Source organism: Lithobates pipiens, unplaced genomic scaffold, assembly GCF_037356315.1.
Source record: "Lithobates pipiens isolate NorthernLeopardFrog02 unplaced genomic scaffold, aLitPip1_a1.2 Scaffold_18, whole genome shotgun sequence".
Taxonomy (NCBI): domain Eukaryota; kingdom Metazoa; phylum Chordata; class Amphibia; order Anura; family Ranidae; genus Lithobates; species Lithobates pipiens.
The window spans coordinates 201914640-202058818 of NW_027507758.1; the positions used below are offsets into that span (position 1 = coordinate 201914640).

Below are 144179 nucleotides of genomic sequence, written 5' to 3' on the forward strand. Positions count from 1 at the left end.
ATGAGGACACTGAACATTGAAGCCCGGGGATAGGGATGAGGACAATGAACATTGAAGCTCGGGGATAGGGATGAGGACACTGAACATTGAAGCACAGGGATAAGGATGAGGACACTGAACATTGAAGCCTGGGGATAGGGATGAGGACACTGAACATTGAAGCCTGGGGATAGGGATGAGGACACTGAACATTGAAGCCCGGGGATAGGGATGAGGACACTGAACATTGAAGCACGGGGATAGGGATGAGGACACTGAACATTGAAGCACGGGGATAGGGATGAGGACACTGAACATTGAAGCACGGGGATAGGGATGAGGACACTGAACATTGAAGCCCGGGGATAGGGACGAGGACACTGAACATTGAAGCACAGGTATAAGGATGAGGACACTGAACATTGAAGCCCGGGGATAGGGATGAGGACACTGAACATTGAAGCTCGGGGATAGGGATGAGGACACTGAACATTGAAGCAGGGGGATAGGGATGAGGACACTGAACATTGAAGCACAGGGATAAGGATGAGGACACTGAACATTGAAGCTCGGGGATAAGGATGAGGACACTGAACATTGAAGCAGGGGGATAGGGATGAGGACACTGAACATTGAAGCCCGGGGATAGGGATGAGGACACTGAACATTGAAGCATGGGGATAGGGATGAGGACACTGAACATTGAAGCAGGGGGATAGGGATGAGGACACTGAACATTGAAGCACAGGGATAAGGATGAGGACACTGAACATTGAAGCTCGGGGATAAGGATGAGGACACTGAACATTGAAGCCCGGGGATAGGGATGAGGACACTGAACATTGAAGCCCGGGGATAGGGATGAGGACACTGAACATTGAAGCACGGGGATAGGGATGAGGACACTGAACATTGAAGCACGGGGATAGAGATGAGGACACTGAACATTGAAGCACGGGGATAGGGATGAGGACACTGAACATTGAAGCCCGGGGATAGGGATGAGGACACTGAACATTGAAGCACAGGTATAAGGATGAGGACACTGAACATTGGAGCCCGGGGATAGGGATGAGGACACTGAACATTGAAGCTCGGGGATAGGGATGAGGACACTGAACATTGAAGCACAGGGATAAGGATGAGGACACTGAACATTGAAGCTCGGGGATAAGGACACTGAACATTGAAGCAGGGGGATAAGGATGAGGGCACTGAACATTGAAGCAGGGGGATAAGGATGAGGGCACTGAACATTGAAGCACAGGGATAAGGATGAGGACACTGAACATTGAAGCTCGGGGATAAGGATGAGGACACTGAACATTGAAGCATGTAGCGTAGCTCAGGATAGGCACTACAAGTCCCAGCAATGCAGAACCTTACACCGCACGTAGATCAGCATGGTGGGTAAAAAATTATACTAGGTAACAAGGGAAGGGAAGTATTAGTGTTGTAACGCACGGCCCAGTGTTTGTGTTGTCTGTAACGTCACTTCCGTAACATTATGTGATGGTTTCGCTGAACTGTATTGCCGATGTAGTGTCACAGTTTGCTGCCTATCACAGGATGCTGCGGAAGTGACGTTGTTGCGTACTGCGCATGCGCGATGCGTTCCAAACACTCGCGCCGTGCGTTCCAACATAGTTTCGGCAATACAGTTCAGCGAAACCATCACATAATGTTACGGAAGTGATGTTACACACAACACAAACACTGGGCCGTTCGTTACAACACTAATACTTCCCTTGTTACCTAGTAGGTTTTGCATTGCTGGGACTTGTAGTGCCTATCCTGACCTACATGCTTCAATGTTCAGTGTCCTCATCCTTATCCCCGAGCTTCAATGTTCAGTGTCCATCCTTATCCCCCAGCTTCAATGTTCAGTGTCCATCCTTATCCCCGTGCTTCAATGTTCAGTGTCCTCATCCCTATCCGCGAGCTTCAATGTTCAGTGTCCTCATCCCTATCCCCCTGCTTCAATGTTCAGTGTCCTCATCCTTATCCCCGAACTTCAATGTTCAGTGTCCTCATCCCTATCCCCATGCTTCAATGTTCAGTGTCCTCATCCCTATCCGCAAGCTTCAATGTTCAGTGTCCTCATCCTTATCCCTGTGCTTCAATGTTCAGTGTCCTCATCCCTATCCCCATGCTTCAATGTTCAGTGTCCTCATCCCTATCCGCAAGCTTCAATGTTCAGTGTCCTCATCCTTATCCCTGTGCTTCAATGTTCAGTGTCCATCCTTATCCCCGTGCTTCAATGTTCAGTGTCCTCATCCCTATCCGCGAGCTTCAATGTTCAGTGTCCTCATCCCTATCCCCCTGCTTCAATGTTCAGTGTCCTCATCCTTATCCCCGAACTTCAATGTTCAGTGTCCTCATCCCTATCCCCATGCTTCAATGTTCAGTGTCCTCATCCCTATCCGCAAGCTTCAATGTTCAGTGTCCTCATCCTTATCCCTGTGCTTCAATGTTCAGTGTCCTCATCCCTATCCCCATGCTTCAATGTTCAGTGTCCTCATCCCTATCCGCAAGCTTCAATGTTCAGTGTCCTCATCCTTATCCCTGTGCTTCAATGTTCAGTGTCCTCATCCCTATCCCCGTGCTTCAATGTTCAGTGTCCTCATCCCTATCCGCGAGCTTCAATGTTCAGTGTCCTCATCCCTATCCCCCTGCTTCAATGTTCAGTGTCCTCATCCTTATCCCCATGCTTCAATGTTCAGTGTCCTCATCCCTATCCGCAAGCTTCAATGTTCAGTGTCCTCATCCTTATCCCCCTGCTTCGATGAGGACACTGAACATCGAAGCATGGGGATAAGGATGAGGACACTGAACATTGAAGCACAGGGATAAGGATGAGGACACTGAACATTGAAGCTTGCGGATAGGGATGAGGACACTGAACATTGAAGCATGGGGATAGGGATGAGGACACTGAACATTGAAGCACAGGGATAAGGATGAGGACACTGAACATTGAAGCTTGCGGATAGGGATGAGGACACTGAACATTGAAGCATGGGGATAGGGATGAGGACACTGAACATTGAAGTTCGGGGATAAGGATGAGGACACTGAACATTGAAGCAGGGGGATAGGGATGAGGACACTGAACATTGAAGCTCGCGGATAGGGATGAGGACACTGAACATTGAAGCACGGGGATAAGGATGGACACTGAACATTGAAGCTGGGGGATAAGGATGGACACTGAACATTGAAGCTCGGGGATAAGGATGAGGACACTGAACATTGAAGCATGTAGGTCAGGATAGGCACTACAAGTCCCAGCAATGCAAAACCTACTAGGTAACAAGGGAAGTATTAGTGTTGTAACGAACGGCCCAGTGTTTGTGTTGTGTGTAACATCACTTCCGTAACATTATGTGATGGTTTCGCTGAACTGTATTGCCGAAACTATGTTGGAACGCACGGCGCGAGTGTTTGGAACGCATCGCGCATGCGCAGTACGCAACAACGTGGCCCAGTGTTTGTGTTGTGTGTAACATCACTTCCGTAACATTATGTGATGGTTTCGCTGAACTGTATTGCCGAAACTATGTTGGAACGCACGGCGCGAGTGTTTGGAACGCATCGCGCATGCGCAGTACGCAACAACGTCACTTCCACAGCATCCTGTGATAGGCAGCAAACTGTGACACTACACCGAAACTATGTTGGAACGCACGGCGCGAGTGTTTGGAACGCTGTGCGCATGCGCAGTACGCAATTTCTGTCGGCAACGTCACTTCCGTAGCATTTTGTGATAGGCAGCAAAATATGACACTACAGCGACAAGCCAGACATGGCAGAGGTGTCAGAGCGCGGCTTCTATGCGGCCGTCTTTCTCAGCTTCGCGGCTGGAGTGCTGATAGGCTGGCAGGCGAACAGGCAGCGCAGGAAGTACCTGGACTGGAAGAAGAAGAGACTACATGACAAGTTGGTGGAGACACAGAAGAAGTTGGATCTGTCCTGAGCCTTCAGTGCTCTGTTCCGCTCCATAGATCCCTGCTATATGTAAGTACAGGTCAGTGTATCTCGGCATGTCATTACAGCTCCGTCCGGGTCAGTACAGCATGTCCGGGTCAGGTCGTTGTCACTGCTGTGAAAGGTCAGGGTCAAGGTCAGGGGTTTTTTTTTTTTTTTTCAGTAAGATATCTGATTTATGTCTAGTCCATAGATTACAAACCTGACAACCAAAACCTAGATCGGATGGTGTAACTATTTTTGAAGTGAACTGGTTCTTTACCCACAGCTGCCTATACTCCTCTACCTTCCAATCTCTTGCTGCTCTGTTTGGCTGTTGGGAGTGCAGAAATGAAGCCACATGTAAGTGTCAGGTCTCCACTTGAGGCTTAAAGAGGAAGTAAACCCTGATGAGTTTACTTCCTCTTTCATTCCCTACAAAGGCCAAGCATAATGGACTACTATGCATCGCATAGTAGTCCATTATGTGTCACTTACCTGACACAGAAGCCAGCGATGTCACCGCTGACCCCTGTAGTCCGCCGCATCCATCTTCTCGGTGGGTCTCGCAGCCCCGCCGCTGTCATTCGGCGAAGCCGCAATGATGTCACTCCCGCGCACGGGAGCCGAGACGTGCGGCATTGCGCAGCATCTTCGTTATCGAGGATGCCACGCTCAGTGCACCGCTGTCTACGGTGCATGCGCCGTATGAATGAATGAAATACTTGTATAGCGCACAATGCGAACTGAATCGCCTCTAGGCGCTGACAGGCGCCGTAGACAGCGGTGCCTGTCTTTGGGCAAATATCTCCTAAACCGTTTAGGTTTGGGAGATATTTCTTGGACCTACAGGTAAGCCTTAATCTAGGCTTACCTGTAGGTCCAAGTGGTTTGTAAGGGTTTACAACCACTTTAACATATAGCTAAGGCCCCTTTTACACGAGAAGCCCGCAAAGATCAGCCTATCTGTTTTTTCAGGTGGATATGAGCAGGCCACCCATTGACTTGTATGGGCAGGCGGATGTCAGCGGAGATGTGCCTACTGAAACCGCCTTCCATCTGATCTGACAAGATCCGATGAAAACGGACATGCTGTCTGTTTTTATCCAATCTCCCCATAGAGATCAGCGGGGCTCTGACAGGTCCATCCCTGCACAGTGAGCAGAGGCTGACCTGTCATCGGCTGGATAAATGGAGTGATCCCCTCGCTGAGCTAGCAGAGTTCACTGAGCAGATCTACCCCATGTGAAAGTGGCCTACAGGCAAAACTTTTTAGTTTTGGCCAGAGTGGATAGGGATTAGAACGCACATTAGGTTTTTGTTGCGGTCCGTGGCCCTGGTAGGGAAAGTCACACTGTCTATTTAGTCCTGTTTACCATTACTATAGAAAGTAAAAATCTCACTTTTTGGCTTGTCCCCAGAAAAGTTATAGAGGGGAAATCTTCCAGCAGGGCCACTGGTTCAGGTGACCCCAAAGTATTCCCTTTGCTTGCAGGGATTTTCTCTCACTTAAAGTTTTGGCTATGGGACTGGAAATTTTAAAGGATACGTTCAACTTTTAACTACTTGCCGCCCGTAGGACGTCCATGGATGTCCTCGGGTTTCATCAGTAGTTATATTGGGATGATGCCTGCACCTACAGGCATCATCCTGGTATGCATCTTTTAAGCCAGCGATTCCCTTTCTAACAGAAGAGATTAGGGTTGCTAATTAGCCACTTGATCACTTCTACGGGTGGTGGAGGGGCTGTCCCACCCCCTTCCCACCGCAGCTTTTCCCGAGCTCTACCGTCCCATCAGGGTGCCCGGGAGCATTGCGGCCAGAGACGATTGCTACACTAAATAGAGAGCGAGGAACTTGCGTTTCTATTTCTCTGTAACCCCTTGAAGCCAGGAGCGACAAGTATTTAGCCACTTCCAGTCCCGCCTCTTTGTTTACCTGACCACTAGAGTGTCTGATCGGCTGCATGGGAGGTTAGAGGAGAGATTTGGGGTCTCATAGACCCCAGATCTCTCAATAAAGTAGACCTGTCATGGCCCATGCTGTCACAAGGGATGTTTTTAATCCCTTGTGATCGCAATAGAGTTTCCCAAAAAATTTTAAAAAAAAATTGTATAAATAATAAAAATTTAAACTGCCCTTGTCCCATCGTTATGCGCAAATGAATGCACCATGTGATTGCACCACACATGAGGTATTGTTATGAGCGTCAGAGTGAGAGCAATAATTCTAGCACTAGACTTCCTGTGCAACTCTAAATTGATATCCTGAAAAGGCACTTAAAGCGTCGCCTATGGAAAATTTTGAGCACCGTGGTTTACTACCATTCCGCAGGCAGATGCAATTTTAAAGTGTGACATGTTGGGTTTCTATTTACTTGGCGTAACATCGTCTTTCACATTATACAAAAAAATTTGGCTAACTTTACTGTTTTTTTTTTTTTTTTTTTTTTAATTCATTAAAGTGTTTTTTTCCCAAACAATTGTATTTGAAAAACCACCATTTAAATACTGTGTGATATAAAAAAAATTGAAACACCCAACATTTTATTCTATAGGGCCTCTGCAAAAAAAAGTATATAATGTTTGGGGGTTCTTCAATTTTCAAGCAAAAAAAAGTAGCTTTTTATATGTAGGAGTGAATTGTCAGAATTGGCCCAGGATACGAAGTGGTTAAAAAAATAAATCAGCAGATTGCGGGTGCAATGCACACTGTCAGTGTAAGCTATCTTCTTCTACCTTGTATGGGCAGGAAGCATCAATGAACTACCTAGTGCGCTCAACAGCAACCAGGTAGTTAAAGCGGAGGTCCACCCTAAAGTGGACCTTCCGCTCATTGGAATCCTCCACCCCTCCGGCGCCACAATTGGCACCTTTCAGGGGGGAGGGGGGTGCAGGTACCTGTACAGTACAGGTATCTGCACCCACTTCCTGGATAGCTCTCTGCGGAAAGGGGCGTAGATTACGCCCCTTTCCGAAAGTCCCCCGCTGCCTGCTGGGAAACACACAGATCCCAGAGGCAGCGGGTCCATCCTCATTGCGCAGCGCGACTCGCGCATGCGCAATAGAGAACCGGGAAATGAAGCCGAAAGGCTCCACTTCCTGATTCCCATACCCAAGATGGCGGCGGCAGCACCCGAGAGACGATCGAGAGATCGGCTTCGGGTGCCGACATCGCGGGCGCGCTGGACAGGTAAGTGTCACTATTTTAAAAAGTCAGCAGCTGCAGTATTTGTAGCTGCTGGCTTTTAAAAAAAAAAAAAAAAAACAACGCGGACTCCCGCTTTAACTAAGAACTACAAGCTGACAGCCGCAAAGGCTGATGATATCCTAGCTTCGCATTCACAGAACTCTGAATGAAATACGTGGGTGGAGCCCCGCACAGCGTTGTCTATTTTCTAATTGTGACAGCAGGTGCAAAGAGAGAAGTTTTGCCTGTGGTTTTACTTTAAAAATAATGGGCACTCATGCTTTTGTGGTTCTATAAACTTCAGCACAATTATGTACTATCGTGTAACTGAAATGCTTTAGACTGTAGCTAGCACTAAATGCGTTCACACTAGGGATGCACCGAAATTTCGGCCGCCGAAACATATCGGCCGAAAATTGCCGAAAGGAAAAAACGGCCGATAATTGAGCCGAAAATGGGGCGTGGCCTGGGCGGGGCATAGCTCCGCCCCCGCCCCTGGTGCTGCCCATCACGGGAGGTGTATAGCGCAGGAATGCCGCCTCCGCCGTCTGGATCAATAGAGCGCCGGGAACATCACAGCGCCAGACTCTGGCCACCTCCTGAACCATGTCGCCAGTCTCTGGCCACCTCCTGAACCATGTCGCCAGTCTCTGGCCACCTCCTGAACCATGTCGCCAGTCTCTGGCCACCTCCTGAACCATGTCGCCAGTCTCTGGCCACCTCCTGAACCATGTCGCCAGTCTCTGGCCACCTCCTGAACCATGTCGCCAGTCTCTGGCCACCTCCTGAACCATGTCGCCAGTCTCTGGCCACCTCCTGTATAAAAATATTTTTTAAAAACAGTCATTTCTCCAGTCATCTTCCAGGACGGCACACCTGAGAGATGACTGGTCCACCTGACAGGAAACACAATCAACAACGAATTTAAAAGTCCCCACCCTTCCCTCAGACCCACAGTTCTTGATTGTGTTTCCCACAGGATGACAGCGAAACCAAGTTTCTTTCTAAAAAGTTTTTTCCTTGGGGTCTGGGACCCTGTGTTTTTTTCGTGAGGTTCTTTTTTAGGGACTTAAACAGACAGGGTCTGTGGTGCTCCCTTGTATACCCCCAAGAGAAATCTTGGGGGGGGTATGCCTCACTCAAGGTCTCCTTAGGGAGCCTTGTATGAGCCTCGTGGGACAGGGGAGTTGTCCCAGTAGGCTATTCCCCTGTTGTATTGGCCTACCTGCACATTCGTGGTGGAGTGGTGAGGTGATGCCTTTCCTTATGCGGACGCGGATGGCGTGCGTTCCAACGCCACAGCGCATGTCCGGAAGTCCAAGGACGTCACTTCCGGGTATCGAGTTCCGGAAGTTGAGATGGCTGGACGCACCGATGTGCGTTCCAGCCTCAGTGCGCAGGACCGGAAGAGGCCGTGCGTCATTTCCGGGCGACGGACCTCCTTAAAGATGGCGCCGAGCGGCGCGGTTTTTCAAACAGAACGGGTGTGCTGTAACACACCCAGTCTCCTCGTCCTGCAAGACGCTTTCCTGGCACTTGGAAAAGACAACAAGGGGATGCTCGAGACCTGATCCAGCGATCCTGCAGGGCAGCAAATCGCCATGGAAGAGGAAGGTCCGTCTGAGCAGACAATCGTTGAGGTCGCCACTGGGGGTGAGTGATCCAACTTTATTTAGGGGCAGGGTTCTCGGGGTAGAGCTCCTGTGCCCCTTTTAGGACTTGTGTAGCTAAAATTGTCTATTTTTTGACTATTCCCAGGGACCGAAAGCTCTGCCCAGGGGTCAGCTGCTAGGTCTAAGGGGAAGGTTACTTCAAAGTCCAGGCGTTGTGGTTACTGTAACGCTAAGTTAGCACAAGACCACTCCAAGCCTTTCTGCGATCGATGTATCATCAAGCTCGCAGGCAGGGAGACCTCTCAGGTCGTGAAGGAATGTAGGGCCTTACAAGCAGAAATGTTGGCTACCCTTCAAACTTTCCAGTCCACCCTTGTGAAGGGTTTGCAGGAAGTACCGTCAGAGAGTGAGACTCCTCAGTTACAGGAAAATCTTTCCACATCTTATGCGGAAAGTTCCCAGGGCCAAGTCTCCCTATTATCTGAAGTGGAGGAAGGCCAAGTACCAGATTGTAGTTCTGGAGAGGAAGATTCAGACCAAGATAGCCAGGGGGAGGCTAAGCTTGGGGGATTTTTGTTCCCGAGTGAGGACATGGAGGGTTTATTAAAAGCCATTTACGCCTCAGAAGATATTCAGGTTCCCTCTGCTCAAGTCTCAGCTCAAGATAGAGTATATAGAGGTCTAGGAAGGTTACAGACCAGAACCTTTCCCATCCACCAGTCTCTGAAGGAGATAATCCTTAGAGAATGGAAGGAACCTGAACGCAAGCTTCTCAAATTGAAAGCTTGGAAAAGGAGGTGTCCCTTTAAAGATGAGGAGGAGGAAAAATTTTTTAAGGCTCCTCGCTTGGATGCAGCCTTAGCACAAGTATCTAAGAGGTCTGACTTATCCTTTGAGGATTCCGGAAATATCCAGGATCAGATGGATAGAAAGTCGGAAACTTTACTCAAAAGAGCCTGGGAGGCGAATGCGGCAGCAATGGCGCCTGCCCTAGCTTCCGCCTGTGTAGCCAGAAATGCTGACACCTGGCTGGGCAAATTAATGGATCATGTTTCCCGCAGTAAGGAGGCTAAAGAGATTGTAGACTCGCTGGAAGTAATCAGTCGAGCAGTAGCATATGTGGCAGACGCAGCTGTAGAAACTGTTAGGACCACAGCTAAAGCAGCAGCACTTTTGAACTCTTCCAGGAGAGCTCTATGGGTCAAGACTTGGGATGGGGATTTTACTTCCAAGTCTCGCCTATGCGGTATCCCCTTTGAGGGTTCCTTGCTGTTTGGTTCAGGCCTAGATCAGGTTTTGTCCCGATCTACGGAGAAGGGCAAGAAATTTCCTGTAAGGCCCAAGAAAGAAAGGGGTAAGAAATTTTTTCGAGGCCCCTATTCAAAGTCTCATCATAAGGGGAAAACTGAACCAAGGAGAAAATGGAACTTGGGGAAAGGAAAAGAAAAAAGTACAATTCTTTTCTCCAGCTCCGGAGCCTCTCAGAAAGAAGGCAAATGATGCCACCGTAAAGGTAGGCGCAAGACTCCGCGATTTCCTTCCACAGTGGGAAAGGATCACGCAGAGTCCATACATTCTAGACCTTTTAGAAGTGGGGTACAGACTAGAATTTCAGACCCATCCCCCACAGGAATTTCTGGTTACTTTTCCTCCCAGGGACCCAACCAAGGCAGAAGGGTTACTGAAAAATCTAAAGGAGCTAGCAGAGCAAAGGGTTATTACTCCAGTACCAACCAATCAGCTTACCCAGGGTTTTTACTCACACGTATTTGTGGTTCCAAAACCCTCAGGAAAATTTCGGTTGATAATAAACTTGAGAAGACTCAACCGTTACCTGCTTCACAAGAAGTTCAGGATGGAGAGTATCTACTCAGTAAGAAAGCATCTACAGAGAGGAGTCTTTATGGTCACCCTGGACCTAAAAGACGCTTATCTACACGTACCCATTGCTCCCGAACACCAGAAGTACCTACGCTTCGCAGTTTGTATACAGCAGAGGATACAACACTGGCAGTTCAGGGCTCTCCCCTTTGGGCTGGCGGCAAGTCCGAGGATATTCACAAAGGTGTTAGCCGAAGTAGTGGCATACCTACACCTGCAGGGGATAAGGTTAATACCCTACCTGGACGACTTGCTGATCTACAGTGTCGATCAGAGGCAAGCAGTAATAGACAGAGACATCGTGTTGGAAACTCTGGAGACCTTGGGCTGGATGGTCAGTCAGGAGAAGTCCTCACTGACTCCATCTCAGTCCAAGTTATACCTAGGCTACCTGTTAGACTCGCAGACACAGAAGGTATTCTTACCAACAGAAAAGGTAACGAAGGTCCAGAATGCGGTTGTCACCCTTCTCGAAAGAGGAGAAGCCTCTCTGAGATATATAATGAGATTGCTGGGCCTCATGACGGCCTGCATTCCGGCAGTAACCTGGGCACAACTCCATTCTCGGGAGCTTCAGTCTTTTCTACTTGCCTCATGGGGAGGAAAAAGAGAAACATTAGAGAACAGAGTGTCCATCACAGAGGAGGTATCTCGTTCTCTGCGGTGGTGGCTCGACCCACAGAATTTGTTGAATGGTCGCCCCTGGTCTCAGGTAAACCCTTTGGTCTTAACCACGGACGCCAGCGCCTGGGGTTGGGGGGCTCATCTGGGAAACCGATATTCCCAGGGGTCCTGGAACCACAGCCAAGCCAGGGAGTCTTCCAATTTCAGGGAGCTTCTGGCAGTAGGAAAAGCCCTAGACTATTTCCGAGAGGAACTGCAGGACAGGGAGGTTCAGGTCCTCTCGGACAACCTGGTCACGGTGGCATACCTAAACCACCAAGGAGGGACAAGGTCGGACAAACTAAGACGGTTAGCGCAACAGATCCTTGTGAAGGCAGAAAAGAGGGTCCTTTCATTGTCAGCGATTCACATAAAGGGCTCACTCAATCTGCAAGCAGATTTTCTAAGCAGACAGCCCATCCTTCAAGGGGAATGGGGATTGAGCAAAGAAATCTTCTTCCTGGTGTGCAAACATTTTGGCAAGCCAGAAATAGATTTGTTCGCTTCCCGGGAGAATGCGAAGGTTCTCAGGTTTTTCTCCCTTTACAAGGATCAAGAAGCAGAAGGGATAGACGCTCTTGTACAAGTATGGGATTTCAGACTGGCTTATGCCTTTCCCCCATTGGTGCTCCTTCCCAGAGTCCTGCAAAAATTAGCCTACTCAAGGTCAGTCCTGATACTGATAGCACCCTGGTGGCCCAAGAGAGTTTGGTTTCCCACCATTCAGAGTCTCGCGATAGCTCCCCCACTGCATCTGCCGGTGCAACGAGACCTACTCAGTCAGGGTCCAGTCTTTCACCCCTACCCGGGTCGTCTCTCTCTGACAGCATGGCTATTGAAAGGGAAATACTCCGAGACAGGGGCTGTTCGGAAAAAGTGATAGATACTCTTCTCCTCAGTAGGAAAGGCGTCACCAGAAAGATTTATGCAAAGGTCTGGAAAGTCTTCTCCCACTGGTTACGGTCTAAGGAGGGGGCTCTCCAGATGATACCCACCATCCTAGACTTTCTTCAGGAGGGGGTGGACCAGGGTTTGGCAGTTAGCACCCTAAAGGTCCAGGTGGCAGCCCTGTCCGTGTTTTTTGATAGGAAGCTAGGACAGGAGCCGCTAATAAAAAGATTTTTATCGGCCAGGGAAAGGGTAGTTCCAGTTAGGTCGGTCAGTTGCCCTCCATGGGATCTGTCCCTGGTATTAGATGCCCTAACAAGGGGGCCTTTTGAGCCGGTGGCTCAAATTTCGGTTAAGCTTTTATCATTTAAGTTGGCCTTCCTCCTGGCTATCACTACGGCCAGGAGGGTGAGTGATATACAGGCTCTGTCGATTAAAGAGCCGTTTTTGCGCATCCTAGAGGATAGGGTAATCCTCACTCAGGATCCTCTTTATTTGCCAAAGGTTGCTTCATTATTTCACAGAACACAGGAGATTATTCTCCCGTCCTTTTGCCAGAATCCTAAGAATAAGGAAGAAGAAAGATTTCATTTCTTAGATGTCAGGCGTTGTCTCCTAGTCTATTTAGAAAGGGTGAAAGACTTTAGGAGATCCAGTCATTTATTGGTCACTTTTTCAGGGAAGAAAAAGGGTCTTCAAGCATCAAAATCTATGATAGCTAGATGGGTTAGACAGACCATATCCATAGCTTATAGACAGGCAGGTAAACCAGTACCAACCCGCCTTAAGGCGCATTCAGCTAGATCCCTAGCGACCTCCTGGGCAGAGAGGGCAGGCGCCTCAATTGACCAGATCTGCAGAGCAGCAACATGGACGAGCCATAGAACATTTCTGAGGCACTACAGAGTGGAGCTGTTGTCCCCTCAGGATTTGGCATTTGGCAGGAAGGTCCTACAAGCGGTTGTCCCGCCCTAAAGGTAGGCCTGAACTTCTTGCTTATCCTCTCAGGTGTGCCGTCCTGGAAGATGACTGGAGAAAATGACCAGTTACACTTACCGGTAACGTCTTTTCTAGGAAATCTTCCAGGACGGCAGGCCTACTCCCTACCCTTGTTTTATTGGTGTGATATATTGATTCTTCACAGAATGTTCCCTCTGACACTGGTGTGGGATTTTCTTTACCATAACTGAGGGTCTGAGGGAAGGGTGGGGACTTTTAAATTCGTTGTTGATTGTGTTTCCTGTCAGGTGGACCAGTCATCTCTCAGGTGTGCCGTCCTGGAAGATTTCCTAGAAAAGACGTTACCGGTAAGTGTAACTGGTCATTTTTTGGTATCGGTGCTGTTTCGGTATCGGTTTTCGGCCTAGTGTATTTTTCATTTTCGGTATCGGTTTCGGCACCAAAAAACCCATTCGGTGCATCCCTAGTTCACACATATGTGTCAGAATTAGAGCTTCGCGATTAACCACTTATGCCGCGTATACATGATCAGACTATCCGGTGGACAATCCGCCAGACTTTGCGAGCGGACTTGCCCACACACGACCGGACTTTTCCGGCAGACTAGGTCTGGACTTTTGAAATGAACGGACCTGCCCACACACAGAGTAAAGTCCGTTCATTTTGAACGGGGTTCCAGGTAGACAGGACTAGCGAAGGAAGTCGGTGTCGCCGCCTCCATCGGCGAGATTGACACCTGGTATGGATTTAACCCTGAAAAAAACGGTGTGGGGTTCCCCCCAAAGTCCATACCGGACCCTTATCCGAGCACGCAGGCCGGTCAGGAAAGGGGGTGAGGACAAGGGAACGCCACCCTCCTGAGCCGCACCAGGCCGCGTGCCCGAAAACATGGGGGGGGGGGGTGCTTTACTCCGTGTGTGGGCAAGTCCGTTCATTTCAAAACTCCGGCGGACCAGGACGGGTGGATTGTCCACCGGACTGCCGAGTCCAGCAGACAATATTAAGTCAAGACTTCTTTCTAAGTCCGCCGGACTTTTGGGAAGAAAAAGTCAGCCGGAGCCCACACACGGTCGGATCTGGTCGCATGTACGCGGCATTACCGTATTTATCGGTGTATAATATGCACCCCAAGTTTAGGAGGGGATTTTAAGGAAAAAAACTTAAATTTAAATGCCCATCAATGCAGCCTTATCAGTGTCCATCATTCCAGCCTTGCCCAGTGTCCATCTGCAGCCTTGCCAGTCTCTTTGTAGTCGCTGATTATTTAAAATTGGTGCCGATCTCCGCTGACTGTGAGCGGAGCTGAGCAAGCGCTGCTGATATACAGAAAGCCGAGTGTACTTAGCTAGACTCAGCTCCTCTTGCAGTCAGGGTGGGGACAGCGAGAGGAGCCGAGTCTAGCCGAATACACTGGGCTTTCTGTATGTCGGTGGCGCTCGCCCATCTCCGCTCACAGTCAGCAGGGATCGGCGTATAACAGGCACCCATGATTTTCCCCTGATTTTGAGGGGGGAAAAAAGTATGTGTTATACACTGATAAATACGGTAAGCCCCGGACCATTTGGCTGACTAAAGACCAGAGGACTTTTTACAATTTGGCACTGCGCTGCTTTAAATGGTAATTGCACGGTCATGCAATGTTGTACCCAAACAAAATTTGCGTCCTTTTTTTCCCACAAATAGAGCTTTCTTTGGATGTTGTTTACCTCTGGGATTTTTTATTTTTTGTGATCTAAATGGAAAAAGACTGAAAATTATAAAAAAAAAAAAAAAAGATATTTTCTACTTTGTGTTGTAAGAAACATCCAATCAACTCAATTTTAGTCATACATTTAGGCCAAAATGTATTCAGCCACAAAAAAAAATGTCAAGTGTATATTTATTGGTTTGCGCAAAAGTTATAGCGTCTAAAAACTAGGGTACATTTTTTGGAATTTACACAGCTTTTAGTTTGACTGCCTGTCTCATTTCTTGAGGTGCTAAAATGGCAGGGCGGTACCCAAATTACCCCATTTTTGAAAGTAGACACTGCAAGGAAATTGCTGAGAGGCACGTTGAGCAAATTGAAACTGTGATAGGCAGTGAGGAGTGATATAAAATATGTACACTCTTAGCCTGAAGGCGGTGCTTGGATTGTGGGGTCCCGTACCACTGGGTGGTCAGGGGGTTAAACCTTTATAGGGTAAAATACAGCGGGTGCCCTAACGCTATAAAAAAAAAATCTAGCACAATTTCATTCCCGTTTGTCAGTCCCGACTTCGGGGGTGATTTCAGAGACACCTGTTAAGGTTGCTGTAGATGTCAATGGAAATCGCACCCTGAAGTTGTCAAAAGTAGTACAGAAACTACTTTTGGGAATTGGTGCAGTGCTGCAAATGCGGTGTCGCACCGATTCATATGCTGCTATTGCCCGCAATTGCTGCCACTTTGGCATGCAATTTGATATGTCAAATCACATGCCAAATCGCTCCAATGTGAAATGGGGCTAAAACAGCATTTCCCAATTCTATGTAACAAGTGCAGCGTTCTCTGCTCACTTCTCACAGCTGACAAATACAAACAGCCATAGTTATGGAGATAACTATAAACAAAGACCCATTTAGTTCTTGGATCAAAGGAATGAACTTCAGTCTGTAAATGAGGTCAGTTTAACCACTTAAAGACAAAATCTTTTTCGGACACATGTTGCCTACAATTTAAAATCGGTATTTCCCAAGGCGTCTTTCAGGACAGCACCTGAGAGATAGCGACTCCTCCCTCCTCATTAGGAAACACCTTCTTCCTCCAGACTTTAAAGGGAGGCACCTCCCTACCACACCAAAGTTATTGTGTTTCCTCCGGCCCGGAGGGAACATCTTTTGGGAGGGAGTCAGTTCTCTTGGGTGTTCCTGAGGGACAAGGCTTCCTTCCCTTTTTTCCTCCTTAAGGGACCCGCTGTCCTCCCGACCTACCCAGGCCTCAGCAGCGGTAGCAAGCGGGCTCCTCTTCCCCTCTTGGTGCTCGGAGAGAGCCGAAGATTCGGCGGCCCGCACGTCCGTAGGCGCGGTGGCGCGCGTGTGCCGCCGCCATGTTTTTTCCGGCGGTCGCGCCGGAAATGACAGAGCGGGTCACTGGGTCGGCTGAAACGTCGTTTCCGGCGTGGATGCAGGGGGGAGGAGGGAGGACAGGAGCTGGTGCCTATTTCCGCTTCCGGTCCGGTACAGATGCATTATGGGAGTCCGGAGGCGGCGTGTAGCCACAAGTGGAATTCTGCACACCTGTTATGGAAGATTCAGCGTCTGCAGCGGTGGGGACAGGCACAGGCACCAGCAAAGCCCAGGTAGGAGGCAGCGGTTAAAGTCTGCCTTTTTTCTCCTATTTCCTGGCTTTTGGTCTCTCTTTTTTTTTTCTTTCCCCCCTCGTGGCAAGGGGCCTGTCTGGGCACTAGAAGCGGACTGGTTTCTTCTCAGTGCACCTGTGTGGTGATCCCTATCAAGGCTGAGACTGGGTCTCACTAAGGGTTCCCTGGTTTTTTTCCCTTTTGTCTTTTTCTTCATAGGCTAAGAGCTCTGACCCAAAGAAGAGATGTCCTTCTTGCAGGGCCAAACTGGGAGAAAATTGGAAGAAAACCCTGTGCAGTGCCTGCATTACTTCTTTAGTTAAAGAGGAATCAGCCTCTGTATGCGAGGATCTGGTTGCCTCTGTAATACGCCACGATTCAGAATTTTTGTGACTCACTAGTAAACCCGGCTGCTAGTCAGCCTTCCACTTCAGAGTCTTCCCAGGGGTTTTTCTCTATCCCGGTATTGGAATCTCTGCCTGAAGACCCTTCAGATAGGGAAAAGCAGTCCGCTGCTCTTTCCGTTAAAGATTCGGAAAAGGAGTTGGAGGAGTCTGAGGTAGCCCCCTCTAAATTCAAACTGTCCCTTGAAGAGGTTGATGGGCTCCTTAAAGCCATTCATGCTACGCTTGGCTTAAGTGAGGAGAGAAAGGAATTGTCACTCCATGACCCCATGTATGCTGGGTTGGATGAGCCTAAGGGGCGAACGTTCCCAGTTCATCCGGTCATCTCTGAGGCCATTAGGAAAGAATGTGCAGGATCCTGAGAAAAAGCCCTTTTTCTCCAAAGCCCACAAAAGGCGTTTTCCTTTTGAGGAGGACCCTGCAGCAGTGTGGAACAAGGTGCCCAGATTGGATGCCGCCTTCTCCCAGGTCTCAAGGTCTACGGATCTGTCCTTTGAAGACATGGGAGTTTTGAGGGATCCGATTGGACAAATGCATGGATCTTTTGCTCAAGAGATCATGGCAATCAGTTATGAGCAATTTAAAACCAGCAATGGCCACAACGTGTGTAGCCAGAAATTTAGAATTCTGGATTAACCAGTTAAAGTCACATATAGCTGCAGATTCCCCCAAACAGGAAATCTTAGATTCTTTTCCTACCCTGACTGCGGCAGTTGCCTATATTGCAGATGCCTCAGCTGAGGCCAGCCAGGTCAGCAGCTCTAACTAATGCTGCAAGAAGAGCCTTATGGCTTAAAACCTGGCCCGGTGACTCGGCATCAAAGAACAAGCTGTGCGGGTTACCCTTTTCAGGGGACCTTCTCTTCGGCCCTGACCTCGATAATATTCTGGACAGGACAGCCAATAAAAAGAGATCCTTCCCGGTCAAAAAGAAAAAGCAGGTACCAAAACGTCTTTTTCGACCTCAAAAAACTCAGGATCAGGACAGCAAATTGCAGGGGAGAAGGAAAAATTGGTCCACCCCGAAGCCGAAAGGTAGAGGCGGATTTCTCTTCCGTCCTCCTACACAGGCCGAGAAATCTCAATGACTCGTCTCTGTGGGTGGGCGGAAGACTACAAAAATTTCTTCCGCAGTGATCAGGGGTAACTTCAAATCAGTTTATTCTGACCACTCTCGCGCAGGGTTACACACTCGAGTTTGCCAACCACCCCCCAAAAAGGTTCCTGATTACAAACACCCCGCGGGACTCGGTAAGGGCCCTGGCCATGAAGTCCTCTCTAGAGGAACTGATGCAGCAGGGTGTAGTGGTACAGGTGCCCCTGCAAGAACAGCAGGAGGGGTTTTATTCCCATGTTTTCCTAGTAAAAAAAACCGACAGGAAAATTTCGGTTGATTCTCAACCTAAAACCGTTAAACGAGTCCATCAGGTACAGAAAGTTCAAGATGGACTCAATTTTTTCAGTCAGGAATCTGTGGATGCCAGGATGTTTTATGGCGTCAGTGGATTTAAAGGATACATACCTACATGTTCCGATCTCTCCCCAGTCTCAGAAGTTCCTCAGGCTGGCGGTGAGGTTGGGGGGTGTGGTTCATCATCTCCAGTTCAGGGCCTTACCCTTCGGTCTGTCATCATCTCCCCGAATTTTTACCAAAGTAATGGCAGAAGCTTTAGCTCTGCTGCGACTTCAGGGAATAGCAGTTATTCCTTATTTAGACGATCTGCTGTTTTTTGCCCCATCCAGCGAGGAATTGCAGATCAATCTAGGCAAAGCTGGCAGCCATCTGGAGGCTCTGGGGTGTATTTTGAACCTCCAAAAGTCGTCCCTAAACCCATCCCAGGAGATTCGGTTTTTAGGGTATCTAATAAATTCGGTGGATCAAAAAATCTTCCTTCCCTTAGACAAAAAGGACAGGATTTCCGGTGCAGTGTCTTTACTGCAGACCAGCCAAAATCTGACAGTAAGACAGGTTATGTCAGCTTTGGGGGTTCTAACCTCAACAATGCCGGCAGTCCTGTGGGCAAGAATGCATTTCAGGTGTCTGCAGGCTTTTCTTCTAAAATCTTGGGATCATACAGTGGCATTCCTAGAGGCAGAGGTAAGAGTGTCAACCCAGGTAAAAAGGTCCCTATGGTGGTGGAAAAGACAGGATGTCTTATCAGAAGGGTTAGTCTGGGCTTTTCCAGTCGAGAAAAGACTAACAACGGACGCCAGTTCCTGGGGGTGGGGGGCCCATCTAGGAACACGTTTTACTCAGGGATCCTGGGCCAAAGAGGAGGCAGTAAGGTCCTCAAACTGGAGGGAGCTCAAGGCGATTGCCTTGGCTCTGGAATTGTTTGTTCAGGAGCTTCAGTCACATCACGTTCAGGTCCTAACAGACAATGCCACGGCGGTGGCTTATTTAAACAGGCAGGGGGGTACAAGGTCACTTCAAGTACTGGCCATGGAGATCCTTCGGTGGGCAGAAAAACATTTGTTATCTCTATCAGCAGTCCACCTAAAAGGGGATCTAAACAGGTTAGCGGACTTCCTAAGCAGAAACGCTATTCGGGAAGCGGAATGGTCTCTAAACTCGATGGTATTCGCAATGATTGCCGGGAAATGGGGGCTACCAGAGGTGGACCTGTTCGCCTCAAGGGAGAACGCCCAGGTTCCCCAGTTCTTTTCCCTGGACATTCGCGATGGCTCACTGGGCACAGATGCGCTAGCTTATCCATGGGAATTCCGTCTCTGTTACGCTTTTCCCCCCATTTCAGTTAATCCTGTTAATTTTAAGGAAAATTCAGAAGGAAAAGGTGCCAGTTATTCTAATCGTGCCCTTTTGGCCAAAGAGGGCCTGGTTTTCGACAGTTCTAGGTCTGGCAATCAAGCCTTGTTGGCATCTGCCCCTCAGGCACGATCTGTTGTTGCAGGGCCCAGTAAACCATCCAGGATTGGCCAGCCTGGCCCTCACGGCCTGGTTTCTGAAAGTCAGCTCCTTAGGAGCAAGGGGTTTTCCAGCCGTTTGATCTCTACCCTTTTGGCAAGTAGGAAAAGGGTTACAGGGGCCATTTATTCTAAGGTTTGGAAGCGTTATAAAACATGGTGTTTTTCAGCCGCCCAGGTTCTAGGGAGCCTTGTCTCCATCTTGGAGTTTTTACAAGATGGAGCAGACAAGGGACTAGCAGTTAGTACTGTTCTTAGAAAGATCTGTGGCCTCAGATCCGCTGGTGATCAGATTCTTTAGAGCCCTTAAAAGGTCTAGGCCAGCACCTATTAAAGTTTTTCCTAGATGGGATTTGTCGGTAGTCCTACAGTCTCTAACAAGGGGTCCTTTTGAGCCCCTTGAGGAGGCGCCCCTTAGGTTTCTCACATTAAAGACCGTTTTTCTGATTGCCATTGTCTCTGCACGCAGGATCAGTGAGTTAAATGCTCTGTCAGTTAAAGAACCGTATCTATCCATTTTTCCTGACAGAGTTATTCTTAGAACAGATGCAAAATTCTTACCGAAGGTAGCTTCAGTTCAGAACCGTTTACAGGACATAGTACTTCCAACCTTTTGCGTTAACCCCAAAGGAGATAAGGAGACTCTTTTCCATACGTTGGACGTCAGGAGGACTCTGTTGAGTTATCTAGAAAGGACGGAGTCCTTCAGACGTTCAGATTCACTGTTTGTACTTTTCTCGGGAAGTAAAAAGGGTTTCCAAGCTTCTAAAGTTACTTTAGCTAGATGGCTGAAATTATCTATCTCGGAGGCATATTCCCAGGCAGGATTATCCCCTCCAGCAGGAATTTGTGCACATTCAACCAGGGCTCTGGCATCTACATGGGCAGAGAGAGCTGGTGCCACCCCTGAGCAGATCTGCAAGGCGGCGACATGGTCGAGTTTTCACACATTTGTGAAACATTATAGACTGGACCTCACTTCGGCCAGCGATCAGGCGTTTGGCAGAAAGGTCCTGCAAGCTGTTGTCCCGCCCTAAGGGGTAAGTCTCTGTTATCCTCTCAGGTGCTGTCCTGAAAGACGCCTTGGGAAAGACCAAGTTAGACTTAGCCGTAATTTGTTTTCCAGAAGTGTTTCAGGACAGCAACATCCCGCCCTATGGTATTGTATTATGCTACGCTGTGACTAATGTATATGTTTGTGTTCCAGCCGGGGCCGGAGGTTCTCTTCTACAACTGAGGTGTGGTAGGGAGGTGCCTCCCTTTAAAGTCTGGAGGAAGAAGGTGTTTCCTAACGAGGAGGGAGGAGTCGCTATCTCTCAGGTGCTGTCCTGAAAGACTTCTGGAAAACATGTTACCGGTAAGTCTAACTTGGTCTTTTTCTTACATCAGGGGACACAGAGCCATAGTATCAGGTGCTGGACACTGGCACGCCCCTTAAGATGTGAACTTCCCGCATATAACCCCTCCCACTACTGGGAGTCCTCAGTTTTTTTTTTTCACCAGTGTCTAAGGCAGTGATGGCTTACCTTGGCACCCCAGATGTTTTGGAACTACATTTCCCATGATGCTCAACTACACTGCAGAGTGCATGAGCATCATGGGAAATGTAGTTCCAAAACATCTGGGGTGCCAAGGTTCGCCATCCCTGGTCTAAGGTGTTGGGCACGTTTAAGGATGTGTTGTACTGAGCTCCACGGGCAGTAATCCTTTGAGAGCCAGCCATCTTGACTGGTTCCGTTCTGATGTCTCCGTAATAGACTAAATGAATGGTACCCGGGCCTCGTAATCCGAAAACACAAGGTTTTGCTTGCGAATGCTTTAAAGAGCTGGGCCCTGGGATCCAGTACCTTTTGGTAGTAAGGCCAATAAAAATGTACTGTCAGGGTCTTCTCGCAGGTCCAGGATTGTGGGTCAACTTGAGTGTTCCCCGGTTCGTGAAGGTTTCCTTTTAAGGTCCTGGAGCCTACCATGAAGGGCGAAGATTGGGTTTTTATTTCTGGTAAAACCCTGCTGCGAGGATAAGGTATGGTAGATTTTCTCGGGAATCTCTCCTTCCATGTATTGTGTTGTAATGTCTGTGTCACCACTGGGGGCTGTATTGAGCACTCACCATTCTGATGCTGGGAACAGCAGAAGCTCCACTCTCCTCTCTGTCCAAGCCAGCTCAGACCTTTAACCACTTTCAGACCGGACCATTTTGCTGGTCAATGACCAGAGGTCTTTTTACAATTTGGCACTGCGCTGCTTTAACTGGTAATTGCGCGGTCATGCAATGTTGTACCCAAACAAAATTTGCGTCCTTTTCTTCCCACAAATAGAGCTTTCTTTTGATGGTATTTGATTGCCTCTGCGATTTTTTTATTTTTTGCGATATAAACGTAAAAAGACCGCAAATTTTGAAAAAAAATGATATTTTCTACTTTTTGTTATTAGAAAAATCCAATAAACTCAATTTTAGTCATACATTTAGGCCAAAATGTATTCAGCCACATGTCTTTGGTAAAAAAAAAGTCAATAACTGTATATTTATTTTATAAATTAATAAGAATGCGGCGCTACCTAAAAGTGCTAAAACATATAAATGAATAATAATCCCAAAATAAATGTAAATCAAATAATATCCACTAAATGTAACATGGATATAATAAGAAATAAATCAATATAAATAATCCAAATTAAAATACGCGTGCAAGCAATAAATGTGCAACAATTTGTGAATGAGAGTCCGTGAAAAAATCAATCAAATGATTAAATAGAAATAATCTGCATAGATAATCCAAATGTAAACAGGCGTATAAAAAATATGTATAAAAATATATAAAAATGTATAAGGTGAAAATTCGTGAAAAAAAGCAAATATAGTGATTATTTAGATAATCAATATACACACGTGATTGTCCATAAATAAAGTGCGCTGATGACTGATAAAATTGCAAAAAATATATATAAATAAAGTTCATGCAAAAAATGTGAAGAATCAATTCCCAAGAGTGGCAAATCACTGCAAACTTCAGTGCTTAATGGGTGCACCAACTATTTCCCCCAGCCTCTCACCTCCAATAGCTGGTAAATAGGCACTGTGTAAAAGGATAACTGCTGGCTTCTTATTCATTCAGTCACACTGCTCCACCGCTGTTTGTATTTCACTGTAAGGCTATGTATTATATGCCCTCCCAATAGCTCCAGGATATCCAAGCCATATAGAATGGAAAAACACAGAGGGCTTTCATGTGTAGTATCTTCGCTATTTTATTGTAATAAAAGGTAAAATCCACACTTACATTAACAAATACAGCAGAGTGTGCAGCAAACGCCTATATCCTATAACGCCTATTAGCGCCTATATCCACTGGTACTGTATTGATTTTATGCCATTTTATTTTCTGACAATTATGGTGATTTATCAATTTTTATGATATTTTATGATGATCTTTTATTGGAGACAAAGACATGTCATTGAGATACTCCCTCTCACATAGTTTGTTTTATTAGAGAGGATTATTGATTATGCTCAATGATATAATTATTACGATCTCTTCCTCTGTTTATACAAAATGTCTTTCTCCCCTTAGTGCCTTTTGTTTTTGGATTCAAGCTAAATAATTTAAAGAGCAATTTTATATTCAACCACTAGATGTCGCTCTTTCTATAAGTCCGTATATATTACGGTCTATTTTTAAATTTTAATTTATTTTAAATTATATATTCCTTCTAAATAGTGATCTACTTATATGGTTTTAGTTTTAGTAGTTTCACTATAAATATCTTTGGAATATATAGAATACTGATGCTATAGCCACTTTACTTTGAGTCCGCAATAGCGCTACCGCCCTGAGTTAATATGGCGACGGCGCTCGTTGCATATAAATACCTATGACACCTACTTCCTATCACCCTTTGAAAAAGTTACATTCTGTAACGCAACGCGTCAGGGAAGGAATTTGGTGTCGGACCTATCACTTCCGGTTTACGGCCGAAACCGGAAGTCCGCGTTTGCTGCACACTCTGCTGTATTTGTTAATGTAAGTGTGGATTTTACCTTTTATTACAATAAAATAGCGAAGATACTACACATGAAAGCCCTCTGTGTTTTTCCATTCTATATGGCTTGGATATCCTGGAGCTATTGGGAGGGCATATAATACATAGCCTTACAGTGAAATACAAACAGCGGTGGAGCAGTGTGACTGAATGAATAAGAAGCCAGCAGTTATCCTTTTACACAGTGCCTATTTACCAGCTATTGGAGGTGAGAGGCTGGGGGAAATAGTTGGTGCACCCATTAAGCACTGAAGTTTGCAGTGATTTGCCACTCTTGGGAATTGATTCTTCACATTTTTTGCATGAACTTTATTTATATATATTTTTTGCAATTTTATCAGTCATCAGCGCACTTTATTTATGGACAATCACGTGTGTATATTGATTATCTAAATAATCACTATATTTGCTTTTTTTCACGAATTTTCACCTTATACATTTTTATATATTTTTATACATATTTTTTATACGCCTGTTTACATTTGGATTATCTATGCAGATTATTTCTATTTAATCATTTGATTGATTTTTTCACGGACTCTCATTCACAAATTGTTGCACATTTATTGCTTGCACGCGTATTTTAATTTGGATTATTTATATTGATTTTATTTCTTATTATATCCATGTTACATTTAGTGGATATTATTTGATTTACATTTATTTTGGGATTATTATTCATTTATATGTTTTAGCACTTTTAGGTAGCGCCGCATTCTTGTTAATTTATATACTCATTTTTTAGTGCAGAGATCACTGTTTTTATGCTGGCTGCTTCCTATGTACATCAATTTTGTATTTTCCTATGACATATTAGGTGGAGCGCACTAGTTTTCCCTTTACACAACTGTATATTTATTGGTTTGCGCAAAAGTTGTCACATCTACAAACTAAGGTACGTTTTCTGGAATTTACGCAGCTTTTAGTTTACGACTGCCTATCTCATTTCTTGAGGTGCTAAAATGGCAGGGCAGTACAAAACCCCCCCAAATGACCCCATTTTGGAAAGTAGACCCCCTAAGGAAATTGATAAGTGGCATATTGAGCCCATTGAATATTTTATTTTTTTGCCTCAAGCGATTGAATAATGACAAAAAAATATATATATTTTTTTTTTTTTACACAAAGTTGTCACTAAATGATATATTGCTCACACATGCTATGGGCATATGTGAAATGACACCCCAAAATAAATTCTGCTGCTTCTCCTGAGTACGGGGATACCACATATATGGGACTTTTTGGGAGCCTAGCTGCGTACGGGGCCCCGAAAACCAAGCACCGCCTTCAGGCTTTCTAAGGGCGTTACAGTTTTGAAGGCCATAAAATGCCAAGATGGCACAAACCCCCCCCCAAATGACCCCATTTTGGAAAGTAGACACCCCTAAATTTAGGGGTACACTAGTGAGACTAGGTAATAAATGGCGGGTGCCCTGAAACTATAAAAAAATAACTAACCAACCAGCGTCACCTGTAACAGTTATATGGTGATCACTGGTGAAAGGGTTAACTAGGGGGCAATCAGGGGGCTTTATGCGGTAGTATATGGGGGTCCCTGGCGCTATAAAAAGTTGCGGTGAACCTAAATACCTACCTGCCTAACTAGCGTCACCTGTGATCGCTTATTAGGCTGGGTTCACACTGGAGCGATGCGGGAACGCCACGAATCCGCGGCGGGTTCCCGCATCGCATGCCTCCCGGCGGCAGTTCACACTGCCCTATGCGAACTGCTGGGAGTGTCAGTGAAATGTTAATGACACCCCCCATATCAGTTCGCATATCACAGTGCGATCTGCAAACTCGGATCGCATGGTGTGAACACCCATGCGATCCGATTCTGCTGCGGACCAAAAAAAAGGGTCCCGTGCGAATTTGCGGCGGGTGCGGCGCGAATTCAGCCATACTATCTGTATGGCTGAATTCGAATCGCACAGAGATCGGATGTGATTTGCACTGCAGTGCGGTGCGAATCACATTCATTCTCATAAACCGCTGCAATGTGAACCCAGCCTTAGTGACACTGGCGACGGGGGGTGATCACGGGGTTAAACCTTTATTGGGGGGGTTAGGGGGGTACATTAGAACTAAAGGGGGCTAACCCTAACTGCCCTAACAGTTATTACAGTCACAAATGACACCAATGCAAAAAAAAATAAAAAAAAATGCAATTGGTGTCACTGTGACTGGGGGGGCAGGGGTAATTGGGGGGGTGATCGGGGGGTGAAGGGGGGGTGTGAGTGTGCCTGGCATGTTCTACTGTGTAGTGTCGTGTTGGTGCAACTCACCGATCCTCTCTACTCGGTGCCGGAACGAAAACTACCGACACGGAGGAGAGATTACATCACTTCCTCTCCTGTGTTTACATTACAGGAGAGGAAGTGATGTCACGGAGCATTTCTATTCGTCGGGAGCGATCGCGAGGGGGTGGCCATGAATGAATGGCCGCCCCCTCATCCCGTATCGCTCCCGAACGAATACCGACCGCCGCAGGCACCGGGGGGGGGGCCCGATCGGGCCCCCCACCCGCGGGAAGGCAGGGACGTATATATACGCCCATATGCCTGCCCGTGCCATTCTGTCGACGTATATCGTCGTGCGGCGGTCGGCAAGTGGTTAAATAAGAGTAAGAGATTTTTGTCTGATTTGAATGCAAGCCAGCTGCCTTTTTTTCATTAATGTAATTTTTTTATTTTATTTTTTTTTGGCAAGCCGCGGCTGCTCGCTGAGTGGGGGATTTACCTCGCCCGCCATGATGCTGGTGCTCGCGTGGGAGATTCAACTTCCCTGTTTGAAAGAGGAGGGGGGCCGTTTCCATGCTGGGGCATGGCTAAACGGCGTCAGACGCCGGCCACACGTGTAGGAAGTATTTTTAAGCTTGGCAAGAGAAGCTGCTGCCTGGTGGTGGAGGGACAGAGCAGAGTGGTTGCTGGTCAGGTTTGGTTACACAGGCATTCCCCTTTTTGACAACATTGTACTGTATAGCTAGGATTAATAGCAGTTATTGTACTGTACTATAGCCTAGCAAGTGAAACATTCTTTTGCTGGTAGTGTCTCTGCTTTGTGCTGCAAGCTATGAGTGGCAAGGGGGCCAGGAACTCCTCTAAGGGGTCACAACAAACTAAGACCCTGTCCAAAAGAATGTCGTCCTCCTCTGAGAGTGTTGCAGCCTGTTATTGCAGTTGCTCAGGATGCTTCAGCCCCTGAGTATGTTACATGCAGAGTGTTGTCTTCTACCATTGCTAGTCTAGAGAAGAAACTTGATGCGATTTTATCCCTTCAGAGCGGGGTTAAAAGCAGTAGATCCCCATCAAGTGCTCAAGATCCTCCTCTGTAGGTTCAGGATGCCGGGGATCAGGCAGATCTTCCTAGAGATTTGAAAGATACTGGCTTAGGGGGGCGTGGCCTGGACATGGCTGAGGAGGGTCGCGCTTAACCTGAGCTCCCAGCCGACTCGCGCAGCTCCTTTGCCCGCAGAATGCTCACTGCTAAGCGGCGTTCATCGCAGAGAAACGGAGGCAACTGCAAGCAGACTCCCCGTACCTCACCTCTGGGAGGAATCCAGCGTCTCTTTGGCCGCAGCCAGCCGGGCGCCGAGGACTCCAACATGGCACAGGCACACACGCTGCGCGTGACAGACCCGGACCGTACTGCATGGCCAGTATCTCCGGCGGGCTCTCACAGTTCGGAGATCTGCCCTGACACTCCATATGCCTGCTCGTCAGACCACGGAGGAGCCCCGCAGCCAAGCCAGGCCTGTGGAGCGGATTCGGAGCTGAGAGCCATTCTTAAAGCGCTCCCAACCAAAGCAGATATAGAAGCACTAGTGGGTCGCGTGAAAGCGGCCCACCGTAAAGAACTCAAGTGGTGAAACAGGAGGTGCAATCGCTCTCGGGGAGACTTTCGACGGTTGAGTCAAATCTGGCGGTGCTGGACAGCAGGGTGGCTGCTTTAGAGGCACATGAGACCTCTCAGACAGAGCACTCTTGAGCTCCAACTTTCTATGGAGGACAGGAGCCGCAGGAACAACCTGCGGCTTCGTGGCCTTCCCGAGGCCACGGGTGCTGCTGACCTTGAGGCCACGGTGGCGGACATCTTCCGCAGGGTTGCTGGTGACCAAATGCAGGGTCGCCTAGAGTTTGACCGGATCCATAGGGCTCTGGGCCCCAGGTTGGAGGACCCAGCGAGGCCCAGAGATGTGATCTGCCGCCTACATCATTATGCCCATAAGGAAATAATCGCACACAAGGCATGGGAAGTGCGGGACTTGGAGCTGGATGGGGCGCCGTTAATGATTCTGCCTGACGTCTCCAGGGCGATCTTGCAGCGACGGGCGCTCATGAAGCCACTGCTGGATCTAGCAAAAAGTCGGGGGTTGACTTATTCTTGGGGTTTCCCCCTGGCGGTGAATTTCCGGAAAGAGCAACGGTCGTTTGTCCTTCGATCACCGGAATCTCTGCCTGCCCTATTCACCTTCTTGGGTACGAAACCGATTAATGTCCCCAACTGGCTTGACTTCCTGCCAAGGCCGTAGGAATAACCCCGTGGCAAGGGGTGGTTTACCCCCTAGACCACAGAGGAGCCGACGCCATTCTCGTGCGGAGTCGCCAGGAGCGAACAGGGAATTCTGAGTACGTGAGGCCTGCATCCTCCCCGGACACAGTGTTTAACAAGGACATCATCTCACATGTTCCCGCATGCTTGCGCTCAATCACTGACCTCCTGGAACCACAGGTATGATGCATTGCTGCTCATCGGCTGCTTTGCAGGTTCCCTCCTGGCTCCCCCCCGTCCTCTACTCTCTGGTACCAATGGACATTACTCACTGCACAGAGGAACACTTTGCGGGACCCCTGCCTGGCCCTGCAGCGGGATCTCGGGTACTCCAGATGTGCAGAACACATTGTACCCTCGGGTTGGTTTGGACATGCTCATCGGGATGCCAGGGGTCCAGCGCACAAAGATTGCCTTCGTAATTGTTTGTGACCATGTTGTGTGGTGGGCTTAATTGGTCAGGGAAACTGTTATGCAAGCCACTGTTTACCCAGGTTGAACCCCCCCCCCCGGAGCCTCCGTGGGTAGCAAAGTGAGAGACCATGCATAGCGGTTGGTCACAGCGGTACTGTTCGGGCACCTGATCATGGTGCACCCCCCCCCCCCATCCTGCTTGTGCTCTGGTCCCGTTGCCGGGCACAGTAGGGACCTTTTGGAGGGAGCTTGGGACCCTGGCCCCCCTCTGACCGGGGGTACTTTCCTGAGGGGCTCCCCTATACTGGAACAGGGGGTGCCATGGCCGAGCACCTGAGGCCCCATCTTCTTTTGCACACCTGAGGGGTGAACGAGAGTCCTGGGGCTCTGTGGGCACCTAGGTGGGGGAGGGGTGACCCAGTGGGGGTGTTGGCGCGGGTGCCCGGGTTGGGAGCGCGGCCATGGGGAGGGGCATATTTTGTATTTACGGGACAGCACGGGAGGCCCTCGGATAGTGGGAGCAATGGCCAACTACCTCCTGAGGTTGCGAGCAGCGGAACCTGACATTTAAAGATGTCAGGGGTGGCTTTCGGATGGAAGCGCCCCTGATACTGGGACACAGCGGAGCCCTCAGTCTGATAAGCGTAACAGGGATGGATGCACATACGCCGCGAGTCCGGGGTGATGCAGTTAGCTCTGGGTACTATTGAGCTCTTGTCACAAGGGTTCACCTGTCCGTATATTCTGCATACATGCATGTGTTCGTAGGATTTACTCTGTTCTCATTAATATGTTGACGATTGCAAATGTTACATAATGTTGAAACGCTGTATTAATCACTCAGGTGTTGGGTCGGCTGGGTGGGATGGCAGGAGCCCTGCACTTTTTCCGGTCACAGTCCGTCTCCGCCCCCGAATAGGCCCACACTTGCCTCCGCTTTCATAGGCGAAGGTACTGTGCATTTTCAAGTGTTCACTTGTATTTTTAGCTAGTGGGTCTCGTAGCTGGGACCTGCCTTACCATGCCCCTTTCTTTCATCTTCTTTACCCCGCTCCTTGTCCCCTTCTCCCCCCCCCCCCTCTTTCATTTCGCTTTCAGTAGCCAGGGTGATGGACTCCATAAAAATTGTATCAATTAATGCCAAGGGTTTGAATACCCTAGAGAAGAGACGTATTTTGCTGGATGACCTCCGCAAATCACATGCGGACATTGCTTTTATCCAGGAAACACATTTTAGACAGGAGAAATACCCGATCCTTAAAAATTGATTCTTTCCGACCTGCTTATCACTCCACTAATCCCTTGGCCAAGTCTAAAGGGGTCTATATCCTAATATCAAAGAAACTTCCCTGGCAATGCCAAGAAACATTGGGAGACCCGGAGGGTCGTTTTATGTTTATTAAGGGTTTGGTGGGAGGTACCCCTTTCACGCTGGCCTCCATTTACGCACCAAACGAGCACCAGAGCGCCTTCATAGCTAGGGTCCTAGATGAGCTTGGAGATTTCACCACGGGACAATTGATCCTTGTGGGGGACTTCAATGCCCCGCTGATTCCCTCCTCAGACACATATTCAGGACTCTCTGATTCCCCCATTGCATAGAAAACACATAGCTAACTCCCTACATAAGGCCCAATTGGTGGATGTATGGCGCTTAACGCATTCTGGAGAACGTGACTACACGTTTTACTCGCACACTCGCAAGCTATACTCTAGGATCAATTACTTCCTGGTACCTCATAGTCAGTTACACTCAGTAAAACACGCCTCCATTGGGAATATCACATGGTCGGACCATGCCCCCATTACCCTAGAATATATGCTGACAGGGAGACACAGGGCTGGCTCAAAATTCTGGCGGCTGAACGAGCCTCATCCAAGTCCCTGAACTTGTGGCTGAAGTAACGAGGACACTGTCCCTGTACTTCCAAGAAAACGCCACTCCGGATTGCGACTTGGGCACTTTATGGAAAGCGCACAAGGTGGTCATCAGGGGGCTTTTGATCAGCCATGGTTCACGGATAAAGAGGGAGCGATCGGAACAGTTGACCAGACTGCTGTCCACCATGTCCTCACTGGAAGCGCGCTACAAACGCCCCCTCCCGGTCACTTGAATCTGAACTAGGGAACGGTTCGTAGGCAGATAACCGATCTGCTGTACTACAGAGCCAAATCGGCGCTCCAGCGCTGCCAGCAGACTACTTGCGTGTCTGGCGACAAATGCGGTAAAACCCTAGCTAGAGCGGTGCGGGAACAGAAACGGGCTTCCTACATCCCCCCACATTACTAATCCTGATGGCCAAAGAGTCACCCTTCCTGAACAGATATCTGACGAGTTTGGGCAATTTTACTCTATATTGTATAATTTGACGTGCACCCACGCTATAGTCGACTACATTGCGACCTCCCACATGCCCTTCCTGTTTGCAGACATACAGGAAGAATTAGAAGCACCTATTACCATGGAGGAACTCCGCACTGCCATCATGAAACACATGAAACCGGGTAAAAGCCCCCCTGGTCCGGACGGATACCCAATGTCGTACTATAAGACCTTCCTCCACATTTTGGGCCCGCACATGGTATCCTTCTTTAATACGATTGGGTCTGATATGAATAAATGCAACAAACTAATGCGCTCCACCTGGCTATTAATAAATGTGTAGAAAAATGTCTGAAAAAAATGTGTAAACCTAAAAATATATCAGAATACGTGTAAATGTGTGGAAGCCGCCAGCAAAAAAATAGTGATCTCTACACCAAAAGAATAATGTATAAAATGAACAAAATTGCGGCGCTACCTGAAAAAAAACTACTATAATAAAATAATGAAACACATATGGTGTAACGGTGAATCCACCTCACTAAAGTGATAAATGTGCAATGTTAAGCCGTAAATGTTGCATCCGATGAAATAATAAATGTGCATAAATACTCAAGACATCATGCGTGAAATAATATCAGAATACTAAGTATAAAAGTTGCTGAGTAAATACTCGTAAATGAACAATACAAAAATAAATGAATAGTGCTTCTCTAATAAAGTCCATGCAGCTAATCAGTGAGCATATATCACAGTCCATGCAAAAAATATATATAGTGATCTCCAAATCCGTGACTGTCCACCGACCAACTTCAGTGCCCAACTTCAGTGCCACACTTCAGTGCACCACCAGTTTCCCCCAGCCTCTCACCTCAAAAATCTAGTATACAGGCACTGTAAATAACCAGATGTTCACTCGTCCTTGGCAGTCCAGCTTCAATGGTATACCACTGTGCATATATGATTAGTCTTTCCCCAGTATCTTCAAATAGGTGCAAAAAGTATCTTCAAAGGGTGAAAAAGTCACGAGGTCGTGACGCAACGCGTCAGAGAAGGAGCTTTGGTGTTGCACTCATCACTTCCGGTCGCGGCCGAGACCGGAAGTTCGTTTTGTGTTGCGAAGTTTGCTGTCATTTGCTTTAATGTAAGTGGATATTTTATCTATTAAATCGCTGTTATTGATTACTACCCATGAGAGCCTCCCCTTGTCTTTCCTCTATGCTCTATGTACCACCAACGTTAATTGCACCTATTTGAAGATACTGGGGAAAGACTAATCATATATGCACAGTGGTATACCATTGAAGCTGGACTGCTAAGGACGAGTGAACATCTGGTTATTTACAGTGCCTGTATACTAGATTTTTGAGGTGAGAGGCTGGGGGAAACTGGTGGTGCACTGAAGTGTGGCACTGAAGTTGGTCGGTGGACAGTCACGGATTTGGAGATCACTATATATATTTTTTGCATGGACTGTGATATATGCCCACTGATTAGCTGCATGGACTTTATTAGAGAAGCACTATTCATTTATTTTTGTATTGTTCATTTATGAGTATTTACTCAGCAACTTTTATACTTAGTATTCTGATATTATTTCACGCATGATGTTTTGAGTATTTATGCACATTTATTATTTCATCGGATGCAACATTATTTACGGCTTAACATTGCACATTTATCACTTTAGTGGGGTGGATTCACCGTTACACCATATGTGTTTCATTATTTTATTATAGTAGTTTTTTTTTCAGGTAGCGCCGCAATTTTGTTCATTTTATACATGGGTCTGATATGACCTTCCCTAGGGAAGTGCTGAAAGCCCATATATCCCTGATTCCCAAGGAAGATAAACCCTATGTGGTAGCTACAGACCCATATCCCTGCTGAATGTAGATCTGAAGTTATTCTCCAAAATCCTAGTGTCCCGCCTAGCGCACCATCTCCAATCTCTAGTACACCAGGACCAAGTGGGTTTCATACCCAACAGGGAATCCCGAGATAACACCATAAGAGTCCTCAACATCCTCCACATAGCCAATAAAGGGAACTCTCCCTGTGTACTCCTGAGCACGGACGCTGAAAAGGCGTTTGATTAATTGGAATTTCATGCTCGCCATGCTCAGACATATAGGCCTCGGAGACAGAATGTTCAATTGGATAAAACAAATTTACTCAAACCCCACTGCGCAAGTGAAGGCGAATGGCATTCTCTCATCGCCCTTCGCTATCGCTAATGTCACGAGACAGGGGTGTCCCCTATCACCCCTCCTCTTTGCCCTATCGTTGGAGCCGTTCTTATGTAAGGTACGACTGAATTCAGACATCCAGGGCCTTGTAGTTGGGGACACGCATTGTAAGATTGCGGCTTAGGCAGACAACCTGCTGTTCACCTTGTCCAACCCCACGATATCCCTCCCCAACCTCCTTAAGTAATTTGACATATATGGTGGACTATCAAATTTAAAAATTAATTTTTCCAAGTCTGTTGCCATGGGAATTGCCGTTCCCCCCCCCCCCCCCCCCCCCAAGCTTTGCTCGCCATGCAAACGCACTTCCGCTTTAAATGGACGAGTGAAGCATTGAAATATCTAGGAACTCTCATCCCTCCGGATATTAAGCGTACTTTTGCTTTGAACTTTCCAACTGTCCTGACAAGGACTCGTGTCCTGCTGGAAAAGTGGAATAGTGGATTGCACTCCTGGTTTGGTAGGTGTAACCTACTAAAGATGTGCATCCTACCTACATTTTTGTATCTCATCCAGGCTCTTCCTATTCACATACCCCTGTCCTTCTTCAAGCAAGTCCACACAATGTTCACCTGCTTTGTCTGGGCGAATAAAAAACCCTGTATCAGCAGGTCCTGTATCTCCCTGCCGAAACGACAGGGGGGGGTCTGGCGCTGCCAGACGTTAAGCAATACTACATGGTCTCGCACTTAGGCTGCATACTAGACTGGCGGCGCAATAGGTGTTTCGAACTCTGGGTAGACATTGAGCAGGCCCAAACGAAAATACTATTAAAAAGCATGCTCTGGTGTTGTGATTCCATTTCTGGGGAACTGAGGAGTCATCCTCTTATAGGCACCACTCTGCGACACAGTAATCGGTGCGCCCCCTTACCTCAACACTTTCACCACTATACCCGGTGTTGGGCAACCCGGATTTCCCCGCTGGGTATAGAGCCCCATGAGTACAGCAACCTGAGGGATGCCGGCCTAGACTGCGCCGCTGCTTTTGTGATCGACGGGCGTTGGCCCTCTATAGCGGAACTGACTGCATTGACGGGGATTCCGACTTCCATTCTGGAAGGCAGTACAATTGCATCATTTTCTTCACTCGTTACCTAATCCTAGGGATTTCACCAGACTACCGACTGAATATGAGGAGTTGTGCCTGAGTACTGACTCGGTATCAAACTTTATCCAACATGTACTCCATGCTAGGCAATGCCACGTCGCCACCACACTTAATGAATGAATGAATGAAATACTTGTATAGCGCACAATGCCAACTGAATCGCCACTAGTAATCTACCTTACTAAGTGGGAGAGGGACCTCAACCGCACGTTCTCCGGGACACAAAAACAAAAGATTATCAGCTGTGGCCTCCAAACGTCCACATGCACTAAAATACAAGAAACTAACTACAAAATTATGACGCGCTGGTATCTCGCACCCTCTAGACTAGAGGTCGACCGATATATCCGCCGATATTTGGCATTTTTTAATTAATCGGCATCGGCCGATTGTGCTGCTAAAAAAAGGCCGATGATATATTCAGCATGACTTGCAAATTACTTCAGTGATAGAAGTCAATGCAAGTTGCCAGAAGACAGCAGTGAAGCAACTTGTTAACTCTGGGCAGTCTGCCAAGAAAAGATCAAAGAGATACAATGTTAACACTTCTGAATGAATTCAATTCAGTGTGTAGAAGTTCTCAGTTTAAAGACTAAATCTTTGACACTAAAATGGCGGTGGTTGCAATATTTTATGTCACACGGTATTTGCACAGCTGTCTTTCAAACGCAATTTTTTTGGAAAAAAATACACTGATTTAAAAAAAAAAAAAAACTTTTTTTTTTTTTTTAATCTAAATTATACATACAAGTGAACTGATTGGATGTTTGTTTTGTTTAACGTTTAAATGTAAGATATTTTCTGTATCACTTAAGGCTGCTTTCACACTGGAGCGGGCAGGCGTTGACTGTAAAACGCTGCCAGTTTTAGCGGTGCTTTACCGTCATTTTAGTGACGCTATTCGGCTGCTAGCGGGGCACTTATAATCCAGCTAGCGGCCGAGGAAGGGGTTAAGTGTGCCCGTGAAGCGCAGGTGCTTCGGCAGCGGTGCCCATTCTTTTCAATGGGCAGGAGTGGTGGAGGAGCGGTATACACCACTCCAAAGATGCTGCTTGCAGGACTTTTTTTTTTTTTTTTTTTTTTTACGTCTTGCCAGCGCATCGCCTCAGTGTGAAAGCACTCGGGGCTTCCACACAGACTGCAGGGGAGCCATTTTGCAGGCAATTTACAAGTGCTATTTTTAGCCCAAAAGCGCCTGAAAAATGCCCCAGTGTGAAAGGTGTCTGTTAGATTTTATGAGATGAAGGGGGGGGGGGGAAATAAAAATAATCGGCCTAACATATTGGCCCAAAAAAATCGGCATCGTACATCGGCTGTGGCGATTTCTAAATATCGGCATCGGCCAGAGAAAAACCCATATCGGTCAACCTCTACTGTAGACTGAATAAGTGCTTCCCCAACACCTCAGATCACTGTTGGTGGTGTGGGAGGGAGCAGGGCACTATGCTTCATGTGTTTTGGTCTTGTCCCAGCCTACAGGAATTTTGGAGGGAAGTTAGACGCATCACTCAGAAGTTTACAAAATACCAGAGGATGTGGCTTTCTTTCTTCCTTCACTTGACCGAAGTCCCGATCAAAAAGTATAAAAGATCGTTGACCCACCACCTGCTCAATGCTGCGAAGGCATGCATACCCCTGCGTTGGAAACAAACTTGTCCCCCCCCCCCCTCATGGTTGATTGGCTGAGGAGGGTGGAGGAGGCCATAAGTTGGAGGATCTGGTCCTTACTGCGCAACACAAACATGAGAAATATTTGGAAACCTGGACACAATGGAAAATCTTTAGCTATTCAGATGAAGGGACTGAACTGTTGAATCCTTAACTGATCATACATTGTTTAAGTCTCCGAAGACCCGTACATATTGGTATTATTCTCGCCCTGGCTGCTTTTTCCCTTCTCACCCCCCCCCCCCCCTTTTCTCTTCTCTCTCACTCAACCCGTGTCCCCTCCCCTCTTCCTACTTTGTTTCCACCTACTTCCTCGCTAATTTCACCAGATAATGGAAAATGTAGGGAGGGAAACCAGCTACCACCAAACATAGACCATCCGGTTGGCCCTTTTATGCAACCAAGTTTTTGCACTTTGTCTGTAACATGACTAGTTTTATTGTATTTGGACTGACGTTTGATGCCAGGTTGCTTATGTGGTTTGTGAAATGCTACTTGTTTTCAGCATTCACTTCTTTTCATTCTTTATGTATCGCTGGGAATCCTCCCTTTGTTGGTGTTCAATAAAAATTGTATATTTAAAAAAAAAAAAAAAAAAAAAGAGAGAGAGATACTGGCTTATCCTCTTCTGAGGATCCTAACACGGAAAGAGTATCACCGCAAGAGTTTTCTTGTGCACGCTCTCACTAAGTTGGGTCGCTCAACTTTTTTGCTACCTGCAGCCCAGGCTTCTCATGCTCCCTTCTCTAGGTTAGGATCATTAAAACCTCCTCCGGCTGGGGATGCCTTTCCTATGCATACGTGGCTTAGAAAGCTTATGTATGCAGAGTGGGAACATCCGGATAAGCAGTTTTATCCTAAGAGATTCTCCAAACTGTATCCTATGGAAGAGGATTTCTATAAGAAATGGGGGGGCGGGTTCCAGCGGTTGATGCTGCAATTACCTCTGTAAATAAGAACCTCACATGTCTGGTTGATAATGCGCTCATGTTAAGGGAGCCAGCAGAAAAGAAGCTGGAGCACTTTTCTAAGAACCAGAATGCTTTAGCAGGTTCAGCAGTGCAGCCGGTTCTGGGTATGGGTATATCCCAGGCCATTAAGGAACAGTTTGAGGAGATGCTTAATTTTTTACCTGTTGAACAGGTCCAACAGTACGCTGATTTAGCAGACGCACTGTGTTTTACAGTAGATGCTATGTGAGATGCGTCCATTCAGATCTCACGTCTGATATTGGGACTGGTGCATTTTTGCAGAATTCTTTGGCTTAAGAGTTGGTCAGCTGAAGCACCATGCAAGAAGCTCCTAGCCAGTTTCCCTTTTCGTGGCGAATGGCTATTTGGAGAAGATTTGGATAAATACCTTCAGAGGATTTCCAATGGCAAAAGCTCTCTGTTACCAGTAAAGAAGAAATTTTAGACATTTCTCATTTAAGCGGGCCTCTTCTCCTCCTGTAGCAGGGACATCAGCCTCTAGGCAGTCTCGATGGCCTCAGCCATCAGGTTCAAGGGGAAAACCCCAGGGACAGCACCAAGGTCAGAAAAGATCTTGGGGAAAGAAACCCACCAAGCAGAGTACTAAAGCCCCCTTATGAATGCCCCCCCCCCCGCTTGCTTGGGTGGGGGGGGAAGGCTCCTGCATTTTTCAAAGATCTGGCAGGAGAAATGTCAGGACAAGTGGGTGGCTTCTGCGGTTTCTTTAGGTTACAAACTAGAGTTCCGAGTTTTGCCGTCTCCCTGGTTTCTAAGGTCAAGTGTTCCCAAAGACCCAGGAAAGAAGGCGGCTCTCCTTCTAGCACTGGACCATCTGCTGTCCAAGGCAGTCATATCAGAAGTTCCCTTAGAGGAACAGGGCACATGTTGTTTTTATTCAAACCTCTTCATGGTCCCGAAACCAAGCGGGGAAGTAAGACCTACTTTAGATCTCAGAGATCTAAATCTCCACTTGAACATCCGATCCTTCCGCATGGAGTCAATCCGGACGGTTATAGCCATCCTCCAAGCAGGGGAATTTTTGGCTTCAATCGATATCAAGGATGCCTATCTTCATGTGCCAATATTTCCCGCACATCAGAGGTTTCTGCATTTCGAAGTAGAAAACCGTCATTTTCAGTTTGTGGCTCTGCCATTCGGTCTAGCCACAGCTCCTCGGGTGTTCTCAAAGATTCTGGCTCCTGCTTTAGCCAGATTAAGGACTCTGGGCATAATGGTCCTAGCCTACTTGGACGAGCGACTCTTAGATCATTCGGTTTCTGGGTTAGACCACGGTCTGGTGACAACGGTAAACTATCTGGAATCTCTAGGCTGGGTTCTCAACCTAGAAAAATCCTCCTCGAGGCCATCGGAGTACAGTACCTGGGACTAATCATAGATACCAGGCAGGGAAAGATTTTTCTATCTCCAAAGAGAATCTGTTTCATTGTAGAACTAATCCATCTCATCAAGGCAAAGAAAAAGCCTTCCATTCGGTTGTGCATGAGACTGTTTGTTTGGAAAGATGGTGGCCTCCTTCGAGGCCATCCCTTATGCACAGTTTCATTCCAGATTGCTACAAAGCGCAATCCTGTCGGCCTGGAACAAAAAGGTTCAGGCCTTAGATTTTCCAATTCACCTGGCTCTCGATGTACGTCCGAGCCTAAATTGGTGGCTGATATCCAGCAACCTTCAAAAAGGAAGGTCATTTCTATCTGCCACCTGGAAGGTAGTAACTACGGATGCCAGTGTTTTAGGCTGGGGAGCGGTCCTGGAAGAGGATTCTGTCCACGGGAAGTGGTCCAGGTTGGATAGTACCTTGCCTATCACTATTTTGGAAATTTGGGCAATTCGTCTGGCTCTAAGAGCCTGGACGGTCAGACTGAAGGGCTGTCCTGTCAGGATTCAGTCCGACAATGCCACAGCTGTGGCTTAAATCATTCACCAGGGGGGTACGAGGACTCGTGTAGCCCAGAGAGAGGTGACTTACGTTCTGTCTTTGTCAGAAACCATGAAACAGACTGAGACAGAAGTACAATCAAATCACGCTTGTTTATTAATAAAAAGGTAAATAGAAAAAACCGTAGTCAAGCATAGCCAGAGTCCAGTAGCCAGTTCGGGTAGTCGGCCAGTCCAAAGTTCATAAACCAGATCTGGTAATCAGCCAGTACAGAAGTCAGGGATCCAAGGAGAGCAACTGCAAGCAGGATAAGAAGCCAGGAGGGATGTCAGCAAGCCAGACTTGAAACAAACAGCAGGAGATGGTTCCTTGTGATGTGACCAACGCAAAGGAAAGAGTAAACTGGAAGGCTTTAAATAGGCAGGTCAGACGAGCATCATCGGGAACAGCTGGTAACTGTGGAAAGAGAAGAGAGCTGGCAATTAGCTGACAGCTGAGTGGCCAGCCCTGACAGTCTTGAGCATAACACAACGTTCCTTGCCTTTTGGCAGTTTTCATTTCCGAGATAGAGAATTGGCAGGCAGACTACTTGAGTCGCCAACAATTATTTCCAGGAGAGTGGTCTCTTCACCCCGGCATCTTTCTTGCGATATGTAAGAGATGGGGAACTCCGGATGTGGACCTGTTCGCGTCCAGATTCAACAACAAAGTCGACAACTTTGTGTCAAGGACAAGGGATCTGCTAGCTTGCGGAACAGGCGCATGGGATCAGTTTTCTCTGATCTATGCGTTTCCTCCAGTTCTGCTACTTCCGCGTCTCCTTCTCAGGATCAGGCAGGAACAAAAGGAGGTGATTCTTGTGGCCCAGAAGGCCTTGGTTCGCCAAAATCATGAAGATGGCAGTAGGAGTTCCCTGGACTCTGCCATTACAGCCGGACCTTCTCTCGCAGGGTCCAGTATTCCATCCTACCTTGCGGACGCTAAATTTGACGGTCTGGCTATTGAGACCCACATTTTAAGGGATCATGGGTTGTCTTCTTCAGTTATGTCTACCTTGATTAATGCCAGTAAGCCAGCTTCCAGGATCATTTACTATAGAGTCTGGAGGGCACATGTTGCCTGGTGCGGATCCAGGGGTTGGCACCCCAGGAAATATGTTATAGGTAAAAACCTTGATTTCCTGCAGATGGGATTAGAGATGAATCTGGCCTTGAATACCATCAAGGGCCAGATCTTGGTCTTGTCAGTGTTCTTTCAGCGGCCTTTAGCATTTCACTCTTTAGTGCGTAGCTTTGTGCAGGGGGTAACACGGATCAGTCCTTCGATCAGGGCACCCCTAATTCCTTAGGATTTGAATTTTGGTCCTGTCAGCTTTGCAAAAGCAGCCTTTTGAACCCTTATGGGAAATTCCCTTGGTTCTGTTGACTAGAAAGATAGTAATTTCTTCTGCTAGAAGAGTTTCTTAACTACCGGCTCTATCTTGTAAGGAGCCATATCTGATTATGCATAAGGATAAGGTGGTTTTACACCCTCATCCTAAATTCCTGCCACAGGTAGTGGCAGGTTTTCACTTAAACCAAGATATTGTTCTTCCTTCATTCTTCCCAGAGCCTCGATCTAGGGAAGAGAGGTTGCTACATTCCCTTGATGTAGTAAAAGCTGTCAGAGTGTACTGAAAGGCGACCGCTCAGGTTCGCAAGACAGATATTTTGTTTGTTCTGTCAGATGGTCCAAAGAGAGGACAGGCAGCGTCTAGATCCACTATTTCCAAGTGGATTCGTCAAGTCATTATTCAGGCTTATGGTTTAAAGAGGAAAATTCCTCCTTTTTCATATTAAGGCAGGGCTCGACAAACCCCAGGCGCCAGGTCACCAATGCGACCAGAAATCGCAACCTGGCGCCTAAGCTGCCACCAGCCCACTCACTATTGATGCCCCAGACATGCAGCGCATTAACACTGACTGCCGTCCTCCTCCCTCCTCCACACTCAGTGGCTCTGGCAAGCATCAAGCACCATGCTAAGTGTGTGAAACTGAGAAGCAATTGAGAGAGGAGGATCTGTCAGATTTCAGCTTGATGTCTGGGATGGGCGGGACCCAGCAGCTATCAAACACCAGCCAATGGGATCTGGGCGGACCGCTACTTGTATGTGGCCCCGCCCCTTTTCTTAAGCAGCCCAATCGTTGGCTGATGTTTTATAGCTGCTGAGTCCCGCCCACCCCGACATCAAGCTCAAACCTGATAGATCTGCCTCTCTGTTACTTGTCAGTTTCACACCCCGGCTGGGTCCCGCCCACCCCCGACATTAAGCTAAATTCTGACAGCTCCTCTGTTACTTTTCAGTAACAGAGTGCTCATTGTGCCACCTGCCAGTGCCACCGCCAACCAGTGCCACCTGCCAGTGCCACCGCCAATCAGTGCCACCTGCTACCACCAACCAGTGCCACCGCCAATCGGTGCCACCTGCCAGTGACAACCAGTGCCACCGCCAACCAGTGCCACTTGCCACTGCCAACCAGTGCCACCGCCAACCAGGGCCACTTGCCAATCTCGTGCCAGTGCCACTGCCAATTAGTGACAGCGCCACCTGCCAGTGCCACCGCCAATCAGTGCCACCTGCCAATGCCAACCAGTGTCACCTGCCAGTTCCACGTGCCTGCCAGTGGCAACCAGTACCATCTGTCAGTCCCAAACCAGTTCCATCTGTTGCCAGCCTTACTCTTTCTGGTCAGCCCATAACCCTGATGTAACAGTGTTACATTGGAGTTATTGACTGGGTGCTCCGTTGTGAGTTAGGGATAGGGGTGAAAATGACTGGCCTTATCCCAGGAGCTGACAATCCATACCACTCTTAAAAACTGGCTCCTAACTTTTTCAATTGGCTCCTAAATTCAAAGCAAATTTGTCAACCCCCTGTATTAAGGCACACTCAACCAGGGCAATTAGTACCTCCTGGGCGGTGCATCAGTAGGCCTCTGTGGCTGAGATCTGTAAGGCCGCAACATGGTCTTCAGTTCATACATTTACCAGATTTTATCAAAATGATGTTAAGGGTCAGGAGGATTCTGCCTTGGGGCGCAGCGTACTGCAGGCTGCAGCATAAGTCCTCTGACCTCTTTTTTTTTTTTCTTTTTTTGTTGTCCCCCCCCCCCCCCTCTTCAGTTGCCATTGCTATGGGATATCTCGCATAGTAATTACTACGGCTGTGTCCCCTGATGTAAGAAAATAAAATATTTAATGTACATCGGGGGACACAGAGGTCCCTCCCTCCCTTCTTTCTTATACACTTATATTGCTTGGCTACAAAACTGAGGACTCCCAGTAGTGGGAGGGGTTATATGGGGGAAGTTCACACCTTAAGGGGCGTGCCAGTGTCCAGCACCTGATACGCTGATATAACCCACGTAGTAATTACTACGGCACTGTGTCCCCTGATGTACATCAAAGAAAAGGATTTTACAGGTGAGCTGTTTTAAAAAGCCTTTTTTTTTTGCTAGAAACTGACTTAGAACCCGCAAACATTATATATAATATATTTTTAATTTTTTTTAGCAGAGGATAAAATGTCGGTCGTTTGCAATATTTATGTTGCATTGTATTTGCACAGCGGTCTTTCAAACGTAATAAAAATAAAATTAAAAAAAATACAGTAAAGTTAGCCCCATTTTTTTTGGTATAATGTGATAGATGATGTTGTGCCGCAAGACTTATCTTTATTCTAAGCAAAAAAAATTGCAGCTCTAATCAGGATCTATTGTTATATCAGTGCAACACTAAGCACTGTCTTATGATATGTGATCAAACGTGCTCAAAACATAAAATGCGTGACAAAACCAACATCAAAATAAATTTCATAACTAAAATATTCACTTAAAATGCATTAAGTCCTTCTTTATAAACTAATGTCCATTAATCAGTAAGTGCTGTATAGTCCTCCTATGTAATCTATGTGGCTCAAAGAATCCGTGCTTATATATAAATGTGCCAAAGATGTTATTCATATCATAATTCATGCAAATTGATTAATGTGCAATCCATATATTTCACTTGTGATTGTTCTACCGACCTGTAGTGCTCTTTCCTTTACCTCCAGTATTTGATCCAAATTAATGTTGGGTCAAGTAACGCTTTTCCTTTTAAACCAGGTAGGTGTACGTTCAAATGTTTCTCCAGATCCAATTATGGTGTCTGTTTTATGAAACTGTGAACCAAACTGCTCGTTGGAAGCTAAACAGTCCTTGAGTGGAGAGTGAACAAGTCTTGCTTTTTGACTGCTGGTGATTGTTGGGTTGCATTTTTAGGTTAATTTTGGGGCTAAGCTTTGTAACATCTTTAAGACCCCTTTCACACCAGGGCGTTTTGCAGGCGATATAGCGTTAGAAATAGCGCCTGCAATCCGCCCTAAAGAAGCTGCACCATTGTATGGGCTTTCACACTACAGCGGTGCGCTGGCAGGACGTCAGAAAAAAGTCCTGCCAGCAGCTTCTTTGGAGCGGTGTGTTTACCGCTCCTCCACTGCTGCTCCCCATTGAAATCGATGGGGCAGCGCTGTAATATTACGGCGTATTTGCCGGCAATTTTAACCCTTTCGCGGCCGCTAGCGGGGGGGTAAAAGTGCCCCGCTAGTGCCCGAAATGCGCCGCAAATCCGGCGGTAAAACGCCGCTAAAAATAGCGGCATTTTACCGCCGACGCAATGGGCGGTGTGGTGTGAAAGGGGTCTTAAGGACACTTTTTTAAACAGCTTTTTTTTCTTTGCTTCCTTCAGCTTACTAAGGGGAGTGGTTAATTGGTCACAGGTGCTTGAGGCCTATATAAACTTCTGTAGAACTCATTGTGAGCATGCTCATCTTGAGCTTGCTGGAACTCTGTTCAAGTGGAACTGCACTAAGTGGTGAGTTAAAAACCAGAGTTGAAAACAGGAGTTTAAAACTGAAGGTTATAATGGGTCATAGTACCTGTGTAGTGTGTGGATAGTTAGTACTTGTGTATTGCAAGTGCACGTAGGGCAGTGAGTGCCTGTGTATTGTCTTGTTGAGTATTAGTGTCAAGAAGCTAGTTGGGTAATTTGGACAGGGCATAATCCCCAATCCTCATTAAATTTAATAGGTACGAGGACTGGCGGGTGTGGAGAGGTGACTCGTTGTACATCTTGCGGCATGTATGTGTTCCTTGATCATCCGATCGAGGGTGAATACTGCTGTGAAAAATCTAAGTACATTGTTTCCCTGAAAGCCCAGGTTCTGAATCTGTGGAAGAAACTGTCAGCACTGAGAAGTCCCTCCATACTAAAGGAGAGCCAGGAGCATACACGGCAGCGGCCAGCACAGAGACACGTAGAGACAAAGAGGTGTAGGTGGGTGACAGGAAGGGTAGAGGTGGAAGTGCCAGGGAGGCTGATCCAGGGCTGGAGCAAACCAATAAGTATGCTCCATTGAGTGACATTGGTGAAACCAGTCAGGGATCAGCACTGCTGGAGCTGAGGGACTCTCCTAGCTGCCAGGGGAAGAACTCCTCCAGTAAGAGTGGGGGGGGGGGGGGGAAGCGAAGGGAAAGCAAAGACAGATTGTCATAGTAGGGGACTCGATTCTTAGGAGAGAGAGGATGGTAGCCGCACCAACTAGAAATAAAACGTCATTGGATCTACTGATTACCAACAATACAGACCTGATCACGGATGTGGAAATACAGGGCTATTTAGGTAACAGATCACAGGTCAATTGGCTTCAGTATTAATGACACAAATAGGAAACTAAGGGGAGTACAAATAAATTGAATTTCAAAAGAGCCAACTTCCCTAAACTACGAACCTTGCTAGAAGGCATAAATTGGGATAAAATCTTAGGAACAAAGAACAGAGGAGAGATGGGTTTTCTTTAAGAGCATATTAAAGTGGTTTGGTACCTAAAAATGAAACTTCATCTTATTAAAATCACCATATTAAATACTTACCTAAATGAACCCTGAAAAAAAAAATTATTCTTTACTTACCTTTTATTTCAGATGTTTCTGCTGACTTCCGGGTTGTCCTCCCGTGGGAGTAGGCGTGGTTATCGTCCTCGCAATGGTCCCTGGGAAATTTCTAAGCTATTTCCCAAGAATCCATGGGGGGACAATGAAATTGCGAAATCTCGCGAGATTTCGTTAGGACGCCGGTCACGTGACGAGGGCGTGCCCGAATTTGCCATTTTTAAAGTGGGCAGGCAGCTGTATCTGCCATTACCACTATTGCACACTGAGCATGTGCGAGATGGAGCGGAGCATGCTGGGAGCCGAGCGTCATCGATACACAGGAAGTAAATGCCTGTGGGCTTCAGACGCCCACACTTAAAATGGAAAACGCCAGAGCACTTTTTTAAAAGTCATCCCGAGGAAAAGAATCGTCGCGCCGGGGGTCAAAAAAACGCCGGACGTGGATGCTAAGCGAAGGTAGCAGTCGCCCACCTGTAACACAGGTAAGAAAAAAAAAAAAAAAAAAGCGGAATCCCGCTTTAAGTAAGGGCATTAGCCAATGCATCCCATTGGGTAATACATTTAAAAAGGCAAACAAAAGTCCTGGGTGGCTTAACTCCAATGTAAAAATGCATATACAGTAAAAGCAAAGGAGAAGGCCTTCAAAAAATACAAGGTTGAGGGATCATCATCAGCATTCAGACTTTATAAAGAATGCAACGAGAAATGAAGGTGTGTAATAAGGACGGCTAAGATGGAGCATGAAAGACATAGCGGAGTAGAGCAAAAAAATCCCAAGAAATTCTTCAAGTATGTAAACGGTAAAAAAAGGGAGGACAGACCATATTGGACCCATAAATAATGAGGAAGATCATCCGGTTACAAAGGCATGAGGGAATCAAGGGGCTTCAGAAACCAAAACTGCAGGGTTTATCCTCATGACACATTACAGGAAGCACCTCCCATGGTTAATAGAGGACACAATTAAGTTCAGAGGGTGGTGATAAATAGGGAGTACTCGGTGTGGTCAGGGGTGAGTAGTGGGGCCCCCGAGGGTTCTGTGCTGGGACCAATCCAGTTGAATTTTGTTCATAAACGACCTGGAGGATGGGGTAAACACCAAATGTCAGAAATAGGCTTAGTCATGAAAGGGTTAAAGTGCTATAGTGCTGACGGGTGATAGTCAACTGTGGTCTGGTTCTGCAGCCCTGGTTTTCACTGCATTTCCCCTGTCCTATGCAAGCTCTGCAGCACTTCCTGGTACCTCGATAGTCAGCCGATCATGCTCCTCCTACCGGCTTTGTCTCGTGACTTCCTCTGGGATTTGAGAATTTTTTTTTGGGGGGGGGGGGGGGGGGGGGACAGTAAATTTACATTGTTGTACAAGAAACAAATTTTTGTAGATCACTGCACATAGAGCTGCACAAATAATAGTTAAAGAATCAAGATCGAGATGGATATATAGATATATATATCTATCGATCTTGATTCTTTAACGATTAATTGTGCAGCTCTATGTGAAGTGAAGTGATCTACAAATTTTTTTTTCTTGTATAACAATGTAAATTTGCTGATCGAGTGAGGCACACACAATTCAGGGCCTCTGTAGTAGGTAGCGAGGAGTAAAGTCACAATTTTACGCTTTTAGAAAGCCTGAAGGCGGTGCTTGGATTTTGGGGTCCTATACGCGGCTAGGCTCCCAAAAAGTCTCGCACATGAGGTATCCCCATACTCAGGAGAAGCAGCAGAATGTATTTTGGGGTGTAATTCCACATATAACCATAGCACGTGTGAGCAATATATCGTGTAGTGACAACTTTATGTAATTTTTTTTTTATTTTTGTAATTTTTCAATTACTTGTGACCAAAAATTTAATATTCCATGGGCTCAGCATGCCTCTCTGCAATTTATTTGGGGTGTCTCCTTTCCAAAATGAGGTAATTCGCGGGGGGGTATGTACTGTCCTGCAATTTTTAGCACCTCAAGAAATGAGATGGGCAGTCATAAAGTAAAAGCTGCGTAAATTCCTAAAAATGTACCCTAGTTTGTAGACGCTATAACTTTTGCTAAAACCAATAAATATACGCTTATTGACTTTTTTTTTTTTTTATTCCCAATCGTCTTTCCGGACAGCCACCTGAGACCTTGGCCCCTCCCCTCTTTAGGAAACACCTGTGTCAGCTTAATAAATTTCCTCCTCCCCTGCTGCTTCTCAGTTTTTTGTTTCTTCCAGAGGGGAGACACCTAGGAAACCTAGAGCTCCTGAAAGACAGAGGCTGTTAGGACAAGCAAAACTAACCTCGTTTTGCCACCCCCGCATCTCTGAGTGCAGTTAGAGGTCGGGGGGGGGGCGACGGTTCAAGCGCCGGGGGCGGTGCAGGGAGGTACACGCTGGCCGTTTCAGCCCTTCAGCATTGCTGTGTTTTTTGAACGGCAGCGCCAGTGGTGGGCGACGTCACGTCGGCGAAGGGGGCGTGTACTTCCGCAAATGCGGCTTCTGGTTTCCGGCCGCGAAACATGAATTGGCGCCAGGCAAGGGCTGAAGAGGAGCCGTGATTGCTGTAGTGACAGCGGGGGCTCTGGTGGTGACACCAAAAAGGTCAGATGCAGAGGCCAAGGACACTGCTCCAGCAGAGACCAGCTCCAGCCATAGAAAGGTAAGGGGAACCTGGGGTGGATCTCCCCTGCCTAAGACCGCTAGATACCCGCCTCCCCCATCAAGGTTACATGGGCAAAAGGGTAAAAGAGAAAGGGGAGGTCGGTAGGGTCCTCTCCGGTGTCAGAGGTTGGGTCATGGGGTCCCTGGTGAGGGTAACCCACATGATTTATATTGCTCACCTGCATTGGTAGGAGGTTGCAGTTTTAATTGTGGATTTTTTTTCTTGTGTAATTTCAGAAATCGGACAAAACCAAGCCCTCCCATAATTCAAAGAGGAGGTGCCCTTCTTGTAAAAATGTTCTTAAAGATTCCTGGGGGAAATCTTTATGCAAGGAATGTATTAATAAATTAGTGCAAGAAAATTCCACTGAGCAAAGCAATGATCTAGCGGCATCTGTCAAAGAACTATTCAGTACCTTTTTGAATCTTTTAAAACCTTTTGTGAAGGTTTTCAGATCCCACAACAGCAGACTGCTCCTCCACCAGTGCAACTGTCGCTACCAAAGACGCAAGCACTTCCCTCCACTAGTGCAGGTCCTTCAGTAGCCCCTGGGGAGGAGGCAGAGGATGAGCCTGATAGCGCAGCGTCTGGCTCCCAGGAATCAGAAGGGGAGGCACTGGAAGGGGATTCCAGGAAAACCTCCCGATACAAGCTCACATTAGATGAGGTAGATCAGCTTCCGGGAGCCATTTTATACCACACTAGGTATACAAGCAGAGAAGAAACCCTTATCCCTACATGATCAGAAGTATGAGGGCTTAGGGGAGCAGGAAAAGAAGAATTTTCCTGTGCATGAGGTCTTAATAGAGGCAATTAAGAAAGAATGGCAGGATCCAGAAAGAGCCATTTTTTTTTTTCTAAAGCCTTAAAAAGATGGTTTCCATTCTCTGAGTCCACAGTATGGAACAAATTCCCAAAATTAGATGCGGCCTTCTTACGAGTGTCCCGACATGGATTTAGCCTTTGAGGACATGGGGGTCTTATCCGAGCCAATGGATAAGAGAATGGACTCTTTTAAAGAAGTCTTGGGACTCCACCCTAGGCAGCCTGAAGCCTGCAATGGCAATTACGGTGGTGGCCAGGAATATGGAATTCTGGTTGAACCGTATCCAGGCACATATTGAGGAAGGTACTGCAAAGCCGCAGATTTTATCCTCCTTTTTTTTTTTCCCCCACTCTGTTACGGGGCATTGCCTATATTGCAGATGCATCGGCAGAACTGGTACGCATGGCAGCCAGATCTTCCGCGCTAGCCAATTCTACCAGATGGGCCCTATGGCTAAAAACATGGCAGGGGGACTGCGCATCCAAGGCCAAATTATGTGGGATCCCGTTTTACAGGGGACCTGTTGTTCGGGCCAGGTTTAGAAAAGGTTCTCGACCACACGGCAGACAAAAAGAAAGCGTTTCTCCTCAAGCGTAAAGCACCTTGGGGTCAACCTCAACAAAATAAAAAGAGACAGCGAGGGGATAGCAGAGCCCGTTTTTCAACACCCAAAGCGGACAAGCGTCGTCCTGAGCAAACCAGTAACAAGCAATGAAATTATCTCAGTGGGACCAAGACTGGGGGCCTTCATCTCACAATGGGGAAAAAATAATAAATATAAAAAATAACCAGTTTATCTTGAGGACAATAAGGGAAGGTTACTGCCTAGAGTTCAAGAGCGCCCCCAAGCAGACTGTTCACCACCAAACTGCCAAAAGACAGAGGGAAAGCCAGAGGGTTAATGAGTTCCATAAAGGACCTCAGGAAACAAAGTGTAATAGGCAAGGTACCAAGAGGAGAGCAAGGACAGGGCTTCTACTCCCACATTTTTGAGGTACAGAAACCTTCAGGGAAGGTCAGGCCAATCTTCAACCTCAAGCCTTTGAATCTTTCCATAACTTACAAAAGATTCAGAATGGATTCCATTTATTCAGTGAAGGCTGTTACCCCCAAACTGTTACATGGTTTCACTGGATCTAAAGGACGCATACCTACATGTGCCAATACATCAAAGTCATCAGAAGTTTCTAAGGCTAGCAATAGAAACAGGGAAAGAAACCATACACCTTCAATTCCAAGCTCTGCCCTTTTGGCCTTTCCTCTTCGCCCAGGATTTTTATGAAGATCTTGGCGGAGTCCCTGGCACCATTGCGTCTAAAGGGCATATCCATCATTGCCTATTTAGACGACCTGCTTCTGTTTGCAAAATCTCCAGGAAGGCTATTAGAAGACCTCAGATACACCAGGTCACTAGGGTGGTTGGTAAATATGGAAAAATCAAATCTACAACCCACGCAACAAATAAAGTATTTGGGATATGTAATAGACTCAGTACAACAAAAAGTCTTCCTACCCAAGGAGAAAATAGAAAAAATTCAGAAAGAAATTTGATTGATGCAGACCAATCTGCCATGCTCAATAAGAAGAGTAATGTCGTCCCTAGGGTTGCTAACATCCGCAATCCCAGCGGTGCAGTGGGCAAGCCTGAATTTTCGCCCATTACAGAGGTTCCTATTGAAAGTATGGGACCACAGGCAGGAGTCGCTGGATATGCAAGTGCTAATACCAGCAAAAATAAAAAAGACCTTATGGTGGTGGAGGAGGGTAGGAAATTTAAACTTTGGATCCTACCAGTCTCCTGAATCCTAACCACAGATGCAAGTGGCACAGGATTGGGGGCACATTTAGACTCCCAGATAACGCAAGGAACTTGGGGGAAGGAAAAGTGGAGGAGGTCACCAAATTGGAAAGAATTGAAGGCAGTATGGCTCGCACTTCAGTTTTTCCAAAAAGAGTTGAGAGGACATGATGATCAGATCAGACAACTCGCCAGTAGTAGCCTACATAAACAAGGGGGGACCAGGAGCGGGGCCCTGTGGTCCTTAGCAGAAAAAAATTCTGGAATGGGAAGAGAAAAATATTCCATCTTTCTCAGCGGTCCACTTAAAAGGGGACTTAAACAAGGTGGCAGATTTCCTCAGCAGGAAGGAAATAAGGGAAGGAGAATGGATACTAAACGGATCACAAGGAAATGGGGAATGCCTCAAGTAGACTTATTTGCGTCAAAAGAAAACAGGAAAGTCCAGACATTATTTTCCCTGAGGAAGGAGGATGGAGCACTCGGAGTGGACGCATTAGCGCAAAAATGGGCATTCAACATGTTATGCCTTTCCCCCCACCAGTGCTAATACCAGCAGTAATAAGGAAGTTACGTACAGAGAACACAACACATCCTTTAATTCTCGTAGCTCCTCACTGGCCCAGGAGACCGTGGTTCTCTATGCTCAAGGAACTCGCCATAGAGCCCCCTTGGTTGCTACCGGTCCAGGAGGACCTGTTATCCCAATGCCCAGTGTACTGTCCGCAAGTGGAAAGGTGGAAGCTAGCCGCCTGGTATCTGAGGAGCAGCTGCTAAAAGCAAAAGGGTTCTCAAACCATTTGGTAGAAACACTGCTGGAAAGCAGGTTGAGACACGTAACATTTACCAGAAGGTGTGGAAATTGTTTTTGCAGGTGGTGCGCAGTGAACAGCTTCAAAACGCAAAGCTCAGTAGCAGTCTTAGAATTTCTACAGAGTGGGATAGACAAGGGACTGAGTCTCAGTACATTAAAAAGTCAAGTCTCAGCATTATCGGTTTTTCAGGAAAGGAGGCTAGCCTCTAATCCATGGGTAATCAGACTCTTAAAACTTAAATCTGTGAGCAGACAGAGGCCTATGCAAGGTAAGGCCTTTCCAAAGTGGGACTTGTCGCTAGTGCTGCGAACTATGATGGCAGCCCCCTTTGAACCTCTAAAGGATTGCAGCCTGGAGATGCCGACACTTGGCTATCTTCCTGGTAGCAATTACTACAGCCAGAAGGGTCTGTGAGATAGGAGCACTATCAATCAGACCCCCCCTTTTGCCAGGTTTTCCCGGATCGTATAGTGTTCAAAATGGACCCGGGTTTTTTGCCCAAAGTGGTCTCTAGATTCCATAGAGACCAAGAGATTGTATTACCTTTTATTTTGTCCTAATCCTGTGCAGGAACAGGAAGTGAAATTCCATAGTTTAGATGTCAGGAGATGCATCCTACATTATTTAGAAGCAACTAAAGAGATTAGAAAGACGGAATCTTTATTTGTTTTATATGCAGGGGCTAAGTTAGGGCACAAAGCCTCAAGAAGTACAATAGCCAGATGGCTAAGGGAATCCATAGAACAGGCTTACAAGTTAGGTGGTAGGTAGACCCCCAAAGGAATCGGGGCACACTCCACAAGGGCAATGACGGCGTCGCAAGCAAAGAGAGCTGGAGCAACGCCGGAGCAGATTTGTAAAGCGGCAACGTGGTCCAGCTTCGCCACTTTCGTAAGACACTATAGAGTGGACCTATGGTCTGCAGAAGATCAGGCCTTTGGGCGCAAAGTCTTGCAAGCTGTAATCCCACCCTAAGAGTAAGTGCTCGATTATCCTCTCAGGTGGCTGTCCTGAAAGACGATTGGGAAAAACAAAGTTACGTACCGGTAACGTTCTTTTCCGGAGTCTTTCAGGACCGTCAGATACCCACCCGTATTTAGACGTAAAGATTTCCTTTACAGGAAATGTGATATGATTGATTATGTTTATCATATGTTCTTGTGTCTCCCCAAGCAGGCTGGAGGTGCTCTTAAAGAACTGAGAAGCAGCAGGGGAGGAGCAAATTTATTAAGCTGACACAGGTGTTTCCTAAAGAGGGGAGGAGCCAAGGTCTCTCAGGTGGCTGTCTTGAAAGACTCCGGAAAAGAACGTTAACGGTACGTAACTTCGTGGTTTTTTTTTTTTGTTTTTTTTTTATACCAAAGACATGTTTTTTTGGCATACATGTATTACTAAAATTGAGTTTATTGGATTTTTTTTTTTTTAATAACAAAAAGTAGAGAATATAATTTTTATTTTTTTCAAAATTTTCCGGTCTTTTTCCGTTTTTTTTTTTTTTTTTTTCATTTTTTTTTTTTTTTTTTTTTATATCGCAAAAAATAAAAATCGCAGAGGCAATCCAATACAGTAAACCCCCCCTCCATCGCGAGGGTTACGTTCCGGACCCACCCGCGAAAAGTGAAAAACCGCGAAACGACCCTATTTAAATACACCCTAGGCGTGTTTTGTTAATTTTTTAATAGCATTTAAAAATCTTTAACCCCTTCCCACCTAGCGTACGCAGATGTGCGTACTCTGCTTCCGGGGGGTATACCGGGATGATGCCCGCACCTGCAGGCATCATCCCAGTACCGTTTTTTACAGCGGACAAGTGGCTATCCAGCCATAACAACCGAAGCGGCTAAAAGCCGCTCGGCTGTTATGCCGGAGGAGCGGGAGGGGATGTCCCCCCCCCCCCCCCCCCCCGGCGCTGTTACCGTTTACTCAGCTGCCAATGGCGCCGGTTTAAAAAAAAAAAATAAATATATATATATATATATATATATATATATATATATATATATATATATATATATATATATATATATATATATATATATATATATATATATATATATATATATATATACAGTATTCAGAATCGCCGTTTTCGGCGACCTGAATACATTGAAGTATAAAGGTGGGATCGGGGGTCTAAAAGACCTCCATAAAGAGTTCCTGTCACCACCTATTGCTGTCACAAGGGATGTTTACATTCCTTGTGACAGCAATAAAAGTGATCAAAATTATTATTTTTTTTAAAAACTATTTATTCGTGCTTGCGAAGCAAAGAAATGCATACGGAAGTCACGTCCGCATATGTAAACAGTGTTCAAATCACACATGTGAGGTATCGCCGCGATCCTCAGAGCGAGAGCAATAATTCTAGTACTAGACCTCCTCTGTAAAGCTAACCTGGTAACCGTAAAAAAAATTAAAAGCGTCGCCTATTGAGATTTTTAGGTACCGTACTTTGTCTTCATTCCACGAGTGCGTGCGATTATAAAGTGTGACATGTTTGGTATCTATTTACTCGGCGTAACATTATCTTTCACGTTATGCAAAAAAAGTGGGCTAATTTTACTGTTTAGTTCTTTTAATTCATGAAAGTGTCCCTTTCCCCAAAAAGTTGCATTTAAAACACCGCTGCGCAAATACCGTGTGACATAAAATATTCCAACAATCGCCGTTTTATTCTCTAGAGTCTCTGATAAAAAATATATATAATGTTTGGGGGTTCCAAGTAATTTTCTAGCAAAAAATATGGATTTTAACTTGTAAACGCCAAATTCCAAAAATAGGCTTAGTCATGATGCTCCAGAACCTCCACTTCTACATCAGAGGTGGCCGTGGAGGTACTTGGGGTGGATGCAGCCTTCTTCTATTTTGTCAAGAACATAGTTATAGGCAGTTGCTGGGCATGTTTCTTCTTTTTGGCGAGGAGGTTCTTGTACACCTGGATGGCTCCATCAATGCTGTTTTGGAACTGCAGTGAAAGAACCATGTCAGGATCCCACTGGGCTAACATCTTTTCCCAAGTGTTCTTCCAGGACAGCCCTTGAGAGATGGAGCTCCTCCCATCGACACAGGAAACACATTGCCACAGTTCAAAAAGGCAGTCCCTCAGGTCCCTGGTCAGTCATTTGTGTTTCCTCCGTCGGAGGAACATGTTGCCAGGAACCTGGAGGCCCCTCTCAGGGGCTGCCTGAGAACCTGTAAGCCATATGGGACAGGGTCCTGTTTTTTTGGCTGCAGAGGGTCCATACCTGTTTGTTTGTGGCTCGGGTACCGTCCAGCTGAATCGGAGCAGACCCGTTACCCTCCTCCTTCCAGTGCCAAAGTGGCCAGGGGCAGAATGACGCCGGTTTCCCCCAGGAGCGGTGAGTGGAACCTTCCATCTCTGCTCCTTGTTGCGGTGGGGTCGGAGACGCCGAGCGTAATTTCCGGCGGAACCGCGTCATCACTGTGTGCCGAGACTTCCGGTTCCGGGTCTCTAGGGTACAAGGAGGAGAGGGAGAGGCAGCGCTGTGCCTGTGCAGTCCCGACCAGCGTCCAGCAATACCAGACTAGCGTCGGGATCCGGAGCGGCAGAGGGGGACCATGGAGGCTATTCCCCAGGACACTTCGGCGGAGGCAGGCACCAGCCAATCCCTGGTAGGCTGCTGGGCATGCTAATACTCTGGTGGTTTAAGGAGTGGTGGTATTTGTAGGCTGGGTTCTGTAGTGCCCCACGGTGGTGGTTAACTCACAGTTAAGGATGTATGCAGTTGGTGGTGATTCTAAGGAGGGACATGGAGCTGACGCTAAAAAATTCTTTGTCTTCTTATTTTCAGGCTAAAGAGCTACCAAAGGAAGACAAGGCAGGCCGCAAAAAATGCCCTAATTGTGGGAATAGGTTGTCCTCTGGCTCTAACAAGGCCCTATGCAAGCAATGCATTGCAAGCTTGCTTAAATCTGAGGCAGATTCCCCCTTAACAAAATTTCTGGGCTCCTTTAAAGAGGAAATGGCGTCGACCTTTAAGTCCCTCCGGGAGTTAATCACTGACGTAGGATCAGCTGCCTCCACTAATAAAACAACTGCAATCTCCTCCTCACCATGCCTTACAACACCCAGCTCAGGGGAGCCCCGTATGGTCAGGGAGCCTAGCCCCACGTTGATTAGCCCCGATTCCTCTGACACAGATTCTGATCGGGAAGAGGATCAAGCAACATCTAAAGCCTCAAAGTATAGACTGTCTCTTGAGGAAGTAGATGAGCTAATGGGTGCTATCTATGATACGCTGGAAATTGAGGAGGAAGAAACTCAGTTATCCAGACATAAGATGTATGAGGCTCTGGGGAAAAAGAAAGCAAGGGTTTTCCCTATACATAAGGTGCTTTCTGACCTTGTCCTTAAGGAGTGGTCTGAACCAGATAAAAAGGTTTTCTTTCCTAAATCCCTTTCTCCACTTCCTCCTCACTCGCTGACTTGGTGAGTTCTGTCAGATCCTCATCGGTTAGTGAAGCTGAATGGGTTTCAATTAGGTCATTGACGTCGTCCTGGGTCATATCCTAAATACCTTCACCTCCTAGCAACTTCGCCAGCCTAATTGCTTTGTCCACAGCTGAATGATGAACTTCGTCAGGAGAGAACCCTTCATAATTGTGAATAATTTCTGGCCAAAGCTTCTTCCAACAGGCATGCACAGTCTCCTTCATCTTGAGGGCCTTTTGTATGTTCTCCAGACAGGTTGCAATGGTGTAATTACGCCAATAGTCCCTCATATTGAAATTTTCATCATTGTTCATGGATTCGACAGGATTCAAGGAGTTGCGAGTGTACAGCACCTTGAATGCTCGTATCACACCCTGGTCAATGGGCTGAATTAAAGATGTGGTGTTGGGTGGAAGGAACTCAACTTGCACTCCTTTGTACGCTAGATCCATGGCGTGGCCTCCTGCATTATCCATCAGCAGAAGCACCTTAAAACCGATGCGAAGTTAGGCAAGGTAGACCTTGACGGCTGGGATGAAACAATTATGGAACCACTCAGTTGTGGTGGTTTTAGTCATCCAAGCCTTAGTGTTATGCATCCAATGGACTGGTAGCTTGTAGATCAGGGCTGGCTTGATCGTAAACCCAGCAGCATTTCCACACATAACCAAGGTTACCGTATATACTCGAGTATAGGTCGATCCGAATATAAGCCGAGGCCCCTAATTTACCACAAAAAAAATGGGAAAACTTATTGACTCGTGTATAAGCCGAGGGTGAGACATGCCTGTCCATCCCTGTGTGTCCAGCCTACCTGTGTGTCCAGCCTACCTGTGTCCTGTGCCTCTTTGTCCTTCTGCAGCCTGTGTCCTTCTGCAGCGATCTGCATGTAAAAACATGCCAGGATCGCCGTACCTCTTCTCCTCGTCTGTGACAGACGGCGGCCATTCCACTGTTCAAAAGCCGCGCCTCCGTCTGTGATAGGAACACAATTTCCCAGCAGTCAGTGTTCCGCCTATCACGGACATCCTCTCATCCTCGTCCGTAGTATGAGGATGAGCGGATGTCCGTGATAGGCGGACCACTGACTGCTGGGAAATTGAGTGTTCCGCCTATCACAAACAGGGAGGCGCGGCTTTTGAATAGTGGAATGGCCGCCGTCTGTCTGCACGACACGCTGATCGGGTAGACAGACGGCGGTGACTCGAGTATAAGCCGAGGGGGGCACTTTCAGCCTAAAAAAAGGGGCTGAAAATCTCAGCTTATACTCGAGTATATACGGTACTCTGTCCTTTTATAAGCCTTGAATCCAGGGGCTCAGGCTTCCTCCTTCATGATGTAGGTCAGTTTGGGCATTCTCTTCCAAAACAAGCTGGTCTCATCAAATATTAAAGACTTGCACTGGTTGGTACCCACCCTCCTTGATGATACTCTTGAAGGTCTCATTGGTGTACCTTGCAGCAGCTTCTCCCTTGCAGTGAAACGCTCTTCAACTGATAGCGTTTCCGGAAGCGGTCAAACCATCCCTTGCTGGCAGAAAAAACTCCTGATATAGATGTACTAGAAGGCTGATCAGGATTGTTGCTGTCTGACTCTTCGTCTGCGGCAGCACCTCCTTCAGCACCTCCTTCAGTGCCTCCTTGATTGGCAAAAGTGTCGTACACCTTCTTTGCCTGAGTCCTGATGGTGTTACCGTCCAATGTGATGCTTTTTATTTTTTCTGCAATCTTGGATCCAAATGGCCAACGCAGTTTCCATCCTAACAATGTTTTTATTGTGGGAAGAAACAACTCTCTTTGCAGCTTGGTTGATGGACAGTGCAGCAGTTGCCCTGATATTCTTCTCATCTTTCTTGAGGTAGCGAATCGTTGACTCATTCATACCATAATGGCGGGCTACAGCAGCATAACTATGTCCTTCCTTTATCATATCAAGAAGTTTTGCCTTCTCCAGAATCATTTTCTCCTTCTTGTCCTCCCTCCTTTCTTTTCTCACCAGAAGCCGTAGTCTTAGATGATGGGCGTTTGGGTGGCATCCTTGCGGCTATCCTTGTTTGTAGTTGACAAACGCTCTGATTCACCACTACATAACCGTGAAATGGCAAAATATTACCGCAATATTAGAATAACAGGTCCTAATTAAAATAGCGCAATATACCGGGACCGTAAAAACTGAACCAGGATAGAGCGGGCATTTACTGTACCATCAAAAGAGAGCTCTTTGTGGGGAAAAAAAGGACTCAAATTTAGTTTGGGTACAGCATTGCATGACTGCGCAATTACCAGTTAAAGCTGTGCCAAATTGTAAAAAGCGCTATGGTCATTGAGCAGCCAAATCCTCCAGGGCTGGCGTGGTTAAAAAGCCCTTACTAGACCCCACCGATCTTAACCTTAACTCCTTGCTCCCCCTTTTTATCTAAACTTTTTGGTAATTTCCTATACAACCGACTGAGCGACCACCTTGATCTGCTTCAGTCTGGATTTCGCCCACAACACTCCATGGAAACTGCTCTCCTAAAACTCGCAAATGATCTGCTAACCGCTAAATTCAATGGACACTATTCTCTACTCCTACTCCTGGACCTCTCTGCTGCCTTTGACACAGTGAACCACTCCCTCCTCCTCCAAAAAAACTCCTCACCTTTTGGTCTCCAGGACTGTACTCTTCGCTGGTTCTCAATTCTACTTCCTCCTCTTCTCTCCCTTTCTCTGTCACGTTCCTTAAAGGTTCTGTTCTTGGACCTCTCCTATTCTCCTTCTACACCTCCTCCCTGGGTCCGGTAATAGCCTTCCATGGTTTCCAATACCATCTCTACGCTGACTACACCCAAATCTATCACTCTACCCCTCAGTCTCTCCACGTATCACTAATTTACTAACAAACATATAAGCCTGCATGTCACACTACTTCATTAAACTCAATCTATCCAAAACAGAGCTCATAATCCTCCCCCACTTGCCTCTTCCCATTATTTCTCTGTCAAGATCGATAGCACTACTATTGGAGGTCGACTGATATGGGTTTTTCTCTGGCCGATGCCAATATTTAGAAATCATGGCGGGCGATGGCCCATATATGATGCCGATATTCCCCCCCCCCCCCCCCCTTCATCTCCTAAAATCTAACACACTTTTCACACTGGGGTGTTTTTCAGGAGCTTTTGGGTTAAAAATAGCACCTGTAATGTGCCTGCAAAACAGCTCCCCTGCAGTCTGTGTGAAGCTCAAGTTTCAAGCTCAAGTTTCACACGGAGCTTTCACACGGAGGCGATGCGCTGGCAGGATTAAAAAAATAAATAAAAAAAGTCCTGCAAGCAACATCTTTTGGAGCGGTGTATACTGCTCCTCCACCACTCCTGCCCATTGAAATGATTGGGTACCACTGCCGAAGCACCTGCAATGCGATTTGGCAGCAGCGCTTCATGGAGGCATTTAACCCCTTTGCTCGGCCGCTAGCTGGGTTATAAGTGGACCGCTAGCAGCCAAATAGCGCCGCTAAAATTATGGTAAAGCGCCTGCCTGCTCCAGTGTGAAAGCAGCCTTAAGTAATAAGTGATACAGAAAATTTCTTGCATTTAAGCATTTATTAAACAAAGCAAACCTCCAATCAGTTCACTTGTATGTATAATTTAGATAAAAAAAGCTATATATTAAATACACAAAAACAGGTAATCCAAAACATTTGGATAAAAAAAAATGCGCTAACTTTACTGTTTTTTTTTTTTTTTTTTTTTTTTTGTTTTAAATAATTTTTGTGTATTTCTTTCCCCCTCTGCGCAAATACCGTGTGATTTTAAAATATTGCAACAACCACTATTTTATTCCCTAGGGTCTCTGCTAAAAATATATATATAATTTTTGGGGGTTCTAAGTGATTTTCTAGCAGCAAATACAGGATTTTTACTTGTAAGCAACAAGATTTAGTCTTTAAATGATTAAACTGAGAACTCCTACACACCAAGTTCAGTTCATTGATAACTATAAACATTACATCTCTTTGGTCTTTTCTTGGCAGACTGCCCAGAAAGCAGAAGTCGCTCCACCGAAGACTTCAGGCAACTTGCATTGACTTCCATTACAGAAGTAATTTGCAAGTCACGCTGAAGTTAGAATCGCCTTATCGGGCGATGCCGATTAATTAAAAAACGCCAACTATTGGCCGACCTCTAACTACTATCAGCCTGTACCCACATGCCTAGGTTTTAGGTGTAATCTTGGACTCTGAAATATGCTTTTCGGACCCACGTCCAATCACTGTCCAAATCTTGCCGCCTCAGTCTCCGCAACATCTCCAAAATACGCCCCTTCCTAACCAATGACACCGCAAAGTTCCTAGTTTACTCCTTGGTCATCTCCCGCCTTGACTACTGAAACTCCCTTACCAACTGTTCAGTGGACTTTCCCAGAGCCTTTCCTATACTATGGCACTCCCTACCCCAATCTGTTTGACTATCTCCTTCTCTGTTTGCTTTTAGACGATCCGTGAAAACCCTTCTCTTCAGAGAAGACTATTCTCTCCTCACCTGACGACAACTGTACATTTTATTTTCTCAATCAGCTCATCCCCCACAGCTATTACCTTTTTGTATTACTTGACCCTTCCTCCTAGATTGTAAGTTCTAACGGGCAGGGCCCTTTGATTCCTCCTCAATTGTATTGTAACTGTACGGTCTGCTATCATGTTGTAAACTGCTGCACAAACTGTCGGCCCTTAATAAATCCTGTATAATTATAATGTCATACACATTTTGTGCCATGGTTTTACACAGAACAGCCCGATCCTCCTTCTGTGGTCCCCCGCTGGCGCTCTTGACCGTTCCACCCTGCCAAGTGCCCCCATATAACAAGCCACTTGCTATAGGGGCACTCGTGCGTAACTTGGCTTTACAACCTCCTCATTGGTTGTGATTGACAGCAGGCAATTAACACCTGCCAGAAGCAGGAGCCGATGGCTTCTGTCTTTGTACAGTGAGGAGAGTGAGTCGCTGCACTTGTGGACATCACTGGATCGACATCAGGCTCAGGGTACTGCATGTAGAAGGTGTGTTTTTTTTTTTTTTTTTTTTTTTTTTTTTTTTTTTTTTTAAACCTTAATGCATATAATTTTTTTTTAAATAACAAACATGTTATACTTGCCTCCACTGTGCAGCTCGTTTTGCACAGAGTGGCCCCGAACCTGCTCTTCTGGGGTTCCTCGGCAGCTGTCTCGGCTTCCTCCTGCTGGTGCTTCTCACGTTCATGCGAGCTCCCTCGCATGGTGAGAAGCATCTGCGGGCGCGCTTCCGTGATACAGCCGGCGGCTATAGCCGCTCGCTGTATCACACTGCCCCGCCCCCGGCGCTCTCCGTCAGTGGTAGCCTAGCTACCACAGTGATAAGTGAATGTAAAGCCTGCCCCTCTGTTTTTCTCTTTCTATGAATAGAGAGTAAAGATATACAATGTATCTTTCTCTTTCCTTGCAGAGAGGAAGGGAAAAAGTGTTTGAAAAAAATAAATAATAAAAAATATCTAGATCTAGGCATTTTGACACAGTTCCCCATAAATGTTTAATGTACAAAATAAGGTCCGTTGGCATGGACCATAGGGTGTGTACATGGATTGAAAACTCACTACAAGGGTGGGTTCAGAGGGTGGTGATAAATGGGGAGTACTCTGAATGGTCAGGGGTGGGTAGGGGGGTCTCCCATGGTTCTGTGCTGTGACCAAACCTATTTAATTTGTTCATAAATGACCTGGAGGATGGGGTATACAGTTCAATCTCTGTATTTGCGGATCATGCTAAGCAGGGCAATAACTTCTCCGCAGGATGTGGAAACCTTGCAAAAAGATCTGAACAAATTAATGGGGTGGGCGACTACATGGCAAATGAGGTTTAATGTAAAATAATGCATTTGGGTGGCAAAAATATTAGTGCATTCTATACACTGGGGGGGAGAACCTCTGGGGGAATTTAGGATGGAAAAGGATCTGGGGGTCCTAGTAGATGATAGGCTCAGCAATGGCATGCAATGCCAAGCTGCTGCTAACAAAGCAAACCGAATATTGGCATCCATTAAAAAGGGGATCAACTCCAGAGATAAAACAATAATTCTCCCACTCTACGAGACTCTGGTCAGCCTGCACCTAGAATATGCTGTCCAATTCTGGGCACCAGTCCTCAGGAAGGATGTATTGGAAATTGAGCAACTACAAAGAAGGGCAACAAAGCTAATAAAGGGTCTGGAGAATATTAGTTATGAGGAAAGGTTGCGAGCACTGAACTTATTCTCTGGAGAAGACACTTGCGAGGGGATATGATTTCAATTTACAAATGCCATATTGGTGACCCCACAATAGGGATAAGACTTTTTCACGGAAGGGAGTTTAACAAGACATGTGACCACTCATTTTACTGTAAGAGCGGCAAGGATTTGCAATTCCCTTCTATAGGCGGTGGTCTTAGAGGGGGGCATCAATCATTTCAAGAAACTATTAGATAAGCACCTGAACGACCGCAACATCTGTATGCAATACCGACATATAATCGCACACGTAGGTTGGACTGGATGGACTTGTGTCTTTTTTTTTATTTTATTTTTTGTATTCTTTTTTTCAACCTCACCTACTATGTAACTATGTAAGGTTTCATCTAGGTTGGTGCCAGGGTTAGTGTTTGGGCCAAGTAAGGGTCAAAGGTCAGCATCAGTATATTTTTGGGCATGATTCTGTTTAACCAGTTCCCAACCAGCCCATAGCCAAATGACGGTTGCAGGGTGGTTGGATAACTCTGGGAGGGCATACGGTGACGTCCTGCCAGAATTCCACTCTCGTGTGCCCTCTGGGGCGCACACCCGAGAATGTCTGTGACTGCCGGGTCAATCACGGACCATCACGGTAAACTGCCGCTGATCGGTTTACCACATGATCGCTCCATCAAATTACTTGTTCCTCCCTCCCCTCTCTGTACTGATCAGTACAGTGGAGGAGAGAGATGGATGGCAGCAGTGCTGTGGGCTGGATCTGTAGTGCCCACAGCGCTACACTGTGACAATTGCAGTCACATCCAGCCATCCATCCATCCATGCTCAGCCATCCCTCAATACCCTGCTAATACTCTGTACCGTGCGATACCCAGCCATACTCAGCCTCTGTATGTGGCCAGGCTGTGGAAGTCTCACACATGTGGTATCGCCGTACTCAGGAGTAGGAGAATCTATTTTGGGATGTCATTTTTGGTATGTACATGCTATGTGTTAGGAATATTGTATAAATTGACAACTTTGTGTTTTAAAAAAAAAAAAAAATACATTTTAACCACTTTTATATGACGTCCTTGACGTTGTGCTGGGATATCTAAATGATGCCTGCAGCTACAGGCATCATTTAGATATCAGCTTTTTCAGCCGGTGATTCCCTACACCATAAGAATGATCATAGCGGCTGTTCCACTGTTTGTTCGTTCTTGCGGGAGGGGATGCCCCCCCTCCACCCTCCGGTGCTTCTACCGGCTCGCCAATACAATCAAAGCCAGGATTTTTCTTTTTTTATTTCAAGCTTCCCAGCCTAGAGGTGAGATGTGGAGTCTTATTGACCCTGTATTCACTGTAAAGAGGACCTGTCATGCCATATTCCTATTACAATGAATGTTTACATTCCTTATAATAGGAATAAAGATGATAAAAAAAAAAATAAGTTTTGGGGGAAAAAGTGTCAAACTAAAAGTAAAATGAACAATAAATTTTTTTTTTTTTTTTAAATCGCCCCTGTCCCCGTGTGCTCGCATGCAGAAGCGAACGCATACGCAAGTCCCGCCCACATATGAAAACGGTGTTCAAACCACACGTGAGGTATCGCTGTGACCATTAAAGTGAGAGCAATAATTTTGGCCCTAGACCTCCTCTATAACTCAAAACATGTAACCAGTAAAAAATTTTTTAGACCATCCCCTTTGTGTATTTTTTAAGTAGCGAAGTTTGGCGCCATTCCACGAGTGTGAAATTTTGATGGGTGACATGTTGGGTATCTATTTACTTGGCTAACTTTACTGTTTTGTGCTTAAAAAAAAAAAAAATTTCAAAAAATTGCTGCGCAAATACCACGCGAGTTTCTAGCAAATAAATTATGATTTTTACATGTAGTAGAGAAATGTCAGAATTGTCCTGGGTGCTCCAGAACGCCTGAAGGTGCTCCCTGCATGTTGGGCCTCTGTATGTTGCCACACTGTGTAAAAGCCTCACGTGTGTTATTGCCATACTCAGGAGTAATAGCAGAATGTGTTTTGGGGTGTGATTTGTGGTATGCTGTGTGTGAGAAATAACCTGCTCAAGAAATGAGGCCCAGGTGTGATACATTTTCAGATATTGGCACCATAGCTTGTGGACTCTATAACTTTCACAAAGACCAAATGGTATACACCAATTTGTACTTATTTTTACCAAAGATATGCAGCAGTATACATTTTGGCCAAAATTTTGGAAGAAAAATTACCAATTTTGCTAAATTTTATAACAAACAAAGAAAATTCATTTTTTTTACAGAATTTTTGGTCTTTTTTTTTTTTTTTTTTTTTACCTCAAATCAAAAAACCCAGAGGTGATCAAATACCACCAAAAGAAAGCGCTATTTGTGTGAAAAAAGGACAAAAATGTCATATAGGTACAGTGTTGCATGACTGAGTAATTGCAATTCAAAATGTGAGGGCACCGAAAGCTGAAAATTGGTCTGGTTAGGAAGGGGGTTTAAGTGCCCAGTGGTCAAGTGGTTAATTATGATCAGTGTGTTTTAGTTTTTGGGCTGTACTACGGGAACAAACATCAACTGACATACACATATATGTGGTATCGTGCTTGTCAGGAGCAGAATTTATTTTGAGTTGTTCCTTGGTAGGTTATGGTAGTAACAAGAAATATACGGCTTTTTGGCCCAGGTTCCTTTCTGATAATAAAAAGAAAATTAGGAGATATCCATAACCATTTACTACCAAATGAAATCCCAATTTTGTCCTGTAAAAAACAAGATATAATCCACCTGGAGTTGTGATATGTATGATTTTACTAACATGTCAAAATTTTGCTTAGGCATTTCAGTTTGTTTTACCCTTGGGCATGAAGGGATCAAATACACTGAAAATGATTAATACTCGCTGGACCTGCAGGCAGTGATCCTTTATCTTTATCTTACAGAACTGTGTGACCATTGAAGGATCTTCAGTATCCAACACTTTTTTAGTACTTCGGATGCTTGGTTCCACCCACCACTGGCTACAAGACACCCACATTACTAAGAAAGCTTTCACACTGTGCTGCCTATAGCGTTGGTGCATTTCGGCCTATGGCGGGGTGCTTTTACCCCCTGCCAGCGGCCGAGAGAGGGTTAAACCCGCCCGCAATACGCTGCAATAGCGGCATTTTGCTGGCAGTATTGCAGCGCTGCCCCTTTGATTTCAATGGGGAGCAGCCGTGGAGGAGTGGTAAACACGCCACTCCTTCATTGCTCCAAAGAAGCTGTTAGCAGGACTTTTCCTGACCTCTGGCTTTCACACTGGAGACAATGGTGCGGATTGCAGGCGCTATTTCTAATGCTATAGCACCTACAAAACGCTCTCGGTTTGAAAGAGGTCTTAAAGACACCGTAATGATGCAGTGTCTAGCAAGTAGAACAACAGTGCTCTTTGAGTAATCATGCATTGGAAACACAAAGTGCTAGATGCTGACGATTCTATGGTGACCAAAGTTATGCAAGAGAATAAAGACAGAAGTGCAGGTCCTGCAGGTCCAGTAAGTAATAATCTTTTTATACAGGGGATGCTTTTACAAAAAAAAGTGGCAGATTCACTTCAAAACTATGCTTTCACCATTCTTTCCCACACTCCCAGAATTCAAATATGCTGATATTGCCACCTTGCTTTGGTCACATCGCATGCATACAGCTTTGAATGGAAAAAAATTGCATGCCTTTTTAAAGTGTGTCCGGCAAATTTTATTTATTTTTTATTTGGGATTGAGTAGGTAAAGATCTAATCTGTCGTTTTTTTTTTTTCTGAAATTTGGGACTCCATTTGAGAGATTTCCCCTCACATTGTCGGTGACCATGATATTTGCCTGGATATTTTCACTCACTTCTGTCTGGTGAAATTATGGTCACCAGGAAAAAAAAAAGAAAACCTCCTATGATGGAGCCCTGTATAGCAGTAAAAACCTGACCAGGAACTAATACTTCCCAACTCTTTCCAAAACTGAAGAGTGTGGGCGGGATTCATAATTCATGAGTTATACTGCCGATTTACACAGCACTTTACATACGGTATATTATAAAATTTACATCACTCTCTGCCCTCAGGGACCTTTAGGTTATATGCTACTTATCTTGCATATGGTCACATATAATTATGGAAAGAAGCCAGTTAGCTTACAGGCATGCCTTTGGATGATGGGAGGAAATGCACACAAACACACGGAAAGCTTTTTATCCATTGCTGTAATTCTCTAGATCGCACTACCCACTTTGCACGGGATGTGGTTATCTAAGAAACCCTCCTAACTTGTGATGCAGAAGAGATATTCCCAAAGTCACCATTTGCAGGACCTTTAGGATATATTTACACTAACTACCTGTGCTTAGTTTATTTAAATCCAGGAGAAATTACCTGGGGAAGTATGAACACAATTTATGCTTTCCAGATCAAGTCCTTCAATAAAATGTATGTGCATTTATATGCAGTCATATTATTTCATCTAGCTGCCTCTGGGCACACAGATTTCTGTTATTACTAAATTCAGCTAAACTGAACACACCTAAATGCAGGTAAATGCACAGTGTGAAATTATGCCAATAAAAAGCATTACATGCCTTTTTTATAAATGTTTACAGCATTCAATTTTAAATCCTCCCTAGGCCCATGTAATTTTACTTTTTTTTTTTTTTCTTTTTTTATAGAATCCAGAAAGAAGAACAAAGAAGTTGGAGCACCTTATACTGCATTTTTTACCGCTTTGACTTTTGTTAAACTTAAATGGAATGTAAATGTGTGCAATATGCTTCTACTTTTATAAATATTCAAGTAAATTTGATATAACAATTGCAGATGACATGCATTTGTCTGTTCCTTAACCCCCTACGTGCCGACAGTACACACATAGGCAGCCCCTCGACAGGTGGGCCTTAACGCAGAGTGGCCGCCTATATGCAGCCATGTGTAAACAACTTGCCATGCTGAGCGCACAAATCGGTAAGCTCCCATACTTGATTATGTGGCCACTATGTACACCTCCCAGCTTTTATAAGACTTAAAGGGCCAGGGGCAGTTTGCAGGAAGGGGTCAATAATAGCACGTGTTCTTTAACCATTTCAGCCCCGGAAGATTTGACCCCTTAATGACCAGGCCATTTTTTTGTAATACAGCACTGTGTCGTTTTAACTGACAATTGCGTTGTTGTACGACATTGTACAAAACCAAAATTGACGTCCTTATTTTCTTTTTGGTACATCACGGGACACAGAGCCACAGTATTCACTGATAGGTTATAGAGGCACCACTAGGTGATGGACACTGACACACCCTAGACAGGAAGTTTAGTCCCCTATATAACCCCTCCCCTTACATTCAAAGTGTCTTTTCTAGGCCGAATTGAATGGTACCCAGGCCTCGTGTCCAAAGAAACAAGGTTTTGTCTGTAACACTTCTTTTTAGAGAGCTAGACCCCGGGATCCAGTATTATTATTTTTTTTATTTATTCATTACAATATTTATTTATTTGCACATGGTGATTTACATTTTTGAGTAATTCTTTTTTTTTTTTTTTTTTTTCTTTTCAAATGTTTTTATCGAGCTTTTTAGCAGAGTTAGTTACAAGGGTTACAAAACAAAAAAAAGTAATTATATAGTAATAAAAGTAACATAGCACAGTATAATGTAGTGACAGGGTTTTCTCAGCACAATATAGCATAGAAACAAATAGTCCACAATAAAGAATAAAGTAGTATTCCCAAGTATCTAATATTCATAGTCATAAAGGGACTCGAACAAGAGTAAGTCTCTTAGAACTTGTATAATAAAGTCCGTAATATAATTATTGTAAGATTTATAAATAGCAATATGGATAATGGCCACTTCTGGAGCCCAAGACACCCCTCACAGGGATCTATCTTTGTCTTGGAGTACCTAGGCCAACATCCTAAAGGAAATTCAAACCCAGTAGTTATCTTTTATGAAGGAAAATAAAGATCTATTCTTACTCCGCAGCTCAATTCAGATAAACAGACATGTGATATATTTGTCACTTTGTTATGAAATTATTTTTAAAGCCATCCAAAAAATGTTAAAACGCACAGGAGTTCTTTCTTCTATATGATTAAAGAATCAGCATTATCTAAATTGTGAAAGTATAATTTTTGTACCATGTACTCCAAGGTTCCCATAGTTGTTGTTGTTCCTTTTAATATATAGGGATTTGTCATTAGGAAATAACAATTCGTAGGAGTGGTGAAGTTGGGTTAATTCTATAACCTCTGTCATAGTAGGAAGATAGTCAGTTTTCCATTTTCTAGTTATGGATAGTCTCGCAGCTAAAAGTATATGTGTTACTACTTTACGATATTGTTTGGGAATCGTATGTAAATTCATATTCAGAATGGCTAGTTCTGGTGAAAGTTGAAGGACAATACCTGTTACGGAAGTGAGTAAATGGGAGATTGCCTGCTAGTAGTTATGTAAGCTTGGGCAGTCCCACATAATATGAAATAGGGTCCCCAATTGGGTACAATTTCTCCAGCAATTAGGTGACGAGTTCCCCTTGAATTTTGCTAGGATATGTGGAGTCAGGTATTGTCTTTGAACAATTTTTTGTGCTAGTTCCCACAGTGTAATACATGCAGTGGCCCTATATATGCTTCGTAGGGAAGCCATCCATTGTTTAATTGAAAAGTCTTGCCTCAAATCTTGTTCCCATTTAAGGAAGGAAGGTAGTTTGCTGGGTATGTTTTTTTTCCCCTAGAATTGGGTATATTGTAGCTACTCCTTTCTGTGAGGTGGCATGGTTATTGAGGAAAGACCATATTTTAACCGGGATTGAAGCTCTGAGTTGTGGATTGTGTAGCAGACACTTTTCTATTTGAATATATGTAGATCGCTCAGAATTTGGAAGCTGTAATTCATTACTTAACTGAGAAAAATACTTTAATGAGCCCTGTTGGAAGAAGGAACCAAGTTTGATATCCCGACCCAAATTCCAGTCGTGTATTTGTACGCCAGGAATTAATGTTGGTATGATTGTTAGAGGAGGGTTTAACACCGTGATTGGAGTTTTATCCCATTTGTATGTGATGATTCTCTGCCAAGAGTGTAGCGTCGCTTTCACCGTTGGTGGGTATTGAGCTGTAATTGTGGACTTCATTTTCCTACTAAGTAACCAGAATTGCATATTAGGCTGTCGTGTGATGTCTTTCTCAATTTGTCCCCATAAAGTTTTAGGAGTAGGCAAGAACCATTCTTGCAATTGGGTCAAAAGAGTTGCGTCATAATAATCCTGTAGAGCAGGTACGGTCGCACCACCTATATTTCTATGTTTAATTAGTATATGGTATGCGCAACGGGATTTTTTGCCATTCCATAGATATTTTCCCAAACTGCTTTGTAAGGATTTAAAGTAGTATTTAGGGATACATATTGGAAGGGACCTTTATGAGTTGATATAATAATTTTGGTAAGGTCATCATTTTGAAAGCTGCCAGGCGACCAGCCCATGTAAATTCGAATTTACTAAGTGTTGTCAGATCTGTTTCAAAATGTTTCTTAAATGGTAAAAAGTTTGTTTTAAATAACTGTTTTGTTTTGTTAGTGAGAGTGATTCCTAAGTAAGAAATCCCCTCGTCTTTCCAGTGGTAGAGGTATTTATTAGACAATAACTGCCTGGTTGTGTTATCTGTTATCCTAGGTCTAAAATATGGGACTTGGTTTCATTGATTTTATAATATGATGCTGCTCCAAATGTTGTTAGTATATTTTGGAGATTCGGGAGAGATGAAATAGGATCAGACACTATAAGCACTATGTCATCTGCGAACAGACTTATTTTATTATCTACCGTATATACTCGAGTATAAGCCGAGATTTTCAGCCTCTTTTTTGAGGCTGAAAGTGCCCCCCTCGGCTTATACTCGAGTCATCGCCGTCTGACTGCTCGATCAGCGTATCGAGCAGACAGACGGCGGACATACTACAATTTGAAAGCCGCGCCTCCTTCTCCGCCTGTGATAGGCGGAACACTGAATTTCCCAGCAGCCTGTGTTCCGCCTATCACGGACATCGTCTCATCCTCGTCCGTAGTACGAGGATGAGACGATATCGGTGATAGGCGGAACACAGGCTGCTGGGAAATTCAGTGTTCCGCCTATCACAGGCGGAGGCGGGGCTTTTGAATTTTAGAATGGCCGCCGAGGCGATCCTGGCAAGGCACGGGACGGAGGCAAGGCAAGGCACGGCAAGGCACGGGACGGGACGGAGGCAAGGCACGACACGACACGGGACGGAGGCAAGGCACGGGACGGAGGCAAGGAGGCAAGGCACGGCACGGGACGGAGGCAAGGAGGCAAGGCACGGGACGGAGGCTCGGGACACAGGTAGGCTGGACACACACACACACACACACACACACACACACACACACACACACACACACACAGGGATGGATGGATGGAGACACACACACACAGGGATGGATGGAGACACACACACACAGGGATGGATGGATGGAGACACACACACACACACAGGGATGGATGGAGACACACACACACAGGGATGGATGGATGGATGGACACACACACACACACAGGGATGGATGGATGGATGGACACACACACACACACAGGGATGGATGGATGGATGGACACACACACACACAGGGATGGACGGACACACAGGGACGGACACACACACAGGGATGGACAGGCATGTCTCACCCTCGGCTTATACACGAGTCAATAAGTTTGCCAGTTTTTTTGGGGGTAAATTGGGGGCCTCGGCTTATATTCGGGTCGGCCTATACTCGAGTATATACGGTATTTGCCCAATTTTTATACCAGATAGTTTTGTGTCAGATCGTATACATTCTGCTAGAGGTTCGATGGCTAAATTAAATATTAAAGGAGATAAGGGGCAATCTTGTCGCGTTCCATTCGAGATGCCAAAGGGCCTAGACATCATATCATTTGTGTATACTCTCGCTGAGGGGCCCTTATACAGTGCAAAAATTGCCGATAAAATATTTCCATGAAAGCCGAATTTTAAAAGCACTGACTGTAAATAGCCCCAATGGACCCTATCAAACGCCTTCTCTGCATCCAAAGAAAGGAGCAGAGGAGGCATTTGATGTCTCTCAGTGAAGTGTATTATATCAATCAGACGTCTTGTTGCATCTGAAGATTGTCGACCTTTAGTAAAGCCAGATTGATCTTTGTGAATGAGGTCTGGTATGTAGTTCATCAGTCGATTCGCTATTGCTTTGGCGTATATTTTGATGTCAATGTTCAATAATGAAATCGGTCTGAAATTTTGGGGAGCGTTGGGATCTTTGCCTGGTTTCGGCAGTGTTATGATCAAGGCCTGAAGCATCGCAGCTGGAAACTGATTTGGATGCCACTTTGTTAAAAAGTGAGCATACAGTGGTGTGAAAAAGTGTTTGCCCCCTTCCTCATTTCCTGTTCCTTTGCATGTTTGTCACACTTAAGTGTTTCGGAACATCAAACCAATTTAAACAATAGTCAAGGACAACACAAGTAAACACAAAATGCAATTTGTAAATGAAGGTGTTTATTATTAAAAGTGAAAAAAAATCCAAACCATCATGGCCCTGTGTGAAAAAGTGATTGCCCCCTAAACCTAATAACTGTTTGGGCCACCCTTAGCAGCAACAACTGCAACCAAGCGTTTGCGATAACGTGCAATGAGGCTTTTACAGCGTCCTGGAGGAATTTTGGCCCACTCATCTTTGCAGAATTGTCCTAATTCAGTTACATTAGAGGGTTTTCGAGCATGAACAGCCTTTTTAAGGTCATACCACAACATCTCAATAGGATTCAGGTCAGGACTTTGGCTAGGCCACTCCAAAGTCTTCATTTTGTTTTTCTTCAGCCATTCGGTGGTGGACTTGCTGGTGTGTTTAGGATCATTGTCCTGCTGCAGAACCCAAGTTCGTTTCAGCTTGAGTACACGAACAGATGGTCGGACATTCTCCTTCAGGATCTCTTGGTAGACAGCAGAATTCATAGTTCCTTTTATCACGGCAAGTCTTCCAGGTCCTGAAGCAGCAAAACAGCCCCAGACCATCACACTACCACCACCATATTTTACTGTTGGTATAATGTTCTTTTTATGAAATGCAGTGTTCCTTCTACGCCAGATATACTTGGACACACACCTTCCAAAGAGTTCCACTTTTGTCTCATCGGTCCACAGAATGTTGTCCCAAAAGTCTTGGGGATCATCAAGATGTGTTGTGGAGAAATTGAGACGAGCTTTAATGTTCTTTTTGCTCAGCAGTGGTTTTCTCCTTGGAACTCTGCCATGCAGGCCATTTTTGCCCAGTCTTTTCCTGATGGTGGAGGCATGAACGCTGACCTTAACTGAGGCAAGTGAAGCCTGCAGTTCCTTGGACGTTGTTGTGGGGTCTTTTGTGACCTCTTGGATGAGTCGTCGCTGCGCTCTTGGGATAATTTTGGGCGGCCGGCCACTCCTGGGAAGGTTCACCACTGTTCCATGTTTTCGCCATTTGTGGATAATGGCTCTCACTGTGGTTCGCTGGATTCCCAAAGCTTTGGAAATGACTTTATAACCCTTTCCAGACTGATAGATCTCAATTACTTTCTTTCTCAATTGTTCCTGAATTTCTTTGGGTCTCGGCATGATGTATAGCTTTTAAGGATCTTCTGGTGGACCTTACTGTGTCAAGCAGCTCCTATTTGAGTGATGCCTTGATTGTGAACAGGTGTGGCAATAATCAGGCCTGGGTGTGGCTAGAGAAATTGAACTCAGGTGTGGACAACCACAGTTATAGTATGTTTTAACAAGGGGGGCAATCACTTTTTCACACAGGGCCATGATGGTTTGGATTTTTTTTCACCTTTAATAATAAACACCTTCATTTACAAATTGCATTTTGTGTTTACTTGTGTTGTCCTTGACTATTGTTTAAATTGGTTTGATGTTCCGAAACACTTAAGTGTGACAAACATGCAAAGGAACAGGAAATGAGGAAGGGGGCAAACACTTTTTCACACCACTCTAAGTGGGGAGCCAGTATATCTCGAAGCAATTTATAGTATTCTCCTATCATTCTGTCTGGGCCCGGAGATTTATTGTTGGGCAGGGAGTCTATAGTTCTAGCAATTTCTTCCACTGAAAATGGGACATTAAGATCAGAGATTTTATCAGTAGTTAATGATGGGAGACTAATAGTTTCTAAGAAATCACTTATTATCTTTGCGGTAGGTGTGGGAGTTTGAGAATCATCTTTAAGATTGTAAAGGGAGCTATAATAACAGCTAAATGCATTCGCTATGTCTTGGGGGTCTTGCAATTTTTCTCTAGTAATAGGGTGGTATAGATATGGAATCTTTGATTTGGAATATCTGCCTTTTTGATCCGAAGTGCCATGATTTTTCCTGCTTTGTTGCTAGTATGGTAATATTTAGCTTTAAGTTTCTAGTATGTTTTTCAAATGTATCCAATAAAGTCGTTCTGAGTTCCTGTCGTAATATTTGTAGTTTCGTTTTCAGTTGTTGTGATGGGTGACATTGGTTTTGGGAATCTAATGTTTTAATGTAAGTAGTAAGTTTCTCAATGAGTTTTGTTTTATTTTTCCTGAATTGAGCATTCAGTTGCATTAGGATTCCCCTACTAAATGCTTTATGAGCACCCCATAGGGTGGAGGAGTCTGACACCGATCCCACATTATATTTAAAGAATTCAGTTATCTGGTTTTGTATAGCTGTAGCATAGGTAGGCATTTTGATAAGCTATGCATTTGTTCTCCATAGAAAATGGGTCGTTTGAGAGTGTTTAGGTAGAATAGTCATACTAATTGGGGCATGATCAGTCCAAGTGATGGGTGCAATGTCAGACTCCCTCACCCGCTGCAATAACCACTTATCCGTAAAAAATATAATCGATACGAGTATAGGTATTATGTACCAGGGAATGATATGTGTATTCACGATCTCCAGGATGATGGCATCTCCATACATCATAGAGATCGCTTTTATTAAAAAAAATTAAGTGCACAGTTGGTTTTGGGATTAGAAGTGTCTAGTTCTTGTTCATGTATTGTGTTGAAGTCTCCACAAATTATTAAGGCACCTTTTCGGCATTTACCTATTGTTCTCATCAGGCCATTCAGAAAATGGGATTGCCTTTTATTAGGCGCATACACATTTACCAATGTAGTAAGTGTATATTATCAATGGTACATATTAATATAAGGTATTGTCCATTGGTATCTACAATAGATTCATGTAATTTAAAATTAACAATGATGTATGGCAATAAGTACTCCTTTTTTTTTTCTGTTGGCCTGATGCTGTAAATATGTGAGGAAAGTTCTTATGGGTGTAAGTGGGAATAGCGCCTGTTTTGAAATGGGTTTCTTGTATACACAATATTTGACATCGCTGGGTGTTAGTCATTTGCCACATCGACGCTCTTTTTGCTGGATGGTTAAGACCATTAGTATTTAAAGATATTAACTTTATACTCATAAAAGGATATTAATAAGATGGAAAAAGTAAGTACATACTAGCCTGATAATAGCTTTAAATTCTACTTCCATGTGAACAATCTGTAGTCTGAAATGACTATGAATGTCCAAAAATTTAGTGACTGAAAAGTTTTGATTCAAATTTTGTAGGTTCACAACATACCTGTCCCTTTTGAATGCTATGAGTTGTGTATAGGATACAGTGAAGAAAAAAATAAAAGTAAAAGCACAAACAAAAATAAATATAACCAAACATTAAACTTAACTTGCAGTGGTAAACATTTCAATGTATACTGCAACATTAGAATGGGGAATTAGTTCAAAGGTCAGCTGTTCCAAAGATTTAGTATCGCACGGCGGGCAAGCTGATAGATCGGTTTCCTATTGATAGAATTGTATTTTGACCGGATCTAGTCAATGAAAGCTAATGCCATTTGTGGCGTAAGTTTCTCCGGATTCTCCTTCGCTCCGATAGGTGGAGTTGGTTCGGGGATAATACTCCATGCGTGAAGTAACTTAATGCCTTGTTCCACAGAAGTGATTGTATGGTAGGCGTCGTTCTTCTGTATCAGTAGTTTAGATGGTTGTTTCCAACGGTATTCAATTTTATGATTACGCAGAGCTTTTGTAATCGTGGAAAGTTGTCTTCTCATATCTAGAGTATGTTTAGACAAGTCAGCATAAATCTGGATTGTATTATATGGTTGTGGAAGTTGTCCTAGATGTCGCACTTTATATAGGATTTGTTCTTTAACATGGTAGAAGTGTACTCTAAGTAGTACATCACGTGGTATCTGTGGAGGGAGAAATGACGGTTTCGGAATCCGATGGATACGATCAATTGTGAGCTCTAAGGCTGGTATAGCTGGCAGCAAGTTGGAGAATAAGTCAGTGGCATATTTTTTAAGATCAGACTGCTGTATATTTTCAGGGATACCCCTGATTTTGAGATTGTTCTTCCTTGAGCGGTCTTCTAAATCTGCGATTTTAAATTTAAGCCACTCCTTTTTATCAGCTTTATTTTCTTCATGAGCATCTATTAAGTCATTAATAGTATTGGTCATGTCTCCCGTGGAGTTCTCAATAGTGTGTACTCTTTCACCTAAGGAGTTCACTGCTTTGGAGAATTGATTTGTGAGTTGTAAAATATCCGTATGAAGTGAAGTATGTAAAGTTAATGGCATTTCTTTTAATTGGTTGTCCAGTATAGGCTGGTTATTAGTGGGGAATATGGCTATAGGCGAAGCTATAGGAGTTATGACTGTGTTATCTTGACTAATATGAGGTATTTTATGGCTTACCTCCTGGCCTGTGAAATCCAGTTTGATACGAGTTTTAGCCGGGCTGCAACATGTAAGGCTGAGGTAATCTTCCTCATGAGGAGATTCCAGATGTGTTTTGTGAGGTGATTCTTCTAGAGCAGCATCAGGCATGTCAGTGTAGTGCGCTCTCCCTGAGGAGGCCGTTGCTGGTACAGCAGCTGTGAGAGGATCTGTGCCATCTTTTTTTTCTCCCTCCCGCTGATTGAGAGGAGAATGTCGTTAGTTTTTTCATTTTCCGTTCGTCTTTCTGCTTTTTTGACATCGCCTTCGGATTCAGGAACTCTTCCGTCGTCTGTTCGTATCTTTTTTACCGATATTCGCTGTGAATTGTCGCTAATATGCCCGTTCGTGTCACGGAGCTCTCTCACAGAGCTTCCATTCAGCTCGTGCGCTGGCCACGCCCCCTCCAGTATTTGTTTTTTTAAGCCATATTCCTGGCGGGGTGTGGATCCCCCATTTTAAAAAAAGGGGGTCACACTCCCTGAAGGTTTTCTAAACGGAAGCCCACCCTGAGTGGTGAAGATTGGGTCTGTTACCACAGAACCCTAAAGCTGGATAAGGTAAGGGAGATTCCTAAGGAATTTTTCGAATTCTTGTGGGTTTTCTCCTTTAAGTAAAATGTTGCTATGCCTAAATTCGCCAACGGGGGCTGGCAAGAGCACATACCTTTCCATGCTTGTCAGTCTTGTCTCCGTGTCACAAGCTGCACACTCCTCCATGCTCCAGGTAGGATGTAGGGGGGGGTTCCTTTCAGGAATGTTCCCCCACAACTTCCTTCAGCCTAGAGGCCACTGGGCAGTCGGCGGCTCTTCACCCACTTGCCCTCCTCTCTTCCACCCCAGCCTCCCCTCCACCTGCAATCCGAGCAGGATCAGAGCCTTTGGCTCACGTGGGAAAAGCAGTCTTAAAATTTTTTTAAAATGGGCGTTGGTCGGAGGAGGGGGGCGGAGCATTAGCGCGACTGCGGCGTGGTTTGATTCCCACAACGCAGGCTATAGAAAGCTATGAAGTGCACTCTTTTTGCAGGGCAGGTGCACACAGCTCAAGGAGGGACACTGAGCAGATGAATAACATGTTAGTGGGGTGACGCAGGCATTCACAGGCAAACATTTACTTGGCATCAGACTGAGCCTTGATAGCAGTTGCTGAACTACATTGCTCAGCAGTGGGTGCATTGCTGGTAGTACCTCTGCATTTGTGCTCAACACTATGGGCATAAAGGGAGGCACAAATCCCCTGAGAAATGGGGGCTCAAAGGGATCTCCCTCAGGCTTTGAGGACCCCCCCCCCCCCGCAGCACCATCTCCCCCTGAGGGACCAAGGGAGGCTGATCAGAGTGAGCCGTCGGGGTTGTCTGGGGCTGCTACTGCTTCTGGCATTTCAGCCCATGTATATATTACTCAGGAGTTTTTTTTCCTTAACCATAATTGGATTAGAGGAAAGATTTAATGGCCGTAATTGCATCTTCACAAAGTAGAAGACCCAGGACCCACAAACAGAGGAACTCTGGGAACGAGGGGACGAATTCCCCTCAGAGCAGGATGAGTACGACTCATCTTCTGAGGAATCTTCAGCTTCACAGGGTGAGAAATTGCTAGTGCAATCTCTTACTAAAATGGTCCACTCCACATTTAAAGTGGTTGTAAACCCTTACAAACCACTTTGACCTACAGGTAAGCCTAGATTAAGGCTTACCTGTAGGTCCAAGCAATATCTCCTAAACCTATATGGTTTAGGAGATATTTGCCCGAAAACGGGCACCGCTGTCTATGGTGCATGCGCCGTAGACAGCGGCGCGCAGGCGCACTGAGCTGCTGTGCGTGTCGGCTGCGATGCATAGTAGTCCATTATGCTTTGCCTTTGCAGGGAATGAAAGAGGAAGTAAACTCATCAGGGTTTACTTCCTCTTTAAGCTACCCGTAACTGAGTCGGTTGAAAAACCCACGTCTTGTTTGGGTTCACTGAAGCCTCCTCAAGCTGAGCATGCTTTTCCTGTTCATTCATTGCTGGAAAAGCTTATATATAATTTTTTTTTTTATATCACCCATGTAAACATTTTTCCCTCCTAAAAAGTTTTCAACACTTTATGCTATGGAGAAAAAAAAATTCACAAAGATGTGGAGTATACCAGCAATTGACGCCGCTATATCCTCTGTGAATAAAAGTTTGACTTGTCCTGTAGACAACACTCGGATGCTTAGGGATTCAACCGATAAACAATGGAAATTCCTGTTGAAAAAACGTTTTTTCCTTTTGTAGGTTCAGTAGCTCAACCTGCAGTGGTGGCAATTGGGGTATGTCAGTCCTTGAGAGACCACTTGAAGCAGGTACTCAAGGTTTTTCTCTGAACAGCAGGCTCGGGAGTTAGTCAACCTGCCAGCGGCTTTGTGTTTTGCAGTTGACACAATCAGGGATCCTATCCTTCAGACCTCTCGCCTTACGATTGGGTTGGTGCATATGCGTAGAATCTAATGGTTGAAAAATTGGTCAACCAAAACGCCATGCAGAGAGCTCCTAGCTTGTTTTACGTTCCATGGTGTAAAGCGGTTTGGGGATGATTTGGACAATTGTATCCAAAAAATCTCAAGTGGGAAAAGTACCATTTTGCCAGTTAAGAAAAGGAGTAAATGTCCCTCATTTAAATGGGCTCTTTCTCCAGTGCCATGGGCATCAGCCTCTGGCAGTCGCGACGGCCTCCACCGTTGGGTTCAAGAGCTAAAACTCGGTCAACCCCAGGGTCAAAAGTAGTCCTGGGGGAGGAAATCTACAAGACATTACACTAAACCTATTTGTGAAGGGGCGCTCCCGCTCGTTTAAGTGGGGGTGGGAAGACTGCTACAATTCTCAAGGATCTGGCAGGAGGATTTTCAGGACAGATGGGTGGTCTCCACAATAACGCTAGGTTACAAACTAGAGTTCTGAGAATTCCTGTCTCCTCGTTTCCTCAGATCAAATGTTCCCAAAGATCCAAAGCAAAAAGTCTCTTTCAAGTGGAGCGCAAAAAGTAATCATGGTGGTTCCCATGCAAGAGCAGGGATTGGGGTTTTATTCAAATCTTTTCACGGTGTCAAAGCCAAATGGAGATGTCAGACCCATCCTAGATCTCAAGGATCTAAACCGGTTCCTAAAAATGTGATCCTTTCGCATGGAATCAATCTGATCAGTAATCTCCATCCTACAAGGAGGAGAACTTCTGGCATCAATAGACCTCAAGGCTGCATACCTGCATGTACCCATTTTCCCCACTCATCAGAAATATCTCCTTTTTGAAATGGAAAAACGTTATTTTTAGTTTGTAGCTCTGCCTTTCGGTCTAGCTACTGCACCTTGGGTGTTCACAAAGTTTCTGGCTCCTCTGGCCAGATCAAGGGCCCAGGGTATAACTGTTATTGTGTACCTAGACAACCTGCTCTTAATAGACCGGTTGATAGCCTGCTTAGACCAAAGCTTGGTCACTACAGTCAACTACCTGGAAAACCTCAACCTAGAGAAGTCTTCTTTAAAACTAGTAAGAAGACTAGAGTACTTGGGTCTGGTCATAGATACAAGCCAGAAGAGGGTGTTTTTACCCCCAGGCAAAAATAAGTGCCATAAAGGAGCCGGTTCAGGTAGTCAGGGTAGAGAAGTGTCCTTCTATTTGCCTTTGTATGAGGTTGTTGGGAAAGATGGTGGCTTCATTCAAAGCAGTTCCCTATGTTTGGTTTCATTCGAGACTACTGCAAAAACAGTATCCTGCCTGGAACAAGAAGTCCAGGTGCTAGATTTTCTGATGCACGTGTCACCAATAGTGCGTCAGAGCCTCAATTGGTGGTTGGTACCTGAGACTATACGGAAAGTGAAATCCTTTTTACCAGTTACCTGGAAGGAGGTAGCAACAGATGGCAGCCTTTCGGGTTCGGGAGCAGTTCTGGAAGAGATGACTGTCCAAGGGAAATGGTCCAAAACAGAGAGGACCTTACCCCTCAACATTCTAGAAATTTGTGCAGCGTACCTAGCCCTAAAGGCCTGGACATTCAGGTTGCAGGGTCATCCTGTGAGGATCCAATCCGACAATGCCACAGTAGTGGCTTATATAAATCACCAAGGGAGCACCCGGAGTCATGCATCCCAGGGAGAAGTAAACTAGATCCTAATCTGGGCAGAAAAGCATGGGCCGTGCATATTGGCAATCTTCATTCCAGGGGTAGAGAACTGCCAGACGGACTACTTAAGTCGCCAGCAGTTGTTCCCAGGGGAATGGCCTCTTCACCCTGACATCTTCCTGGCTATATGCCAAAGATGGGAGATCCTGGATGTAGATCTATTTGCGTCCAGGTTCAACAACAAGGGATTCACGGGACAGATACGTTGGTGACTCTGTGGCATCAGTTCTCTCTGATTTATACATTCCCTCCTGTTCTGCTGTTACCATGACTTCTTCGCAGGATCAAGCAGGAAAAGAAGTCGGTGCTGCTAGTGGCCCAGAAGATCTTGGTATGCAGAAATAGTAAAGATGGCGGTAGGGCCCCCATGGACCCTACTACCACTTCCATCCTACCTTACAAACACTAAATTTAATGGTTTGGCTATTGAAACCCACATTCTGAGTCATGGGCTTTCAGGCTCAGTAATTTCTACCTTGATTAATGCAAGGAAGCCAGAGTCATTTATTGTAGAGTCTGGAAGGCATATGTCTCCTGGTGTGAATCCGGGGATTGACATCCCAGAAAGTATGTCATAGGTAGAATCCTTGCCTTTCTGCAAATGGTGTTAGAGATGAAGCTGGCCTTGACTACTATCAAGATCCAGGTCTCAGCCTTGTTGATTTATTGTTTTAACGTCCATTTGCTTTGCATTCTTTGGTCCAAAGCTTTATACAGGGGGTAACGAGGCTTAATCCACTGGTTAGGGCTCCCCTGAACCTCTGGGACTTGAATTGAGTTCTGTCAGCATTTACAAAAACAGCCTTTTGAGCTGATACCACATATTCCTTTGGTGTTTTTGACAAGGAAGCTAATTTTTCTGGTAGCCATTTCCTTTGCAAGAAGAGTATCGGAATTGGCGGCTTTCTTGTAAAGAGCCATATTTAATTATTCATAAGGATAGGGTATTATTGCATCCTCATCTCAGCTTTCTACCAAAGGTGGTTTCGGGTTTTCATCTAAACCAGGATGATGTTCTGCCTTCATTTTTTCCAGATCCCTGTTCTACGGAAGAAAAGTCACTACATTCTCTGGATGTAGTGAGAGCGGTCAACCTATTTGGAAGCGACTGCTCAGATTCGCAAAACGGATTTGTTTGTGTTGCCTGAAAGTCCTAAAGAAAAAGGACAGGCAGCGTCGAAGTCTACCATTGCTAAGTAGATTAGACAGGTTTATGGTTTGAAGAGGAAAGTTCCACCTTTTCAAATCAAAGTGCACTCTACCAGGGCTGTTAGTGCATCACCAGGCCTCCATGGCTCAAATCTGCAAGGCCACAACTTGGTCTTCAGTCCAAACATTCACCAGATTCTATCAAGTCGGTGTAAGAAGGCATGAGAATATCGCCTTTGGGCGCAGTGTGCTGCAGGCAGCGTTGCTCTGGGACATCCCATCAGTGAATACTGTGGCCCTGTGTCCTGTGATGTATGAAAAAGAAAATAGGATTTTTATAACAGGTTAACTGTAAAATCCTTTTCTTTGAGTACATCACGGGACACAGAGGTCCCTCCTCTCTTCTAATACACATATATTGCTTTGCTACAAAACTGAGGTACTCCCAGTAAGGGGAGGTGGTGTATAGGGGACTAAACTTCCTTTCTAGGGTGTACCAGTGTCCATCACCTAGTGGTGCCTATATAACCCATCCATGAATACTGTGGCTCTGTGTCCTGTGATGTACTTAAAGAAAAGGATTTTACACCTAAGCTGTTATAAAAATCATTTGTCACTTTTTTTTTTTTGTTAATAGCAAAAAAATAAAAAAATTCTGAAAAATATAAAAAAAATAACCCCATGTTTAGGAGGGAAGTTTAAGGGGGAAAAAAGAAACTTGCATTTAAATTCCCATCAATGCAGCCTTATCAGTGTCATTTGCAGTCTTCCTTTGCAGCCTTGTCAGTCACTTGCAGTCTTGTCTGTACCTTTGCCATTTAAAAATGGCACCGCCGAGATACAGAGCGGATGTCCTGTGTATCTTGGCCGCGCTCTGTAGTTCTCGGCGGCTTTTGGCTTTCCGAAAGCCGCCGAAGATACCTGAGAACGGCCGAAGATGCCCGGAAGCCGCAGAAAGGGTTAAAAATAGTGGGGGTCGGCGTATAACACGCACCCCCGATTTCCCCCTGATTTTAGGGGGGGGGGGGAGTGTGTGTTATATGCCGATTTAAATACGGTATATAGGTGTGTGTATATATCTATACTTTTTGCTATAATACCCCCCAAATTTGTTTTAAAAAAAAAAAAAAATAGAAAATTTCTTTCTCAGTTTAAGTCGGTATGTATTCTTCTATATTTTTTTTTTTTACAAAAAATATCTGCAAAATTCGTCACGTACACCCAGAAAATGACCACCTGTGCTCTCACACTTTATATTTCCACACCCTGCCAGTAAAAGGTAAACTGTGACCCCCTCAACTAATTGTGTGTCCTTTGCTCAGCCTCCACAGGATGGGTTCAGTCCACAATCCCAACTCCCCAGGGGATGAGAAAGCATTTATACGCAGGCAGCCTGGAGCAGTGGAACAGGGAGCGGATGAAAATCTGTGCATGGCCAAGGACTGGTGTTCTGTCAAACTCCAACTGCTCGAGAACTCCAACAACAATTCCAGTTGAAGATCCCAACAAGTTGTAGCTACTGCACATGGGCGCACGCATCTTAAACAGCTACAGAAAGCCCATGCATGAGAGTTGGAGTTTTCAGCAGAACATTTGGTGCTACTGTGCATGCGACCACGCGATATTGACAGAAAGCCCATTCACACACACATCTATCCACCACATTACCTAAGAGTTGGAGTTTTTGTCAAACCCCATGCACAGAGCTATCCACCACAGTACCTGTATAAATGTGAGCATCCCTATTTTCTGCCTGAATGGACACAGACAGGAGGCAGCTGAGCCTGTGTGCCTGCATTTGTTGATCAGGCACACAGGGGCAACATGAGCGCACACTTGTTAAGCCGATACTGTCTTTGCAGAGCGAACACACCCCCACCAGACGATTGCTCCATGCCTCACACAGGGGCCCTTAGGTGGTGGAAATGTCTCCACTCCGCAAACACTTCTCTACATCCCCAAGGAGTTTTCCACTATCATACAGATCTCAACCACTGTCAGTTTGCCCCAGTCAGCTCTTTAGAGCGTGCTGCATGAGAACTAACACTGGAAGACTCTTATGACAATACATATTAAAATACAGCTTCATAAAATTTTCACAACAGTCCCTCCTCTTGTCATATGATCCCATATGTCCCTCCATGAATCTTGATCTTTTTACACTGGAAATTAGTCCATAAAAAGGAAACCATGGCTTGACATGTAGACTCTGTTGTTCAGGAGAGATGACATGGTGAGCTGTAGTAATCGCCGGTCTGTCTGTGATCCTCCTGTCTTGTACATAGGTTGGGCTTCGGGCGTCTCATTGAGGAAGATGTGGTCATCTGCTCGGGCTCTGGTCATGCATTCAATCAGGAAACAGGAGCACGTCATCACAGCATATAGAAGGAATAGAAACAAAAACATCATGAGTAAATATACCCCTACTTCCTTCAGCCATGATCCGATGGGAAATAAAAAATCCCCCAAGTTTCCCAAGCCCTTAAAAGGATTCTAACCTTCACTAGCTATAGCTCTGGCTTTGCCTTGCCGGGATCTAACCTTATCCTTATGGGCCTGAACTTTGTCACTGGTATTCGCACTCCAGGTATATCAATCTTTACTTATGAATTGCAAGAAACCCCCCCTTGGACTGTGGGAACTTCCTTGTAGCTTCAACAGTTACACGAAAACATCCCATCCTCAATGGATGAGAAATTGTTCAATTGTTTTTCATACGCTCAAGCCCCCACCATGTACAAGCAATTCCCTTCCAGCTGCCCATCCCATTCTTACGTTTTCTCTCACGCCATCAGATCCCCACAATCGGGCCATGACATAAGATGCTGGGATGCGTTTTACCAGCACGCATGAACCTCTTGCATTAGTGGGAATTGCCTTATAAGCTGTAGATCTGCATTAATACCAAACTAAATTTGAAGCACACTTGTGGGCTACCTAGTTATCCCAATACCAAAGCTGGCAATAACCAGAGCTATTGTTAAAATTATAATTCATTTTACCCTCTAGAAATGTGTTGTTAAGTTCTATTGACAAGTGTCTGGATTTTACTAGTTTGTCAAAACTCCTCATACCAATATGAACATCCTATATATCATGTACCGCTGTCATCGCTGGGGTACTAGAGCTCGGTGGAGATTCAGAGCAGACCCAACGATGTGTCCTTTACTTTACTATGTGTACTTTAAAATATAAATAAAGATACTCCTCATCCTTTTGGTGTAGTTGAGCAGCTTCTTGCAGTGGCTGGCATGGACCCAGTTGTCCCGTCCTTCAAGCTTTCTTTCCTTCTTTACAACGACCCAGTCACCTGTCACAAACTTGGCTATAATTAGAGCGGTTAGTATTATTGATCTGAAAATTTGTCACTCACCACTCTATTCTCCCCCCCCCTTTTTCCCTCCTCATTACAAACTGGAGGAAAACATGCAGAATTTAGAAAGGTCCAGAAAAAAAAAAAAAAACAGTGAAATAGTCTGTGATACTTTTACCTTCCTATACACCTGCTTTCTATGTACATACACTTTCAGAAACTCCTTGGACCTTAAGATACCGTATTTATTGGCGTATAACACGCCCTTTTTTTCGCCTTCAAATAAGGGGAAAATCGTGGGTGCATGTTATACGCCGATCCCCCGCTGCTTCTCTGCCATTCTCGGCGGCTTTCGGCTATTTTCGGCATTTTGGAAAGCCGCCTAGAATGGGCGACTGCGGCCGAAAATAGCCGAGCGCCGCCGAGATGCACAGGACATCAGCTCTGTATCTCGGCTGCGCCATTTTAAATGCCAAGCCGATAAAGACACTGCGACAGGGCTGCAAATGACTGACAAGTCTAAATGGAAAGCTGCAAATGTCCGACAAGGCTAAATGGAAGGCTGCAAATGTCCGACAAGGCTAAATGGAAGGCTGCAAATGACTGACAAGGCTAAATGGAAGGCTGCAAATGACTGACAAGGCTAAATGGAAGGCTGCAAATGACTGACAAGGTTAAATGGAAGGCTGCAAATGACTGACAAGGCTCAATGGAAGGCTGCAAATGACACTGACAAGGCTGTATTAATGGGCATTTAAATGTACGTGTTTTTTTTTTCCTTAAACTTCCCTCCTAAAAGTTTTTTTCTTTAAAATTCCCTCCTAAACTTGGGGTGCGTGTTATACGCCAATAAATACGGTACTTATAAACAAAAGTCATTACTCTATCCTTCATATTTAACCTGCAAAGAATGATAAACAATACATTAGTGTACATTGGTAAATTGTCACTGACATTCCTCTAAACCCATAACAACGTAATCCTCCGTAAACCCTTTCACGTTCTTGATTCCCGCAACACATAATGGACTAAATGAACGGTACCCGGGCCTCGTCATCCGAAGACACAAGGTTTTGCTTGCAAATGTTTTTAAGCTGGGCCCTGGGATCCAGTACTTTTTGGTAGTAAGGCCAATAAATGTTTACTGGCAGGGTCTTCTCGCAGATCCAGGATTGTGGGATTACTTGAGTGTACCCCTGTTCCTGAAGGTTTTCTTTCAAGGTCTCGGAGCCTACCATGAAGGGCGAAGATTGGGCTTTTTATCTCTGATAAAGCCCTGCGGCAGAAAGGTAGGTTTTCTGCAAGGAATCGCTCCATGTATTTATGTTGTCATGTCATGTCTATGTGTTACCACTGGAGGCTGTATTGAAAACTCACCTTTCTGACGCCTGAAACAGCAGAAGCTTTCACTCTCCTCTCCGTTCAAGCCAGCTCAGGCCCTCAGGTATGAAGGGTGGTCTGATCACTTCCTGGGCCCCCAGAGTGGCGTTTTTTGTTCCTTTGGATACCAGCCCACTGCCTCTTTTTTCCTAAGAGAAAAATGGGGGAAAAAAACGTTTTTGAGGCAAATCGCGGCCGTTTTACCCCCCTGTAATATTAATGTGATACCTACGTAATCATGTGTATAAAAATCTTCAAATGCGTCATAATAAAGGAGAGCGGTTATTTGGAAAGATGCTGAGCATATCTTTTGTGCCTGTTCCCTACTGCAGTAGTTATTCTAATTTGGAACCACTAATCAATATGAGGATAAGAGCTGCCTATCTATAAAATATCAATGTGACTATGTATTCTGAATGGGAACATTTTTATGAAAGAAATGGGGGGGGGGGGGGGGGGTTCTAGCTATTAGTGCAGCAATCAACTCAGTGAGCAGAGTCTCACATGTCCAGTGGATAATGCACTGATGTTAAAGGATCCAGCAAGTTAAGGTTGAATTTCCTTTTTAAAGACAAGATGTCTTTTGCAGTTTTGGCTGCAGTTGGAGTAGCTCAGTTCATTAACCCCTTAACGTCTGCTCCACTATTGTGGTGGAGCACATTTTGAGTCAAGCCAATGCATTGGAATGTGGACTCCAAGGGGTTAAGGAACAGGTGTGAGATACCTGAAAGTTCTGCCTGATCAGCTTTTGATCTGGAGGGTACTGTTTGGGTGCTGCCTGTGGGGTCCTTGGGGCTGCTGATGCGACAGTCTTATGCAAAGTATGCCCCTAAGGTTCCAGAGAAAAAAGAAAAAGGAGAAAGAAAGAGAAGTGTCTCTTTCTGGTCTCTGGATCAGCTGTTATCCCAGTCAGTGATATCAGAGATTCCCTTAGTGGAACAGGGTTTTTTGGCTAAAACCTTTTAAGGTCCCAGAGCCAAGCAGAGAGGTAAGACCCATTCTAGTTTTGGGAGATCTGAATCGGCACTTAAACATCGATCCTTTCATAATTCGATCGGCTGTGTCCATCTTGCAAGGAGGGGAGTAGCATATCTCCATGTGCCAAAGTTTCCTGCGTACCAGAAATTTCTGCTATATAAAGTGTGTGTGTGTGTCTGCGTGTGTCTGTGTTTATATATATATATATATATATATATATATATATATATATATATATATATATATAATCAATTTTATCAATTGTGGCGTTGCCATTCGGCTTAGCCACAGCACTACAAGTGTTCTGAAGGATTCTGGCACCTCCTTTAGCCAGGTTAAAGGCTCAAGGCATAGCGGTCCTAGCCTATTAGAAGATCTACTTTGAATAGATAATTTAGTCGCAGGTCTAAAACCAGAGTCTGATCTCAAATGTAGATAGCTGAAATCTCTAGGTTGTTTTCTCAGCCTAGGAAGATTCTCCTTAAAACCATCAAGGAGGTTACTTAGGGGCAGGTTATATATACCATATAGAAGGAAGTATTCTTACCCCAGACGTGAATCCGTTCCATTGTAGGACTAATTCAATTTCTCAGGAAGGAAAATTCCTTCATTTTGGTTGCAGGAGATTTTTAGGGGAAATGGTGGCCTCCTTCAAAGCCATCCCTTACGTGCAGTTTTATTCAGACTGCTTCAAGACACCATCCTGTTGGTCTGGAATAAAGAGTATTCAGGCCTTGTTTGTTTTCAATATGCTTGGCTCCCAACATAGGTCAGAGCATAAATTGGTGGTTGTTATCCAGCAGGAGGGAAAATCTTTATCCTGCAAGATGTTAATAGATGCCAGCCTTCTAGGCTGGGGAGCAACCCTGGAAGAAGATTCTGTCCAGGGGAGATGGTCCAGGTTAGAGGACCTTGCCTATCAACTTTGTTGGAAGTTTCAGGCAGTACATCTGGCCATAGAATCTTGGCGGTCAGATTACAGGACTGTCCTGACAGGGTTCCGTTTGACAGAGCCACTGTGGTGGCTTACATCAAAAAATAAATAAATGAAATTTAAAAAAAAGGTGAACAATGTTCTAGCTTTGGCAGAACACAACACTCCTTGCCTATCGGCAATTTTTATATTTCAGGCGTACTACTTGAGACGCCAACAATTTATTTTCCCCCTTCAGTTGCCATTGCTATGGGACATCCCACATAGTTATTACTATGGCTCTGTGTCCCCTGATGTAAGGAAAGAAAATAGGATTTTTAAAACAGCTTACCTGTAAAATCCTTTTCTTTGATGTATATCAGGGGACACATGGGTCCCTCCCTTTTTCTTATACACTTTGATTGCTTGGCTACAAAACTGAGGACTCCCAGTAATGGGAGGGGTTATATGGGGGAAGTTCAAGCCTTAAGGGGCGTGCCAGTGTCCAGCACCTGGTATGCCGATATAACCCACATAGTTATTACTATGGCTCTGTGTCCCCTGATGTACATCAAAGAAAAGGATTTTACAGGTAAGCTGTTTTAAAAATCCTATTTTTTTTATCACACAAACGTGTATTACACATCCATCAACTCATCATTACAGATTTCTGAAGCCGCAGTCGCGCTACATTGACTTCAGAGGGATACCAAAATAGTATCCTTGGGCCACCTATGTCAATCTTTCTGGGGTTTAATGGCCTTTTCCCCAAAACTAGACTCCATGTACTGTGCAGCCGTCTGACTGTGGGAAGCCTCACATTCCTTCCCTTGCATGGACTGCCATTGCCCATGGCGGTTTGAATCGGCTTATCGTCTTACCCCCGTGTCCAGGGAAACTCTTGCACCCATTTAGGAGAGCACTACCCGGTGCCTTCTTTTACGGTGGATTGATGGACTAAAACCACTATATCTCATCTAGTCCTCAACTAGAAACCCTAACCGAGGCGTCAACTCTATGGCTTGTTGTCCCAACACTTTTGGCACTGAACTACAGACTACCACTCTTTTAACAACTAACTGTTAACTATGCCAAATGATTTGTCAACAACCACAGATCAACCCCCAAATTATGTCTCTACCCCTCACAGTGTATGCATACATGAGTGCATTGCGCTGTACAACCATTCACTGCATTGCCAGACTAAACTACACAGAGCACTTATGCCTGCTTTCTTTTACAAAACAATGTGGCTTCTCTCTGTACCTTGATATTACAAAAATAACTTGGATGCCTCCTGTTTGCTCTCTACCCAAACTGTATTACAGTATAAACCTTCACAAAAACAGCTGGAATTAAATTTAGAACACTTTTAAAAGCTAAAATGTTTTCCATTGTCCTTCCAAGCACCAATCTCATTTGCTTGTGTCATAGGACCCCAAGCTCCTCCCACCAACTTCCTGTTGCACACCTGAACAGGAAAAGGAAGGGGGAGGGGAAGTCTCATTTGTACTGCAAGCTATTCAATACAAACCTCAGCTCTAAAAACCCATCTAACTGGTTAATTTACATATCAATGTATGGAAAGAGGGAGGGGGAGGAAAAGCCTTGAATATTATGTCTATTAAAGACATAAAAAAAAAATCTATGGCTCACATAACAAGAGCCAAAACTGCAACTCCTGTAAAAAGATGGCTCAAGGAGCCCAACCAAAGCCCTCCCTTCACCTCTGTAGACTACACTACAAGCCTCAAAACAATGAATTGCCCTCTGAGGAACTCCAAAATATTTAAAAACACACCGCTAAAAATATATAAAAAAAACTGAAAGAATTGAATTCACTTAAAAGAAACAGTGCCTTAAACTGTGCCTCTATAAACCAAAATAGCAATTCCACCCAAACACAGCAGACACAAAGTGGCAGCTGGGACAAACAAAACTCAAGACATGGCTACATGGTGACTACAAGAAAAGCCACGTCACGACAAAATGGCGCATTTTCCCGCCAAAACCAAAATTTCTTTACTTAGCTATTCAAACTTCTCCCCACAAAGCTACACATTTGAGAGCCCACATAAACACTTACAAACATTTTAGGAAACCAACACAAACCAGGATTTCTCCCTACAAAAACTGACTATACAAATGAGACACCAATATTAACACTTATCCCCAGACAAACACTTTAGGTTATATCAGTTTGGACCCATACTAAAATGTAGGCATATTTAACTAAACAATATATCCAAATAATGCCAAAGTTACATAAAACATAAAATGGTAGTTACAACAAATGAACATTGAGCCACGACCACAAAATGGCCGATGACAAAAGGGCCACACTAAAACACCAACACATGAAATGCAATTGTTGATCCCGCAAAATCGGAATTCTTCACTAGAATCTTTCTCCACAAAGGCTGACTACACATTTGAAAATGCACACTTAACCATAGACACACACTTTAGGCTAACTGCTAGGACCCTTGGCCAACCAAACAACACATTCAAAAATGTTAAACACAAAATAGCACAATTTAAAACATATATTCTTTTCTCAAAGTTCAATACTTATTCTGGCGTCAGCAATCCATGAGAACCAAACATTTCAGAAATGCCCAGGGTCTGCCTGCATCATGATCTTTTCATCTCAAAACAGAAAAAAAAAAAAACCTTTCTATTGTCCACAGGGAGTAGCCAACAGTGCCCATTGTATTTGATAGGCCAGCCATGCCTTGTCGATCCTCCCCTGCAAAACCTCATGGCACTTACAAATTCAAAGCTTTCAAACGACTTCAATATTAAACACCATACACAATTCATACATTTGTCATATGCATCACAAACTTGTTACTTACACAACTCAGTCTCCTTACAGTCCAGATTGCAAATATCCCAGTCCATGCTGATAACACACACACACCAGACATATGACCAAAATCCTGAGTACCATTATTTCAAAAAGATGAAAAATGTGTTCTTTTGCAAAGCAGAGCCTCCCTAACACATTGGACAGAGAAAACTTACCCTTTTTGTCTCAGGAAAACAAAGTGATGCCCTGGACTGGGATTTGTTCTCCCCCCCCTTTCTTGCCGGTGTGGAGGAGGCTCTGTTTGCTCCAGAAGGTCCTTACCCACCATTGATGTCCGGGAAATTTGGCTGTACGCTAAGCACACAGCCAAAGCTCCTGTACTCCTAAGCACACATTCCATCTAATGATATAATGTACCTTATTTAATTTCCCTTACATTCCCAAGTAAACAGACACCACCATAATAGCTTACATTCCCAGCTCCAACAGCATCACTGCCTTTTCTGTGCCGTGCATCTGCTTTTATTTACACATAAACAGGAAATCCCAAACTGGAGGGTTTGCCTCCAAAAGCCAAATTGCCTCCTACAGTTTGTGACCTCACAGGAAATGACCAAATAAGGACATGACCACACAGGATGTGACTTTCAACACAGGAAATACAACAACCAATGAACAATGACTAGAATATCCTTAACGCTACTAAAAAATAAATTAAATCAGGTTGTCCTACATGCTCAATGAATAAAAAAGTATCAAAAATATAACATTGTATAATCAATATTAAATGAAGTGAATAATAAATCTAAGTGCTAATAATACTTAAAGCCAGTATAAACGTGCACTAGGAAGGAATAAATATCCCAACCAGTGAGTGAACAAAATAATATATATGAAAATATACACGCAAAAAAGTGCAACTATAGTGCTCTAAATCTGAAGCAGGGTCTACTAGTATTCACATAACACTAAATAAAATAAAGTACATAATTATCCTGCGCAAAAATGTGTATAAATCACAAATATAATTCATATAATGATATAAAGTAATATATAGTGATAAAAGCAAAAAGATAAAGGGAAAATATGAAACCTCTCATAAATCAGAATATAAGAGTCTCTTACGAATCACTTTCTTCTGTTTGCGGAAACCATTTTTTTTGCTTCTTTTTTTTTTATCATTCCATGCCCTTGTACACACGGTCGGAGAATCCGTCGGAATGTGTCCTATCGGACCGTGTTGTCGGATAATCCGACTGTGTGTGGTATGCATCGCACTGATTCCGTCGGAATATCCGTCGGACCAAGTTTTCCAACTTGCTGAGAATATTTTCCGACAAACTGGTCCGATCGGACATACTCCGATCATGTGTAGCCTACTCCAATGGACAACGTGCCACGCATGCTCACATTCAAATTCCGACACGGAAGCGCTCATTCGGGTAAAACTACTGCTCGTAAGCGATATAGCACATTCGTCACGCTGCAATGTTAAAGATTCTTTCAAGAAGCGCATTCTCTTGTTCTTTACAATGCTGCAAGAACGAACTTCTTTTGATGCTCATAGTCATACACACTTCTCCCGAACGTATTTCATTACTCTTTTTTTAACCATTTCAGCAATACAAGTTTAGTTTGCGTCACATCTACACAATTTTAGATTTTGTTTATTCTTTTTTGGATGTTTTTTTTTGGATTCCCTAAAAATCTCCTTTAAAGACAGTTTGCTAATTTCTCCTTTTTTTGGGGTGTTTTGTGTGTGTAAACTTACCACAACATTATTGTATTTTTGAGATTTTGTTTTTATTTTTTAATCTACAGGAGGAGGTTGTTTAGTGTTGGTACCCCTTGTTATTAATTTCACTTATTTTTTGGAAAATGTACCTGCCTGCTCACAAATAAACTGGCCTTTTGGAAGAAAAGCACACACACAAGTATTTCATCAATCAAAAAAAACGTTATTTTGGTCGCAATCAACTAAAAAGAGGAACGCAGCGCTGGAGAAACTTGTTGCTTTGGTGCAGCTTTGGCCCCCAGGGCAGACATGAACAAATTAGAATATAAAAAATTGGCGGCCTGAGGAGTACATATCTCAGGGAGAGAAGTCCGGTCCCGAATTCCTAGAGAACAGGAAATTCAGATGCCATTTATGTCCCCAGGATGTGGTTCTTCAAGAGGCTGCATCTTCTGGCAGACCAGACTGAACCCAGGCCATCACTCACCTTCCTTGGGCACTTCCCACCAGGCATCCTTCGAGGCTGTGGCTGGGCTCCTGTAGTTGGGGCAGGAGGAGGAGGGCGTTGTTCGACCTCCTGGCTGTCACTTGCCACAGCCTCCCCCCGACTGAGGTCTTCCTGTGTATGAAAAGGGGACATCGTTTTAGTTTTTTGATCATCAATCACACCATTTTGTGCTCCTGGCTTTTGTTAATTGAATGTTATCAAATAGAACAGACTATCATTCTGAGCCCAGTATTTTTCTTTCCCGTCCCAATCATTTTTGGTCACTACTGTCTTTTGAGATGTAAACCACTTTGATAAATCACAACTTACTGATCAATAAGAACATCTAGTTAACATCATTAAATGTAACACAAGAAATATGTTCAACAATGCAATACCTGTCTCAAGCTGGGCCCCACCACATGTTGCTGCCTGGAAGGCCCAGGTTGGACGTTGGAAGCCTCAGCTGGGGGTGAAGGATGCCTTGAAGGAAGCGCATTCTCTTGTTCTTTACAATGCTGCAAGAACGAACTTCTTTTGATGCTCATAGTCATACACACTTCTCCCGAACGTATTTCATTACTCTTTTTTTAACCATTTCAGCAATACAAGTTTAGTTTGCGTCACATCTACACAATTTTAGTGAGTGGTGGTCTGGGTACCCCCTGGTCTACCAGAAAATGCAGCCTGTCAAAGTGAACCATCCTGGGGTAATAAACGGCATCTGTATCTCTTGCTCTCAAGGACTCCAGGTGCTTCTTTCTCTCCCTGAAATATGTAATCCTCATGGCCCCAATTTTCCTATTCAGATAGGCCATGTCTGCCATGGGGACCATGATCCACACCAAAGAAACCAGTTTCTCCAGCGCTGCGTTCCTCTTTATGTCGGCATAAAACTCGTTGTGGAACTGTCACAGGCAGGGCATCTCCTTGTAGAGTTCTAGGAATAGCCCCATAAAATTTTGATTTTGGAATGGATCCACATTGTCTGCAAGACACAACACAAGACAAACCCTCAAATACTAATAATGCCATTAAAAACCCTCCTAATCTTGTCCCAACATCGGCCTATATAGAAACAGTCTAGTGAAGCACCAAGTTAAAAATGTTACCTTCGTTTACACGTGCGCCTCATTCTCCTCCCAGATCGTACGGCCGATACACACGTGTTGCGTTTTATATACAGTGCGCATGCGTGAAACTCTGCCCGCCCCTGACGTTCTTTCTAGACTATTCCCCGCCCCTTCGCTTCCAGCGCAGTGGGGAGAGCACATGGCGGAGAGAACGCAGGTGCGCACTAATAATAGTTCCACTAACGAGGAGGGTGAGGAAAGCCCAAAGCCTGAAATGTCCTGATCCAGGAAGAGAAGATTTAAGGCCTCAAATAAGTCTTTTGGAGAGATGTTGGAGATGGGCGACATATTGAACAGGACCGACTATGATGGGAAGTATGGACCTTACCCAAACCCAAATATCAGAAAGGCCAAGATCATGTCTAAAGTTGTGAAGAGTCTTCTGAAGAATTTTGGGGTACGCCGATCCAAGGATCAACTGAGAAAACGCTGGTCAGACCTGAAAGTGAGGGAGCACGAGCAGTACCTAAGGATCAAGCGTGTTCTTAAAAAAAGTAAGTAGTTGTCGTGTGTTCATATGATTATTCTTGCCTGCATACTGCTCCATGTGCTTTGATTTCATGTTGTGCATTTTAAAATGGCCACTTTCAAGTTCATGGTTTCATTCGTTCGAAAGAAACATCGTTCTGCAGGTAAAGTATTCCAGCTTAACAAAGTGTCCCCAATAATGTTCTCACCTTGGAACTCGGCCAAAAAACACAATTGTACAACACTTCCAAGCAATGTTTCAGATTCCTATTTCTGCCCTCTGTGTGCTACATTCTCATAGGGGAGAGAAGACTCGGCAAGTATGAGGACACCAGAGACCACACCCCTCCCAAAGAAGGCCAACTTCCAAAAGCACAAACAAAGGAGGAGGAGGAGGAAGGAGAGATCGTGGAGGTTGGGCAAATTGTCACCACAACAGGTGAGTGTTGGAGAACACAGCTTCCGGTAAGCTCATCAATGTATGTCACCATATTTTTATTACATGGTATGTTTTTTTGCTTGGTTTTGTAGGTGATGTGGAAGAAGATTCCCGTTTTACCAGTGAAAGTGCCCAGATCCTGATCGGGGAGATAATGGGGTGCAATCAGGATTTGGAAAATATCCAGCAAAACATCAATGATGTTAAAAATAAAATGAAGAACATCATTGATGTTTTGGGGAGAGTGTGAAACACCAAAAACTAGATAGGGTTTTATTTTTGCTATTTTAAAAACAAAATGTTGTATTTATCTAAATTACTAATTTGGAAGATGCACAGTGTGTAAACATGTGTAAACATGCGGGGGATCATGGGGGATCAATGTACGTGTTTTGTGTAAAGTGTCTGAGATGAAGGGGTTGCAGCCCCAAAGCATGTACATTGATCCCCCATGATGGGAGTTAGCACATGTTGACACACTGTGTGCATCTTCCAAATTTGTTTTTTTCAGGGCTGACACCCCATGTGATGAAGGCAATATCAGCCCAGTTTGTACATACTCATGTCTGATATTGTCTTCACTTTTCAAAGTTGAACTTTGTAAGTTCCTGTGTTCTGTATTTTACGGTTTGATACATGCCTGTTTACACAAAAACAACAAGTAAACAAAATTCTGATTAAACTGTTTTGGATACACACAATTTCTTGGTTTGTTGTAAAAACCTTTTCAAAACGCACATGTGAATGTGCTTGTATTAAAAAGTTTAATTATCAACAATGTGTGGCTTCCTTTTTCATTGCGCATAAAATGTATTTGTAGTCAAATTTTAGTTTGTGCTGAGAAGGAGTGTGATTTACTAAAGGAAACTCCACTTTGCACTCCAAGTGCAGTTTCAGGTGTACTTTTGCAGTGCACTTGTAGTGCATACTGGATGTGCCTTTAGTAAAAAAAGCACCCACAGTGAGGTGTAAATTTGGACAATCATGCCATTTTCCTGGCATGGTGCTGAAAATTAGCACGATTTTGGTCAGTAATGCACTACATACATTAGTTCCAAAAACAAGGTGTGTGTGTAGCAGACCCACAACATTATTATATTATCTGAAGAAGAGACTGTCCCCTCATCTCGCTCTGAACTTGGGTTTGCACTGTTGGTGAAAAAGGCACAACTTAAAAAAAAAATGGCAAAGTGGGAGGCCACAGTCTGCCATTCCGGTGGCGTTGAAGGACACTGTGTAGTGAAACAAGAACAAAAATTAGTAATTTGACAAATCAACATTGCAAGCAGATTAGACACCCACATTTTTGGTCAAAATTAGTATAACATTTTGGGAACTGACTATTTAAAGCCTAAAGTATAAGGTCCCCTTATGAGAGTCATCACCCCCCCCCATCTGATGGGCCCTTGCTAAAAAATGAGGGGGGATGTTTAGTACAGGTAACCCTCTCCACTTGATTGAGAGCTGAATGCCTAAATAATGTGTGCTACTTTGTGAAGCCCCTCCTTACTTACACTATTGGCAGCCCACGGGACAGGTAAGAAGTGTCATAATAACAAAATGAAAACAAAATGGAAGCACATTTTGACATTCCGCTATTACATATCAAGAAAATTAATCTGTTATAAAACTACATGCTTAGGTGAACTCGTCCATAAATGTGATCATGAAAAAAGGTAGGTATAGTGTGTATTGGGTTTGGTCAAGCCATCAGATAGATGATTGCTATCAGCTGCTCTAGCAGTTGGGGGGAGGGGGGTTACTAATGAGTTTGGCACAACCTCAAAAATGTGAAAAATGTCACTCTGCATGAATTGAAGCACACATATCACATTTGTAGACATTTTAGGGGGTGTTTAGGGGAAAGCAATACTATGGAGCTGACAAAAAACATTGGTAAGTGACTAGACTATAGTTTTATGGGTCAAGAAGAGCATGGTGGGGAAGTTAGTGAGGCAAATATGCATGAGGACAAAGGGGCAGAGCATATGAATTAGAGCATATTGCAATGATGGTAATTAGGGAATGAGGAAAGAAATGCAAGACATTAGCAATCATGAAATACATAGAATGTGATGTTAAAGGATAAAACTTACCTTCATATAGTCCTTCTGCAGGACCTGAATAATGGCAGAACAGGTCTCTGGAATAATGATCCCCAGAGCCTGGGGGGAGATGCCTGTAGAGAACTTGAGGTCCTGAAGGCTTCTCCCTGTCGCCAAGTAGCGCAACGTGGCGATGAGCCTCTGCTCCGGAGTGATGGCTTGCCGCATGCAGGTATCCTGCGTGGTGATATAAGGGGTCAGCAAAGCCAGCAGATGGTGAAAAACGGGGTCCGTCATCCGGAAATAATTCCTGAAATGTTCAGGATTATTCTCGCGGATCTCACGGAGCAAAGGCATGTGCGAGAACTGGTCACGCTGGCGCAACCAATTCTTGGTCCACAAACACCTCCCCTCCCTGTTCATGGACCGGGCTTGTGTCAAAGTAAGAACCCCAACACGAAGCCCCTGCACAGCACAAACTCTACGACGAGTATGTAGACGAAACATGGTTTGAAAACGGTCGGCTCGTCAGAACGGACACCAGAAAGCACCGATAAACAGCAAGGCCTGAAAGAACGACCTGAATAGCAGAAGCAAGCAGACAATAAAAAATGCCTTTCAAAGCGTACTATACCAAGATATAGTCCACAATGATCAACAAATACTTAATGACTGCACGCACTGATTATCAGATACGCAAAGACAAGCAGAAACCGAAGAGCAGTAGCGATCTGAATCACTAGTGTGAAAAGCGCAAATTGTCTCTCCCCAAACTTCTACTAACACGAGATCAGCAGAAGGAGCCCAAAGGGTGCCGGACATGGTGCTGAACTTCCCTTTTCTAGTCCCGCCGTACACGGCTTACGTCACCGCGTTCTTGGCAACTGCAAAATCCGACAACTTGGTCCGACCGTGTGTATTTAACAGTTTCGGACACAATCCGTTGGACAAAATCCATCGGACAAGATCCAACGGATTTGGTTGGCAGAATGTCCGACCGTGTGTACAAGGGCTAAGAGACTCTTTTATGTTCTGATTTATGAGATGGTTCATATTTTTCCTGATATTTAGGACTACTACCAGTGACAAATTCAGTTTATTTATCTTTTTGCTTTTATCACCACATATTACTTTATATCATTATATGATTTATATTTTTGATTTATACACCTTTTTGCACAGGATCATTATGTAATTTAACCAATGAACAATGAGTCTTATGGGCGTGTCTGAGCAGAGACAGGGTACATCCATGTTTTTAGAAGCCACATAGCTTTCCAACATGGACTCCGTCTCTGACCATAACAACCCAAAAGATTCCCGTATTTCTGCTGATAGGAATCCTTATTCTGCATTGTTCCAGAGAACTGTCTTTGTGGATGAGAGATTATATGCAGGTGTATGCTCATGGGGCCACAAATATGTTGATCAGGCACACAGGGGTGACACAAGCTGATCCTAAAAATTATCCTAATGCCACAGAACATATACATACTCCACAACTCTCTGAGGGTTGTTCCACTGAAGCAGTTTTGCATCATTAATTCAATTTTCCGGTCTCTTATCTGACACAATTTGACTGCCACAGTTAAACTGGAACAGTTGCAGCGACCCAAGGAGGCAGGTGGGTTGGCTCTTCCAAACCCATGGCTTTACTCGCAATTATAACACATAGCCAGAGTTTTAGGACCAGATAAAGAACCGGTATTGAACTTGGTAGACCCAACTGCGCAACTTCTCCATATTGCCACTGGGGAGGAGGTTAAAGAGGGCCTGGAGGAATATCAGTTTGCTAAATCAAATAAGCTGTACCCCACTTACATTTTAAATGCAGTTGAGGGATACACCAGGTACAACCCAATTTGGGGGAATAAGCGGTATGTGGAGTTGGAGAAACTACAATATAGAGCAAAATATAAACAATATGGGATCACTCAAATATATATAGGTGATGGCAAGCTACTCCCCTGCCATGCACTAGAATTTACACTCCCTGCATACATGCAATTTTATTATTACCAGCTTCAGCATTCAGCATGGAAATTGACGAGTGGACACAGATTCCCACACCAATTTTCAATTACATGCGTGAGATGACCTCTTACAAGGTGTTTATCTCATGCAGCTACTCCATGTTACTCAATAAGTCCCTTCCTGATAACACTGAAGAGGTGATATTCAGATGGGAAAGAGATGTCGGAGCATTTGAGGAAGACCAATGGGAGGATGCTCTGGTTGCAGTTTCCCTGTGTTCTTTAAATGTGGCCCAAAGGTTATCCCAATTATATGTGCTTTTATGTGTCCACTATACACCAGCTAGATGGGGAGAATGGGGGTACGTGATGATCCATCTTGCACTAGATGAATGAGGGATCATAGGGATCATAGTGACCAAACCGCACATATATTGAAAGGATGTGATGGGGATTATTAACCGTATATTTCAGATTCAACTTGTAGAACATCCTAAACTATGCCTGTTGGGAATTATAGATGAAGTCCCGGAGATCACCTCTATTCAGACATACATTGGGAAGAGCCTTTCACACGTAGCGGACGCATGCCACTCTGAAGCTCTCTCCCGTCACCTGATCACCTGCCGAGGCTGCAGCAGAAGCCCCAGGCGGGATGGGGTGTAGCGCCACATACGCCAGCGGTGCTCTTGGAGGAGCCGATCGGTAGATCGGCACAGCGCTCCCCCTTCCTTCCCCCTCCTTTAAAAGACCACCAGAGGAAAAACAGCAGGTGAGGCAGATGCCGAACGGAACGTTGTGAAGGTCACTGGAGGATACCAGGTTGAGTAGAGAGCACAAAGTAAGTGGGATATGCAGACATGTATAAGGGAGATGGAGAAATGGAAACGGAGCTGAGGCTTCCCCTCTTGTTGGATGGCAGGAATGCAGTAAAGTAAATAACTAAAGTATCCTATATATGCATATTTCTTTTACTGAATGAGCCTCTTGTTGCCTAATGAGTTAAAGCAAAAGCCTATGGATCTTGTAAAGTCTGCCGGCAAATATTAATCAACTGATTAATTGCTCTCTTTAACTCAATTCTATGGTATAGCTGATGGATGTTGAAAGGAGTGGTATATTTGAACTGCGGCTCAGTGTGTTACATCAAAACTCACAGACCTTGTAAAAAGGGGAGGGAAAGAAGGAAAAGGGAGAGAGGGGAGAACTTTTATTAAGTATCATCTAGTTGCTAAGCACCTGCCTTAAAGGGACCCGGAGGTATAGACGGGAGACTGTGTATACGGAAAGGACGTCTGCATGTGGGCTCTAAGTGATCGTGTTTCGCTTGTGGTGTTTGCTCATATTATAGCCTGCAAGGCCCGCTAAGTGAACAATATTTTATAAGAAGGGCCGGAGCACACTCCTTCCTTCTTTTTTTTCTCTCTCTTCCCCGTAGTGGATATAACAGAGTTTGGATCTCCCCCTTCCTTTTTTTTTTTTTTGGTAACTGCTGCAGTGGCATAGCCACTAGCTGCAGCTCTACTACTCTGAGTTGGCAACAGTGACGGGCGCTGACCATGAATAAAAATGTATAAGGGCTCTAGTTAAGGGCCATAGAGGAAATCTGGGTGGTTTATCACAAGGCAAGCGCTCCCGCTGGGTCCTATAATTAAGTGCTGGACTTTTGCCAACAACTGCGTACATCAAAATCCATAGAGGGATTAAACCAATTGGACCCCTAGTGTGTCTCGTTTTTTTTTTTTTATACATCATATATGGGGCTTAGTGCCTGAGTGACCGGATCTGCCTCTGGGTAACCACTAATTGATACGAATTGTTGCTAATTGCCTATGGTCCGGAGCTGGATGTGGAACATAAATAAGTAAATAAGCACTCCCCAATCTGGATATTTCTTTCTGTCATCCATCTTTCAGCTAACTTGCCTAAACATTGGTAGACTGCATGAGATAGAGTAACAGTACATCAAGAATAAGAGCCAAATTATTTAGAGGCTTGGATTGGAGAGACTCTAACAGGAGAAACATTGACAAGAAGAAGACTCCTTAAACCACTGACGGAACAAATGAGGACATTGAATATACCGCATCAATGGGGATTTGCAGCTTGTCTCAAGGGCAGGAGAGATGGCCGCTCTGCAGTCCTGAGGTTCCCAGAAGATCTCCCAGATTTCTGCAGTAAATTGGATATCCCCCCACCGGCTTTGCCGGGGTGGGAGGAGAAAGGAGAAGGGATGGGCTCTAGCAGCATGAAATGGACATGGATCTGGAGGGGGGGAGGAAGAGACAGAGTGTAAACACCGATACTCCTTCCTTTGGAGTGAGAAAGGGCCTGGGCTTGGGTGGGTGTATAGGGGGTGGGAGAGAGAAAGGCGTGGAGGGACGTGACTGGAGAGGCTTGTCCCAAAGAAAACAGGGAAACCGAATGACGACCTATTGGACGTTGGCGGGCCCATGAACAAACATGGAATTTGTTCACTCTTCTGTATGGAAGAGTATTGGGAAAGGGGGGGGAGGGAGGGGGTGTATATGGTTGATTTTTTTTTTTTGGGTAGCTCTCTCTCTCCCCCCCTTTCCCTTCCTATGCATGTGTCCTCTCCCCAAGGGGATCACATTGAGGCCCCCACGAGGGGAGAGGAGGGAGGGAAAGGGGGTGACGTATGACTACACTAAATTTCATATCATATAACATAAGGGGCATAAACACCCCTAAGAAAAGATTTATGGCGAATAAGGAATTACAGTATTATGGGGCGAATGTGTTATGTCTCTAGAAGACACCTATGTCACATGCACTTCTTGGCAATTTCCCAAGTGGTTTTACGGGAATTCTACATCAAGTTATGCAAGGGGAGTAGCAATAGAATTTGATAGAAGTAGAATGTTTGAAATAGAGGATTGAATCCAGAGGGAGATTTATTTTTATAAGAGGGAAATTATTTAATATAGAATATACTATTGCAAATATCTATTCACCAAATAGAGATCCTGATAGGTTTTTGAGGAAAACCCCTGATAAGTTGGCAGAATTTAAAAAGGGTAAACTAATAGTAGCAGGAGACTTTAAAATGTGTATTGACCCACGGGTGGACTCTACGCCAGACTCCCCCCGTTGGTCAACGCTAAGACAAAAAACAGGATAAAGTCCCTACTATTGGAACATCAACTGGTAGATGCCTGGAGAATCCCAGAGAGGGTGGAGTTGAAAAAGAAAAAAGAACTGGCAGAACTAATGGACCAGGAGAGGAAACACGCCTTCCACATAGTGGATAAAAAGAGACATCAGGAGGGGAATAAACCTGGGAAATGGGTAGCGAGGGCAGTAAAGGAAAAAAAAAACGCATCATTCATAGCTAAAATCTGAAATGGGAAAGGGAAAATTATGTACTAATCTCCTGAAATAGCAGTAGTTTTCCATAGCTTTTATAGTCAGCTGTATAGCGTAGGACAAGATGAGGAAAATAGAAGAAATAAGGAAGAAATCCCGGAGTACCTGCGGGGACTCGAACTGCCAGAGGTCCCTAAAGAAGAATTGGAGCTTTTAGAGGCTCCAATAGCGCAGGAAGAAGTTTCAAGAGCAGCGAGGGAGATGACAACTGGGAAGAGTCCTGGCCCTGACGGGTACTCTGTATTATGCATTATAAGAGGTTTGAAAAAATTCTGGTACCTAAATTATGCCATTATATGAATGCTCTGGCAGAAGGGGAAAAATTAAGGGAAGAGGCTCAGATGGTGCATATCACCTTGATATTAAAGGAAGGTAAAGATCAAATGGCACCAGAGAGCTACAGACCAATATCTTTACTGAATACTGATATTAAGATCTTTTCAAAAATGATAGCGGGAAGTCTAAAATCATTATTGCCTTACTGGGGTTTGTTACAGGGAGCGAAGGAAAGGATAATTGACTTAAAACCTTGTTATTGATACATGAGGCAGAAGAGAGTGGAGCCCCGGTCGTCCTGCTGTCAGTAGATGCCAATAAGGCCTTTGACAGAGTCAACTGGGGCTTTATGATGGCAACTTTGAGACACCTGTGAATAAATTAAAGAACGATGAGATGGATAATGGCATTTTATTATCATGCAATAGCAAAAATAAAAATGAATGGAAGTTTATTCCCTCCCTTGGAATTACACAATGGTACAAGACAGGGTTGTCCCCTGTCACTGTCACCAATGCTATTCCTACTGCATTAGAGCCCTTATTAGCTGCAATTAGGAAAAATGGGGATATAAGAGGGGTGAAAATAGGTAAAGAGGAGTATAAGGTGGCTGCATACACAGATGACACATGTTTCAGATCCCAGGATAACCATACCTAATATAATGAAGGAAATGAGTAGATACGGAAAGTTGACAAATTTTAAGATCAATGTATCAAAAACGGAAATCTTGAACATAACAGTGACTAAAAAAGAACAGATACTCCAAGCCTCATTCCCCTTTGCTTGGTGTAAGGGAGAGCTTGGGTACCTTGGCATCAAACTCACAGCATCATTGTCATCGGTGTATGCGGCTAATTATGTCTTTATTTTGAATAAGGTTAAAGATTTCCTAAGATATATGAGATATAAACCCCTCACGCTGATAGGGAGGCTAAACGCGTTAAAAATATTTATACTACCAAAGCTAACATATGTATTTCAAATGATTCCAATAAAAGTCCCACAAGAGTTCTTTACAAAACTAAGAACTTTGGTAATAACATTTATTTGGGGGCGCAAGAATCCTAGAATTTCATATGCAACATTGGAGAAGGGGAAACAAGGAGGGGGATTAGCAGCACCGAATTTTTAGAGCTACGATCAGGCAATTATTATATCACGGATAACGGGTTGGATACACGATAATGGTAATAAAGGGTGAGTTGATATTGAGAAAGCGCAAAGTAAAGTAGATTTAGGAAAAAGGATATGGGTCCCACGGGAGCACCGGGAATTAGCAAGTAGCACAAACCCATTAACAATAAATGTCTTTAAAATTTGGAATGAATTGGGTAAACTATATCACTGGCAATTTAATTCACCTTTAATTTCTTTATTATACACAAACTACTTCAAACCTGGGAAGGATGAATATATGTATTTTATTAGTTGGACATTATGTCATTTGTCATTATGACAAATGATATAATGTTGAAAGATGTGATGATTGGATACAGAATGTGCACTTTGAATGAATTAAGACAAAAGTTGGGAAATAGGCCATTAGCTAGATGGAGGCATGCATAAATACAGTACTTTGCACAGACACTTCCCCGGCCACTTGGAGGAGAGGGGGATTTGAAACCTATGGATTGATTTCTCTCCTCCTCGAGGTGTCTGAGACAGAGTACGTCAAAAATATATAAAATTCTTGGAGAGGAAATGGAATCTAGGGACCCGCCCTACTTGAAGAAATGGGAGGAAGTGTTGGGAGCTCTACGGGACGAGGAACATAGAAGCAGTATCTTGCGAACAGTATGCACTACCTCTAGAGACATCAGGACAGTAGAAATGTCCTATAAACTGCTGGCGAGATGGTACACTGTCCCACAAAGAGCACAGAATAATGCTATAAGTTTAATCATGTATTTGTACAGTATATGAAAAGGGAAAATTTTAATATTGAATAAACAATAAACTGAAAGAATATATGTATAACAAAAGAGAATATACAAAGGGAAAAGAAAGTAAGAAAAGAAAAGGAAAAAGTATATGCATATGATGGTTCAGCAGCCCAGTTAACTTCACACAAGTGGTGATAACAAACTGGTCACTAATCCTAGGCATATGTGCTATAGCTGTATATAACCAGTATAATAGGCTGGCTGTCTACTGATGCATGTGTAAGAAAGAGAAAATAAATAAATAGATGAAGTCCCGGTGGAGAAGACCTCTAGATTAGCTATAGCTAGGGCCCTTTTTCAGGCCAGGAAATTCATTTTGAGGCACTGGAAATGGACAGACCCCCCCCCCCCCCCACACACACACACACGGTAAAGGAGTGGTTGACGCAAATGGGCAACACTATAAGGCTGGAAAAATGTATCTACCAACACAGGGATAGTGCAACAAAATTCAAAAAAATGTGGGCACCATGGCTAGCTGTCCCTGGTTTAGCCCCTACAGATCTATTCATTGACCGCTTACGTTCCGGCCAGTAATTTTTCATTTTTTTTTAAAGTCGAACACTTTAGCTGCTGACTTTTAATAAGGGCACTTACCTGTCCAGTGGTCCCACGATGTTGGCCGCCCCGAGGCCGATCCATCTTAACGAAGGGAAACTGGCAGTGGAGCCTTGTGGCTTCACTGCCCGTTTTCCTACTGCGCATGCGCGAGTCGAGCGTCACTTTGTGAATGTCCCCATTGTTTTCTGGGACACACATGTCCCAGAAGCCAACGGGGCCGCTCACTGAAGAGGAGGAAGTATCGTGGAATTGGAAGAGGCAGATTAGGAAGACTGCCTAGCAACAGCGGTTTCAGGTAAAATATTATTATTTTTTTTTTGGGTGGCCCTCCACTTTATGTAACGTGACTGCGGTAGTGAATGGACTGGGTCCTCCAGCTGGGGGCCTTGGTTGTTTCAGTTACTCTGTGACCGAATTTATTCCATTTCTGCAACTGAATTTTATGCGGTTAAAACATGATTAAGGGTCGGCGCCCTGTATACTAAATGCAAGGCGTTTCAGCATAATATGTATCAATATGGAATTCTGTATTGTTTCTCTGTTTTATCAATTTCCCAATAAAGTTCCTTTTAATTTGAAAAAAATAAGTGAAAACTTAGGGTTCTGTTGAAACCAAACCACGGTCAGGTAGACCAACTAAAATTTCAGCCACAACTGCCAGTAAAATTGTTCAGGGTGTAAAGAAAAACCCACTTCAGGTGAAATACAGGCCTCTCTGGTGTGGCTTTTCAAGATGCACAATAAGAAGACACTTGAATAAAGATGGGCTGCATGGTCGAGTTGCCAGAAGAGAGCCATTACTACGTAAATGCCACAAAGTATCCCGCTTACAATATGCCAAACAGCACAGAGACTAGCCTCAAACCTTGCACAAAGTCATTTGGAATGATGGGACCGAAATTGAGCTTTTTGGCCACAACCATAAACACTTTATGTTGTGATGTTTTGGGGATGTCTGAGCTACAAAGGCACAGGCAATTTGGTCAAGATTTGATGGTAAGATGAATGCAGTATGTTATCAAAAGAATCCGGAGGAACATTTGCATTCATCAGCCAGGAAGCTACGCATGTGATGTACTTGGACATTCCAACATGACAATGATCCAAAACACAAGGCCAAGACCTGTCATGGGCTACAGCAGAATAAAGTGAAGGTTCTGGAGTGGCCATCTTAGTCTCCTGACCTCAATATCATTGAGCCACTCTGGGGAGATCTCAAACATACAGTTCATGCAAGACAGCCCAAGAATTTACAGGAACTGGAGGCTTTTTACCAAGAGGAATGGGCAGCTTTACCATCTGAGAAGATAAAGAGCCACAAATGCCACAAAAAAATTCAAGCTGTAATTGATGTTAAAGGGGGCAATATACGGTATTAAAAACTGGGGTATGTAAACTCTTGATCAGGGTCATTCGGGTAGTTTCTGTTGTGATTATGATTTTAAAAGAGTAAGCACAGTTGGTTTATAATAAATGGCTTCAGCCAAACACCAACCATGAGTGAAAAAAGTTTGTGCTATCATTCATATTCTCTGGAAAATGGCCAAGAAATCATAAATTCCTCTCCATAAGGGGCATGGCCTATTACCAGAGCGAGGTGGCTGCTTAGTGAGAGAACTCTGCCATCCGCGCTTCACTTCAATTGTCAGCAGCAGGTAAACCTTGATCTATGAGCAGTAAAATTACAGGTAGGAGCCAGTCACCTGTTGGACCCGTCCACCCAGCTAAGTAGGAACATACCAGTGATGGTGCAGTTCAGGATGGGGGGGGCGCTCTCTCATACCCCCTCTTTTCCTGTGGCCTGCCAAGTTGCGTGCACGGATAAGGGTCTGGTATGGATTTTGAGGGGGACCCCACGCCATTTATTTATATATTTTTGGCGCGCGGTTCCCCTTAATATCCTTACCAGACCTGAAGGGCCTGGTATGCTCTTGGAGGGGAACCCATGCTGTTTTTTTTTTAATTAGTCGCCTGGCCTGGGGGCGACTTAAAGTCGTGTTGTAAGTCGCCCCAAGTCGCGATGTGATTCATACTCAAGCCGTCTCCAAGTTACTTCCCAAAGTCGCGCTGGAAGTCGTGTTACCCCTGTGTGAATGGACTGTTAATGATACGGCATACGCTATTATCAATTGCGCCGGCATAATATGTGTTGCGCTTATGCGTGCGACGGTTCATACGCTCACTTGATAATTTATCTGGCACGCAAATGGAGGTATGAACCAGTGCATAGCGCATTCATCTTAGTAAATCAGCCCCTATGGTTAAACTAAAATAACCTGAACCTCATAACAGAGTATTGGTAGCAATATACAATAATGCTAACGGCAGTAGTATAAGTGCAAAAAAGTATAAATAACTATAATCTCATGAATGTACAAATAAACATATAGTGATGTGTACACTCTCCAGATGTGCAAAATAAATAGTACAAAATTATGCAATATGCAACGTGCCAAAGTGATTAGTCCTCTTCAGTGAAAGAAAGGCAATGTGCAAAGTGCAAAAATAATATCTCTTCTTCTGTGCAAAACCGCAATGTGCAAAGTGCCAGGGATTAATTCTCTTCTCTTCTTTGAAAAAACAGTCTAGTGAAAATGGCCTGGTAGTATTTTAAACCAATAATTTATTTATAAAACAGACGATAAACATACTCACATTTCATTCATTAATAAAAACAAAACTCCATGAGTGGCAAGTTCATAAGTAAATGTCAATTCTGGTGCCTGTCTGCCCAGACGGGTATTGTCACGGTCACGTGACTTTATCAGGGGCTGATGACTGGCAATGGAAATGTCCTTAAATAGTCTAGAGCATTGGATCTAATGGGCGGCCATTTTCTTGTAGCCCAATGGAAAGTATTATAGCGGCCATGTAGATTTCTTTGTTGTAAACAATGCACCCATTTTCTAGTAGCCTACTAGAGGGGAATTTACATGAAAAGATATATATTTTCAATTGGGACAATACATTAACTATTTGATTTTAAAACAATAAAAGCCACACTATTAAAAGTCTAAAACCGACGATCAATGTCTAGAGACGTTCAAAAGAACACGTTATGGGGCTTGACTCATATTAAAACATAATGGCACCATGAACTTTAGATAACAGGGTGAGGGGGACACCAGAGCTGACGTCAACACATACTGCAGAAATGGTTAATACATGCTGAATACCAAGAGAATAATATATACATGCTACATTTTATAATAAGAATAATATCTTCATAAATGTAAAAAAATAAAAAAATCGCAATGAATAAATGGGTATATATTACTAAAATAAATAATAATCGATATATAGGGGCATCAGGTGATTATTGGAAGACTGAAAAACAGATCTTATGAAATTATGAAAAAGTCCTACATAAAAGAAAATAAAAAAATCTTAAAAATCACTAAGAAGAATAATTGCATACCCTCCATCTCACTCACTTGTGTGCTCTGCAGTTTTCCTGTTTGTCGCCCCCACAACCTGCCATGGTTGTACCCGGAACTGCGGGTTCTTTTCCCCTGGCAGTTACTAACATTCTCAAGTTTTGTTTCCCTGGCCAGCTGCCACCCCCATGGCTGTGGCGGGTGGCTGTTTGTATACCTTGCCACGCTGGTCCAGAGATGGCACAGTTTATAATAGTTCCCCTCTATGGTACAGATGACATATCATGTCTTGTTTGCTGTATGACCCTGGGGACATATCTCTGTGCAACTGGACAAGATGATTTCCTGTTACCATTCATGCACTTGGACGGAGATGCTGCACCCCCAGGGGTAATGCAGCATCTTTATACATGTTATATGAGTATATGATATATGTCACATGTCTGACTTCTCTGCAAGGTGCCTCCCCTGACAGATCCGATAGCATGTCCAAACCTCCAAAGACACCTCATGGCCCTGCTTAAGTTACTCACTTGGAACGTATGTGGGCTTGGCGCTAAACCCAAGGGAGCAGCAGTCCTTTGCCATCTTAAGTCTCTGCGTGCGGATGTGTCTGACCTAGTTGAAACCCACATTACAGGCCAAACTCAAATGGCACTCATAAAACCCTGGGTTGGCTGGCTGGTTATACCATGCCCCGCACACCTCTAACTCCCGCGGTATAGCTATCCTCATTGCCAAGACAGTGCAATTCCAACTTCAAAATTTGCGGTTGGATCCCCAGGGCCGGTTCCACTTCTTCATGCCAACGTGGGTGGCCTGGAAGGGCTAATAGCATTCTACATTCCGCCACCGTTCTATGCCCTACAGAAAGGACTTGATTTCATTGCTAAACACCCTGCAATTTGGCTGGGTGACATTAACATGATGATCAACCCTATCTTAGATAGACATAGCACTACTGCCCAGACATCATCCCCTCCACATACCACTAGATTTGGCAGGTTCATTTCAGAGTTCACCATGACAGACTCTTGGAGACATAAATATCCAACCAAGATAGCCTACTCAGGCTTCACCCCCTCACAGCCAGCCATGTCCCGTATTGGCCCAATACTGATTTCCCCCGCCATGCTGCCTGACCTCATCGATGTGGGGTTCGGTACCAGTGTGCTCTCGGACCACTCCCCGTATTGGATAACATTACATCTCCCTGCGGCTACCCCCCCCTCCATATCTGGCGGCTGAACCCATTTTGGCTTACTGCTCTGCTGGACCTTGATGCCGTCCAAAGGGAGTGGACACACTTCTTCCGCACTAACCTGAGCTTGGCGCCCACTGGGTTGGTCTGGGAGGCTTTCCAACTGTATGCCCGACTGGTCCTATGTACGTGTATCAATAGGTATAAAGCCACATCCAAACATGCACTACAACAATCTGAAGAGTGACTGTACTCCCTCGAATAGGTGTTCCTCGCGGACCCCTCGGCAGCCAATGCTTCCTTTGTCCTTTTACAATCTAGGCTCACCGATCACTTGCACTTTGAAAAAGCAAAACAGGGTATCTTTTTCAGTAAGCAATGCATATAATCGAACATGGCGAAAGAGCAGGCAAATTGCTAGCCTATATGGTCCACCTTGACCACAGCCGCCTGGTTGTGGTCCAGCTTCAGATGGCTTATGGAGCCGTGATCTCGGACCCCAACCTGGTGGCGGAGGAGTTCAAGCAATTCTACTCTACCCTTTATACATCCACTGCATGCCACACCCAAACCGAACTAACCCAATTCCTCCAAGACATTGACTTCCCCAATCTTACCCACTCCCTAATGACCCAACTAGAAGCACCCATCACCTCGGAATGTATTGCTCTCACCCTCTATGGTGCCAGGCTCTGATGCCCTTCCCCTAGAATTATACACACAGTTTCAAGAAACCCTCATTCCCAAACAACAAGCTCTATACACTCACATTTTCGACTCAGCAACTCTCCCTTCATCCATGGGAGAAACTCTTATTGTCCTCATCCCCAAACCTGGAAAGGACCCCCTCTTCCCAGAATCATACCACCCCATCTCACTCCTACAACTAGATGTAAAAACCCTAGCCAAAATCCTTGCCTTACGCCTCAACAAAGTAATACTCAGTTTGATACATCCCGATCAGACTGGGTTTATGTCCAGCAAAAACACTGCATTTAACCTACGCAGGCTCTTCATGAACCTACAAGCTGCACATGACAACATTGAATCCAGGGTAGTGGTGAGTTTAGATGCCACTAAGGCATTCAATTTCATGAAGTGGAATTATCTTTGGGAATGCCTCCGTAGATTCGGCTTCGGCCCCAAATTTGTCAAATGGCTACAACTTCTATACCAGGCCCCCACTGCCCTGGTCCAAGTTAATGGCAGGATCTCTGAACCATTTGCACTGTGCAGGGGCACTCGCCAGGGGTGCCCTATATCTCCACTACTGTATGCCCTAGCCATGGAGCCCCTGGCCATTGCTATCAGAGCCCACCCCCTTATTAAAGGTCTTTGTACGGGTCGGATGACTGAGATCCTCAGCCTATATGCGGATGACATGTCCCTCCCTTAAGGCAGCTTTGTGGCTGATAAAACCATTTGGAGAATGCTCTGGCCTTCAAATTAATTGATCCAATTCCCAGATCCTCCCGCTGGACCTGGATGCCCCATCCATGGCCCAGGCAGCGCTCCCCCTTGTTAGAGCCAGACAAATCAAATACGTTGGTGTGCAGTGCTCGAGAGCCCTGGCAGACTATATAGGCCTGAATTGGGAACCACTATTCACCCCTCTTAAAACAAAAACCCAAGTCTGGTCCTGACTTCCTCTTGGAGTTATGGGACGTTGTCATGGTTATGCAATAGAGTTTGTCTGCTTACCTGTCTCCATGTGTTCATCTCTAGAGACCAGCCGACTCTCACCTGACTGCTTTTATAATCCCTCCTCTGGCATGGCTCCACCCTAGCTCCTATCAGAGAACTCTATATTAACCTGTGCACTGCAGGCCAACCCTGCTGATCAACCTTTGTGTGTTTGGCTTCCTGTTACCTGCCATGTTCTCTTCATTTGTTTCTGTTACCGACTTTGGCGTGTCCCTGACTATCCCTGTTTGCCTGTGACCCTGATCTTTTGGCGTGTCCCTGACTATCCCTGTTTGCCTGTGACCCTGAACCTTTGGCGTGAACTCTCCTGTCCTTGTCTGCTTGTGGCCCCGACCTTGGCTTATTCCCTTACTATCCCTATCCTCCTGTTGCCTACTGTGGGTGTGAGCTGGGAGTCGTGACCTGGAGCCAGTTGCAGCCCAGTCCATCCTCACCACTAGAGGCTCTGGTGAACATCTGTTGGCTCTTAGACTCCACTCCCTAAAGAATCTTACACTCTAACCCCAGTGGGATCCGTCTTGGTGTTCCGGCGGCCCTGCCTTCCTTATCATCTTGACTCCCGTCCGCAGCAATCAGCCGTAGGGTCCACTACCTTGTGGTGTACTCCTGATCCCAACGCTGTGCATCTGTCACCTGGCCTCAAGGTGACCTGACAGACGTATAAACTTAGTCAAGATGATTCTCCTCCCCAAATTACTTTACCTGTTCTGGCATGCTCCCTTCCACCCCCCCCCCCCCCCCAAATTTTCAAGTCTATGGAAGCCAGCCATTCTCAACACATTTGTATGGGGCTCATCCCGATACAAGCTCTCCTGGCGATCCTTGAAGGGCACGACTCATCTGGGTGCTCTTTCCGACCTGGCTCTATATTATGTTGCCTCCCAACTTTCACATTTCTACTACTACAACCAACTAGATAAGGACCACTATTCAGCTCTGGTCTGCTCCCCTTGTATGGATCCAGTTGCCCACCCGCTCCAGGTTCTCCTATGAGGCACTCATGGGCCCTTGGACATTAAAAATAACATGCTATCCCATCATTATAAAATCTGGCAACATGCCATGAACATAACCACACATATACAGTCACCCCAGAAATTTTTCCAGAAAATCAAGTATTTCTCACAGAAAAGAATTGCAGTAACACATGTTTTGCTATACACAATGTTTATTCCCTTTGTGTGTACTTTGTGTGAACTTAATATTTGCTTTCACACCCTTTGGAAAAAAATTATTTAAATCAGTTGCTATAGTCACTTCCTATAACAATCAATAAGCTTCTTACACCTCTCACCCGGAATTTTGGACCACTTTTGCTTTGCAAACTGCTCCAGGTCTCTCTTATTGGAAGGGTGCCTTTTCCCAACAACAATTTTAAGATCTCTCCACAGGTGTTCAATGGGATTTAGATCTGGACTCATTGCTGGCCACTTTAGAACTCTCCAGCGCTTTGTTGCCATCCATTTCTGGGTGCTTTTTGACGTATGTTTGGGGTCATTGTCCTGCTGAAAGACCCAAGATCTCCCTTGCAAACCCAGCTTTCTGACACTGGGCTCTACAGTGCGACCCAAAATCCTTTAACCTTATCCTTTCTCAGATTTCATGATGCCTTGCACAAATTCAAGGCACCCAGTGCCAGAGGCAGCAAAACAACCCCAAAACATCATTGAACCTCCACCATATTTCACTGTAGGTACTGTGTTCTTTTCTTTGTAGGCCTCATTCCATTTTCGGTAAACAGTAGAATGATCTGCTTTACCAAAAAGCTCTATCTTGGTCTCATCTGTCCACAAGCCATTTTCCCAGAAGGATTTTGGCTTACTCAAGTACATTTTGGCAAACTGTAGTCTTGCTTTTTTATGTCTCTTTGTCAGAAGTGGGGTCCTCCTGGGTCTCCTGCCATAGCGTTTCATTTCATTTAAATGTCGACAGATAGTTTGCGCTGACACTGACGCTCCCTGAGGGCAGCTTGAATTTCTTTGGAACTTGTTTGGGGCTGCTTATCCACCATCCTGACTATCCTGCGTTGCAACCGTTCATCAATTTTTCTCATCCGTCCATGCCCAGAGAGATTAGCTACAGTGCCATGGGTTGCACACTTCTTGGTAATGTTGCACACTGTGGACAAAGGCAAATCTAGATCTCTGGAGATGGACTTGTAACCTTAAGATTGTTGATATTTTTCCACAATTTTGGTTCTCAAGTCCTCAGACAGTTCTCTTCTCTTTCTGTTGTCCATGCTTAGTGTGGCACACACAGACACGCAATGCAAAGACTAAGTTAACTTCTCTCACTTTAATCTGCTTTCAGGTGTGATTTTTATATTGGCCACACCTGTTACTTGCCCCAGGAGAGTTTAAAGGAGCATCACATGCTTGAAACAATCTTATTTGTGCACAATCTTGAAAGGGTGCCAAGAATTTTGACCAGCCCATTTTTGGAATTTTGTGTGACATTATGTCCAATTTGCTTTTTTTCCTCCCTTTTTTTGTTTTGTTCCAATACACACAAAGGGAGTGAACATGTGTATAGCAAAACATGTGTCACTGCAATACTTTTCTGTGAGAAATACTTGATTTTCTGAAAAAATTTCTGGGGTGCCAACAATTTCAGCCATGACTACTGTATGCCTCTGTGGAACAACTCCCAACTCCCTGAACTACGTACAGTGCCTGACTAAAACCTCTGGATAGCCAAGGGAATTCTTTTACTCTTTTCCTCTTACATGTCCTGAGAAATGGGTCTATCAGGTAATTTCAGGCCATCAAGGATGACTTCGGGTTACCTAACCAAATGCTCTTCTGCTACCTCCAGCTCGGACATGCCCTTAACTCCCAATTTGGAGATTCCGTCCTCCAGCTTGAAACGCTGCCTCTTGTGAGTGTGATCCGCGGGCATGACCCTAAAGGTCTGATATCCTTCTTCTACAACCATCAAATACTGCCCGTGGCCACCTCGCAGGCACACCTGGGAATGGTGGAAGATGAGAACTGGGAGGATGCATTGACTACATCTAAGACAGTGTCTCCTCAACTATCAGACAGACTCACACACTTCTACATCCTGCATAGGTCCTACCTCACCCCAACCTGCCTATCTAGGTTTAAACCCAATTACAGTCCGACATGCCCCAAGTGAGACCCCCAGGGTACATTTTACCATTTGCTATGGTCTTGCCCAAAACTCCAGGAATACTGGTCCCAGGTAGTCAGGTTTCTCCACGACTGCATGGGCTCTCCCCTATTCCTGTGCCCCCGCCAGTGCCTACTCAGCATTCTCTCTCTGAAGAGGAGAAATACCTCAACATATTTCTACAGGAAACTCTATTTCTTGCCAGAATGCAAATCACCTGCACTTGGATTAAAACAACTTCCCTCACCATTCAGCAGTGGATGGGAGCGGTGAATTCCACACTCTCCTACATAGAGGTTGCCCGGCCAAATATAACAAAATATGGGACAGGTGGCTGGAGGATGCATCCACATGCATAGATTAGGCCTGACCTACAGTTGCGGCATAATACTCAGGGAGGGTGAATCAACTACTCGCTGTTGCCCCTCAGCCTTAAGGCTCATATGCTGTTGTGTATAATACTTGTTGTCTGCTGTTTTCCACATGCCTATGTGGGAAGGTTTTGTAAAATCACCCCCTCGGGTGGACCTATTATTTCATGTGCTTGACCCTTTGAAATGCTCTAATTATTGTGAACAGTTATGCAGAATGCCTAATTGCAATTCATGTCAAATGTGATATCCTTTTGTTTAGTGCCTGTTGCACTTGGTACTCGATTATGTATCCTTTTATTTTTTGATGCTCAATAAACATTTTCTTGATAAAAAATAAATAAAAATCACAGAGAAAACAATTAAGATCGAATTCGATATTGAGGCCTCAGGGTGAGAAAGTATCTAATGTAAAAACCCATTTGGACTCTGGCTGAGGTTTCTCACTTTATGGCTTCCTCACCAGTGTTGTAAGGTTCTATTCCCCAAAATTTTAAATGAGTGGGTTCTTTGTTGTGGCATAAAAAACTGGAGTTGACATGGGAGCAAAATTTGCCCCCAGTGTGGCAGGCCTATTTATGGCCCAGTGGGAAGAGGAAAATGTCTTTAAGAATATACCTGGAGAACTAGCGATATATAAAAAATATATCGATGATATTTTTATCCTATGGAAAAGAGACTCGAACCAGCGAACTCTATTTTTAGAAAATGTTATTAAAAATTACAGAAATATCAAATTGTCTTTGGATATTAGCGAGAAGAATATATAATTTCTCGACTTGGAAATCATACAAGAACAACAGAAACTAATTTCACAAACACATTTTAAAAAAGTAGATAGAAACAGCTTCCATTAGAAAGCTGTCACCATAGAAACTGTCTCTATAATGTCCCCAAAGGCCAACTAATGTGTCTGAGATACAATTGCACTAACAAAAGTGTTTTTTTTTAGCCCAAGCTGAAATTATGGGACATAGATTCATCAGGAAAGGCTATGACAACCAATTTGTAAAAAATAATGGAGGTTGCCGAGATGAATCGCAATGATTTAATTAAAGACAGAAAGAAACAGGAGTCACCAATGGATACAGCACCAATTATCCTTGATTACAATATACAACACAAAAAAAATAGAAAAAAAATTATCAAACGACACTGGCATATAATATTGGCTGACAGACCATTGCAAGACGTGCTACCGGCCAATTCCAGATTTGTATAAAAAAAGAGCACCACCCATCCAAGATAAAGTTGCAAAAAGCGTATTAGACCCACCCACAAGAGGTTTTATGTTCTTCACGGGAAAGGGTTTTTATCCCTGTATAAACAATGTTTTGCGTATACAAAAACCAAACGCCAACAGATTTTATATGTTGCACAGCAGAAGGGGCTGTGTATGTCCTAGAATGTAGCTGTGGGCTACAATACATAGGACATACTAAAAAACCCTTAAAATATCGTATCAAGGAACACATTTATCAGGGAAGAAACCAAGATCAGCCCCGTAAGCTTCGCTGTTTCCCTGCACGCATGCATGGCGCAACAGCGCTTCGCGCACGCATGTTTGTGGCTCCGCTGAGCGCATAACGTGAATTCCCTGCTGGCCTATAAAAGCTGCCTGACTGTTCAGACAAGTTGCTGGTTGGTCTCTCAGCTTCCCTGTGATCTTGCTTCCTGTTTCCTGCCGATCGTCTACCTGTTGTGACCCGGATTGTTTAAAACTACGCTGACTCTCTCCTGGACTTGACCTCTGGCTTATTTTACGGACTTCCTGCCTTCTCCTGTGTTTGACCCTCGGCCTGTTTCCAGATTGTCTTCTGTCTCCAATGCTCTGACCTCCTACCTGTTCTTGGACTTCCTACCTTCTCCTGTGTTTGACTCTGGGCCTGCTCTTGGATTTCCTCTTAGTCTGCCTTCAGATTTGCCTCTGCTACTGGCCCCCCGGCCTGTTCTGGACTTGTTGTCTTACCTACCTGCTGAAGTCGCATGACTGTGACGACATGCGTAGGGATGGACAGGCACCGGATGAATGAAATGTGAGTACATTTATCGTCTGTTTTATAAATAAATTATTGGCTTACGGTACTACACTATTCAGAATCCCCCCCTTTCTTCTCTCCTCATACTACATACATACCTACTAGGAGAAAAAAGACTTCATAACAATAGATCCACACCACTGACCCAAGAGTATGCCATTGAGAACAAGCAATGTGAACACTGATTCCCAATACTATACACACATGCAGTTGCCTCATAACCGCAAGGTAAGAGGCCATTTTCACTAGAGCATTTTTTCACAGAAGAGAAGAGAATTAATTTCTAGCACTTTGCATATTGCAGTTTTGCACAGAAGAAGAGATATTACTATTTTTGCACTTTGCACATTGCCTTTCTTTCACTGAAGAGAACTAATCACTTTGGCACCTTGCATATTGCATATTTTTGTACTATTTATTTCGCACTTTAAGGACAAGTTACTTTATTATTTATCGTCTGGAGAGTGTACACATCACTATATTTTTATTTATACATTCATGAGATTATAGTTATTTATTCTTTTTGCACTTATACTACTATCGTTAGAATTCTTGTATATTTCTGCCAATACTCTGTTATTAGGTTCAGGTTGTTATAGTTTAACTTTAGTCTTTTTTAACAGCGCAGCACCAGCTATCTTTTATGTAACAGACACTGCGGTCGAATAATTCTTGAGACTCTGTGCATGATGGTGGGGCCACTGACCTCTGTACATTGCTCTACATTAGGGGTCAAGTCCTGGGGTAAAAAGTGTGGGAACTCCTACCCAGGATCCACTCCCCCACCAAAAAAAATAAAAAATGATACGCTCATATGCACGAACGCTTCAAAAGTGGTATTTTTCATCCAATTTTCGTATTATGTGTATGAAGCTTTACTGTTAGTACAAAAAAATCCTCAATAAACATAAATACAGTAATTTCTGAATAATCAGCATTCATTCAATTGTGCTTCCATGCAAATGTGAACATCATTTTCTGATCTTTATTGAGGAATTTTATTTTGTATATAGAGTGTTTATGTGGTGAGTTGACACTTTTCATTGAACAGAGTTTGGATAACACAGGGTTAAACGGAAAGGTCATAAATTAACTGCACATTATCTGGACAGAATGCTTGGGGAGATAGTGATGTGTTCCTGCTTAGGAGATATATGTTAGCTTGGGGGGCTGCAAACTCTGCAGGGCTCCAACACACACTCGCTGCTATTCCAACCCTTTACATATTTCCACATAAACTTCTCTCCTGGCATTAAACTTTGCCAGGTATTGTGCTCAGCTTACCACCCCAAACTGATGTTCCTCCCTCAGCTCACCTCTCTCCCTGCATGTCCTGTGAGCAGAATAGCTGATCTACCCGTCAGCTAGACCTAGACCTGATCTACCCGTCAGCTAGCTGTGATTGACAGGTAGATTGAAGTGGAAGCTGTCATGGGGCCCCCTACTGGCAATGCATCAATGGTCAAGTGTGCGGCACTTACTATTGCGAGCTGTGTTGGCGGCTGTTGGTGTAGCACCTGCCACACAGCTTGCATACTTCAAAGTCTTGCAGGACACGGTTGCTAATGGGAACTGAGTTCCTGTTGTGGAAAAAGCACAGGAACTCCGTTCCCAATGCGTTCCCGCAGGACTTGAACCCTGCTCTACATACTACTGACCGCTGGACACTGCTCTTTATTCTAATGATCCCCTGTGCACTTCCCTAAAAATACTGATCTCTGTACACCTCATTACCTATGTACTGACCACTAGACAATGCCCTACTGTCAGGGCTGGGCCCAGCCTGTCCTTCTCTGAGCTGGCTGCTCAGCTGTCGGCTAATTGCCAGCTCCTATCTCTTCACAGTGACTACCTTGTTGATGATCCTGCTCATTGGTCCTGCCTACTTAAGCCGTCCAGTCCAGATGATCTCTGCCATCGACTTGGTCACATCTCTAGAGACACTCTCCTGTGTTCCTGTTAAAGACTTGCTTGACTGACATTCCTTCTGGCTCCTTGACGTTTTGGCTTGTCTGACTATCCATTCCGGTTCCTGAACTCTGGCTATGTTTTCACTACGATTACCTTTTTCTTATTATTATTAAACAAGTGTGATTTAATTGTTCTTCTGTCTGTTTCTGTGAGTAGGCAAAGGTCACGAATGCAGAAGATGCAGTCAATCCACTTGTTGGTAATATTTTTTCCAGATTGGATGAGCAGGATCACTACAACACTCCTGAGTCGCACGGCTCACCTGAAATCTCCCACTTTGACTGCTCCGGTACAACCTGTGTTGATGGCTGTCCCTGCTGCTACTCCAGTGCAGGCACCTGTCTCTTTTCATGTCCCCATTTGGGAGCGATCCAGTCCAATGCAGAGAATTTCTCAACCAGGTTGAGATATAATTTGAGATGCTGCCCCAGGCGTTTCCCTCGGACAGAAGCAAAGTAGGTTTCATGATATCTTTGCTTTCCAGAGCCTTGACCTGGGAAAACCCTCTATGGGAGACGCAAAAACCTGTTTTCTTGCGTTACCCTGAGTTTGTGGCTTCTTTTAAAAGGGTATTTGACATTCCCGCACGCTCCGCTTCTGCTGCCAAGTGCCTCATGTCCATCAGAGTATGAGAACTGTTGCAGATTACGCCATTGAGGTTGCTTGGAACAATAAGGTCCTCATGGCTGCTTTTTCTCATGGTTTCTCACATAGCATCAAAGATGAGATAGCAGCCAGAGATATACCCACTGAGCTGGAGAAGTTGATCACATTTGCCATCCTCATTGACTCCAGACTCACCCTTGCCTCCCTCACCTCCCATGCCTCCTGGTACCAATTCGGCCAGTGAAGGTGAACTCATGAACTTGGATTTCACGCGTCTCTCTGTGGATGAGAGAACCTTTAGGAGGGAGAGATTGTGCCTTTATTGTGGCCAGGCAGGTCATTTTTTTGAAGTCTTGTCCTACCCATTCAGGGAACGCCCAAACCTTGAGGTCCTATCATGGACACACCTTAGGTGGCGTTGTTTTGTCCCCTGTTATCCAGAAGGATAGGCCCCTGGTTTCGGTTACCCTTTCTTGGGCTGAGTTGTCCATCGAAATACAGGCTCTAATTGACTCTGGGGCTGCAGGACTGTTCATTGATGCTGCCTTTGTATCGAAGCACTAGATTCCGTTGCAGCGTTTCCATTGAGGCTCTTGACGGGAGACCTCTACAGCCTTCCCATGTGACTCATGAGACTGTTCCGTTGCCCGCGGCTGACCCCTCTTTTAAATGATTGGCTCTGTGCTGAGGTTCTCTCCTGGTCACCAGAATGCAGTAAGACATGCTTCTAGAAGGTAGTATGTCACCATATTTATAATACATGGTGTGTTTTTTTGCTTTGTTTTGTAGGTGATGTGGAAGAAGAAGAAGAATCCCATTTTACCAGTGAAACTGCCCAGATCCTGATTGGGGAGATAATGGGCTGCAATCGGGATTTAGAAAATATACAGCAAAACATCAATGATGTTAAAAATAAAATGAAGAACATAATTGATGTTTTGGGGAGAGTGTGAAACAGCCCAAACTAGCTAGGGGTTTAGTTTTTGTATTTTAAACCACAACTTTTGTATTTTTAGAAAATCCAAATTTGGAAGATGCACAGAGTGTGTCAACATGTGCTATCTCCCATCATGGGGGATCAATGTATGTGTTTTGTTGAAAATTGCTGAGATGAAGGGGTTGCAGCCCCAAAACATGTACATTGATCCCCATGATGGGAGATAGCACATGTTAACACACTGTGTGCATCTTCCAAATTTGGATTTTCCAGGGGTGACACCCCATGTGATGAAGGCAATATCAGCCTAGTTTGTACATGCTCATGTCTGATATTGTCTTCACTTTTCAAAGTTGAACTTTGTAAGTTCCTGTGTTCTGTATGTTACGCTTTGATACATGCCTGTTTACACAAAAACACAAAGTGTAAAAAAAATTACCTGAAAGACTGTTTTTGATACACACAATTTGTTGGTTTGTTGTAAAACCCTTTTCTAAACGCACATGTGAATGTGCTTGGATTAAAAAGTAAAATTATCATCAATGTGTGGCTTCCTTTTTCATTGCGCCAAAGATGTATTTGGAGTGGACCTGACCAATGCTGCAACGGTCCTGGAGGCAGCTATAGTGGGGTCTCTGGAGGCCCTGAGGGGGTTGATATTCAGGGGGCTAAAAACTCCTCACTGCCTCACCCCTTCTATGCGCACCACTATCAGGGCGTGGAAGGTGGGGGAGGCGCTGAGGGCATCCCTGCCGAACTCCTGGTCTCCCCACACCCCCTTGTGGCTGAATCCTAACCTCCCGCAGTTCAATACCATCCCGGACCCGCAGGCCTGGGCCAAATGTAAAATACTGACTCTTGAACATGTCATCACTAACGGGGAACTTACTCCCTTTCATATACTACGCACTAAATGTAATGTGCCAGCGTGGGCCCATTTTCGATATCTCCAAATAGCTCATGCATATCGATGTCAATTTTTGGGTCAGCCGGTTGTGTTAGAATACTCTGAGCTTGAATTCATCCTTCGGGTAAAAGACCTGGAGAAACCCATGTCTCAGATTTATGGGTCCCTGCTGGTTGCTGCCGTCCCCGAGCTGTCCTCCCTCCGCAGGAAATGGGTGGGGGACATACCGGAGTTAGATGACGACGACTGGAGGGAGGTTTGGGACTTCCCATTCTCCCCTTTGGTATCAGCCAGGGACAAACTGGTCCAATACAAAATTGTTCACAGGGCCCATTATACGCCCCACAGATTGCATCAAATGTCGCCAACGCTTTCCTCGGCGTGCTGGCGATGCTCCTATCAGCCGGGAGGCTTCATTCACATTTTCTGGACTTGTCCAGCGATTGAAGGTTACTGGAAGGAGGTTCTCCTGGTGATAGGCAAGACTACTAAGATTAGTATCCCTTATGACCCTAAATATTGCCTGCTGGGGCTGGTGGAGCAGATGTCGATCCTCAGGGCTAGGAAAACACTTATATCCTTGTTATTGTATTATGCACGAAAGGCCATCACCATGACCTGGAAGCAATCGTCTCCCCCCTCTATCAAATTCTGGAAAAACCTGATGAATGCTAGTTTACCCCTCTATAAGGCCACCTACTCGAGCAGGGGTTGCCAGCAAAAATTTGAGAAGGTGTGGACCTGCTGGTTGGATGATAACACTACGGAAACTGATGTAGTGTCTAATCCATAATTCCTCATTAAGGTCATAGTGGGACAATAGGTTGACCCAAATGTTACTATGATATTCTGTCCTGTATGTATAACATGTAGCAAAAATACCTCCTGTAATACCCTCTCCCCACATTGGGGTATAGCTAGTTAAGGTTGTGTTTGTTTTAAGTTGCCCTGCTGCGGCCTGTTGCTGCATCGGGAACAGACTGTATGTTATGAGAATGTGTCCTTATGTGGCAGGTTGCCGCATTTGGAGGATTGCCCCTGCGTGGGTAATGTTTGGCCCCTGCGTGGGCAATTTGTATTCCTATGAAAACTCAATAAAAAAGATTTATAAAAAAAGAATATATGTATTTGGAGTAAAATTTTTGATTGCGGTGAGTGAAAATGGGTGTTATTTACTAAAGGTAACTCCACTTTGCACTCCAAGTGCAGTTTCAGGTGTACTTTTGCAGTGCACTTGTAGTGCATAGTGGATGTGCCTTTAGTAAAAAACACCCACAGTGATGTGTTAATTTGGACAATCATGCCATTTTCCTGGCATGGTGCTGAAAATGAGCACGATTTTGGTCAGTATTGCACTACGTACATTAGTTACCAAAAACAAGGTGTGTGTGTGTGTGTGTAGCAGACCCACAACATAATAAGCTTATCTGAAGAATAGACTGTCTCCTCATCTCGCTCTGAACTTGGGTTTGCACTGTTGGTGAAAAAGGCACAAGAAAAAACATAAATTTACCTAGGAGACACCTAAAGGCAAGCCAAGCAGTAAATGAAGGAGTTTCAAAGAAAATTTTATTCTGAAAATGGCGCTCAGAGATTGTCTGGCATATCAATGGCCCCCCTACCCACAAAGTAGTCCATGTATTGGGTTCTAACCTCAGACTGACTGAGGCCGCATAGTTTGCAGAAAGTCTTTTTAGAAAATTGTGCAGAACACAGCAGGCCAGCACTATGTGATTGAGTTTGTATTCCGCCATGTGGATAGGCAAACGCCTCATCCACGACGAAGACGAACGGGGGTCCTTCCTGATTCTCCTCTGGGGGTGGCAAGCCCAGATTGCCACTCTGGAGATGCCAGTAGAACTCCGTCCGGGAGAACACTCCACCATCCGACATCCGTACATTTTGCCCCACGTCCACATACAAAAACTCATAGGTTGCAGACACCACCGCCAACATCACGATACTATGAAACCCCTTATAATTATAATAGTACGACCCCGAGTTGGGTGGTGGGATGATGCGGACGTGCTTCCCATCAATTGCTCCTCCACAATTGGGAAAGTCCCAACGACTGGCAAAGTGGGAGGCCACAGTCTGCCATTCCTGTGGCGTTGAAGGACACTGTGGAGTGAAACAAGACCAAAAATTTGTAATTTTAAAAATCAACATTGCAAGTAGATTAGACACAAACATTTTTGGCCAAGATTAGTATAACATTTTGGGAACTGAGTATTTAAAGCCTAAAGTATAAGGTCCCCTTATCAGAGTCATCACCCCCCGCCCCCCCCCCCCCCCCATCTGATGGGCCCTTGCTAAAAAATGAGACGGGGATGTTTTGGACAGGTAACCCTCTCCACTTGATTGAGAGGTGAATGCCTAAATAATGTGTGATACTTTGGGACGCCCCTCCTTGCTTACACTATTGGCAGCCCACCGGACAGGTAAGAAATGTCATAATACCAAAGAAAAACCAAAATGGAAGCACATTTTGACATTCTGCTATTACATATCAAGATAATAATAGGGGAAAAAAACTAAAAAAATATAGCATTTGAAAGTATTGAGGCAGGCCCTTGCACTACATGCTTAGGTGAATTCATCCATAAATGTGAGCATCAAAAAGGTAGGTATAGTGTGTATTGGGTTTGGTAAAGTCAGCAGATAGAGGATTGCTATCAGCTGAGCTAGCAGTTGGGGGGAGGGGGGTTCCTAATGAGTTTGGCACAACCAAAAACCAAAAAAAAATGTCACTCTGCATGAATTGAAGCACACACATAACATTTGTAGACATTATAGGGGGTATTTAGGGGAAAGCAATACTATGGAGCTGACAAAAGGCATTGGTAAGTGACTAGACTATAGTTTTATGGGCCAAGAAGAGCATGGTAGGGAAGTTAGTGAGGCAAATATGCATTGGGGCAAAGGGGCAGAGTATATGAATTAGAGCATATTGCAATGATGGTAATTAGGCAATGAGGAAAGAAATGCAAGACATTAGCAATCATTAAATACATATAATGTGATGTTAAGGCTCCATGCACACTGAAGCTCAAAAAAGCTATTTCTGGACGCCAGATTGCTGGCAGAAAACGCTGGTTGAAAAACCTGCTTTTAACAGCGTTTTATACTAGCGTTAATGAGCGTTAATGAGCATTTTACAGCGTTAGCGTTAATGGGCGTTTTTTATAAAAATACACAGAGGACACTCCAAAAATCCCACAATGCATTGAAAAATAGAATGCCGAACACTAATGAACGAGCGTTAATGAGCGTTAATGAGCGTTAATGAGCGTTTGTCGTTTTTTGCCGCTGAAAAACGGCACTTTGAACGCGAATTTCTGGCGTTCAGAAAAAAGCCCATAAACTCCACTGCTCATTAAAGCTGAAAAACGTCCATGTGTGCATGGACACATAGGCTAACATAGAGTGGAGTTTATGGGCTTTTACAAAAAACGCCCAAACTCCAATAAACTGCAGTTTATCAGCTTCAGTGTGCATGGAGCCTAAAGGATGAAGGAAATACTTGTATAGCGCACAATGCGAACTGAATCGCCTCTAGTTTAGGATAAAACTTACCTTCATATAGTTCTTCTGCAGGACCTGAATGATGGCAGAACAGGTCCCTGGAATAATGATCCCCAGAGCCTGGGGGGAGATGCCTGTAGAGAACTTGAGGTCCTGAAGGCTTCTCCCTGTCGCCAAGTAGCGCAACGTGGCGATGAGCCTCTGCTCCGGAGTGATGGCTTGCCGCATGCAGGTATCCGGCCTGCTGATATAAGCGGTCAGCAAAGCCAGCAGATCGTGAAAAACGGGGTCCGTCATCTGGAGATAATTCCTGAAATCATCAGGATTATTCTCCCGGATCTCACGGAGCACAGGGCATGTGCGAGAACTGGTCACGCTGGCGCAACCAATTCTTGGTCCACAAACGCCTCCCCTGCCTGTTCATGGACCGGGCTTGTGCCAAAGTAAGAACCCCAACATGAAGCCCCTGCACAGCACAAACTCTACGACGAGTACGTAGACGAAACATGGTTTCAAAACGGTCGACTGGTCAGAACGGACAACAGAAAGCACCGATAAACAGCAATGCCTGAAAGAACGAACTGAATAGCAGAAGCAAGCAGACAATAAGAAATGCAAATCAAAGTGTACTATACCAAGATATAGTCCACAATGAGAAACAAATACTTACTGACTGCACGCACTGATTATCAGATACGCAAAGACAAGCAGAAACTGAAGAGCAGTAGCGATCTGAATCACTAATCTGAAAATACAGGGTCACCTGTATCTTTTACCTATGTCTCCCTCTTTTGGCTTTCATTACCTTTCCCATTCCTTGCTGTCCTCTGCATGTGTTACATGTGTATGTAGGTAGGTGTGTATATATATTGTGGTAGTGTGGTACCCCAGCAGTGTTTGTACAGAGGATTCTCAAGCAGGCAAGTTGAGGGGCTCCAGTTTATTTGCTTACTTGGGAGGAAACTGGCTTTTCAGTTTCCTCATTGTTTACTAAAATCCATTTAGGGATCTGGAGCCTGGGGATTTCGTAGCGTTCCGGGTGGGATGAAATCCCTAGTCCTGTGTCCAGGTTTTGAAATACACCAGCATACTGACTGGTCAGGTGTGTGCTGGGCTATTTGTAGACACCTGACCATGGTTCTGGGTTCCACCCTCCAGACGAGTCCAGGCAAGCAAGGGAGAAGTGTGCATGTCTGCACAGGTTGGTCTGTCAGAGCAGACAGAGGGTCCAAGCTTGTGGGCTGAAAAAGGAAGCTGGAAAAGAGTGGTGAGGTACTGGGTGTACAGGAACTCTGTTATAGAGCCGAGAGGGCTGAAGCATAAGTCTGAGCAGCAGGACTGCTAAAGAGAGCCAGGTGGCTTGGTATTTTTCGTTTTACTTACATTGTTGCTGTGGAAAGCTGAAACCCCTGTGTGGGCAACTCTTCTGTTATTGGACATTTTCTTTCTTTAACCACTTGACCACTGGGCACTTAAACACCCTTAATAACCAGACCAATTTTCAGCTTTCGGTGCTCTCGCATTTTGAATGACAATTACTCAGTCATGCAACACTGGACCTATATGAAATTTTTGTCCTTTTTTTTTCACACAAATAGAGCTTTCTTTTGGTGGTATTTAATCACCGCTGGATTTTTTATTTTTTGTGCTATAAAAGAAAAAATACCGAAAATTCTGTAAAAAAAAATGAATTTTTCTTTGTTTCTGTTAGAAAATTTAGCAGATTAGTAATTTTTTTTCTTCATAAATTTTGGCCAAAATTTATACCACTACATATCTTTGGTAAAAATAAGTACAAATTGGTGGATATTATTTGGTCTTTGTGAAAGTTATAGAGTCCACAAACTATGGCGCCAATATCTGAAAATTGATCACACCTGAAGTACTGACGGCCTATTTCAATTCTTGAGACCCTAACATGCCAGAAAAGTACAAATACCCCCCCCAAATGACCCCTTTTTGGAAAGAAGACATTCCAAGGTATTTAGTAAGAGGCATGATGAGTTTTTTGAAGTTGTCATTTTTTCCCACAATTCTTTGCAAAATCAAGATTTTTTTTTACTTTTTTTTTTATTTCACAAAATTGTCATATTATCAGGTTATTTCTCACACACAGCATATGCATACCACAAATTACACCCCAAAACCCATTCTGCTATTACTCCCGAGTATGGCGATACCACATGTGTGAGACTTTTACACAGTGTGGCCACATACAGAGGCCCAACATGCATGGAGCGCCATCAGGTGTTCTGGAGCACCCAGGACAATTCTGACATTTCTCTCCTACATGTAAAAATCATAATTTATTTGCTAGAAAATTACATAGAACTCCAAAACATTATATATGTTTTTTTAGCAAACACCCTGGAGAATACAATGGTGGTCTTTGCAACTTTTTATCTCGCACGGTATTTGCGCAGTAATTTTTCGAATGCTTTTTTTTGGAAAAAAAACAGTTTTGTGCTTAAAAAAAAAGAAAAAACACAGTAAAGTTAGCCCAATTTTTGCATAATGTGAAAGATGAAGTTACGCTGAGTAAATAGATACCTAATATGTCACTCTTCAAAATTGCACACGCTCGTGGAATGGCGCCAAACGTCGCTACTTAAAAATCCCCATAGGCGACGATTAAATTTTTTTTTTTACTGGTTATATGTTTTGAGTTAGACAGAAGGTCTAGGGCTAGAATTATTGCTCTCGCTCTAACGTTCGCAGCGATACCTCACATGTGTGGTTTGAACACCGTTTTCATATGTGGGCGGGACTTACGTATGCGTTCGCTTCTGCATGCGAGCACATGGGGACAGGGGCGCTTTAAAAAAAAACATTTTTTTTTTTATTGTTCATTTTACTTTATTTATTTTAGTTTGACATTTTTTTCCCCAAAAATAATTTTTTTGATCACTTTTATTCCTATTACAAGGAATGTAAACATCCCTTGTAATAGGAATATGGCATGACAGGTCCTCTTTACAGTGAGATGTGGGGTCAATAAGACCCCACATCTCACCTCTAAGCTGGGAAGCCTGAAAAAAAAAAAAAAGATTCTGGCTTTGATCGTATTAGCGATTCGGTAGAAGCACCGGAGGGCGGCGGGAGGGGGGGGGATGTCTATGGCTGGGTATCTCAGAGTATGGCTGGGTATCTCAGAGTATTGCGTTGCAGAGCATTGCAGGGTATTGGCGGGTGTTGCATGGTATTGGCGGGTGTTGCAGGGTATTGGCGGGTGTTGCAGGGTATTGGCGGGTATTGGCGGAGTGTTGCGGAGTTTTGCGGAGTGTTGCGGGGCATTGCAGGGCGTTGCAGGGTATTGCAGAGTGTTGGCAGGGAATTGAGGGGTTAATTTTCGGTGAGCAGCGATGTGGGCACTGCAGATGCAGCCCACATCGCTGCTGACACCAATCTCTTCCCCCTCCGCTGTACCGATCGGTACAGAGAGGGGGAGGGAGGAACCGGCGTCATAATATGACGCCGGCTTGTTTACAAGTGATCACTCCGTCATTTGACGGAGCGATCACGTGGTAAACGGCCGCGATGAGCGGCCGTTTACCGTGATTCGTGATGCGCCGGGTCCACTGGACCCAGCGGTCACGGATGCTCTCGTGTGCGTGCCCCAGGGGGCGCGCGAGAGCAGAATTCTGGGAGGCCGTTAATTAACGGCCTCTCAGACTTAAACAACCGCCCTGAAGCCGTTAATCGGCAATGGGCGGTTGTTAAGTGGTTAATAAAAGTGGGCCTACAAGCCCTTAAAACTGCATATCTGGTGTGGACTCAGCTCACTGGTAAGCTCTACCCTTAAGCTAAAATAACCCCCGATGTTACAGTATGTATGTATATGTGCTATGGGTGTGTGTATACGTGTATATACATGTAAAATAAAAAAAATGTATGTGTATGTAGTGGGGATATAGTTGTGTATTAATGTGAAGTACAACGTAAATCTATGGACAATGTTATTCACTAGTAGGGATGAGCTTCAAGTTTGAGTCGAATTCATGTTCGACTCGAACATTTCCTGTTCAGCGAACAGTGAACAATTTTGGGCTGTTCCGGCTTTTCGAATTTGCCGCGAACACCCTATACAAGTCTATGGGAGAAATCTAAAGTGCTAATTTTAAAGGCTAATATGCAAGTTACTGTCCTAAAAAGTGTTTGGGGACCTGGGCCCTGCCCCAGGGGACATGGCAGTTTTTAAAACTTTTTTTTGCATTGATCCATTTTTTCAGGAGCAGTGATTTTAATAATGTTTAAAGTGAAACAATAAAAGTATAATATTCCTTTAAATTTCGTACCGGGGGGGGGTTGTGTGTCTATAGTATGCCTGTGAAGGGGCGCATGTTTCCCGTGCTCAGAACTCTCCCTGCACAAAGTGTGCAGGAAAAAAAGTCTTTTAAAATCACTTGCGGCTATATTGTCGGCTCCTGTAATACAGAGAACACTCAATGAGTGTTCTCTGTATTAGCCGACCATTCATTCATTCATTCATTGATTTAAAAAAAAATGGTATGGATATTAAGGGTAACCCCACATCAAATTTTAAAAAAACATTTACGTGGGGGTCCCCCTAAAAATCCATACCAGACCCTTTATCCAAGCACGCAACCTGGCAGGCCGCAGGAAAAGAGGGGGGGACGAGAGAGCGCCCCCCCTTCTGAACCGTACCAGGCCACATGCCCTCAACATTGGGAGGATGCTTTGGGGGTCTGTGACCCCTCAAAGCACCATGTCCCCATGTTGATGTGGAGAAGGGCCTTATCCCCACAACCCTGAGCGGTGGTTGTGGGGGTCTGCAGGTGGCTTATCAGAATCTGGAAGCCCCCTTTAACAAGGGGACCCCCAGATCCCGCCCCCCCTGTTTGAAATGGTAAGAGGGTACAAAAGTACCCCTACCATTTCACAAAGAAAGTGTAAAATGGTTAAATGTCTTAAATGGAGACAGAAGACGGATGTATGGACAGCGCTGGACTGAGAGATCCCCCGTCGCTGGATATGATCATCCATTGCTGGATAGCAAGAGTGGATTAGCACCGCTGGAATCTTTTTTTTATTTTTTATTTTTTTTAATAAAGGAATTTTTCAAAAGTGTGTTTTTGTCTTATTTAACCATTTTTACACTTTCTTTGTGAAATATTAGGGGTACTTTTGTACCCCCTTACCATTTCAAACGGGGGGGGCGGGATCTGGGGGTCCCCTTGTTAAAGGGGGGCTTCCAGATTCTGATCAGACCCCCACAACCACCACTCAGAGTTGTGGGGATGAGGCCCTTCTCCACATCAACATGGGGACATGGTACTTTGAGGGGTCACAGACCCCCTAAACATCCTCCCAATGTTGAGGGCATGTGGCCTGGTACGGTTCAGGAGGGGGGGCGCTCTCTCCCCCCCTCTTTTCCTGCGGCCTGCCAGGTTGCATGCTTGGATAAAGGGTTGGGTATGGATTTTTAGGGGGACCCCCACGTCAATTTTTTTTTTACATTTGACACGGGGTTCCCCTTAATTGAATTTAGGGAAACGCTTTATTTTTTTTCAATCAATCAATCAATCAATGAACGAATGAATGAATTGTCTGCTAATACAGAGAACACTCATTGTGTGTTCTCTGTATTACGGGAGCCGACAATATAGCCGCAAGTGATTTTAAAAGATTTTTTTTTTTCCTGCACAAATGACTTTGTGCAGGGAGAGTTCTAAGCAAGGGAAACATGCACCCCTTCACAGGCATACTATAGACACCCCCCAGGTACAAAATTTAAAGGAATATTACACTTTTATTGTTTCACTTTAATCATTATTAAAATCACTGCTCCTGAAAAAACGGACGTTTTCAAAACTTTTTTTTGCATTGATCCATGTCCCCTGGGGCAGGACCCAGGTCCCCAAACACTTTTTAGGACAGTAACTTGCATATTGGCCTTTAAAATTAGCACTTTAGATTGTGAACGTTCGAGTCCCATAGACTTTAATAGGGTTCTAAAGTTCACACGAAGTTTAGGTCTGTTCCCAGGTTCTGGTGCGAATCGAGCAGGGGGGTGTTCGGCTCATCCTTATTCACTAGTATTGGATGCCCTCTAGTGACCAAAACTGGAAATGGACTTTAGCTATTTTTCTTTTCTATGGTGTTGGAAAGATAACAGGAAGTGACTGTGTTTACTTTGGTCATTTTTACCTCATCTACCCAGGAGTCTGTGTGACCTGCCCATGAACACTTTGATATGCTGGGTAGGGTATAAAAGGGACTACAGCAGCCATATTTGGTCTCTTGGAACCACGTTGCCTGCCTGTGCAGAACTGTGTGTAAGGTTCTCGGATGCATTGGTAGATAGTCACCGCGGAGTGCAAACTGGACTGTTTGCTGGGTGACTTGACGGAGCCAAGAGCTGGTGATCAGACTGACGTGGATCGGAGGCACTTGTTGGAGCAGCGGAGAGCCGGATACAGTCAGTAGAATGACACGGAGCATCTGGCCTAGTCAGCAGAAGCAAGCTGCAGTTGTAGGACTCAAGCCATCACTCAGAACTCTGATCCGATTGGTGAGCGGGTTGTGGCCCACTGTTTAATCTATTACATGTACTTAGACTTACTAACAGACCTTGCTGGAACCTGTTGTTCCACGGAATCGTAATTGAGCAACTGACACTTAATAGGCTCAAGGCCCTTTTCACTTTAGTACCTAAGTGTGATTACAAGTTTCTGGAGTTATACCTGGAGTGTTCTAAGTTAACTTTCTCTACTTACCCCTTTGGATTACAATTATTTGAGGAACTATTTAAACTAGCGAAGAAAGAAGATAAAGGAAGAAATACATTAAGTGAGGCCTCACATAGACTTTAAATAAGGGGAGCTCCCAGGTCTAGATAGTAACATACTTGCATTTTATTTATTGTATTTGCTTGATGATTTATGTTGTGCTGATGTTCTACGTTGGAACGACAGTGCAAACTCTGTAACCACCAATTTGATATATTTTCAGTATTTGATATATTTTCAGTAAAAGTATTCCTGTTTAAGAGTACAAGTGTGTGGTTTATTGTCTTTCCCCACCAGGTGGAGCCAGATGATCCCGAGGGATAGACACAGGTACATTATACTGTTTACACTGTACTGTATTATTATTGCATCACAGCTGTGCCAAGGGGACAGAGTCATTCAGAAGGGGGGGGTTCCCGCAGTAGAGTGCAGGCCCATTTCAAATCAGCAGCTCCTTCGGGGGTCAGTGCTACATGTGCTATATGTGTGGGTGTATGTAAATACATGTATGTATTGTAGGGGATCAGAGGGGTGAAAGGCCGGTTCAGACAGTTCAGTAAAATAAAAATGGCTTTATTCAGCAAAACAAATAGAAGAAACAACAGGCTTGTATTGTCACACAGGTGCAGTGATAGGAAAAGTTCAGTCTCTTTAGCCAACAAGCTGATATATAGACAAAGTACATGGCTTTAGCCAGAGTTACAGTCTCTGATATGGTTTTGCTCACCCCAGCAGGTACATAATCCAACAATGGTTCCTCCCACACAGCATGCTGCTGTCTCTCTTTCTCCAAACAAGGGTGCGAATCTCTGAACATTTATTAACCATCCGGAAGGGGTTCCACTACCACAGTGTGTCATTGCACTTTAAGGAACACCATCAGCAGGATTCAAGCCTATTCTAAGGCATAGATTGTATCCGTCCCTCTTGGAGGGGGTGCAACTGGGTCGGTGATCTGTCATAGATGGAGACTCGTGGATCTTTTTGATGATGTGTCTTTCTCCAAGAGGGACGAATATTTAACTCGATCTAGGGTTGCTTCATTAGCAATTTTTGATCGGGCTGGATGTTATTTTTGCAGCACGGATTTCTTTTGCTGTTATTTTTTTATATAAAATGAATTGTCATTGTGTAAAAGTTTATATATGTTATCATCATGTGTGTTGTACGCGCACTATAAGCAGTGTGATTACACATAAATGTATATACCGTATGTATTTTTTTTTTCCAAATTTACTTTTATTCAAAGGGCAAAGAAACATGGAGCATAACAAGTAAACATTACAATGAACTTGTAACACTTGGCATAAAACATTGCATCGATTGGTAAGAAATACATCCTGCTCCAGTAGGGTGGAAAAAAAAAAAAGGGCCACCCAGAGCATTATCAGTGACCATGCAATCCTCTCTCCTCTGCTTCACCGCCAGGAGCTTCTTCCCATTCAATGTCACCTCTTCTGTTCCGCAGAGGGCAGAGACCGAAGTAGCCAAAAACATGCCAGAAGCATCAACCTGCCCCATAAATCTCGCCCTGAGTTTCCAATTTTTTAACCCAAAAGGGGAAAAGGTATCGAGGGCGTGGAGGACACTTCGGCGTTCTCTCCAGACCCCAATCCTTCAAAGAGAAAGGGAAAGAAAAAAGAAAGAAATAAAGAATAAATCAAGAGTGTATATATAAGAGTAGGATGGAAAGGGATGGGGGGGGAGGGTAGGAGAAAGGGAAAGGAAAAGAGGGGGTGATAGCACCAGGGGCAGTGGGGGGGTAAGAATAATGTGGGGACCACGAAGGCAACACAACCCCCCAAATCCAACCCCCATCTCCAAGCACCCAGTCCAACAGCGTCAGCTCAACAACACCTACAGAGAATCAAATCCGGGACACATCCTCCTCCAAAAGGGCCCTGCCTTCCCTTCAGAATATAAACATGTTCCAGCCCGTCCATGTTTTAGTGAATTGCTCGTTCCGGCCCCTATTTGTAAGGATCAAGTCCTCCATTTTTTTGATGTCCTCGACTTTTTTAAGCCACATTCCAGTTGTCGGTGGTTGCGTGTGCTTCCATTTTAGAGGAATACACGCTTTGGCGGCATCTAAAAGATGACGGGTCAATGATGTCATATACCGCTTTCGGGAAACATTCGTGGCATGGAGCAGAAAAAAGGCAGGATCATCTGGGACAGGATTGTCAATAAATTTCGATATAGTTTCCCGAACCGTCCTCCAGAACTGCTCCAACAGAGGACAGCTCCAGAAGATGTGGAGAATCGTCCCTTCTTCCCTCTGACACCTCCAGCATCTATCTGACGATGTCGGGAAGAACCGATGCAGTTGCGCCGGAGTGTTATACCATCTAGTTAAAATTTTGAAATTGGTCTCCTGTGTTCTTGAGCAGATGGAAGACTTATGCGTAAAATAGAGGATATTTTGCTTCTGACGGGTTGAAAATCTGCACCGTGCGTCCCTCTCCCAGGCCCCTAGGCATTTCAAATCATAATCAACTGGCGACGTGACCAATATATGATATGTGGCAGATGGGGCATGGTGCCCTCCCCGAGCAGTAGGCCTCATAGGGGGTCAGATTAAGGGCGAAGTTACCAGGGGGAGGTAAAGACTGCAAAAAATGGAGCAGCTGTGACGCTCTCAAGAAATCCAATTTGTACTGCCCCCGCGGGTCCACAAGGGCGGCCGCAGAGGGCCATTTACCCCCCGTAATGAAATGAGACGCCTGAAAAATCCCTGACAATTTAAGGGAGTGATATGGTGGGTCTGTAAGACCGGGGGTAAACTCTGGTGTTCCTATTATCGGACGGAGCGGGGAGGCTTGCGACACTAGCTTGGCGCTCTGAAAAAGAGACGGGCACACCCGCGAGGTAACTCCTATAATGGGATGCCCCCTCACACTGCCTGGTAGGCTGTCGTGGCACCACGGGGCTCTGTGCAGTGCTACTACGCATTGAGCTTGTTCCAACTGGATCCACTGTTTCGTGTTGTAGTGTCTATTCCAATCTATCAGTCTCGTCAGGTGGGTAGCCTGATAATATTTACGGAGATCTGGAATCGCTAACCCTCCCTGTTGTTTCGGTCTGGTCAGCTGGGCGTAGTTAATTCTGGGTCTCTTGTGAGCCCAAATAAAGTCTGATAATAAGGCCCTAGTCTATAGGAAATAGTGAGAGGGGATATGGATCGGTAAAGCCTGTAAGAGATAAAGAAATTTGGGAAGGATGCACATTTTAACGATGTTGCATCTGCCCAGCCAAGAGTGTAAACCCTTGTGCCATTTGGTGAGCAGGTTGCGTATTGTTGATAGCAGTGGAGGGAAATTTAGTGCATAGATTTGTGACACCTTTGGTGGGATATACGTTCCCAGGTATTTTAGGGCCGTTTGGGTCCACTTAAATTTAAAGTTCAGACGGAGCGTGGAGACTAGGTGGGGGGTGAGACCCACGCCCATCGCCTCTGATTTATGGAAATTGATTCTCATATTGGAGACGAGGCCGTATTCCCTGAATTCCTGCAGTAGGTGGGGAAGGGAGGTCTCCGGGTCTGTCAATGTAAACAACATGTCATCTGCGTATGCAGCAATTTTGTATTGCGTGTCTCCCACTAAAAGTCCCGTAATGTTTGGATTGGCTCTTACCTTGCACAGGAAGGGTTCCAGCGATAAGGCAAAGAGGAGAGGAGATAACGGGCACCCCTGACGAGTTCCGTTGCGTATCTCAAAGGGTTCGGACAGATTCCCATTGACCCGAACCTGGGCCGACGGATTGGAGTATATAGAGCCAATCCAAGACATTAGCCTGTCTCCAAATCCCACATGTCGTAGAACAGAAGTCATAAAACTCCAGTCCACCCTATCAAAGGCCTTCTCCACATCCGTGCCCAGGAAAACACAAGGGGCCCCGTTTTTATTGGCCATATGTATAAGGTTAAGGACTTTAACGGTATTATCTCGTGCCTCCCTGGTGGGTACAAAACCCACCTGGTCTAGGTGAATCACGGATGGGAGAAGGCCCTGGATCCTGGAAGCCAGCAATTTCGTGAATATCTTAAGGTCTGCGTTTAAGTAGCGAAATCGGCCTGTAACTACCACATTGCGAGGGATCCTTCCCCTCCTTCGGGAGTACAGTGATATGGGCCAGCAGGGACTCCCTAGGGAATGCCTGAGTAGAGCCCAAAGAGTTAAAAAATTTAAGCATAAATACCCCCAGAGACGGCAGCAGCATTTTGTAATATTGGGCCGTGAAGCCGTCCGGTCCCGGCGCTTTCCCAATCTTCGTCGCCCCCACCGCCGCCTGCAATTCCTGCATGGAGATAGGTTCTTCTAGGGACATGCACACCTCCTCTGACAGCTTGGGCATATCAGCTGCAGACAAATAATCCTCTATGTGGGCATGCGAAAGGGTGGGAGTTTGTAGATTATACAGAGATCCATAGAATTTCTGAAATTCCCCTGCAATCTCCCGGGGGAGGGTAACTTTCTGGTTATGCAGAGTCATGACCTGAGGGACATAACTCGCAATCGCCTGTTCCCGCAACGTTTGGGCCAAGATCTTGCCGCACTTATTGCTGGCCTCGTATGAGATCCGTTTACACTTCTGCAGCGACGCTTTGGCTCTGAATTGCATCAAGTCCGTAATCTGAACCCTGAGAAGTTTGAGGTCTGCTTCGCTGGCCGGTTATATATGTATTTTTATATATATTTTATATTTTTTTAATTTTAGTTTAAATAGGACCAGTGACTTAATTAGTGATATATATATATATATATATATATATATATATATATATATATATATATATATATATATATATGTGGTTTAATGCAGGTGTATTTCCCTGCATGTTGAAATGATCCATGTAAATGGGTCAGATGTTATTAAGTTGTAAGGCATCTTGAATGCATTAATTATATCCGTCTCATGTGTGGTATTTAGTTCTCCTTAATGGAGATATAGATATCAATAAAACTCATTTCCAATCTGTTTATTTTAAGTCTGTAGGTCACCCCCCTTCTCCAATGCATGTAGCATTTGATACAATATAACAACAGAAATTGGGTGGATAGGGGAAAGGCTGCACTATGGAGATAGGGTGCTACACATACCGATGCAGATTGACATGTTGAGAGCGACTCCCTCTGTGGAAATTCTTCGCTGCTATTCACTACCAATATCTGTATAGATTATAATTCTGCTTTTATTTTTGTGCAATTGAGCTTCAGATTGTTGGAGCGATATTTACATATAATTTCTAAAAGTTTGTTAGATTGTATCATGGATTGACTCTGTATTAATGAGCAGTGTGAACTGAAGCATTTATGGAATGGGGACACAGGTGATGCGCATGTGCAGTGATTACACATCGCCCATTGAGAGCAGTTTGGGGAAAATAAAAGTCAGTTTGTCTTGCCTAGTGACCAGTTCCATGATTAAGTCAATTTTATGACAAAACATGTTGGATTTTGGCTACTAGGTGACGTTCCGTTCAGGCCCGCCTGTCAGTTTTTCAGGCGGACCTGAACGGATGCTCCATAGAGTTCTATGGAGCGTCGGATGTCAGCGGTGATATGTCCGCTGACATCCGACCCGCTCCGATCCGAAAAAGTGTAATGGAGGAAAAAGCTATTTTTCCATCCGTCTGTGGATCTGATGACGGGCACTGCGGTCCATCGTCATCCGATCTCCCATAGGGGAGAGCGGCGCTGTGACAGGTCCGTCCCTGCGCAGTGTGCAGAGACGGACCTGTCATTTCCCTGCTCAGCGGGGATCGACGGAGTGTTCCCCGCTGAGCAAACGGATATCCACGGGACGGATCAGAACTGATCCGCCCCGTGTGAAAGGACCCGTACATATAGGATGATGAACATCTTACATTGATCCTTGCAAAGCGGCGGTACAGATAAGGAGCGGTGAGAGACTATCCATCATTCCGGCATATCCTGGGTCCGCCATGACCACCTATGCTTCAGTATGAGTTATTCAAGAGTGCTGTGACTTTTTATATTTGGCGTGTTTACTCATCTTTTGATGTGAGTGCAATGTTAGAGGTTTTTTTATGTGTGATTAAAAAGTTTTATACTGTATCACGCTATGGAAGCAAATCTTTTCTTTGTTGCATGAGAGTATCTATGGGAACAGCCGTGGCACCAGCCCTGTATTCCGAATTGGAAATTTGGATATCCCATTTAAACCCTGTAAAGGGGGAAAAGCACATCCAGCCAAACATGAAAGTGTGAGGCATATACAGCGGGTGAGTGTAACCACTTAAGGGGAGAGGAGTCACATCTAGAGCGGTGTGGTGGAGGAGTGTAGATGTAATCTGCTGTTTATTCAAGAGACACTGGTTAACGTTTTTTTTCACTGTTTCTTCACTATTTCATTATTTGGATTATGATTTGAAGATTCAACGTATGGACTATGATTTCACTGGGATACATTACATTTTGTTCTCAGGAAGTTTCACAGTGGTGATTGTAACAATTTTTTTTAGGAAGTGGACATTGTCTGATAGAACTTGAAACAATTCACTTGATTCTCGTTCTCTGTTTTATTTTCAGTGTTGAACAATATTTAGTCACAGGGTGATTTGTTTCAACAGATTGTATGTATTTGCCATCACTATTCATCTGGTGACATGCACTATACAATAATTTGTGTTAATTGATTTTAATATGTTTATTTTTTTCTATTTTTGTATGCACAGGGCAGGGTTTGCACAGTGTAGTAACATTTAGTAATTCATGTTCACTGGAGTGGATCTATAGTATTCAATATTTTTGAATTCACTGGTGTGGATTTATATTATATTCAGCACTGCTTATTCTATTGTTTAGATAAGGATTATTGTACACATTTTGTTTTTATAAAGTGGCGGCTTAGTTTAAAGTTTTTTTTGTTCAGCGCAGTGGTGATACACAGTAGATGGGGAAAGAGTGAGTGTATCTTTGTTTTACAGCTTATATAATATACCTATCATCAACACGAAGGTACCATAAATCTAGGATCTCCAGATTCTGCACCCCCATCCTCATCCCGCAGAAAATGTAGAAACTGACAATACTGGGGGGGGGGGGGGGGATTAACTGTAAGGGGAGAAGGGGTAGACACAAATATATTATTTATTAACTCTCATACACCTCCAGGTATATATCAACATGATCCGGCATTTGCATCTATCCATCCCAACCAAACTTTGCTGGGCATTGTCTGCAGGGGCATACCAAGAGGTTGGCAGGCCGGTGGGGGGGGGGGGGGCACATATTGTTAGTGTTCTACTGCTCTTCTAACTTGTTCTCACACATACAGCCCGCCTTAACATCACCTCACACACTTCAGATGCAGATGCATGTCTCCCGCCTCTGCAGCCTGTCTCACACACACACAGCAGAGCAAAGCTGTCTCCTCCCCCCTCCTCATTCAGCTCTGTATACACACACACACACACACACAAGAAGAGGAACACCCGCTGACTTCAGGTCTGTACAAACTTTTCCATGCTTTATAGATAGACGGGGTGGAGGGGGAGAGAGTGGCTGGGATTGGGAAGGAGGAAACTAAAACGATGTGCAGCCTGAGATAGAACTACAGATCCCAGCATGTTCTGCACCTCCATGGCAACCTGTGATATGACTACAGATCCTAGCATGTTGTGCACCTCCATTGCAGCCTGTGATAGGACTAGAAGTTTCAGCATGTCTTGCTCCTCTATTGCAGCCTGTGATAGAACTACAGGTCCCAGCATAAATGCTCTGCACTTTCATTGTAGTATAGGTTACTGGGTGGCTGGGCTAGAACTACAAGTCCCAGCATGCTCTGCATCTCTCTTGCAGCCTATGATAGAACTACATGTCCCAGCATGCTCTGCACCTCTCTTGCAGCCTGTGATAGAACTACAAGTGTCAGCATGCTCTGCCCTTTCATTGCAGCCTATGATAGAACTAAAAGCCCCACTATGCTCTTGCAGAAGCATTACAGCCTGTGATAAGGCTACAAGTCCCACAAGTCTTTACAGTGGTGGGGCAGAAGACCAGGGGGGTGCAGAGGTGAGACAGATGTGCAGGAGGTACAGTGTTGGGGAAAAAAAGCAGGGGGTGTAAAGCAGTGGGGCAGATGTGAAAGGAGGTGTATTGATGGGGCAGATGAGAAAGCGGGTTACATTGGTGGGGCAGATGGGTTCAGTGTTAAGACAGATGAGAAGGTGATTCAGTAGTGAGACAGAAGAGCATGGGGTTATGGCGGTGGAGCAGATGTACAGGGAGGTAAAGTGGTGGGGCAGATGAGAAAAGGGGTACATTGATGGGGCAGATGAGCAGGGGGGTTACATTGGTGGGACAGAAGAGCAAGAGGGTACATTGGTGGGGCAGATGTGCAGAAGGTACAGTGATGGAAGGGATGAGAAGGGGGTTTAGCAGTGGGACAGAAAAGCAGAGGTTACAGCGGTGGGGCAAAGGAGCAGAGGAGAAAGGTGGAACACATGAGCAGGGGGTTACAGTGGTGGGGCAGATGAGCAGGGGGGACAGTGATCTGAGGTGTGGAAATGCATGAATTGGGGCTGATCCTCAAGGTGTGAGAGAGCAGGATGTTAATTTCTCACTACTAAAGTAGTTTACAGCATTTACTTTATAAAAAAAATCCTTTTCGTGATTGAGAGTGTGAAGTTGACATTTTTTTGTTATAAAATCGGCACTCTCAATTTCTTTGAAAACCTTTTCGACACACTGTGCTCAAAACATTGCCTATCCCTGTACTAGAACATTTATTATTATTATTATTATTATTATTATTATACAGAATTTATATAGCACCAATATTTTACGCAGCACTTTAGAAAATAAAAGGGACATAATACAGTTATAATACAATAACATACAAGAGACTCAGGAGGGTCCTGCTCAGAAGAGCTTACCACATTTTATTTGATTTGGGTAAATAAGATTTTATGTTATTTTTTTTTTTTTTTACCAACAGCCTATTTTGTATTGTTTGGCAACCGTGGCACTAATATTCATACCCTGTCAGGAGAATAGGAACAGGTGATGGTTCAATAACAGTGGCAGGTTTTATGGTGCTGCTGATTGTATAGAACACAGGACATTCTTAGGAACCTATTGGTTTAAATAGAACATTCATTCTAGATCGACATCTACGTGTGCTGGGAAAGTCCACAAAATCACATGCTTTCCCAACACACAGAGAAATGCACTGCACTTGAGTGGGGATACCACTAATTGTCAATGGCACCCCCCATGCATCTGCAAACATACATCCTAAACTGAATGGTGCTGCAGCAGAATGCGGTTCTATGCAGCATGTTTTTAGAAAAGAGCCGGGAACTTATTTTCCGTGTTTTTCACATGTAGGGGAGTGCATTAAAATGAACGGGCTGTCCTATGCGCAAGAGCATGCAGAGAGGCACCTATGCAAGCAATAGTGCCAACCAAGCCCATTCACACCACCCTGCGTTGAGCTGTGATGTGTAGCGGATAGACGGGACAATTTGCTTTGTGTGCCATGTGTTCAGTTCACACCACTGAAGAGAAAACAAGTAGGATGTTCTTTATTACTATAATGTTTTTGGAGCACTACAACACTGTGTACGGCGGTGCATAAACAGGAATGATATGTCAGTTTATGACATTTCAAAAAGCTGCAAAATGAAAAAAAGAAAAGTTGAATAGTGTGATGCATTGTAATAAGGAAAACCACTATGTTCCCTTCTCAGAGCACACCAGGGACCTCTTCTGATATGCGGTCACGTTAAAATTTTAGATAGCCAAGCTAAGCACAATATGAAGCATAAGCATAATATGAATACTGATTCTTATCTTTTATTATATTTAGCACAGACACACAAATGTAAAATGAGTTATACTAGAAAAAAATATAAAGCCTATTAAGGTTTATAAGGTTTTATATTTTTTCTGAATGTGATACCACGTGTTTATCCGGAATCTCATATGACTACTATGTTTATATGCAATATCTTTTTTCAATACAGATACAGATTCTCGCCAAGGGCGCTGGAGGCCCCAAGTACGCCTCCGGTTGTGTGCTCTGATAGGTGAGCCTATGAAGTGGGAGCACCAAATTTATGGAGTGTAGGCCCAAGATTGACGGTATCTCCATCTCCACACATCTGTCAACCCATAGGTTGTAGCCCAGGTTTGGAGCCCAGAATAATGGGAAGCAGAAGCCGCCATTCTATCCAGATTGGAATCAGGGGCCATGTTAAAAATCACCAATCAAAATGATGTGTTCTGCTGCGACATCAGCTAACTTGGATGTTATCTTATTCATGAGAGTCAGAGATGGCAGGGGAGGTAAATACAGACCCACAACAGACCATGTCTGTGAGAGAATTTGGGCATTTACTATGATATATCTGCCGTCTGGGTCCATCACCACGTCCAGGAGAGTGAAGGGCAGCAATTTCCTGACTAAGACTCTGACACCCCATACAAAGTTAGAGTAGGTAGAGTGGTAGTGGCTACCTACCCAAGGTTTTTTAAGGGCTAGGGTTTTACTGTCCACCAGATGGGTTTCTTGGAGGATGCATATGTGGGGACTATATGTTTTAATAAACTGAAACACCAGTGATCTTTTGATCGGCGAGTTTAGCCCCCTGGTGTTACAAGACATGATGCTAAGGGCCGAAATCAGAGTTATAGAGATGAAAAACATCAGGATAATGCGAGAGGTCACTCAGCTGAGGTGGTAACAGGACCCAGACAAGGCAGCAGTAGTGTACATATAATGCTGACATGTAACTCAGAGTAAGCATGAATATAATACAACAGTGTGTATCGTATGTTTTGGGATCTCAACGCTGTCTTCACAGCATCAAACGCCTTGCACTGCTTTTTTTGTCTTGACAGAATAGTCGGGGAAGATCATCAGTTTAGTATTTTGAGATCTCAGGTCCCCTAGTACTCTGGAGGCTTGGAGGATCTCCTCTCGGTCCCGGAAAATCAACCTGCGGAGGGTGAAAGTTCTGGGGGGCCCCCGGGTGTCCCGGCTTGGGAGGGTACCGGTGCGCTCTCTCCACGGTGTATTGGGGAGAGAAGAGGGCATCCGGAAGGAGGTTGCAGATGCAGATCTTCTACAAAGGCTGTCGGACTCCCCCATAACATCATCTTCCGTCTGCCCAATTCTCTGCTCTGTCTCTGTGACCCTGGAGTGGAACTTGTCCAGGTCCTGTCGTATGAGGCCTATGTCCAGTTGCACCGCCTCGATCTTGGTGGTGAGGGTCAACTGGCAGGTGGCTATTGCAGCCATCACCTCCACCAGCCAGTGGGGTCTGAATTTGGCCGCCTCCAAGGTGAGGGTCTGCGATGCCATGTGTAAGCAGCGCCTGGAATGTGTCCCTACGCGGGCAGAGGGGATCGTCGTCAGTGCCTCTGTTTGCTGGGGGAATTTGAGCTTTCTCCCCTTACCCGACTGTGATCTGGAGGATCTGTGCCTCATCTGGATGTCAGGAGCGGGTGTAGAGGAGAGGTATCCCTGGTGATAACAGAGTTATATCAGAAATCCGGCGGAGCCCGTGGAGAGTGCAATCGCTCATGACGCCATCTTGGACACGCCCCCCCTGACATCTTCAGCTCAGCTGACAGTAAGGTCTGAAGGGGAAGTTCCTGCCCTCTTCAATTATTACTTTCTTAAACTGCCCCAGACTGATCCTCTGCAGTATATATGTGTGTGTGTGTGTACACATGTAGATATGTGTGTGTGTGTGTGTGTGTGTGTATATACATATAGGTATATGTAGATAGGATTGCACTTTCCTTTTTTTTTTTTTTTTTTTTTAATCCTTTCTCCTATATCTACACCTGCTCCTTCTGTTGCTTTTCAGCTATCCTCACCTCAGCTGGCTGTCCCATTTCTCCACAGATCAAGAGTCAGTTACTACTCATACAAAGACCCTCAACAACTATGGTGGGGACCACCATATCAGTAAGTTTTTAGGAAAAGAGTGCCCTTGCATGCAGGTTGCTTTGATTTGCTTCAGCCCTGCATGCCCACGCTCTCAAAAGGGCTGGGCCAAGATATGGGCCAGCGGATGTTTTTCAGAGGAGCATAGCCTGGATGGTGCTCCCACTCAGGAGAAAAGTTCCAAGGAAGACCTCTTTGCTCCTCTTCCCCAAAGCCAGAGCCCCAGCAAGAGTCCTGCAGGGCCTGTGGTGCAGTATCTATGCCCAGGAGGCTGGTGAGTAGACACTGCCTGGAGAAGTATTCAGCTAACAGGTAATGCCAAATGTCTTTATCATTGATAAGAGTGGCACAAGATTCTGTTTTGAACTCACCTTAATTACCTGAAGCAACTGTTACACTTGTATTGGAAACTGTTGGAGACTGTTGCCATAGGAGACAGCGTTCTTGTCCGTGCAGATGTGGGAGTCTGCCGGGTTGGCGGTGCCCCAAGGAGAGTAGTAATGTAGCGCACAGAGCACACTAGTGGGTGTGGCCAAATTGTCATTGCTGACATAATCACCCTTCAGTGATGCCAAACAGCCGCCTACAGCGACAAAAGATTTGTGTATGACTATCTCAGTTACTTGGAGAACCACAACCTGGTCTGGGTTGGGTGGGCTGAAACCCTGACACATGATTCAAAACCCAAACTGTCCGGGTGAATTCTGGATAGGTGGCACACCCTAGGTGTCTGGCGCTCATGAATCTACTTTGCACTGCACCTACTATGCCTTGCGACCCGCTCTATGGGGTGTCGACAACTCATGGCTCTGGAGGTTCTCATTGGACTGAAGGAGGCCTGTGTCCTTGCTACATATATTACAGATGCAGCAGTCTGCTACTCAAAATATGGAGGCTGAACAGGAAGTTCCTCCTAGTTGCTTGTCAAACCACTGGAAGAGCAACCTGGCACTTTGGCCGCTAGGGAGGACATATGGTTGAGACCCTGGGCTGCGCATTGCTTCCTAGAACACAAAAGTGGGGAAGGGTGGATG

General features: G+C 44.7%; 2 protein-coding genes across 5 annotated transcripts; one reads left to right on the forward strand and one right to left on the reverse strand.

Annotated features, from left to right (window-relative positions):
- Positions 1-3733: 3733 nt before the first annotated feature.
- LOC143987639 (mitoregulin-like) lies at positions 3734-66575 on the forward strand. 4 transcript variants are annotated; one of them, XR_013276676.1, is made up of 3 exons: positions 3734-4006; positions 20995-21144; positions 66429-66575. XR_013276676.1 is itself a non-coding variant. In XM_077486530.1 (2 exons), the coding sequence occupies exon 1, from the start codon at positions 3785-3787 to the stop codon at positions 3953-3955; it is 171 nt and encodes a 56-aa protein (XP_077342656.1). In that variant the 5' UTR covers positions 3738-3784; the 3' UTR covers positions 3956-3996; positions 66429-66575. The 4 variants fall into 4 exon arrangements, 1 of the variants encoding a protein (XP_077342656.1); XR_013276675.1 differs by having other exon boundaries at positions 3734-3996; XR_013276674.1 differs by lacking the exon at positions 20995-21144 and having other exon boundaries at positions 3735-4006.
- A 6153-nt stretch (positions 66576-72728) lies between these two features.
- On the reverse strand, positions 72729-85747 carry LOC143987640 (uncharacterized). Its single transcript, XM_077486531.1, has 2 exons — positions 85546-85747; positions 72729-84180 (listed from the first exon to the last, which is right to left on the reverse strand). The coding sequence occupies exon 2, from the start codon at positions 75673-75675 to the stop codon at positions 74653-74655; it is 1023 nt and encodes a 340-aa protein (XP_077342657.1). The 5' UTR covers positions 75676-84180; positions 85546-85747; the 3' UTR covers positions 72729-74652.
- Positions 85748-144179: the final 58432 nt, after the last annotated feature.

Coding starts and splice junctions, on each gene's coding strand:
- LOC143987639 (XM_077486530.1), top strand. CDS start 3,785: ATGGCAGAGGTGTCAGAGCGCGGCTTCTATGCGGCCGTCTTTCTCAGC.
- LOC143987640 (XM_077486531.1), bottom strand. CDS start 75,675: ATGCCTGATGCTGCTCTAGAAGAATCACCTCACAAAACACATCTGGAA.